The following is a 110,542-nucleotide window of genomic DNA, read 5'->3' on the forward strand; positions in this document are numbered from 1 at the left end:
GAGAGGACAAATTTAAGGTTGAGCAAAGGTAGAGCAGCTTTTTTTTTGCATAAACATACACACACACACAAGAAAAAATATAATGTACTTTCATATAAAAAAAAAACTGTGTATTCATGATGTATCAATGATAGTAAATAACATTAAACATATCAAAAACCACAATTTTATTCTACTTTTCTAATACAACACCAACTTTCCAGAAAAAAACATGACAACCAGCAAGATGTCTAAGTGTACAGTGAGTTAAAAACCCTATTAAATCATGTATTAAAATTCAACTTTACATTGTATAAAATATCAAGTGCACTGACTCAAGAAAACTGAAATAATAAAAAATAGAACAAACAAGTAAACAATTTATGCTAGGTCTACATAAATATTTTAAACATAACACGCTGTAACTGTGTAATTAATGTTTGTTTTATAATGTTGTTTGAACTGTATTGACATGGTCTTTTGTCTGAGAATGAATATTCAATGATGTGAAATTCGGACAATAATAACATTTGTCATGCACACAGTTTGTTTTCTGTGCGCTACACGTGCATTCCATCCATATCGACACATCAACACTACGTCATCAAACATTGACGGAAGTAGACTCGATCACATGCCTTAGAAAGCTCGAGATCAACATGGCTGCCTGCATGAAGATGCTAGTTGCTGGAAGACAACTGCACAGAAAATCGATCTTTTTTAAACCAAACTGGCCAGGAATCTCCCATCCGACCGTCACACCAGCTCTGAACCGGCTACAGCCCCCAAGATTCTACAGCAGCACCGTAGGCTCACAGAAAACATGTACCAGCCGATTCTCCAACATTTCATTCAGCACAGCAATGACAGCTGGCTGTAGGCTATCCACCAGATCCCAGCGATGGATGCGGGTCGGGGCGGTTGTCCGCGGTCAAACGGATCTCCTCACACCATGGTCTCGACCCCACATGATCCAGGAGAGGATGTTCGGGAATCGGGCCAGTGGGGCTGGTTTCTCCGGTGAGGACGGCAGTGACAGTGCAGGGTCGGGGGGAGATGAGTCTGGGGGAGATGGGGGAACTCCATACAACGGACCTCAGATGACGGCTCTCACCCCCATGATGGTCCCGGAGGTTTTTCCCATTGTTCCGCTGATCGCTGTGAGCAGGAATCCGGTGTTTCCCCGTTTCATCAAGATCATAGAGGTGAGGATGATGTAACGTTTCATGTCCTGTCCACTGTTTACGTTTGCTTCGACTGATGCAATCAGACAGCAACCTTGATGCAAAGAGGGTTGTCTCATATGCAGGTCTATATAGAACTACTGGTCAGACCGAGTCTGCAAGTTCTCACAGTAGATGACTTCAGTGAGCCTGATGATTAATGTTGGATTGTCCCATTGGAGACTGAAGGGGTCTGTTACCCCTGAGGCTGGATTAGCTTTTTTTTACAGTCAGGAAAACAAGTTTGACCAAAACTGAAATCATTCGTTCAATGATCTGACAACAGACAGTTTGGATCAGAATTAAATTTGACATTGCAGGTTAAGTCCAAAAATCAGTGGCAATGATTTTGTTTGGTTGTTTTTATAATCTTATTTGGTGTTGTTGTTGTTGTGTTTAGTATGACAAGCTGATACTGATGTCTATCCTCTTTACTGCCAGGTTAAAAACAATGAGTTAATGGAGCTGTTGAGGAGGAAGGTTCGTCTGGCTCAGCCATATGCTGGGGTTTTCCTCAAGAAAGATGATAAGTAAGTCACTTACTCACAGGTCTACTCTACTTGATACAGGTATCAAAATGTTACACACACTTATTAATGCATGTAATTTTGTAAGATTATGATATATGGTAGCACCTGTCATAGGGGCATGAGTGACTTTGAAGTCAGTACCTGTTTTCTCCTTGGCAAATCCATATGTTCTTTAGTGATAATTAAAAGTGAAAAGTACTTAATTTAAAGATAACTTTTAGCACTTAGTACTGAGTTGGTACTAAGGAGTTGTACAGTAAGCTATGGTTTTTTTTCTTTATTCACCAAGATAATAGATCTCCAAGAGGTTGTTCAGGTAAAATCCCATCTCTATAATAAATGAAATACACAGCAAATTTGTCTGTGTTAATTAAACTCATATAGGGTTAAATGTAACACTTTCAAAGTGTCTTCAGTGGTCCACACTACATACAGTGAAGTTAAACTGCACTTTTGAAAGTGTTAGGTATTTAATAATATGTCAGAGATGATCCTGAAAATCTGTGGCAAGGTGAGTCTCCACTGACAAGAACAAAGCAGAGAGTCTACGCCAATGCATGCTGATGCACTATGCACCCTTTAGGTACACCAAAAGGCAGGAATGGGAACTCGAACTCAGTGTATAACTTGGTGGTCTCATGGTGCAAATGTGTCTGACAACAAAAACAACAACAATCCACTAGAAACATGAGCAAAAGAACACCAGCAGACATCACTGTGCAACAAGCAACATCCAGAAATAACTGAACATATCTAAACACTTTGCCCAAGGATTTGATGGGAAACATCACCCATACATCCCCCTGATTTAAAATCACACTGGGCAAAGCTTAGATCAGTTGACTCTACAGAGTTGGATCAATACTGCCAAATAACTCAACACTGAAGTCCAGTTCACTCAGACGAGATATAAAATTACACTTTGGGAGTAAAAATAACCCCGGAAATGTTTAACCCTGAGATATCAACACTTCATTTTTTGCTTTGTACAACAGCTGATTTTTTTTTTTTTTTTTTTTCCTAAATTTGATGTGTTATCATTATCTCTATGTGCTACTGTATAGTCATCAAAGGTGGAAAAAGTACAGGAGTATTACTGTTACTCTGATTTAAACTGGCTTAAGCAGAAGTAAAGTATTGATTTAAAAATGTACTTAAAAAGGTAAAAGTATCCCCAAAAACCTTCTCAAGTACAGTAATTTGAGTAAATGTACAGTAATTACTTGCTTTCCACCCCTGGTGAAATACATCACAACTTAGAAATAAAGTGGGTTTTAATTTTACCACAGCTTTATTTGAATATACGGGGGGGTCCTTGACTTAGGGCTTGATATTATTTGCTATCCTCAAGTCACATGATTTTACATGACAGGTAGAACATCATGTAAATGGGTAAGATGGCCTCTCTAAATGAAATACAATCTGATAATTTTGTAATTCTGCTGTTCACTTTTACTGCCTTTTAATGCCTTTTCACTGATAGGTCAGGCTTTAGGGTCTGAATTATCAGTAAATACCAGTCTAGGCAACATGTTGTTATTAATATTACAGTCATTTTGAAATGGATCTGATGTGATCTTCTCTGACGCAGCAAATGACTTCAGTAATCATTGAAATGTGGGTTCTCACTGTAGCTTTCTGTCATGTAATATAGAGTGTTTCTGTCTTTTGCAGTAATGAGTCAGATGTGGTGGAGTCTCTAGATGCTGTCTACTCTACAGGGACCTTTGTTCAGATTCATGAAATGCAGGATCTAGGAGACAAGCTGAGGATGATTGTCATGGGACATCGCAGGTATTTTAGATTGAAGTCACAGCAGAAGCTTTTACTGCAAATCTTTAGACTTTTTTCCATGATGTGGGTAACCTGAAAAAACCTCTGCTAAGGTTATAATCTGCTCTCTCAGAATCCGGATCACACGACAGCTTGAGGTTGAGCTTGATGATGAAACAACATCCCCTGTGTTGTCAGAGTCTGAGGCAGAGTCCCAACCCAAACCTCCAGTGAGACGCAAAGCCAAACGCATTCGTAAGGACCAAGCAGGTTCTCTGGCAGAGCAGCTGGAAGAAAAGGTCAATTAAATTGAAATTTTGTTTGCTTTCTGAGCCTTCTGTGTGTGCTGTTATTCATAAGTTTGCAAGCAAACTGAAAGACCATTAGTTGACATGGCAAAATGAACATTAACTCCACCTTCTTTAAGACCTCCATTTACTGTAACTGTTGCTTTCAAATAATGAATGCCGATAAGATCGTTAGTCTCTGGTTTAAATATTAAGCTTACTCAGGCTTGTCTGTGTGTAGTAGATGAAACAAAAAAAGTTTAATTAGAGAGTTGGATGAAGATGGAAGAATCACAGCAGTTGAAGTGGTTTTAATCCAATGTGGATGCTCAGATTTCAGAAGCAGACTTGAGTCCAGAACTTCAGCACCTGCCCTTGTCCAACATCCTGATGGTTGAAGTGGACAATGTTCAGCACGAACAGTTCACTGTCACAGAGGAGGTCAAGGTACTTATTAGATCACTGAGCACAGCCTCTCAATGAAAGTTTTATATTAAATGTTTTAGTACCATTGGTGCGAAAGACATGATGAAATAGAAAAAGTCTACATTAAAAAAAAATGAAACTTGAAGAATATATTTTTGGTTCCACAGGCACTGACAGCAGAGATTGTGAAGACCATAAGAGATATCATAGCGCTCAACCCTCTTTACAGGTATGTTCTGATGCTTATTAAGTTTGTGTGTTATCTTTTTCAGTGTGCCTTGGGCATGCAGCATGATGATGTTTTGTTTTGTTCTTGGTTCTGATGTGTATTTTACAACTTAGTTTCTACACTGGGACATTTGGCCTGCATGAAGGTCACTGAAATGTCAGAGTGACTCTGTGACTGTTGAGTGGTCATCAGAGTAATTCTGATGACCACTCAACAGTCCTCTGACAGGATTTGTATGTTGGCACTGTTTTAGTGTTGTCATGCACTTTTTTGTTTTTGTGTTTGTCAGAGAGTCAGTCCTACAGATGATGCAGGCTGGTCAGAGAGTGGTCGATAATCCAATTTACCTCAGTGACATGGGAGCAGCTCTGACAGGGGCAGAATCACATGAACTACAGGATGTCTTGGAGGAGACTAATGTGAGTACTCTGCATGTTTGAAGGCCGGGAAGAGTGTACACTTATTGTAATTGTTTCTCTTCAACCAGCCAGAGTTTTGGGCAGTCATTAGTCCAGCAGTTAAAATTAGAAAACAACACAACGTTGAGAATAAGTGCCAGTGTTGTTTACACATAGTGTACCTGGTTAAAGAGAAAAATAGTCTTGCTTTAATAAATGAAAGTATTTCTATTAAAGAGGCATTATGTACATTGATTTAAGAGTGTGCTCTTGCTCCATCTCTACAGATCCCAAAGCGTCTCTACAAGGCTCTGTCTCTGCTAAAGAAGGAGTATGAACTGAGCAAACTGCAGCAGAGACTTGGTCGAGAGGTAAGATGTTATTCCCAGACAGATACAGAATTTAGATATCCACTGCTCTGCTAATTAATTATTTCTCTTCTGTGATCACAGGTGGAAGAGAAGATCAAACAGACTCACAGGAAGTACCTGCTGCAGGAGCAGCTCAAGATCATTAAGAAGGTAGAAAAATTGTGTAATTCAGTCTCGTCCGTTTGTCACTGTGTCAACAGTCAGTCATCTTAAGTTACAACTAAATACTCAGACTCTATGTAGGTCTGTATAGACTTTTAACTTATATTTACTGCATGGCAAACCAGCGAGGCATCCAAATGAATATAGTGTGTCAGTGAATAAGTTAAGTTTGAGATCTTGATCATCAAAGATCATATTTACCATACCCAACACATGTTTTGTTATTGTATTAAAGACCCTGTAAGTTGAAATCCAAAATTGGTGTCCTAACACTTAAGATATGTTGGAATATGGTTGCTGCAAACATGTAAAAACATTAAGATCTAAATGTGACTGATTTTGGATTTAGACTATTAGAAAGTTTTCCACCTCTTTCCCGGCTGGGTTTAATTTGGGCATGGCAAATATGTGGGCTGGTGATGTCACTGTCATTAAAACCATGTATGTTTTGCTGCTGATTTTTAGGAGCTGGGTTTAGAGAAAGAGGATAAAGAAGCTATTGAAGAGAAGTTTAGAGAAAGACTCAAAGATAAGACTGTCCCTCAGCATATAATGGATGTCATCAATGAAGAACTCAACAAGCTGGGACTGCTGGACAACCATTCTTCAGAGTTCAAGTTGGTCTTGTTTATTTTCTGTCTCTTTGTTCAGTGACATTGCAGATCACACATGTTGAGAATATTTTAGTGCAAAAACCACTTAACATGGTGGTATAAAGTTATTTTTTGTTTAACATAGAAAATGGCTCTTGAAATCTTGATGATCCCCATAATTCATTATAATTCAGTACTATTTTGAGTGCATACACATGGACTGAGGCATTCATGTTGCACTAACACATATATTTTCAGTTTTAGAAGACTTGTAATATTTCTTTTAGAACAAGGCTGTGACACCAGCCAGTCATTGGAATAATTGTTTAAATTTAACTACCTCAAAATTTTGTTTGCTTGTAAACAAAAATAAAAAACGATATGATAAAAAAGATAAAAATTGCAAAAAAAAAAACAAAGAAAAAATATATAAATAATTAATTTGATTATTAATTTATTAGATAAAAATGAATCAAATACTATAAATTGTAGTTAAAGGGATACTTTAACATTTTGGCAAATTTGCCCATTGCCATAATTCCTATAGTCTTAGTAATAGGTTCATTATCTTTAGTTGTCCATGCAAGCTATTTTTAGATTGGTGCTGCCGAGTTTGGAGCTGCTGTGCCAACTCAATGGAGACAGACGGTATTTTTGGCTTTCCCTCATCAAACTCATCAAATACACAATCCAACAACTCCAAAACACTCTTGTGGACAAGTTGTGACCTGCACATTCACGACGCTTTGAAATAATCATGGAACGTTACGAGACGGAGATGTTTTAAAGCTAAATGCAAAGCCGGAACTACCAAGTAACTACGGCACTGCCACAGGCGCGTACTGTGTCACTCCGACCAGTGGTTTACTCCGAAAGTAGTTCAGAGTATTTGCTTCATGTGTTGTAATGTTACATAATTATACGTTATTATTTCATAGCGTGGTGAATGTGCAGGTCACAACTTGTCCATGAGAGCGTTTTAGAGTTGTTGGATTGTATATTTGTTGAGTTTGATGAGGGAAAGCCAAAAACACCGTCTGGCTCCATAGCGTTAGCTGTGCAGCTGGTATATCAGTCCCCCCAGATCTAGAAACAGCTTGTACCGACAACTAAAGGAAACAAACCTATTACTAAGACTATAGGAATTGTGGCAATGGGCGAATTTGCCAAAATGTTGAAGTATCCCTTTAAATTATAACAAATTTGAATTTGCTTTTAGTAACTATTTAGTTTGGAGGTGTTAGATTGCTGTCACAGCTTATTGATTTTAAATCTTGGTCAGGGATTTTGTATAATTGCACTCAATGTTATCCTCTCCTGTCAAGTTATTTTTTTCAGCTCTGAAAATTGAGCAGGTTTTATTGTGACCTGCTTGTGTTATTTCCCAGACAAGCAAACAGATGACCAAATACAAATTAAAACCATGGTTGCCCTGGATTAACAATCATCTTAAAATACCAAGGAGCAGAAATGTTTTCAGCAGAAGAAGTGGAATTAAAATAAAGAATCAAATGTTTTGGCTATAAACAGGGAATGTAAGCAGAATTCAAAATTGTAAAGAAAATAAGGAATTCTGCTGTGAATCTTTACATCTTTGACAGTTATCAGTGGTATCAAAACTCTCCTTTGTGTATAGAGCTCTGTCAACAGACACTTGACTCTTAGTGCATTAAGATTAGTTCTATTTTGATCCACACTATAAAATAATATAACAGCTTCATCACTGTGTTTCAGTGTAACCCGTAACTACCTGGACTGGCTGACCAGCATGCCCTGGGGCACCAACAGTGAAGAGAACTTATTACTGGATACTGCCAAAGAGGTTTTAGAAGAAGACCATTATGGAATGGATGATGTTAAGAAAAGGATATTGGTAAGTAAATGTTAAACAACTTTGGAAAAAGATCATTTGTTATACTGATTGCAAACTTATAACACAAATGGCGTACAAAATACTGCAACTAGAGACTTCTTTTCTTTATTTGTGCAGGAATTTATAGCAGTGAGTCAGCTGCGTGGATCCACTCAGGGGAAGATCCTGTGTTTCTACGGTCCTCCAGGTGTAGGAAAGACCTCGATTGCCCGCTCCATTGCCAGAGCCCTCAACCGGCAGTACTTCAGGTTCAGCGTTGGAGGAATGACTGATGTCGCTGAGATTAAAGGCCACAGGTCTGAAAGTTTATACAGCTTTTCTTAAAAAGGGACCCTTGAAGTTTGAATCATCAGTTACATGTACATATCTAGGTTGTTTTTTTTTGTTTGTTTTTTTTTTCATTTTTGCAACAATTATTTATCATTTGAATATTGCAAAAATCAGCATACAGGAAAATGGAGAGAACACCAAAGACGTAACAATTTGATTGACAAGTTCATTTTACAGTACAAATTTCTCTTGTTTGTAAGACAGTTTTTTTTGTTAGTTTAGTTTTGTTAAAAAGAAAGCAGAGGGCTGAGAAATGTATCCACTCAGGTTTGATTTTTGATTGGAATCCTGTGTCTGTAACCACAAGGCTTTATTTTATCAGACATGATTATAGTCTTAAAATCCATTAGTGGCACAATAGAAATGATTTTATTTTCATATTTTCCCCATTAGAATATATATTTTCCCCATTAGAATATATCTACATACTTAGGTGTAATCTAAGACATGTATTAAATTTATTTTGCTATTCGTGTCTCCAGGAGAACATATGTTGGAGCAATGCCTGGGAAGATAATCCAGTGTCTGAAGAAAACCAAGACGGAGAACCCACTGGTTCTAATAGATGAGGTCAGTGTGCTGGTGCTGCGACAGTAGCAGTGTCTTTTTAGCTCAGTTTAATCCATATCAAAGCAAAATTTAACAAAAAAGGAAGATGTTGCATGAGTTGGCATTCACTATCTGCAGTCTTCTTTAGGCTTCCATTTCAAACTTTGGTTACTTGCAAATGAATTGGCCAACAAGACAAAGACAGAGAGTTTGAAATTTTATGGAAACTTCCTAGTTTGATGAACTATGTGTTACACTCAGTGACGCGTGGACCAGCATGTCTGAAAAGAAATAGCTCCAGTCTTATGATACAGTTAATGGTCTTCTGACCCAATATATACTGCGTATTATCACTTGTTATGGACCAGTATGTAGTATATAGCTTTCATAGCCATTACAGCATTACACCTTCTAGATATGGCCACCGTACCGTGCCCATTAAAATTATTTATCCCCTTGGATTTTTTTACCCATTTATTGTTTTTATAAATCAATCATGGTCAATATAATTTAGATTTTTCGACCAAAAAACTCTTTTATGTCAAACATCCAAGGAGCAAATACTAATTATAGGCACTGTATACTGGGTGCAGTTTAATCTGATAAATTCAAAATAATGACAAGTTTGTGGCCATGCTAGCACCTGTGTTAGGCTGTATTTAAGCTAAATGCTAATGATGATACTAGCACTGTGTTGGTTGAGCAGCTATAATGTCCACCATGCTCCCTGTGTTATTTAAGCATGTAAGACAAAAGGCTTCATTTTGCTTGTAATGCACCAACTTTTTGTGAGTGGAAAGGCTTTATGATGTAAATGACAGTAATAATAATGAGTCTATTCTAACCAAATAATTCCAGGTTGATAAGATTGGCCGTGGTTACCAGGGTGATCCATCTTCTGCGTTGTTGGAGCTTCTGGATCCTGAACAGAATGCCAACTTTCTCGATCACTACCTTGATGTTCCTGTAGATCTCTCAAAGGTAAGAAAATGTGCTTTGTATTTGCCTTTTTAGGTTCCAAATAGAAAATAACATTTATTTCTTCTTTTAAACCTTTGCTATCTGTAATTTGTCCAATAAAGGTTTTATTCATCTGCACTGCTAATGTGACTGACACCATCCCAGAGCCTCTCAGAGACAGGATGGAGATGATCAATGTATCTGGATATGTGGCCCAGGAGAAACTGGCTATCGCTGAGGTAACTCTTGCTTCTGCTTCCACGCTTACAGCACTGTCTTTAAAAGGAAAATGCACCTCTTTGGTTCCAATCATTTGTGGGTTTATAGACTGGTGCATGCTTGCTGTTTATACTTGTTATTTATTTCAAGCTAAAGAAAAAATAATTATATAGCAATGATGATAATAACAAGGGTTTACAAAGTGCTGAAAAATAAAGCAGCAGAACCCAAACAAGAGATAAAAACAGCAAAACAACACAAGACACCCAAACAACATCAAGAAGAGATTCAAGGTAGAAAATCCTAAACTAAACAAAGCCCAACCTATATATGAAACCCAAACAACATTATTACCCATCATGAGACATCGTTAGTACTAGAACATCCTAAGTCGTCATAAGAACATGGACATCCCAAGACATAATAAGAACTCAGACGTCACATGACATAGGAACCCACGAATACCAGACCAATGCAAGAATCCAACTGCCAAACTTGACACAGAGGGGACCAAATTCACAAAGTTATTTAAAGATAAACAATAAGAACAACAACAAAAAAAACGATAAGAAAGGCAAAGAAATAAAGGTAAATCATAAATATAAGGAAGGGAAACACTACAAGCAATACAAGCATTAAAATGATAAAGGCAAAACCAGTAAGATCAGCTAAAATTAAAACAATTAGAAGAGTAAAATATATAAAAACATGCTAATAAATAAATAGAAATAAAAATAATGATAATGATATAAGAGAGATTAAAAGAAAGGGAGAATAATAGAATAAAAAGGAATAAGAAGACTGCATCATATAAAAACAGGTCAATAAACTGGAGTTTTAAGAAGCGATTTAAAAGATGCCCCTGTTTCTGCAGGCCTCATCTCCTCGGGCAGGTCCTTCCAAAGTCGAGAGGCCATGATGGAAAAGGTCCTATCCCCTTTAGTTTTGAGTCTCAACTTTGGAACGACCAAACGACAAAAGATATGAAGCTGCCTGCTGGCTCATAAGGAGTTAATATTTTGATATGTAGCTTGGAGCCAGACCATTTATTGCTTTAAAAGTTATAAGTCAAATCTTAAAGTCCCCTTTAAGTGATATAAAAATCTTTACATTAGGTGTGTTGTATGACAGGCCACTGTGTCATGAGCCACCAGTACAAATTTCAGTCATGAAAAACATCTCTACGTTTGTAAACTTAAGCTTCAAAATCATGAAAAATCAGAAATTATAATCTGCTCTAGGATGGTGTGGTTGTGTCATTTGAATGAGCTGAAGCTGCACCCATTCACAAGAAATACAATCCTCTCAAAATGAAAAGAAAAAAATGCTTCCGGTCAGAGCGCAGCTGCCTGGCTCTGTACCAGAGCAGAGAGACAGAAGTTGAGGATAAAATTTACTGTTTTTTGGTACAAATGTCTCTATTATGGTACTTTTGATGACCCGTAGGCCACTGTGGCTGATAGATTTTGGAAATTTACCTCACAATGAAAGAAAAACACAGCATGTAGCTGGCTGTTAATTTCAATGGACGCAGTGACATCAGTTAACAACAGACTGTACTGAGATTAACTGCTCTGTGATTTTATATGACTGTAGCATTACGAGGGCAGGGTAATTTCCCAAGACCACTGATGCCATGGGCTTCTATATTTGCCCTGCTCTAACAAAACCAACCCAGGAAAGAGGTGAAGAACTTTCTAACAGTCTAAATCAAAAATTCAGTCACACATGGATCTCAGTGTTTCCCATGTTTACAGCAACCTTATTCCAACATATCTAATGTGTTAAGACATAAAGTTTGGATTTCACTTTACAAGGACTTAAAAATAATTCTAAAATTAATAGGAAGTCAATGCAGAGATGCTAAAATAGGGGGGATGTTATGCCATCTGTTAAAACAAGTAAGAAGTATTTAAGATAGATAAAAAAGTGCATAAACAAATTATCATTCATTATTGAAGATTAATACTACTACGAATACTGTTTTATAAAATATATCATAGGAACCTACATGAAGATACACAATGCAAAAAAAATACCAGCGACAATGTTTAAAAGCCTGATAGCATGTGTCATAAAACTTATGATCACAATTGCAAACAATAAGAAAAGCTGCTATAATATGTAAAATTAATCAAAACGGCCAAAGTTTCCCTATGGTTAATTGATATTTTATTCAGGTATCTTGAATGGAGCCCAATTTGAATGTTTTTGTTGGCTTTATACATTATGTATTGATGATTTTTGTGACTTTTTACAAAGGTTGTTTTGTTTTTACCTGCCCTCTTTGTAAAGTGTCTCAAGATAACATTGGGTATGAAATGCCCCTCCACAAGTAAAGACTGATTGATTGTTTTTTTCTCACAGCTAAGATATCAGGCAGTAAATCAAATTAAATTTTACATTACAAGAACTTGTCCCTTTCCCTATTTCACTCTATGTTTTTGACTATTTGTCTGTTCAGCGTTATCTGGTACCTCAGCTCCGCTCTCTATGTGGTCTGACTGAGGAGAAGGCCTCGATCTCATCTGATGCTCTCAGTCTGCTCATCAAGCAATACTGCAGGGAATCTGGAGTCCGGAACCTGCAGAAACAAGTTGAAAAGGTAAAATAATGCCAGGCTCTGCTTTACTTTTACTAAGCGAGAGCATGTGTGCCAGAGTGCTATTACTCACAAAGATTCCAGTTTTAATCAGTGCAACATGCTATAAATCCTGAATCCCTGCAGTTAGTAGAATATTGGGGGGTTGTACAGACTAGCACAAGAAATATCCATCCATCTAAAAGATTTTGGTATTAATCTGGAACCACTGACTCTGAGGATGACTTTGGGTCTCCGGGGGAAAACAGTGCAGTGCTTCTCAAAACAGTGACACCAGAAAAGTAGTACATCCCACAGTTCTGATGTTGTGTCATCATTTTCCCATCAGGTTTTCCGTAAGGTCGCATTCAGTATTGTCAGCGGTGAGCAAAACATAGTGACTGTTACACCTGAGAACCTACAGGACTTTGTGGGTAAACCTGTTTTCACAGTTGACCGTATGTACACTGTAACCCCTCCTGGAGTGGTTATGGGCCTGGCATGGACTGCTCTTGGTAAGAAAAGACTTGCGCACAAACACACACTGACCGATCCTTAGCTGATACAAATTTGACAAACTCTAGCACTTCCTGCATATTGTCTTCCATTTAGGAGGGTCAACCCTGTTCATTGAGACATCACTGCGTCGTCCTCCTGGAGGAGCTGACTCAAAAGGAGAGGGGTCACTGGAGGTTACAGGTGTGTCAGAGGGCCTCTATGAAAATAACTCTTAAGGAGGATAATTAGATGCTTCCAAGCACCTGATTGCTTCACCACTGAACAGATGTCATGCTAAAGGTGTAATTTCCTCTGCAGGTCAGCTGGGTGATGTTATGAAGGAGAGTGCAAAAATTGCTTCAACCTATGCAAGAGCCTTCCTTATGGCTGAGGAACCAGAAAATCACTTCCTGGTCAACTCCCACTTACACCTGCATGTTCCTGAGGTAATTATTAAGCGATCATGCTGAAATCTCATTTCTGCTGAGGGAGAGGAATAAGGCCTGGACCCTTGCCAGGCATACTGGTGAGCCCAGTCACTGGGTTGAATTTAGGCACCTTAGAAATAAATGTACCTCCACAATAAGGAAGGCTAAAATGAATTTTTATTTGATTCTTGTTCCCAATCCTCACATTAACCCCTCAAAATTCTGGAAGGCGATAAATTCCCTTAATCGGAAGCCCCCCCCCCCCACCTCATCTCACCTCAGCAGATGGCTCCATAATAACTGACCAGAAAGACATCTGTGTGGCCTTCAATGATCATTTTAATGCAGCTGGCAATCTGTTTGAAAAAACATTCACAGGACCCCCTCTATCTATTATTGATAATTCCTCCCAGGCCATGCCAAGATCAAAATTTACTCTGCAACCCTTTTCCTCTGATGAAGTTCTCAGTGCTTTATTAGCTTTGGACTCCAAATATTTTACTGGGGAGGATAATCTTGATCCCTGCCTTTTAAAGCTTGCAGCCCCTATTTAAGTGAACTACATTACATATTTTTAATCTATTTTATCTTGTACTGTTCCCTTGGCCTGGAAGACTGCATATGTCACTCCACTACACAAAGGTGGTGAAACAGCAGTCATGAACAACTACAGGCCTATTTCTAAACTGTCATGCCTCGCTAAAATATTTGAATCTTTAGTGAATGAGCAGCTCAAATCAGTATTCTGTAAGAGTATTCTGTTTTAAATACACACCAGTCTGGTTTTAGACAGAAACACAGCACTGTCACTGCTGCCACTCTTGTTTTAAATGATATTATATCAGCCCTGGATAACAGGAAACACTGTGCAGCTTTATTTATTGATCTTTCCAAAGCTTTTGACATGGTTAATCATGCAATGCTCTTAAGTAAGCTTGATAATATTGGCTTTGACAAAAATGCTTACTGTTGGTTCAAGAGCTATCTCACGGGGAGACAGCAGTGTTTAGCACTTGGAAATGCAAAATCAGAACTTACTACACTTACAAATGGTGTTCCTCAAGGTTCTGTCCTTGGTCCAGTGCTTTTCACTCTTTATATAAATGACATTGTGTCTGTGGTTTCTAATTGTAAAATTCACCTCTATGCAGATGACACAGTTTTGTATTGCCATGCTGATAATGTTCAGTCTGCTGTGTGTTCTCTTCAGAGCTGTTTTAATGATTTTGAGGTTGCTCTGACCGATCACAGGCTAGTTCTAAATGCAGAGAAAACCAAATTTGTGCTCTTTTCTAGAGCTAAAAACATCAATTTTGAGAGTGTTATTATTACTACTAATGGTGGCACCAATATTGAAAGAGTGTCAGAATGTAAATATCTTGGCATTTGGATTGATGAGAAGATTACTTTTAAAAATCACGTTTCTAATTTGGTAAGTAAACTTCGTCAAAAATTGGCTTTTTCTGTAGAAATAAATCGTATTTTCCTCTGCATTGTAGGAAAACTCTGGTTGAGGCAACCTGCATACATGTTTGTTTACAAGGCTCTTCTTGGGATGCCTCCTCACATCTCCTCCATGTTAGCCTGGTCCTCAGGAACACATAACACCCATTCTAGTGACTGGCTAACTCTCCAGGTTCCAAAAGTTCATTCTGAGCTTGGCAGATCTGCCTTTAGTTTCTTTGCACCATCTGCTTGGAACTCACTGCAGAACACTTTAAAAAACCAAAGAACTGGTTACTGTGGGGCATTTCAAATAATTATTGCTGAATTTCTTGTGCTCTGATTGCACGTGTCACCTGACTTTAATGTACCTTTTCTGATTGATATGATGTATTTTTAACTTGCTAATGTGCTTTATGTGTTTTGAATATGTTTGATATGCATTTTCATTATTTTTATGCTCGACGTCATTGTAAATGAGGGCTCGCCCTCAATGATTTTGGAGTAAATAAAGATAAATAAATATAACTTGGCTGTTTGGACAAAAAATTTGACAAGAAAAAAACTCTTTAATGTCAAAGGGAAAACCCCCTTGGATGTTTTTACCCTTTTATTGATTTTATAAATCAATCATGGTCAGTCTGATAAGAAAAAAACTCTTTTATGTCAAAGTGAAAACAGATTTCTACAACGTAATTGTAATTAAAAATATGTAAGGTAAAATAAGTGACTGCATAAATATTCACTCCCTTTAAAGGGACTGCCCTTATTTGACTGAGGTCCAGCCAATTATTGCTAGTAGTCACACAGTTAGTGAAATGGGCATCACCTGACTGCAGTGAATGTGTCTCAAGTCATTGCAGTTTTGCAATGAAGAATGGAGTAAAATTGCAGTGTCCAGATATGCAAGCCTGATTGAGACCTATCCACACAGACTCAGTGCTATGATTGCAGCCAAATGTGTATAAACTAAATAATGACTTCAAGAGGGTGAATACTTATGCAGTCACTTATTTTACATTGCACAGTTTTATTTATTTGGTATTGCTTTGTTGAAAAATGTTTTCTCTTTGACATTAAAGAGGTATTTTTGTAATTTCTTTGTCAGAAAAGCAAAGTTTTAATGATTTATAAAACCATTGAAAAGGTAAAACATCTTAGGAGTTGAATACTTTTAATATACACTGTATATACTTTTTAAATATATAATGTCAATCATAAAACATATATTTGATGTTTCACTTTTGCTTGTTTTTAGGGGGCAACTCCCAAAGATGGACCAAGTGCTGGATGCACTATTGTTACAGCCCTTTTATCCCTGGCAACCAACCAGCCCGTGCGTCAGAATGTAGCCATGACTGGTGAAGTGTCACTGACAGGAAAAATACTGCCAGTTGGAGGAATCAAAGAGAAAACTATTGCTGTAAGTGCAAGACATGATTCTCTGAAATTACAGATAAAAATATCTTTAATGTCAAAATGATTGAATAGATTTTGTGCAGCTGTTATAGTGAAGAAGCCAAATGGTGTCTTTTTAAAGTAATGAAAGAGCCCAGAATGATGAGGATTGATTACTGAAGCAAATTTTCGATAAAAGTTTTGTAAGAGTTTAGTATTTTCAGAAAGGGAATAGTAAGGTAAAGTCAGTAGATATCCAACATTGAGGCTCAGGATTTTTTAATTCATCTTTTACTTACAAGAGGAATATTTGTTTGAATCTTAGCCATTCTGGCTTTAGCCCAATGCATGCAATATTTCAGGTCTACTTCCTACACTGTCATTAGTGTGTTTCTCTTAATTCTGTTCCAAGATCTGTGCTTTTTATAGCCTTATTTTGTTCAGATTCAAGGAGGACATGAGGTTATGAATTATATCAAGATCTTTGGCTTGATCTTAAAAATGTTCATACTTGCCTTACAAAACGTTTCACAGTATTAGCACACACAAATATAACAGAACACTAAAACACACACTCTTTTGGACAAGGTTAGTTTTGCTCAGGGTGAACACAATAGCAGATTATTTCTGATTTTTCTCTGGTATTTCAACTACACGTTCTTATCACCTTCAGGCCCGCCGTGCTGGTGTGACCTGTATCATCCTACCGGCTGAGAACAGGAAAGACTTCTCTGATTTACCAGACTACATAACCCAGGGCCTGGAGGTCCACTTCGTGGATCACTACAGCCAGATCTACCCAATTGTTTTCCCAAAGAACGAGCCATAAACTGCTTTTGCAAATGGCACTAAAACCAAGCAAGGATGGACCAGCACTTCTTTTCATCTTACTCCAACACCCTGAAGTGTTTTTCTTGATGAAGCACTGATTGGATCATCTCAAGTACAGGTGGCTTGATGATTGATCATAAAAATTTATTTTCATATGTTAAGTATTGTTTGTTTCGGTGGCCTAAGGACCTCTGAAGGTAGGATAACAGTCATGATAAAGGAAAACAACAACCATGCAGTCAACTGTGCCATGGATGAGCAAGCACAGTATCCCACATCGATGGTAACGAACACTGGCCTGTCATTGAATGTGATGTCACTAAAAAAGCAAAAGTTGGCATTGCAACCTTGCTGCCCGGCAGCCTCTTTGCCCACATCTCGTGTCTCTTGTATAGGGCTGTGGATGGACTCTTTCATAGATTTCTAATATTATTTTATATTATTGTTGGCCAGATGTGATGAACATGATGTTTAAATAAATTAAATAAAAACATTGCTGCATGTTTTTACAATGTTACTATGCTATGTTTTAGTAAAGTAGAAAAGAAAAACATACATTTGGGGCCAGGTGACCTAATGGTTAAGTTGCATCGTATGGGGACCATAGTCCTCCATGCAGGCAACTCTGGTTCAGGTCTGACCTCTCTCAGGTCCTAGTTCATTCCTCACTCAATCTGCTTTAATAATCCACAGGTCTTCAGCTGTCTAATCCAGGCCTTATAGACATTTCAAAAGATTTTGTTGACCTGTGTGTCAGGTCCATGAGGTTTTAAAGGAGCAAAATATGTGATTAATTAAAGGGACAGTTTTGTGCTTGGACTGATCCTTTTCAGTTCTAATGACACCTGATGTAAACTAAATACATGCCCTTAGGTCAGTGGTTTTCACACTTATTTGCCCAAGGCACACCTAGGATCAAACCAGAATCTAAAGGCACATGCAAAATGTCACTGGTGTCGGGCCAAAACCTTCTATCTCCAGAATCACCACTTTTCACGGAATGAAAAAAAAACACTACATTTTCAAATAATTTTAACACTGAATGGTAATGGTGATACTTTTTATTGGTTTAAAATTTGTAAAACTGACAGATGTAAAGGATGACAAATAGCACTGATAAGTGAAAAAAATAAAAATGGAGATAGGAGGTTTTGGCCCGATGCCAGTGATATCCTCTTTTAAGACATGTTGCAGCATCTTTAGTTGTTGTGTAGTTGTATTAAAAACTTACAGTTTACATTTATCCAAGGCACACCTTAGCTTGCCTTAAGGCAACAACATTTGAGAACCCTTGTTTAAGGTGACTAGAAATCTTCTGGTGCTTAAACAAAACTGAACATATTTGGACGTTTGGACGCAAGTACCTTTGAGCGGGAGTGCCATGCCCATTCGAACTTGGGGGACTAAAGCCCTCCCAGATTTTTAAAATATAGTTTTTTTCACCACATTTTAATATTATTACATTTTTGTCATGTGCACAATGTAGTAATGATAAAGAATATTTCAATGTGAGCGTATTCCCCATTTAATTCTATAATTACCTTAAACATACCCTCTCGCCTCTCCTCCCCCCATCCTGTAGTTGGTTTGATCCAAAAGTTGCTGCAGGAGCTCAACTCAAAGACTTTCAGAGATGCTGGGTACAAGTGTAGGGTTGAAGGTATAGGACACTGTAGAGCACCAGTTTTTCTTTTAAACATGTTTATATGAAATATAATGAGTTGTGCGTCATTATGCACCAATTAAAGATTTTTGTATCCCTAATTTGGTGGGTTTATCCATAGCCTCGCTAGGGTTGGTAAGGAGGTATGTTACTTTTAGAAAGATAAATAAATAACCCTTGTCCCTTAAACCCCTCTTTTCTTTTCTTTACAAAAATCTTTTATTAAATGCCAGAAAAGGGCCCAGATAATTTACGTCAAGTAAAAGCCCTGCATTAATTGGTTGATGAAACAGTTTGTGGCATAACCAAAATAATATGTTTCTCAGAGGTAAATTTGCAGAATGTCTCAGAATAAAATGTTTTAAATTTCATATTTTGTATTTAAGTCAGTGCCTCTGCACATAAGTTTGTGCTTCAAAACTATTCTGTATTACTATATGCATTTTTTTTATTTACTTGTTCCAGGTCCATTAGATAACTTTGGTTTGTTATTCAAACCTTTAAAACCAATCAGAGGAGGATGTGATGCTGATGTCATCAGAGAGGTAAAGGTGCAGATCTGAAGGAGGCAGAGAAACCCGACACATGATGTTAGCATCATGTTAGCATCATGTGTCAGATGCAGTCAGTGTGACTTTGGGACTGGTCACGTGGACCTGATCTCATAAGTGAAAGTCAGAAAAAGTAGAAACAAGCGAAGGGATTTTACATTATTTGACTCAGGTTTTCTGAAACCTTAACTGTCCTTCGAGTTATCCAAACCGTCCTTTGGAGGTACAGAAATATCAAGGAGAAATGGAAATAAAAACATTTAAAGAATCATACCACTCATGCTGTTGAGTAGGCTACATGCGTTTCGAAATGCAGAAAATGGCACAATTAGCATAATAGCATAATTCTTCAAAGGGCATTCTAGACCCCCCACTTAAATACGAAAACCAGTTGCATTGAAGTGCCCATGCTTTTATTCTGAACAAAATGGGGCGGAAGTGCTTTTCTTGTCGCTGCTTTATAATGGCATTGGCTTGACTGTGGTCCTTGCAGCAGCGTGGGATAATTGGATGAGAGGATGCATTGGAAGAGAGGGGTGAGTGAACAGCTGGATGATGGGATTTAACAGAGACACCTGGTTTTACAACGGCCTACGCTCGGTAATAGATTCTAACGTCCGGTCTACCGTTGTTCGGCGTCACACCTGATGTGCACTGCTCACCGCTTGATCCCCATCTGTTTCCATCGGTCCCTCTTTGCGAGGTATGCGGCGGGCCCTCAGTCCTCTGCATACAGACAACGTCCATCAGTGGCAGCTGTGCCCTCAGATGTCGGGAGATTTATTTTGTCAAAACAAAAAATAAATCGCATCATTAAGGGTCATACGCAAGAGGAAAGAAGTGGGCACCGTGTAGAGTAGACGCCGCCTCCGGAGTCTCGTCCATCTCTCCCAAACCAGGTATGAAACAACAATGTGATCATATTTATAAGAAGCCCTCGTCATATATTATGTGCAATGTTAACAGACACATCAGTAACGGTTTAGATCTGCAGCACGTTTGTCTACATTGTCTTTTTGGTACTGATTGACGCGCATTCCCCTCTGAAAGGCTATTGTTTACTGTTATTGTGTGTTGTGGGCTCAACCTAAGGTGGCATGGCCTGCAGAGACGCTGGATATAAGCCTCCCCACATTTCCCCATCTCATATGCTGAAGGTGCAGAAGCCGCATTTTAAAAATCAAACTGTCTTTAGTGTATTTCACAGTTGGTCGTTTCACAGGTATCACAGTTTTTTATTTTCTACCATCAGGGCTACACCCAGAATAGTGGACTTGACAATACAAAAAATAAATAGATAAATAAATACAGTTTAAAGTGATATGATTATTGATTATTTAAATGCAGAAATTGTTTTACAATTGGCAGTTATCTGATTTGTCACAGATTATATTTGCCAAATTATTCATTTAAGTCTTTGAAACTGAAGATCTATTTAATGGCAAATGCACAAAAAAACATTGGCATTTAAAATGGCCCTTAAATAAACTGCAATATAATATTATTCATAAGGATCAATATTAATGATAATATTGGAAAGGCAGACCTGCCCACAGAGTTGGCTGGACCCATGAAAAACCCATTGAATGGGGCCTCCCCAGTTGTGATTTATTATTGTTATCAATGCATGTGCGTTGAATTAGTAGGATTGGTGCTAGCGCCTTGGCTAACAGTTACTTCATTTTGGAGCTGATAAGTGTGTCAAGCTATTATAGTTCAGATTACTAATTCATGCCACATTTAACCATTTTCATCATTTCCCACCCATTTTCCCAACATTTTTCCACTTTTAATCCACTTTGCCTTTAAATTTCTCTCCACTTTTAACCCATTTTCTAACCACTTTTCACCATTTCCCAACCATTTTGCCCCTTTTTCATCTTTCTTAACCCATTTTGTAGCGTTTTCCCCATTTTTGTCTCTTTAAACCAATTGCTGCCACTCTGTAACAAGTTAACACCATTTCTACACCATTTTTTCCTACTTTTAACCCTTTTCAACCAATTTTTAACCTCTATTTGCCATTTTTTTGTACTGCTTTTCACGATTTCCTGCCCTTTTTGCCCCTTTTCATCTTTCTTGACCCATTTTGCAGCGTTTAGCAAATTTTTGTTTCTTTTAACTAACTGTTGCTTCTTTTAACTCATTTTTGCCATTTTTTAACCACTTTTCACAATTTGTTGTCCATTTTGGCCTTTCATAACCTATTTTTCAGCTCTTAGCCCAGTTTTTCCTCTTTAAACCAATTGTTGCCACTCTGTAACCACTTCACATCATTTTTACACCAATTTGTGCCACTTTTGACCAATTTTGAACAAATTTTAACTGCTTTTTTGCCACTTTTAACTGCTTTTCACCATTTCCTGCCCATTTTGCCCTTTTTTGCTTTTCTTGACCCATTTTGCAGCTTTTATCCAATTTTTGCCTCTTTCAACCAATTGTTGCCACTTTTAATTCATTTTTGCCATCACTTTTTGGCACTTTTAACCAATTTTTTCTTTTTCCCCCCCTGTTTTTGCATTTTTTCAGTTACTTAATTTAGTTATATTAGTTATTTTCCTTATGTTATTTCAGTTCCTTCACTATATTTTCTTGCACTTTGACATTTTTGCAGATCCTGGCTTAGCTGTGAAGTGTTTCATTACTTTCCTAATCATTTAGTTCAGTGTGCTCATCCACATTGTGAACATCACAGATAAAAAAGGTAATTCTGTTTTCGGAAAAGAGGCTTACATTTTGAAAAAGGTTATATCGTACTACAGTATAAATAGATGTAAAAAAAAAAAAAAAAGCTTTTGTTTCTTTGATAAGAGTGGTTGTTTTTTAGGTTAGATATAAAATGATGTTTTCACAGATTGGCTTTGGGATGGTCCATGGCTTTCCTGAACTTCATGGCCCCCCCCCTTTGGCTAGGTTCCAGAAAGCTCTCCCTTTTATCCCCCTTATGGATGGCCTTGTGGAAAGGTGTCAGATCAGTTGACTCTATGTTTAGTGCCATTTAGTGCCATTGGACACTATCGCCAACTATAAACTCAGTGAAAACTAAAATTTCCTAACTATTTTACAGCGTTTAAGAGATTAATGACCTTACAGTTCAGTACTGTTCAGTTATAATTAAAATTACAGGTGTACCTAATGAATTGACCACTGGGACATGATGTGCAGATACAAAATTATAGGTAAACAGGAATGTAGAAATAATTACATAAGACAGACATAATTTATCTTTCTATTTTTATTTGAAGATTGATTTTGTACAGGGTCTGGCTTTGCATATCGATATCTATTTACCCTTTCTAAGGGCAGCTGCATGGCTAGAGTGGGTCATCCTTTGTTAACTGCTATATTAGTGGTTCAGTCACAACCCCCTTCAGTCTACATATCAAGTGTCCTTGGGCAAGACATGGAACCAAACGTGCTCCGGGAAGCATCATGGTGACCTTGTAAATGTGTGAGAATGTGTGTGTATAAAAGCTGATGTGTAGATTGGCCTGTGAAGCCAGTGTTTCAAAGGATGAATTCCTCACGTAGTTTGCAGTCCTCTTAGCACTTTGTGGAGTACAGAATATTCATATTTGTAAGATTCCTCATAGTATGATTTCCAATTCATAACACTCTTTTTTTACCACTTAAATGGATATAATTTTTTATAGTAGCGTGTCCCATATCCTTGTCTGCATATTATCCAGTTTTTGAAGGATGTATTTGGCTCATTAGGATTTTAAAGCTTTTCTTTAATACTATTACAATTTAAGCTCACGTCAGATAACAGTACTTACTGGAGTATTAGGCTTTCGTATTTTTGCTTTGCAGAAACAAACCTTGTAGAAGAATGTTTCCCAGATTGCAACAGAACACTCAGGATGAGATGTGCAGGCATCCAATTCTAAAGGAGACAAAGAAAAGTCCTTGATAATGATTTATGTGCGAGTCAATCCTCATAGCAGGGATGGTTTCTATGACGACCGTGATCCTAGTCTCGAGTAAATACACAGAGAGCTTTGTTTTGTTGTAGAGTTATCAGTATTTGTATTGTAACAAGTGTGTTCCAGTATAAAGAAATTATCCTCCTCAAAGTCGCTGTTAGAATACACTTCACTACTGCCTTGATAGTTCTCTTTTTTTCTCAGTGACGGAGGAGTATTTTCTTATCATGTACTTAAAGATTCATTTTGAGCTCAGTTAGACCTTCAGCGTTTCTCGGAGTAGTCTGCAGATTAGTTCAACCTTGTGCACTTTTTTTTTTAAAAGATTTCTTTTCTCACCAAGTTGTACTTTAAATCTGAACACTGGAAAAAAGACTCCACAATAAACAAGCGCAGGCAGATTGCCAGACCTCTGAACCAATGTGTCCTTTGAGATCCGTCTGAATGAAAGAAATCAGTATCTAGAGATAGCTGCTTTATGACATATTGCCCCTTGTCTTAAGCAGAACCAAGCAGAGCCAAGGTCGCCCATGAAGGGGGATAAAGGGGAGAGCTTTCTGGGGTCCAGTCAAATTATGGAAGTCAACAAAATCATGGTCTATTGCAGTGGTTCTCAACCTTTTCAGCCCATGACCCCAAAATAAAGGTGCCAGAGACAGGGAACCCCTGCTTTACCTGGAGGTGGTTAGACACAGCCATGAGCATTCAAGAATAGTCATGTGCAGACAAGGCCATCCATGAGGAGGGATAAAGATGGTGGTTTCCGGGACCCAGCCAAACTGGGGTCCCATGGAGTTCAGCAAAATCATGGTCAATTGTAAAGTTAAGCTGTGAAAGCCATATATTATATTTGACCTGAATAATAATCACTCTTATCAAAGAAACAAATATATTTATTTAATCATTTGTGTAGTAAAGAATGGTAAAAACTGTTGAAAGGTGGTGAAATTGGATATTTAAATAACAAATGGCTTAAAAGTGCAAAACATTGTTGGAAATTAGGGGGAAGGGTATGAAAATTTTGATATAAACTGGCAAAATGGTTTAGCTGTGGTTAGTATGGGCAAAAGGAGGTGTAAAAAGCGGTTAATAGTGGCAATAATGGGTAAACAAAGGCAACAATAGGCAGAAAGTGGCAAGAGTTGGTTTAGATGTGGATAAAACAGGCAGAAAAAAGTGTTGGTGGTTTAAAATGCACAAAACGGGTTTTAGGTGGCAAAAATGATTCAAAATTGGCAAAATTGGTGTTGAAAACAATGAAAAAGTGTTAACATTTGGTAAAATTGGTGTAAAGTGGCAACAGTGTAATTTTAAAAATATTCTTAGGTTTTTTAAAGACATCTGGTGACCCCCTCTCAGTGTCTCGCAACTCCCAAGGGGGTCCCAACCCCAAGGTTGAGAACAACTGGTCTATTGTACAGTCAATCTGCAGTAACTGTATTTAATTTCTAACCTGAATAATAACCACTCCTATCAAAGCAATAAAACATGAATTTTATTGACTTATATTGTAGTACAGTGTAGCCTTTTTCAAAATGAAAACCAATCTTCTTAAAACAAAATTACCTATTTATTGGGGGAGATAACAATGTGGATGGGTACACTGAATTAAAAGCAGCAAAACTGGTTCAAGGAGGTACAACATGAGCAGAATGAAGCAAAAAATGTCAACAAAAGTGACAAGAAATGCCAAAAAGAGCAAAGATGGGTGCATATTATCTGACCTGGATAAGTTGGGTAAAAATTGGTGAAAAACGGCTAAAATGGGTTGAAAGTGCCAAATGAAATGACAAAAGTGGCCAAAATTGGATTTTAAAAAGTTAAGAATGGCTGAAAAATGGAAAAAAAGGCGAAAAATAGCAAAAAGTGGCAAAAAGGAATAGCAAAAAAGGGTTAAAACAGAAAATTATTCAGAGAAAAGGGTGCAAAATAGAAAAAATGTGTTAAAAATGGCAAAAATGGGCAAATTATGGTCAAAATGGGATAAAAGTGCTGCATTTAAGTGGCAAAAATGGGTTAAAAGTGGAAAACATGGGGAAAAAGAGTGAAAACCGATAAAAAAAAAAATTGGTTTGAAATGGAAAATAAAGTAGCAAAATTTTGTCAAAATCAACAAAAACATTGGGGTAAAGGTCACAGCAAAAATGGTTAAAAGTTGCAAAAAGAAGTAACAAAAAAGGGTTAAAATGGCAAATTGGTCAGTGAATAAAGGGAAAACAACAAAAATGGGTTGAAAGTGGAAAACAGGCAAAATATGCCAAAAATGGGATAAAAGTGCTAAATATAAGTGGCACAAATGGGTTGTAAATGGCAAATAAGAGGCAAAAACAGGCAAAAATGTGTTAAAAGTGGCACAGTTTCACACAACTTTTAGCTCCAAATTGAGCTAACTGTTAGCCAGGACGCTAGCACAAATGCTACTGATCCAACACACATTGATATCAATAAATCACAGCTGGTGAGAGCCAGTTCTCTAGGTTTATCAGGGGCCAAGCCAATTCTGTGGGCCGGCCTGAGAAGAACTATTTGTTTTCTAAAATAAAAGATCACTTTCAACTTGCAATGCCACTGACACTTGACCCAAGATTGACAGCTAGTGATGTAAAATGTGCAATAAAAATATGTTTTATGTTTTAATAAATGTTTAAATAATCTGTTTAGTATATTGATTTAAACAAATGTAAAAAACTTTTTAAGATTGTTTCTATTATCTCATAAAACATTTTATTTCAGTGCTGACAAATCTAGAGACAAAACCAATATTAGGTGAAAACATAAAGACAGATTTAAGTGGAAAAATGTAGAAATATATTCCATGAGTGTTTATGCAGGCATAAAATATTTTGAGAATAAATAGTTTTTTCAGGATATTTCATACTCTGCTCTTGCACCAGTTTGGTAGAATGGCTCATATTGTGTTACACAATGGTGTCTCTACCGTGTTATACAGTAAAATAGATCCACTGTCCTCACATGGGGACAATTATACTTATCTGGTCCTACTAATCAAAATAGATAGATAGATATCAAAAACACATAACAAATGAAAGCTCAGCTGTCAGGAGCTTGCATAGTCTTCTTGTTGGCTTTGTTGATGAAGAAAATTATTTGTCATGTTTTCCTCTCATCCATAGTCCTGTCTGTTGGTGTGATGGCTTTGTTATTGGTGCTTCTGCTCTCTGTGATACTCCTCTTCATCCAAAGTCCTGCTCAAGCAACCACTTCCTGCCCTGTCAGCTGTCGATGCTACAGCCTCACTGTGGAGTGTGGCTCCACTGGCCTCAAAAACATCCCCAAACATGTTCCTCCATCAACACAGGTAGGTTCAGTGTAGTGAAAGAGGGCAGTCCCTGACAACACAGCAGACTGAAACCAGAACTAGGTGTTCTGTTTTTCTTTGAAACATTCACAAACATTGACATAACCTCACACCTCATCTCTTTTCATCCTTTTTTCTTTACCTAGACTGTCTTCCTTCAGGATAATGTGATTGGTCAGATCCGTCGACAGGATCTCACTCTGCTGAGACACCTGCACTATCTGTACCTGCAGGTAATAAATCAATACCTACCAACACACCTAAAGGAAAGGGCTTAAAGAACTTGCTCTGAGGGAGTTGTGCATTTGTTATTTTTTTTTAATTGTTAGCTAAACTTCATATTATTAGATAATGTAATACTGTTAAACTGGCCCAAAACTTTTTAAAAGTGGAAATGTATTTTTCATATTGAAATTGTGGTTGTGTGACCAAGTCGGAGGTCCGTCCCAGTAGGAGGGAAACTGTGCTTAGGCAGTAATTTTAAAACCATGCGCCTTGAGTTTACAATGCCATGTAAACCAATTACCTGCAGTTCCTGAGCATAAGCAGCAGACACATTTTTGATTTTTATGTTCCTACCCCTCTAGAACAACACCATCTCAGCAGTGGAGCCCGGCTCTTTCCAGAACCAGGGTCAGCTGTTGGAGCTGGCTCTAAACGGGAATCGGATCCATCTGGTGACAGCTGACATGTTTCAGGGACTTGAACATCTTCGCATTCTTTACCTCGCAGGAAATGACATAACACGCCTCCTTGACTACACCTTCCGTGGCTTACAGGTAAGGCGTGATAAAACTCATGGATGATGATGAATATTCATGTCAAACTTCCAGATTTTTATAATAAACTACATCATGATGCAAGATATATTTTATAGCAGATCTCATTTCTATTAAGCTTTATAAATGAGCACCTCCCTTTGTCTCTGCAGCGTCTGCAGGAGCTCCATTTGCAGCACAACAGTATAGAGATGTTGGCAGACCAGGCTCTGGTTGGTTTGAGCTCTCTGGCTCTACTGGACCTAAGCAGAAATAATCTTCACACTATTGGCCCTGCAACTCTACGACCACTGGTCAGCCTGCAGGTGCTGCGGATTACAGGTGAGACTGGATAAATGGCATCTCAGCCTGAACTCTGGCAACATTGTGTTATGAAGAGCTTAGAGCCACCTGAAGCTGACGTAGTTGCAAACTGCTGCAAAGTTGTATACATGAAGCTTAAATCAAGAAACCTCTAAAGGAGTCTAACAATTTTCAGGGTTACATTCAAGCATGCAGGCAGACTCCTCTTGACTAAAAACTGGTTATCTATTTTTTAAAATCAATTTCATTGAATAACCTTGTTTTGTATATTTCCTGTAGACAACCCCTGGCGCTGTGATTGTGCTCTCCACTGGCTGAGGACCTGGATTGATGAGGAGGGCCAGAGGCTGCTCAGCTCTGCAGAACGTCGGTTGGTCTGCACCGAACCACCACGCCTTTCCCACCTCAGCCTGGTGGAGGTCCCCCTCAACAGTCTGGTTTGTATCCCTCCACTAGTGCAGCTGGAGCCCAGAAGGTTAGCCGTGCGTCTGGGAGAGAGTCTCAGGGTGTCCTGCCATGCATCTGGATACCCTCGGCCACAGGTAGGATTAGATAGCATCTCAGAGGTACTCTGTCTATTACTGTATGTGAGTAACATAGGCAATGTAAAACTAGTTAATATGGGGAAGGAAATGAGGAAAAGTAGTGGTTGTTTCGTAACCTGGTTGGTAATTTTCAGTTTGATCTGTTGACTTGTAACAGCCACAGAGTTGTACTGCGCAAAATAAGTTATTTACCTTATTAAGGCTGTAAATTGTATCTTCTGAGAACGGCCATGCTGCAGCTCTGACAGGCATTATGAAAAACATTATCACTCTAACTCTTTGTCTGGTTTGCTTCTGAATGTCATACAGGGGCATCAGTTTTATTCATTTTTACATTTTTTGCCAAATGTACCCATTTTTACCAGTTTTTCCACCGTTTTGCTAATTGTGACCCATTTTTGCTACATCTTTTCATCACTTTTAACCCATTTTCCCTTTTTGTACCCCATTTTACTGCTTTTAATACATTTTTTCATTGCTTTTTTGCCTATTTTCCCACCCATTCTACCACTGCTCTTCACCAGTTTTAACCTAATTTCTTTTTGCTGCTTTTTTCCCTTAATTCCACTTTCTTGCCACTTTTGTTACATTTTCACTGCTTTTTTGTCAATTTTTGGCTCTTCTTATTGCTGCTTTAAACCAACTTTTGCCAATTCTTTGGAACATTTTTTTTTGCCAAAATTAACCAATTTTGCCCATTTTTGCCTTTTTTGCCAATTTTTTTGCATATTTCTGCACACTCTTTTTGCCACTTTTAACCCATTTGGCAGCCTTTTGCCCCATTTCGCCACTTGAATCAAATTCTGTCTGTTTTTGCCATTTTTTTGCCCCCTATTGGCACTCTTAACCAATTTTTGCCACCATTTGCCCACTGTAGACACTTCTTTTTGCCACATCAAACCAATTTTTGCCACTTATCACCACTTTTTAAAATCTTTTCACAAGTATTCCCCCCACCATTTTGGTTTTGCCCCAGAAAGCTCTCCCCTTTACTCCACCTATGGACGGCCCTGTTTGGTCCACACCTTTAAGTTAAAGTGTGAATGAGTTTAAACTGTTTGCAACCATAAGGCACTCAACTACTGACAACACAAAGATGCTGAGGATTTTAATTGACAAAATTATGGATTGATAAGACAATCCATAATTTTTCTTTTTATCACTGTGGCCCAACCTTTCTAAAAAGGAGTTTAGTTGGATTTTCATGATTTCTTTGGATTTCCTCCAGACATCCCTTTCTGCTCCCGCTTCTTTGCTGCTTCATAAAGCTTAATATAGTTTTGTTTAAACACCTTGGTAGATGGGCAGATAGCTTTTTATATCATCATGAAAAAAGTGTATTTTTTCCCCTCATCTCTTTTCCCTGTTGTTTTTAGGGTGGTGCCATGTGTTTTACGTATGTTCAGTTCAGAGCATAGAACCCTTCTGCTACACACTCCTCAGGAAGTTTCATAACTCTTAATGATGTTAATACAATTGATGTCTTTTTTAATGTCCTCTTCAGTTTTTACTCCACAGAGGCCAAACCACTTATTACTGTGAACTTGAGATTCAGATGTGGAATAGTGAGATATAACCAGAGAACCACTTGTACACTTAAAAAGAAGATATTCTTTATTGATTAACAAAGGGAACTCAGTGTAATAAATAATCAATAATAATTTTTTAAGTTTTTTTCTTTTAAAATATTGAAAAATCCTCCTGAATACCAATGCTGGAAACCTTTCTTGTGGCAAACAGTGGCCATTCTCCTTCAGCTAATAATGGAAAATACTAACAGTGTTGTAGTGTGGTCTGCAGGCTCACATTATACCGGCGTCTTCTGTTTTTTTTTTTATACAGCATGGAATAATTATCATTTTTGCATTTCATGTTTGTAGAATAATTGATTCCTGGACTGAGAACTGGATAGTACCTGAATACCTAAATTCAAAAAAGCAAATGGAAAGACATGAGTTGGTATCATTCCAACTTTTAATGAGCATTTTGCTTCCAAAGAAGACATGTGCATACACAGGCTAAAGCTTCAAGGATAGCTCCATCATTTTGAGGACTGTTCTCCAAAAATAACCAGTTGCCATGTGAACACAGTTAACTCATAGTTGAGTGTATCATCCTTTACATTGGAGGGACATGTAGGAGGCCCTTTAATGAAGCATGAACCAGGAGGAAAGACTGCAGCAAGCTGAAACTGTCCCAGCATTCATTTCTGCACAGAAATTATTTAAGACAGAGTTTGAGATGAGAAACGCCTGGAATCCAATAATAGTCTTTAGACCTTTGGATAACACAAAGATATACCTAATCGAAAGCCACTGTTAAATATTCCATCTAGATTTATAGTTGATTTTACTTAGTATTACTATTGTGTGTATGTTCAGGAGCACTGATCACAGAACCTTTATGAACTTTCAGGTGACCTGGAAGAAGGCGTCCCAGGGTAAAGTGGTGCTTTCTCCCAGAGGCCTGGTACAGGAGCTGGGTGCTGGAGGATCTGGAGGAGGCAGAGCAGAGGAGCCTTCAGAGGAAAGCAGAGTCAGTCTTCAGAAGACAGAGGGTGAACGCTTTGACCCTGACACTGGCAGCGGGATGCTGTTTCTCAGTAATGTGACTGTGGCTCATGCAGGTTTTTATGAATGTGAAGCCTGGAATGCAGGGGGCGTGGCCAGAGTGACCTTTCAGCTAGCCATCAACTCATCTACTTCCTCTTCATCTTCCTCTTCAATCTGGGCGTCATGGTCGCAGGTGTCCTCAGCATACTCCCCCGCCTGGCCGCGGTTAAGGAGCCACGGCCATGCTATGGGCTCAGATGTGAGCCGGGAGCCACTGTACGCTCTTGGCAGCATGGCCTTCAGTGCACTGGGAGCTGCAACTCAGACTGCCATTGCTGTTGGCATCTCTCTGCTGGCTCTCACTGCTCTGCTACTGGTTGCTATGATCTACAGTCGACATCATCAACGAGACAAGGAAGCTGATGGAGCTGAGAAAGTGAGTTTAGGCTTTTTTTCCACCCTTTTTTTTGTTTAAACCTTAGAAGTCCATGATCACGCTGGCTTGAAATCATCATGCACAGTTTTTGTCATGTGATGGCATGAAAACAGACACATTTTGCATTACAATCACTTTATGTGGAATGTGTAAGTTTAAAGCTCTCTTTCAGTTTTTTTATGTCAATAGGTCTGTTAAAACAGGAGATATGATCATTTGAATTTGATGTAAGGATTAATTTTACAAATGGGTTACAGTGTTCCAAGCTGTACAGGAGTGACACTGATCAATTCTTTATGAATTTGACATTTTATGTCATTTTGAAGGAAAAAATATGTCCTTACATTTTAACTATCTGCTAATCATTCATTTTGTAAAAATACAGCCCATGTATCTTAATTGTCATTGAATTTTTTTACATAAAATATTGTACAAGGGGACAGGTAAAACTGGAAAAAACCACCAATGTATATAGTTGTTTTTTCAGTATTTAGTTTGATTTTGGCTCACTTATACATTTTTGTATGTTTAATTTGCACATCTTGGGAATCCCTCACAGTCTTGGAATGCATAAAATGCCAAACAGTTCTTAGTATACAACATTTTAAACTTGGGTATTGTTTAGTCAGTAAGAGAGGAAAAAAAGCTGCAGGTTTTTCCATGTGGTTGGCAGAAAGTAACACCAGTTAAAGGCATCAGTCGGCTGAAGTCCAGCGGCAGGTAGGAAAACAAAGTTCGCAGGATATCAGCAACTCTGGCACTATTTCCTGCATTTTTTTGAGGTGTTACATCCAAACAGTTAGTTAAAATTTAAAAATAGTTTTCATTTCATGAAGTTGAGGTTGTGCTGAAGAAAAAATACCAAACATAAGCATGGTAAACATTTTCTTAGCAGTTAATATTGTGAAAAGAAAAGTATAAGGCAACAATGGCCTGTAGACTTGTGACTTAAAGTGGAGGAGTATTGCATTTAAACTCAGTGTTCTTAATATTTAAAGAGAATTTATTGACATCAAACCAAGTTTTGAGGTTTCCCGGCTATGCTCTTTTAAAGCCTTATCAGAGTAAAATAAATGTGTATCATCTGCAAATATTACATATTAACACAACATCAGTAACATTGTAGATATCATTGATATAAAGAATGAACTGTATTGGGCCAATCACTGATCCCTGTGGTACTCCACAGGTAATCTTTCAAAATCCAGACACAGCATCGGTAATTTGTACGTGCTCCTGTATTTTCTAAATAGATTTCCAGTCTGCAGTCTATGGTCAAGATTTATTCTAGCAGTTTTCCCACTGATTACGCTCTTGAGAACATTTCTAAACACTGGATCTAAAAATGTTGCAGAGAGAGTATTCCCCATGAGGAGGTCAGTTTGTACGTTATACTGAAAGAACGGGGTTTACCACCTTCTTTAACACATGGGTGTCATGAAAAGCTAAGAAGTCATCAAAACAGACTTGCTACATTTCTTAAACTTATAGATAACAAAACCTTCAATTAAATAGCATCCCTATACCAATACCTGATCTCCTGATTACGCTATAATGAGCAATATTTGAACATATGGATAACAGTAAACTCTCTTTAGTTGTTGTTGTTTTTAATGTACTGCATATACAGTAACTGCACCCTGTAAGTGATGAATATTATTTTCTAACCACAGGAGGAGAGCATCCTGTATGTGAATGACTACTCTGATGGCCCCACCACCTTCGCCCAGCTGGAGGAGTACCGTGATGAACGTGGCCATGAGATGTACGTTCTTAACAGAGCCAAGCCGGTGTTGCCACCTGCTCCTCCCACAGCTGTGTCCACCACTAACCTGGGCTGTCCCGCTCCATCTGACACCTCGAGCCACACTCTCTCCTCGGGGGCAGGCCAGACCATGAGCCCCTCTCTGACCGCAAACAAGCAGCAGCAGCAGGAGGGGGACATACGGACCATGAGGAGAATAGCTGGGGAGGGAGGGGAGGCAGAGCCTGTGATCACTTCAGAAGCTGAGGGGATGTTTCTCAATCACACAGGTCTGTTCATGGACTCTCAAATTGCTTATGAAATCCACTGCTGAAAAGGGGAGACAATTCCCCTCAGCACACTGGAATTTGTGTGTTAGAGACGGTACTTTACTGCAAAGCCTGTCACATCTTATCAGAGGAAAGTCAGGGTGCCACTACTGGAATCTACCAGGAACTGAAGGAAACTCCAATCCCTGCTGGTGGTGTAATGAGTCTTTATGAGAAGCTTCTCTTAACTTGCAGAGCAAGCACTGTGGTTTGTAAAATCAACAGCTGAACTTTTAATGACATACTGTGACCTGATACCAAATGTCAGTCGTGAGTTGGCTGGTGCATAGATTGGCCATCTAGTGCCAATACCCTCCAATTATAGTTGGACTCACTGAGCTGCACATAGCTAAACTTCTTTCTTCATGAACATCTGGATCAGCATTTACCAGAACTATTTTACATCTACAGTCCTTCCACTATCCTTACAGGACAAGAGTTAACATCTCTAGACAAGACTCAGACAAAGATCGATTGCAAGTGCTTATTGATTATCTTCAAGATCATGGGCATGAGAGAACCTCTGTTATTTATGTATTGACATCTTTTGTTTGATCTCAGTCTCTGAAGGCTTTAAGGTTCTTCAGTGGAGCAGCAACAGCATACTTTCTTTAACTATTTGTTTCTATGTGTAAGCATGATTATCATTGCAGAGAATTGATTTTTACACTGATTTTTTATTCCTACTTGGACTCTCAACAACTGTCTAGCTGATAGATTTGATCAGCATACTGTCTGGGTTAAGAACAACACACATTGTGTCTCTGTGGTGTTAGCAACCTTCCCTGAGCCTGCCGTTTTTAACTGTAGATCACTTCATAAAGCAAGATGGCACATGTAGGTCATTGAATCTAAACTTGGCACAAAAAGTAAGGAAACAATGCTTTTTGGCAATAAATCTTATACTGTTGGAGAGCCTGTTTGTTCCCCTTTGCATCTGCAGGATGAGCAGCAGGGCTGAGTATGTGGGTTGTGCCCATGAAAGATGTGGCAAATCTTCTCTGCCAGTGTCAAACAGCTTATTCTGCTGTCTGTAATGACTTTTGTTTTGACCTTCTGGTGTTGACAGTCAGGCACCTGTGAGCATGGGTTTTGCTACAGTGATCAATAGGGGTCTGCTCCAAGAATTGGCATGCCATGATTGACTTACTGTATGTGGATAGGACCAGTGTGACAGGGTAACTTCAAGCTGGTGGTCTGCAAAATCAAATCATAGCATTATTTGGAGTGAGCCCTAGTACCATCTCCAGACTGTAGGCCAAGTTCCAGATATCAGGGGATGTTAGAGACAGGCTGCAAATTGGGCTTCTCAAGAAGGTGACACCCCAAGAGACTTGTTTCCTCACCCTGTCAGCACTTAGGAACTGTAGCCTGTCTTCTACAGATGTGCAGGATGATTATGGCCGACGGCTCTCTGCCCAGACAATCCAGAACAGACTGCACGCAGCCAGTCTCCGGTCTCATAGGGCTGCCAGATTCTGACTACAGCAGTTGGATCATAGGGTCAAAGTGTGTAGAGGACACACAGAACGCTATACTGATTGCCACAACGATAGAGTAACATCTTTTAGGGGAAGCAGTGTGAACAGCTCTCTCTCTCTGGAAAAAACGAGGCTTGTCATCATTGAAGTAAATTTAAATGCAGAGATATTGAGATGAGATTCTGCAACCAGTGACAATCCCATATCTCCACCACCAAACTCTATCCTCCAACATGACAATGTTCGCCCCCACAGAGCGGGGTTTATCAGAGACTAACTTCAGAATTTGGGAGTGGAGAGGATGGAATGGCCTGCTAGCAGTCCTGACCTCAACCCCACTGAACACTTGTGGGATCAGCTTGGGCATGCTGTTTGTGCCAGAGTGACAACATAACCACGTTGGCTGACTTGCAACAAATGCTGGTTGAAGAATGGGATGCCATTTCACAGCAGTGTGTGACCAGGCTGGGGAACAGCATGAGGAGCCAGGCTGTTGTGATGTGTATGGCTCTTCCACAAACTACTTTTGTTTTTTAAATGATTAAATTGTTAAATTGCCACTGTCTTATTTCTTCAGACTTCAATCATTCAAACCACCAAACAAGAGGCAATGGTAGAATAAGCTTTTTGACACTTTTCATGGGCACAACCCACGTACTCAGCTCTGCTGCTCATCCCACAAATGCATGTTCCTGACAAATGTGGTACCATTTAAAAGGGTAATAAACAGACTTTTCAATGGTATACAGTCTATTGCCAAGAAGCTTTGTTACAACAACGAAACAATCTACAAACACAAATTTCCTTACCTTCTATGCTTTCTTTGTATAGATTTAGATAAGCCCAATGGCACTGGTGGAGGTGGCGACAGGCAGAAATGCCTGGTAGTAAGCACACATCTGTGCTTCAACCCAAACTCTTAAGTCAGAGTGGTGAGAGGCTCTTGCGATGAAACTAGAAGAAAGAAGGACAAAAATTTTAGGAGACAAACAACTTAGGAGAACATATAGAAATCAAATTAAATATAGACAAAGGTTGGCCAATCATTGCCTATGTGCGTTTTCATATTTACCTTCTTGGAAACATGGTTTGTGTCCTTGTGTCTCAGTGAAAAAATAAACCATAAACAATGAGGCATTCATATAAAAACTATGGTATCTGGTGCCAAAGTAGAGACTTTTTAAATGACTGAAGAGTTGCACTTACTGTGAGTCTGAAGACTTTTCCATAGCAGGCATGTGTCATTCAAAGACGTAACTACGTCATAGTCCTAAAAATTGTTCTCTTTTTTCCCTGCGTAAACTGAATTCTCTCCTTGCGTAACAACCAGTCTTTCAATCTTAAAACCAGGGTGCTTTTGTTCCTGCCCGGATTCTGTTGGAATGAATAGCAAAGGTGTAGTGATCAGCTCAGTGGTCAGTGGACAGGTGTCAGGTCTGGTTCAGTGTGCTTTTCTCTCAGTATAGAAAATGAACAGGACACAGCGATGAGAATGTTTGTATGTCTATATATTTACATACATACATATCCAGATACACACAACAAACTGCTTAAATTAGGTGCATTTGCTGTGTTTAAATCTATATTTTTTTGCCCTTTGTTAAAACGTATATTGTGGTGCCATATTCTTACATATCATAAAAATATGTTCATTTTTTTTCTGTATGTTGGTTTTCTTCAGTTATTTAAAACAATTGTAAAGAAAAATAAAGTCTATGTCACACTGATTATCCTTGTATTAAGATGACTTTCCTTTGGTAGCCTATGCCCTATCCTTTTCTTGTGTAATGGTCAGTTAAGTCCATTCGTATCATTAGGACAGTTTTAGGAGGTAGTAGAGGTTCTGTGACAGGCTCATGTCTTTATGTTAAATTTTTTATGACTTAACCGATATTTAGAAATGATGAGATTATTTTTTAAAAAGCTTTAGAGTTGATGCTTGAGGATCCCACAATAAATCCAATGTCAAACATTGACAGAACAGCAGCCAAAATACAACAACAGACAGCCCCAGCAGATGGCATGGGTTCCTGTGATTGGTTTATGTTAGTGAATATCTCTTAAATTAGTTAATGGGGAAAATTGCCCCCACCTGGTAGATGGCGTGGAAAATTTTCTTAAGGCCAATAGCATTGCTCCTAATTTTCTGAGTGAGGAGGCTCAAGCATTGGGAATGCGTGTCTCCTGGGCCAAAACAAAGATCCAAGCATGAGGGGATGCTTTGGATGCTGCCATCAAATCTGCTTGGAAGTTTTAGAGCAGTTCACCCACTTCAGCAGCATAACCCATGCATCCACGGACTGCTAGTCTGAAAACAGCCATAGACTTGGATGCCGATGGGTTCTCTGTCATTTGTTGGTACACAAACATCAGTCTATATGTGTGTCAAGTAAATTTGATGATTAAGTTTTGATACATGAAATGCTTGGTTATCTCAGGATAATGAGGTGATCAGGACTTGAAGTAAAAAAAAATACAGAGCAAAAACTTAAACTATTTTATCTATTACACAGTAACAGCCTGAAGTAAAACAGGTCAAATCAATGGTAGCCTGGCTCAAAAGAGGGTAAACCAACTTAGACAAACAAGACTGGAGGGGCAAAGGCAGGCAGGCAAAAATCCAAAACAGACAAGGAAAGTTCAAGACCGAGGGCAACTGGATTAACATCAATGTAGGCAGAACTATGGGCTGATGAGTTAAGGGTCATATTTGTTTTTCAGTGTCCTTGTACAAACTGTTACTTTGCATTTTGAGTGTCATTGGGATTGAGCAAGTAAAGGTGAAAACAACTCCCTCTTACTGTTTTTGAGTGTGTGTGTGGACAACACAAAAAGAAAGATACAAGGTATGGCTGTTTAAAAAGAGACTAACGTTACACAGAAACAGTTTTCAGTATCTTTCTCCTCTTAGGAAGAAGGAAGTCACACGGTGCTAGATTAGGTGAATAGGGAGGGTGATCAAACACTGTGATTTGTTTTCTGATCAGAAACGACTTTACTGAGAGTGCAGTGGGAGCTGGTGGTGGTGGTTGTCTCTTTCTCCTGACTTTTTTGCACATTTTTTCTAGAACCTGTTAATAATAGAGTTAAATCACCATTGACCTTCTGGAAACCACTTCTTCAAAACCATACCCTCAATCCAGGGGTGTCCAAACTGGCCCATGGGCCAAATGTGGCCCTTGGCACATTTTTAATTTGCCCACATTAAATTCTTAAAAATAATGAAAATTGGTCCACATTAGATCATAAAAATGCTTGACTGTAGTGTTATAGTCTATCTGTGTTTTCTTATTGACAGACGAGTATAGTTTTAGTGTTACCTTGGGGGCTCGTCCGGGAAGGTGACAAAAAACTATACTCATCTGTAAATAGGAAAACAAAAAAATGTATAGTGTGTGTGTAGATGAGTTGAATTTATTTGGATTTGTGTATATTTTTGCCTCAGCACTAGGCAGTGCTACCATGCTAGTTCTCTTTACAAACATTTTGACAGGCTTTTTCCTTGACTGAAACTGATATGATACAGTAAATTCTCTGGTACATAGAGCGTCATTCTCATTCTGACCAGGGTTGAGATGGGGATAGCCAGGGCCAACCAGGGCTACCCTTAAATCTGACAGGCCTCCTTAAGATCCTTGAAATGACGAGCTATTTGCTTTGTCAGCCATTAACAAGCCATTTTTAAGCATATCCAATCACTAAGCGAATCTTTACCTAAATTGGAATGGATTTATCAACTTTAATATTTTAAAGGTGAATTGTATGACAGTGGCCCCACCATCGTTATAGTTTTCTGTATGTGGCCCTCAGTGGAAAAAGTTTGGAAACCCCCGCATGATATCCAAGAAAACAATCAACATGCCCTTGAATTTGGACTTGCTTTGTGGTGCTTTCCTTGTTGACAATGGTGTTTTCCAATGCATTAACTGTCGTCTTGTCTCAGGATTGTATTGGAAGATCCAAGTTTTATCACATGTAATCACTCCTTCTAAAAAATATGGGTGCCCTTCAATTTGTCGCAAAATATCTCCACAAATGTGCTTGCCTTTTTCATGAAAAATCACGTGCACTTCAATCAGTAACTAGAAGTGAACTAAAGATGTCACTTATTGGAAACGCACAGCAGTTGTGCATAAATACCCAACCTTTACTATTGAACAATAACAATATCAGTCTGATTATTTAGCCATACCATGTGCGTTCTAATACAAATTTTACTTCAGCAGAAATCGTTTCAGTGGCCAAAGCCTGTATAAAAACTGCCATAGATTCAGTTGACCTTTAAACGAGTGCATGGCTCTGGGTAAAGTTTCTGTTTGTTCTCTGCCTTTGGCAGCTCTGTGGTCACCTCTCAATTAAACACCTCTGCTCTCTCCTCTTTTCCATGACCCCGTGCAGGTCTATATAATATCTCTGAATGCAGCAGTCTTCTCTCTCACTCTCCTGTGCACAATGGAGGGCCTTACTACGCTGGTGCTGTTGTCTTCAGTGGCGCTGCTCTGCAGTGCTGCTCCAGATGTGGAGCCTGTAACATGCACTGATGGTGGTATTTCATCTGCACACCTGGCAATGCATCACATCAACAAGCACCATGAGCATGGCTACAAATTCAGACTGAATCAGACTGTAGTTTTCAAAATGGTAGAGGTAAGAAACTGAGATAAAGCAGCAAAAAAGAAGTCAGAGTTTAAGATTCTGTTTGTTTAAGCAAATCAATGTCAGACTCTTTAAACATTTTGTTTAACATAGAGGACAGCCTGATTTCTTTGTTGAATAACACTTTTCTGTCGATATACTCTGTAATAACTGTGAATGAATAACTGAAGTTTAAACTCTCCATTGCTGTTGCTTCCAGGTTGACAGCGGTTGTAACATTGAGCTAACGTTGGAACTTTTAGAGACAGAGTGCCATGTTGTCAACCCCAAATCTTTTGAGCAATGTGATCTCCGTGGAATCGCCGACTGGGTAAATGCTAAACAAATAATGAGCAGACCAAATCACTGCATTATATTCAACTAAAGTTGACAGTCTGACAAAATTCTTTGTTTATGGATATGTGAGGTATCTACAGTGAAATTTCATCCTTGTTTCTATTCAGGAAGTGAAGGCAACCTGCTCTGTAAAGGTAACTGTGGAAAACAGTGATGCCAAAGTCACTGGTTATACATGTGAAACTGAAAAAGGTAGGATTCATTCCTCTGCATCAAACCCTACAGGGGTGGAAGAAAGGATGTATAGATACTGGACAATTTTATTAGATATTAATACTTTATTTAAGGATTTATCAAGTCAAGAGTAAAAAAAAAGACTTATGAGAAATCTTTTAAATTTATGCTTGATGTCTTTAACACCTTCTCTTAATAACTATAAATCTTATTGTCAGGCAAGAATACAGTAAGTCCCAAGAGGAACATTGCAACATGCATTGTACACTGTTAGACCAAACATTTAAAGGTTGTAAAAAATTAGTTGTGTTAACTTAAAAATCCATAATAGCTATTTCATTTTTATTTTTCTGAGTTGATTGAAGGCATTCTTAGATTGATTGGTTATTAGCCATACTATCAGGAGTATCCAAGCTAGACTTACCACAAGCTGAGCTTAAAAGGATGATGTATATGAGACAAGTTTGCAATATTTCAACCTCAAAAAACACATGTTTATTTGCAAAATGTGAGGACAATCAGCCTGGCAACTCACTGAGTGTGTCAATCAGTGCAGTGCCAGGTGTGTGTCAATCAGGGCAGTGCCAGGTGGGGGTCAATCAGTGCAGTGCCAGGTGTGTGTCAATCAGGGCAGTGCCAGGTGGGGGTCAATCAGTGCAGTGCCAGGTGTGTGTCAATCAGTGCAGTGCCAGGTGTGTGTCAATCAGGGCAGTGCCAGGTGTGTGTCAATCAGGGCAGTGCCAGGTGTGGATCAATCACCGCACCACTAGGTGTATGTGGCTGTTTGCCACTGATTGGGGCCAGGTGTGGCAAACTTATATACATTCCTGGGCTGCAGCACTCTGTGCTGACTCATTATCTCACCATCAGAGGTATTGAGAGCATCTCCCTGTGTTCTTTCTTGAGAGTGTGAAAGTTAAAGGTCACCTAAGCTTTGTGTAATATATTACTTGTCTACGTTCTATGAGAATAACCAGTTGCCACTGGATTAAGATTATTGTGCTGGAAAGCATTAACCAGTGTTTTGGTTCTCCTTTTCACACCAGTCTGATGATCTTTGTTTTCTTTCATCTGAAGATAGATTTCTCAGTCTCCCTACTAGTTTGTGTTCATTTCAGCTGCACGGCAGAAGTGGTTTAGTTTCCCCTTTTCTCAGTATTGTCAAGAACGGGAGTTTTTTTGGTTGTGGGCTAGTTTTCTGGAGCTTTTGTTCCCCCCCTTTTCCCATTTATCGCTTGCGATTTAGTGGTTATCCTTCTAGGATAACTTTTAGAAACCTGTTGTCTGCAGTTGTGTCCCACTGCCCCTCCTACCTGACAGCAAAATAAACAGATAATGAGGATAGTACATGCTGTTGCAGTATGAAGCAAGGAAAGCTCAAACTATGACACTGTCATCTCAATATAATCACTTCAATAAAGATTAGTGGAGAAAAAAGGCTCATATGTGGTTTGAAAGCTTGAAAAGCTGTTATTAACAAAAAAAAAAAAAAGAATCACATTTGATTGTGGGATATGTAGTTCTTTCCTCCTTGTAAAGCAATATGTACAGTCTTGTACCTTTGCCCTTTTCTTCATTTTTTGCAAAAAATCCAACGTTTTGTAGTCATGAGTACTCAGGTAGCACTTAAGCTTGGTTCATGCATTAAAAGCATTGTAATAAGGATTTTAAAGAATGTCTATGGGGCCTTGAATGGGGAATTTCACTCATGGAACCAGCACCAACAAAAAAGGGATGGGGACTGTTGAGTTCTATCAGCTCAGAAAATACAAGTCAGTTAATACAGCTTATTTCTTGATAACCTACAAGTGTCCAGTCTTTCAGAAAGATTAATACCTTTTCCTTTAATGTTAAGTAAGTTCCCACAGGCAGGACTTCTCTCAGTTAGTAACTCTACTTATGGTGCAAAAGTGTCTAATGCCCGAAGGCTTTCTGGGAAATCTGCAGATCAAGGGATGCTTATCTAATATTTTGAGTACAATGACAAAAAGTAACAGAGAATGACTGAGAACTGTTTAGTTGAAACTAAAAATATGTTTTTTCAACTCAGAAAAATATTGCTGAAATAGCTGTTTGGATTTTTAAAATTTAACACAACTAATTTTTAATAAACCTTCCAACTGTTCAGTCTTACCATATATAATTGCTAAAATGAGACCAGTCATAATTTGAATAATGTGTAACCCTTATACCACAGCCTGATACATCTTATCTCTTTATGCAGTACTCACTAGAGAAGAAATGGTAAGGACCTGCCCTGACTGTCCGGTGCTTATCGCACTGAATGACGCAGAAAGCGTGAAGGCTGCACAAGAAATAGTGAAAAAATTCAACGAGAACACCACAAACCAGCACTATTTCATCCTGAAGGAAGTAGGACGAGTCAGGCTTGGGGTTAGAGAATCTCTCACACACACTTTCTTTCACCTGCCTGCATGACTCAAGACTGCAAGTTTCCCTTTTTTAGTTTATCATCTCTGAAATAAATAAAAACAGTAACAAGATTTAGCAGCCAAAAACACTAAATAATTGTATGTTTGGGAAGTCATATGGCTGAGTTATGCCTAACACTCTATCGCTCCTTCTCTTAGTACATACCAATGCGAGGAATGATGTACTTTGCTGAGATCGCCCTCATTGAGTCCAACTGCCCGATGTTTTCCAGACGAGTTCCAGAGTCATGCCCATCCTTGTGCCCTGACAGAGCTGTAAGAACTCAAACACACAAAAGCTTAAGACATATTTAAAGCAACATTTTGTCATACTATGCGCAGAATTAAAAAATAATTTTGATTTGTAATTTTTAGCTTAAGTCAAGCTTTACCTTCTGTTAAGTTTGATAACCAGGCCCTGGTTCAGTTTAGATTTGCATTGATGTAGCAGTGTGTTGTTTCTCAGAGTTCCTTTTTTCAGTATCACCTGCTGCTGACAGACTTATGTCAGCTGGGCTGGTAAGCTGCTGCAGCCAAACAGACCTATCCATTTAATTCATCCATTATCTTTAACACTTTTCCTGTTCATCAACACTTTTCCTGTACATCCTGTACTGGTCCCCAGTCAGCCACAGGACTGATATATAGAAACCAACAGACACACTTTCACTGACACCTAAGGTCAATTTAGAGTCACCAGTTAAGCTTGAACCAACATGTCTTTGGTCTGTGGGAGGGAGCCAGAGTACCTGGTGAGAACTCACGAATGCATAGGTTGATCATGCATAGACAGGCTCTGTCTGACCACAATTCAAATCAGGACCTTTCTGTTACATTTTATTTTAGTGGGCCCTAATTACCTAGTAAATACCTAGTAATTACCTAGAAATTTTAGTGCCATTAATGAGTAATTTTATAATCATAAGTACAATTATCTAATAATTTCTCAAGAATAAGTTGGTCATTACCTAGTAATGATTTGGAATTTGACCAAGTAATTACTCAAAAATATGGTAATATAAAGCATTTACCTAATAATAATGCGTTAACCATCAAGTGTTTCCTCATAAATATTGTAGCAGTTCTCTGGTAATTGAATGGTGTTTTACCAAATAATTTCTTTGAAATAATGCGATCGTTTTTCTATATTAAATGCTTGATAATTCCCAGGTAATTTCTTTATTTTGGCACGCTAAATTAAGTGAGTTATTCCTGAGTAATTTCAAGTTTATGAACTTCCTTCATAAATGACAAGTAATTTGTGGGTAATCTCTGAATATAAGCCCACTAAATTAAAGTGAGAACTTCCTCCATAATTCCATAGTCATTTTTATGTTTTTATTTTTCAAAGGCCTTGTTTTAAGTTACATTAAAGGCCCAATGTTAACCCTTTATATGCCTTCTACTGGCATTATAGTTGCAAGTACTGTTATGAGGCATTATAAATAGTCATGAGGGCTTATATCTGTGGTTGTAAAGCATCATGGGTGCGTTATAACACACTGTAAGTAAACATATGTTATAATGCATTCTAGAGGTAGGGGGCATATAAAGGGTTACCACTGTGCTTTAAATGTAACTTGACAAAATGTCTTTTTTTAATAACATAAAAATAACAAGGGAATTATGGAGGTAGGGCTAACTTTAACTTAGGAAAGCTGGCTGATAGATATAACTTAAAGAATTGTGCTTCTGAATCATGAAGGAAGTTTTAAAGAAATTATGAATGAGGGCATTCAGACATTACCTAAAAGTTGCATTATAAAGAATTGCTACAACATTCATGAGGAATTGCTTGGAAATTAGTACATTATCACTAGGTAAATGATTAATATTACCATATTTCTGAATATTAACTTGGTCAAATCCCAAGTTATAACTAAGTAATTAACACCTTATTTGTGAAAATTAACTGTATAATAATACTTAATACTATAAATTAACCAAGTAATAATTGCATAATTACTAGGTAGTTTACACCTCATTCTTGAGAAATTACTAGATAAGAATACTTATTACTACAAAATTACGATGTAATTACTCAATTATTACTAGGAAATAACTAGGTAATTACCACCTTATTTTAGGAAATAACTACATAATTATAGTAAATACAAAATTGCTATGTAATGACTACAAAATGACTTGGTAATTACCACCTTTATTAAGAAATTACTAATATACTTATTACTACAAAAGTACTATGTAATTACTCATTTATTACTAGGAAATTACAAGGTAATTACCACTTTATTCTTACGAACTAACTATATAATTATACTGAAGACAAAATTGCTATGTAATGACTACAAAATTACTCAGTAATTACCACCTTTCTTAAGATATTACTAGGTAAATATACTTACTACAATAAAAATAACTATGTAATTACTCCATAATTACTGGGTAATAACAAGGTAATTACCCCCTTATTCTTTAGAATTTACAAGATAATTATACTTACATCAATAACCATAAATAGGCTATTACTAAGTAATTAGGGCCCACTAAAATAAAGTGTCACCAAACTTTCCTGCTGTGACTCAACAGCATTAACAAATGAGCCACCGGTCTGCCCTCACAAATCTATAAATAAGAAAAATAAGCCAATAGGAGACCTGATGTAATTGTATACATTCCTTATTGTTTGCAAACCCTATGAAGTCAAGAACTACCTCACTGTTGGTCTTTAAACACCTTTGGATTCCCTGAGTCTGTGCAGCTAGCCCTAATGGTTCCTTCCTACAAAAGAGCATAGTTTTATGCTACTGTCATGTTGCATTCAGGGAGGATAATAATGCAGCTTGAAGTTACAGTGATGATTATTTCATACACTGTTGGTCACTAAGTTGCCTATTTAACCTCATTCTCTTGTCTCTCTAAAGCAACACGCTGTCTGCAAATCATCGTACTCCAAAGTACATGGTGTTGGGAATCTTCAGTGTGAATTCTATCCAGCATTGGTAAGTTCAAATTTTGACACAGCATGTTTGTACTTCATCTTTTCCACACTGTTAATGGTAAACTCTTCATCTGGAGTGCCATGCCCTACATTACTAATCAACTCGGTATGTAACATTTGGAGTCTGCAGTTAGATATTATACAAACATGCAGAAAAAATGCTTACTTTCTTTTGGCATTCTGCTGACAGGACACCACTGCCCGAAGCCCAGGTGAACAGGAGCCTGTTTGTGAGCATACTCATCGAGTCATGCCTGCTGGACCCCCTGGCCCCCCTGGCCCCCCTGGCCCCCCTGGCACAGAACCTGCTGATGGAGGACCCCCACCCCGGCCCTTTCCAGTGCTTCATCCCTGCCATACCAAGGCTGAACAAGAGTTCCACCCAATTTGCGAGTCACATTAGTTTGAACTCTGCCCAAATACAAAACCAAGGCAGTCCTAAAAGGTACACACTATTGCAATTTAAACAATAAATGTTATTGCTAAGAAAACCTAAAAAGTCTAAGTCCTTACAAAAACACACATACATACACCAGCAAGGTGTCAATCATTTTGTTGCAAACAATCTCAATGTTAGGAGTTTTGCACATATTTGCTTATTTATCATCTTCTAATGTGTGGCACAATAAAAACCCTGAAAGCATTATTTTCCATCTGCAGTATACTTTGGGTTCCTTAAGAAAAATCTTTGGTATTTTTATGTGAGATATGCAGGGGTGGAAAATAACTACATTTATTCTGCAAAATGCAATTAAGTCCTTTTTTTGGGTACTTTTATTTTTTTTGAGATCACTACTTCCACTTAAGTAAGTTTTAACCAAAGTAACTGTACTTTTACTTAAGTGCAATACTCAGATACTTTTCCACCCATGTTAACTAAACAGTAGCACAAAGTGAGAGAATGATTCCACATTACATCACAAAACACCTTTTATATATAGGCAAACTGGAGTGTTGACATCTCAGGGTTAAATATTTCAGAGTGTAATTTTAACTCCATTCTGAGTGAAATGGTCTTCAATGTAGGTTTTATTTGACAGTAATGATCCAATAGTGTTCGCTTAACTTTGTAAAGATTTGGTGGATACAAGCTTTGCCCACCGCCATTCAAATCTGGTGGATGTGTAAGCTGTTTCCCATCATTCCCTTGGGCAGAGCGTTTAGCTGTGCTCAGATGTTGCTTGTTGTACGGGGATCCCTGCCGGGGTTAATTTTTTGTCATGTTTCTGGTGAGTTGATGTTTTTGATGTTGAACTGGAGTAACTGTACTTTTACTTTAGTACAACAGTCGTGTACTTTTTTCCACCTCTGGCCATTTCACATAAAACTTTTTAAAATGAGATCAAACTGACAAAAAAAACCCATCTTAAATTGTATTTAAATCATAAAATGACAGTTCATAGCAGTTTCTGGTCAGGATGTATAATTGCATTCACTGGGACCAAAATTAAATAGCCGTTATAGATTTTTACATTGACTTACTATTTTCATAACACATCTAAAACTGAAACATCTCCTGGGTTTTTTTCTGCATGATTTATCAAACAACATGGAAGCACTGTAACAACTAGAAATAAATTACTATCTCACCCATAAAGCACCAGCAGGAGTTCTGATTGACCTGAACTTAAAATAATGTTGAAAATCACTAAGGACAGAAAGGTGTTTTATTAAAAATTACAAGAATGAAATACAACACTTCAGGATGGTAAACAAACTTTTTGAGAAAATAATATTTTTAATTAAATAACATACAAAACATCACCATGATCAGTGAAAACCCACAAAGAAGACATTAAGGTTGACATTAATGTGTTAATAATTGTCAGAATTTAATTTTAAAAACATGTTTATTAGGCAAATTGCATGGAGCTGAAATCAATATCACTGTACTCATGCTGAGAAGTACGCAGAAGCTATAGCTGGCTTTGTTCGCTGAGGGAACTCTGAAAAGAGAAAAAATAAATTGTATAAGAGCATTTATTTGAACTTTTCACTTCCATCTAATGTTCAACCAGAAATCACAACTCAACAGATTTCAAAGTGTATCACAAAGAATTTTTTAAATGTTTTTTGAATTTTTTTTTTTAACCACTGTCAAGAACTATGCTCCTTTATCTTTCTTTGTCTCAACTCACTAAACATTTAGCTAGCTTTGATCACTACAGCTGCAAGATACAAACAAGCGTGATTTTTACCTCTGTGAAGATTAGACGGCAATCCATAGACTGGGATGCTATCATCTCGTCTCTCAAAGTACTTTGAGTCCAGACCAGCAGAGTCTCCACTGGCATTAGGAGGAAAGAAGGAGAAGTAAAAGAATTAGCAACACAGTAGGAAAAGTCCCTTTCTCCTATGTATTGTTTAAGGTTGCTATTCTATACTGAAATTTCTCCTTAGCCAAGGAGGCCTTGCTCTAAAAAAGATGACATTAAAAATTGTAAAACAAAAGTCTAAATCATAGCTTCAATTTTAGAGGAAAAAGATTATAAAAAGAATGAAATGAAAAGTCATATTTACTTTAACAATATGTAGAAAGACCAAAAAAGGGGAGAAAGATCTGAACTCACGTCTGTCTGTTGGCGGTCTGCGCTGCTCTCTGTTCATTAGGAGTAACATCAAGACTCCCCACAGGAAATACAGCAGCTTTGCCTGAATGAGGATAAAACTGTGCCTGCATATACAGATAAATGGATGATTCTGAGTGGAAACAGTAGGACACTCTTCGAAATACACCACTCACGCAGGTACAAGCTTCAACCTGTCAAACTGATGTTATTAAAGTGCACGAGTAGCAAGTAGGTAAATAGTCAATATGGCTTAGGGAAATTTCATACCTTTAGTCCTGTTGTTGTGGATAAAACTGAAGGATTCTCAAGAGATTCAGGAGGCTGTGGCTTTCTGGACAGCTGCTTTTCATTTAGCTGCTTATTGAGCCAATTTATGACTGTAATGAAATTGAGAAAGTGGGATTAAAAGTGGCAAAACAGGAAAATGCTATAAAAATCACGCTAATAATAGATTATAGATATTTTAATGTGGATCAGTGTTAGATTTTATTCAAGTCCTACAATCCACTGTTTTGACAGTTTAGTAGTAAATAGATGAAACTATCTAGTACCTTGGTTGTCTTTTTACTGAAGCACCTAACGCCTCCAGCAAACTTCAACTTTTCTGACAGATACTAACTCTCTGATAGCAAAAACTGTCCTGCAAGGTGCAAACCTGCCACAATTGTACCGGATCTAGCTTAGTCACACGCACTGATATCTATGCCTCCCTGCTTTGCCAGGGATTCAATATTTACCCACGCACATCTATCTCTCCAGCCAGAGCTGCCTAGTCTCTCTCCCTTGAACTCGCCTAAATATAGTCCAATCCATTTTCTTTGAGTGTGAGGTTTCCTTTATTGTGACTTTCCAAAACTACAGTGTAAATTTTGCAAAGTGTTCATCACAATCACACCTGATAGTACAGTATTAGGGGTGTACAGAACAGCTTCTATATCAGAGTACAGTGAAGGGATTATAAAGTTCTAATGTTCTGGACCACGAAAGGGGATTTTGATGCACTGCTGTGCATGAAGATGTAACAGGTGTGCAAACTTAAACAGATGTTTTTCAGATGTAGGAAGGCTGCAGTTCCTCATATCAAGCTTTAGTATTGCTACCATGAAATACACAACTAACTTATGTGAACAAAAGCGTGACTCGGAGAGATCACAAAACTTGTTTGTTGCAGTCTTAATACAGTACACAAAATCAACTTCAGGTCTTTGGTGCTTACACACTAATGCTGTATTTGCATGGGACTAGTATTACACAGGGACCTCATATAATTTATGATAATAATAATAATTTTATTTATATAGCACCTTTCAAAACACTGCTACAAAGTGCTTTACATCATTAAATCAAATAACACACATACCAATTAAAAAAACAACATAAGGTAAAATTAAATAAAGAACATTAAAAACACTGAAGCACAGGAGCACAGTTTTAGCAGCATGAGATTATATCTGTCAGGTTATACAGACAAAAAGTAAGCAAACAGGAAACAATAAATCAGCGACAGAGTCCAAACCGATAATCAAACAATAAAACTATTAGCATGATACACAGAGGGGGGTAAAACCATTAAAACAGATTTACTATAAAAAAGCCTGTCTGTAAAAGTAGGTTTTAAGGAGTGATTTAAAAGAGAGCAAGGAATTAGCTAGCCTCAGTTCCTCGGTAAGGGAGTTCCATAGATGTGGAGCTCTGTGGACATGCAAGGGCTAAATACCTTCCATATTTTGGCACAAACAGAGGTGCACAGGTAATTCTAATCCTGTGTGAATTGGCATCTCTGTAATTAAGGGTAGTAATTATGTTTATTTACGGTAGGAGCAGCTTTTTGTGCGGCTTTGTTTGCTCTAAAAATAATAGAGGCAGTGACTTAACTTCAAGTTTTAACATATAGGTTAGAAATAGTGATTCTTTTTTTAGTTGGTTTCATTGTACGTGTAAAAATAGCTTTATTTTACTTGATTATGTAAAACACTGCTGTCATCGCTGCTTTCTTCATACACACAAATTTTCTGTTTTGCTTCCAACAGTTTCTCTTTGCAGGTTTCCTGATGTTACACATCAGTACTATTTTGCCGTACTTTTCATGCATAACACAATTTATGTTTATAAATGTTTGACTTAACATTCAATGGTTTGGCTGCAACAGGTGAACATTAGACAGCTTTCTTTCTTATACATTAATGGGAGGGATACTCGACTTTCTCTTTCTTCCTCTGTCTGATCAGCTGCAAATATACACAGGTGACCGACACGACCTTGATGCACAATGGGAGAGTTAGAGATATTTTACTAGTTTACTAGTCATGGACAGCTTGCTACAGCTCTAAAATACATAAAATATATATAGAGAGAGGGGAAAAACACTTAGGTGCATATTGTGCCATGGAAACTTTGGTTAACAGTATGTATTGGACACACGGAAGAAATGTCACCTGCAGAACACCATGTGCACAACATTACATATTTTTGTATGGATTTAAGAAATAAAAATTCAAAGTGTTTTTCTTCAGAAATGTCTGTAAATCTGAGTACATTACAAACTTTGCTTATCCCCTACAAATGCATCACACCACTGACATCCAGAGATCCACAGGTAACACGAGTCTCATGCGAATAATTCTTCAGAAAGGACTTTTTAACAAAGTAAAATGCATGTGTTGTCCTAGAACATTAGTAAAATATTTATGGATTTAAGTTTGTCGATTAGGGAGGAGGGAGCGAAGCCTTCATATTCAAGACTTTGAACTAAATTAAATTAAAATGATATCAGATACAAAATGGACTTTGTGTAAGTAAAGTGAAGAATCTTAAAAACTGATCAATGGAGAGGTCTGGCTTATTTGTGAAAATACATTATTAATCAATTCCAAAAAATGGCAACGTCATGGACCCCTAGCAGGTCTTCATATCATGACTGTCCAGTTCTCATGCAATAAGGGAGACAAACCTCACCATTTTCGTTGGTTTTTAACACCTCTCTACTTTCATTTAGCTTCTGCACTGTTGTCTCCAACTGCTCCTTCAGTTTTGAAGCCTGCAACATAAAAATTGTTATCAAATTGATATCAAATCTGTTCTACATGTCTTCTACAAGAAACCGTTCAACATGCCTGCTGCATCAGTCCTCTTCAGGTATACAAATACATTGCTATGTTACGTTTTATAAATGATCCAGTATGGCCTAAAGACTGTTAAATGTGGTGTATAAAATATCTGCTGTTTATATAATCCAACACGTACCTGGTCATCCTTGGCTGTGAGCTGCTGATGAGCATTTTGTAGACTTTTTTCAACATGCTGAAGTTTTTCTGATGTTTCCTGGAGGACCTTCTCCTGTGACACAGTCACTGTGTTTTTGACTTTTAGTTTTCCAACCAGGCCTCGAACTTCACCCTGAAGCTTCTTAATGATACTGTTAGCCTGAAAGGATATCGAATAAAAGCAGGTCAGAAACTGGACTGTAATATTTAACTAAAGACAAAGGCTTAGAGTTGGTTTGGGGGGGGTTTAAATCTCAAAGTATAGCTAAATGTTTTCTAAATTTTATTATATGATTACATTTTGGGCTTTTTTTTGCCTTATTTAGATAGGATAGCTAAAGACAGAAGAAATATGGGGAGGGATGAGGGGAACTGATCCAGCATCCAGTGCATTGAGGACTACAGTCTCTGTATATGGGTGCGTGCTCTATCCACTGAGCTAAACCGGCATCCAGCTTAAGGCTTTGGAAATGAGAGAAGATGTTTTGGGTGAGGTGCATCCCTTTGGGCTATAAATCTGTTATAAATTTACACATCACTTTTTTTGGTAAAGGGCACCACAAATGAATGAGTGAACAGAGGTGGAAATCTAATGGGCCAAATGTGTTTAGTTTGGGGTTTAAAGTGTACTGGCAGATAGGCAGCATGCATGCAGCTTTATATACCTTTATCAGCTCCTCAGAGAGGGATTTCACAGTGGCTTCTAGTTTTTTTATTTGGAGGTCTTTACTTTCGGTATTTTCCTCAATTGATTCCTAGAAAACAAAAAAGAACAATTAAAATACAGTTTAGAGTAGAATCAGACAGAGAAACTGCAAAAAAAATAAGTAGAAATGAATTTTACAAGTATTTTAATTGTAAAATGATTATTGTTGTTTGCCAGTCAAAAAGAAGAAAATTTCCAGAGTTGTTTTGCCCCATGATGGCTTAACTGATGATTGAAAGAAAAACATTGTTAGCTGCAAACCTTACCTTCTGCTGCTGAGTAGCATCAAGCACCTCTTTTGTGCGGCGCATAAGCTGCTCCTTGTCTTTGACCTCTTGTTCCAGAACAGCCACTCTCATCTGCAACTGGCTCACTAAACGCTCTTTCTCATGCACCTCTGTGTCCAGAGTGCCGTTCTCTCTCCTGAGGGACAACACCTGCTGCTTTGAACGCTGGCACTCCTAAACACACAGGAGGGCAATAATCAAGCAACAGAAGCAATCATCAATAACACTTATTCTAATTATTAAAGGGGATAAAACAACTGGACTCAAAATGGGTTTTCAACCAATGAAAAGTCAGTGCATCTAATCTAATTTTCTTATCACTGTTTAAGTTCATTTTTAACATGCAGCAGGTTGTTTATAAAACTTTTTTCTTTTTGTTATTCAACCATTTCAGGCCAATCAGGGGTGGATTTGACGGTGATGTAATATGAGAGGTAAAGCTTCTGTTCAGAGGAAGGCATTTCAGTATGAAGGCCTAATGACATCATGATGTTTTAACCAAAAACCAGGTGCTGTTTTGACTCTTAATCGTCAGGCTGCTATGTCAGATGTAGTCAGTTTGACTTTGGTAATCAATACTGTGAAACTGATCTTATAAATGAAAGCAGGAAACAAATTTAGTTCTGCAGTAGGGATTTTACATCATTTAACTTGGGTTTTCTTAAAAATTTTTGGACTGATGGAAAAATAATACCCTATACTCTTGTTACATAGTTTCAAAATGTAGAAACTGGCATCATTCTTCCATTTTTCAGAGGACCCTCTTGACCCCACTCTAACTTTGCTTACCACCCCCTGAAATTTTGCTAACATGGCGCCCCAGTTAAGCAAAATGGCCTTAAACTAAGCTAGAAACTATCTACATATCACCAAATTGCTGGCATACAGAGTTGAAGTCGAGTCTTTGAACACAGAGAGCCCAATATTTTCTAAAGTGCACAAGAATTTATTTTTAAAGGATAGTAAATATTAGATTTACAGTTACTCTGCGGTCAAATGATGGTGTGTTAGACTTGCTGACAGAAAATAAATCAGGCATTTTAGGATAAAAACTACAGTAATCCTGTTCATTTACCTCTTCTGCACCCACTAGTTTAACCTTCAGGTCTCTGATGACAGACTCATTCTTGTATTTTTTCTCTGTCAGCTCTCTGCAGGACGTTTCCAGCTCTGTCAGTTTGTTGTGCAGCTGCTGAGTGCTTTTCTTGTGAGCACCCTCCAGCTCCTGACGGAGCTGCTCTGTCTGCTGCTGAAGCCGGCTCTGCAACTAGAAGATAATGAAGACTGACCAATTAGACCAATTAGACTAAGAATTTCCAACAGCATCATATTCATCTGACAAACAAATCAAGAGACATTACATACACAAACACAGAAAGCAAACAAAAGTCACACTCCAGTCTATTCAGCAAGGCCTTTTGTTCAGGGAGACTACAGGATCAAGCTCTTCTCAATGAGCATTTAGCAAGTTCAGGTTATTTAAATGTTACATTTACAACCTTTACACCTTTGACAGTTCGCATACATATTAACCAGCAGAACAAATGCTCTGATTTTTCACTTCAGTAAAAGTAGCAATTGCACAGTGTAAAAATACTTAAACAAGTTTAAGTCTTAAATTCAAATTCTTGCCTGTCATTTTGAAGAAATACATTTAATGAAACATGTGCCTGCTGCATATGGTTCAAGTGAAAAACAGACAAGCACTCCAGCAGTTAGACTGTACCCTGATCTTATGATGAACTCTGGTCAGAGCACAGCTGCCTGGCTCTGTACCAGAACAGAGAGACAGGAAATGGGAATTATATTTACAGTTCTCTGGCACAAATGTTTCTGTTATGATACTTTTAATGGCCTGCAGGTTACTGTGGCTTATAGATTTGAGAAATTTACCTCACAATGAACGAAAACAGCATGTAGCTAGCTGTTAACTCTTAATAAAGACAATGACATCAGCTAACAACATGCTGTATTGAGATTAACTGCTCAGTGATTTTATATTGCTGTAGCGTAAGGAGGGCGGGAAATTCCCCATGGCGACCTGTGACAACTTACCTGCAATTTCCAAATTAGAAGGCCAGGTTTGCTCTGACCAAAGGCAAGCGACCTCGCCCATTGGAAGTGAGTCTAGAGCGCTGCGATGCAGAGATCAAGGGAGAACTGCGAGTCCACGCAGGAATAGTATGTCAACAGTGGACTATTTTACCTTTTGGGGTTAATTTATCATGTAAGTCCATGATAATATTGCTTCCGCCATTGGGTGAGTACATTAGGAAGTTAAAAGGTTAATTTGCTTGAAGGATCTGTGTTTTTTTTGTTAAATTCTTTGGCTAAATGTCCTCAAAAGTTAACTTTTCCTCATCAATTGCCCTGTTGTTGCTCTGTGACCCACTGACCTCTCGATGACCCTTTGCTCTCGCTGCAGGATGAGATGTAATATTGATATAGTGATGATTTGCGACCGGGAGTCCATGCATAGTGTTATATTTTGAAAGAACTGGATATTCTACTATTGTGATTTCCTTTTTGGTGCTTTCTGATTGACAGGTATTGACACAGTTTGGTGGCAGCTGGCGCTGAAAACAGACCTGCAGCGTATCTCAAATGAAGCAGAATGAAGTGGCGCTCCAGGCACGTGCTGTTGCCGGTCTGGAGGGCCCGCTATGGAAATGCTCTAATAGACTAGAGTGGGAGTACGATTCGCCGGCAGATCTCGGCACAGTCGCTGTATGTGGAAATTGGAGGTTAGGTCGTTATATGTGCCCTGCCCAAATTAAACCAAGCCAGGAACGAAGTAAAATAACTCTCTTAAGGTCTACATGTGAAATTCAGTCACACATAGATTTTAGGGTTTTGGGGGTTTTTACGTGTTTAAAGCAACCTTATTCCAACAAATCTAGTGTGTTCAGACACAAATTTTAGATTTCATTTTACAGTGACTTTAAACACCCATTCACCCTAACAGTGTAATCCACCTTGTTGCTTCTCATCAATGTTCTTAGTATGTTACAAACAACTGCCCCCAAGAAATCACTCAATTAGGGATAACACATTACAAACACGAGTTTGTGTCTGCTGTGGAGAAACAATACAGCTACGTCATCCTTAAAGTTCTTTACAAAAAAAGAAATAAAGGTAATTTTACAAAATATACTGGCTTTTGTATTAAAACATAGTCCAACTGAAGTCTTACCTCTGTAGCCTTTTCTCTTTCTGATTGCAGCTCCTGAGAATGACGGCTGGACAGAGAGCTGGTCTGATTCATCCACTCTGAACGCAGTTTGTCCAACTCTTTAGTCTTCTCAGACAGGGTCTTTAAGAAAATACAGATATATTAAGATTAACAATGCTTTAATATTTATTTTCCACCTCAAAACTTTGCTGAAAATGCAGTACTTTTTAGTTTTAAACAATTGTATGTTTAATTTTTGCATCTGCTCAAACTGCCTAATCAAATCCCTGCTGAAACCCCTTGCAAAAGGCTTGAAATCTTGGATTAGGCTTCCAAATAATTCTGGGGATCTCACCGCCATCAATCATGGATGGATAAGCACTGACACATATCCAAAGATAAAACACACCTGTTGAGCATAACTCAGTTGCCGGGACAGGTCATCTTCAGTCTTCTTAAGCTTCATTTCAAGGGCCTGCTTTTCAGCCTGAAACAGAGATTTGACATCTTTATAAACGGTGCTGTAGAGAAAAATTTTTGGCTATACTGGCTATGGCAAATACAAAACTGGTACATTTATAAATTAGTTCAACAAAAAAATTATATAAGCTAAGCAGCACTATGGCCAACATTTTCCTAAAACATGTTAGGCATGGCAATTCATTACACTGCTTCAGTTCAACTGTCTGAAATACACAATCACTGCACAAGCAGTCTAAACAGCTAACAGTACAAGTATGAAATCTGTTTACATTGATTTGATTTACAAGGGAAACAAGTCATTAATAATCAGATACACTCCAACCATAAAGGAGAATCTCTTCTCAAAAGACCAGAAACAATTATAGCTATAAATTATGTTCAGTAAACCAACCTTCAGAGAGGAGAGACACACTGCAAGATAGTCTTTAACCTCTTTGTCGGAGCCTTGGACAAGCCGCAAAAACAAGTGGTTTAGATGCTTGAATGCATTTGTTTCTACAACACTGAAGTTGGCGGTGCCTTCAAGCACTGGAGACTGGCAAGACAAGTGCAAAAGAAATCTGTGGGAAAAAAATTAACTGTTATGTTTCATTATTTGATGCAGATTTTATCAGGGTATAATAATAATAATAACAATACTACTACTACTAATAATAATGTTAACCTTTGTATAGCACATTAGAAAGGGTTTTACAAAGTGCTTTGATATATGTACGAAATTTTACACAAGAACAAAACTTTAAACAAAAAACAGAGAAATTCTTGAAATGTTGTATATCTAACAGATAATGCTACATAAGATAATAAAAACAACCACCTTGGATTCTCTGAATCTTGCTCAGCGTAGCACAGATTAAGAAGGTCAATAAACTTCTGTGGAAAGGATGTAAAGTCTATCAGAAGCCCCTGTTGCACTTTCAAACTAAAGAAGACAAATAAACAGTGGTGAGATTTCAAGAATGCCTGTTTATGACATCCCATATTTAAATGCTTCACAAGTTAACTAATATTAGTCAACCAGTGCATACCTTTGGAAATCTTCTTCTGATATGAAGAGGTTGAAGAGAAAATATGGGTCTTTATCATCTGTTAGCTTCACTAGAAGATCCTAATGAGAAAAGGCAAAAGTAGCATAAGTCCCCAGAAACACACCCTGGCTTTAACAACAATAATACAATATCTACAAGACCTTTAAGTAAAATGGAGTGAAAGGGGGATATAAATAAAAGAAGTGGTTCCCAACCTTTATTTCTCACCCCCCACCCACTCATGTCAAAGAAAACCTAAGACCCACTTGGAAAAATTAAAAGTCAATTTTAATTGTTTATATTGACAAAATCCCAAAACAATACGTCTAACGACACTTGTTCTTGAAAAAAGATCCATTTATAAACTATCCATTTTTACGACAGTGTATAAGGTCCACTCTAGAAAAATAAATAATAAAGAGGATCTGTTAACTTTCAAGAGAGAACCACAGCTCTAAAGTGCTGAAAAGGGTGACAAATAAAAGGTACGTTATTTTCTAAGTTGTTTACTTACACTCTTACTTACCCGTTTTTGTATTGGGCTTGATGTCTGCTGAAGCTCAATTGTGACTCGGATATTTGCCTTCCTGTGAAAACAAAGTGTTATAAAATGTAAGTAAAAGTCTGATCACAGTTTTAATAGGACAACTGAGGCACAGTCCTGTTAAATTAACCCAGTTTGTATTCCCTTTAATATTTTACACAATATAAACTGTAAAATGGGTTTTAATAGCAGCATAATTGAAATAACAATGATCTGAAGTCATTTTAAGTCTGAAGCAAATGCATGAACAGCTGACTGCTCTTAAGAACTTGCTCCATGAACTTTGTCCACCTCCAACAAACCATGGCTCATGTTTGGTGAATTGGTGGACAATTTGCCACCAAAAAAAAAAAAAAAAAATCAACTGCTTATTCTGCAAATGTCTTATATTTATATATGAATTATAGGCCATAAATCATCAAATAATGCATTAGGTCCAGCTCAGACATCTAGGAAATATTTTTTGGATATTTCCTTTGTTGAATCCTTAAACAAAAGGATTTTTAAATATCTTTAATAAATCATCTTTCATTAAACAAAGTCAATCACATTCAAATTGAATTATCAAAAGATTCTGCCTGGATTTGAGTTTGAGTATCTTTGGATACCTTCACAAATTTCTTTTGCCTTTTTTTCAGTTTTTATTTATTATTTATTTAGATGTTTTTTTCCCAATACATCATGCACATAATGTGCAGTTAGCACATTGTTTTAAGGTGTAAAGTCATTTTGCAGTCAGTAGCAGGGTTGCACACATATTGTGGGACACAACTTTGACGCACAATAACTATTATTTAAAATATGTGCATGGCTTTGAAAACCATAGAAACATTTATTAAAACAACCATGTCCTAAAGGTAGATGTTAAAACTAATTTCAGCTGTTAAATTTAAAACAGTTAAAACAAAAAGAAAAAAACATTCTCAGTGGGGTTTGGGAGATATTCGATTTAAAATAATATCCTGCAACCACTTTCACCACAACAATCACTACGTTTTCACATGAAATGTGCACAGCTGCAAGCTTTATTATTCCTTGCACTGATAATTCAAAATTTTACTGCTGGGACGGAAAATGTCCTCATATTCTGGACTGTACCATATATTGATACAAGCTAAAGGGATACCGGTATCAGCCTACTTTGTTTTGAATCGTGTTTTTCACGGCCAAATGGAGCAGTGAAAGTAAAAAACATAATCCGCGCTCCAGGTTCATCATTTCTGAAAAGACGACAAACATCTGAGTCGATAAGTATTTTTATAAGTCGTACACTTGAATTCTGTGAACTGGGTGGCCCCTGGTCAGTGGTCTTACCTTTCCTCAGTGTCCCTGCACCTCACGAAAACCTGTAATACTTTGCTGTAGAGTTCCTCCATGGTGTTGTCCACGCAATAATTGGTCTCTCTCTATTGTTATAAGAGCACATACGACCGCTAAAGCATAGAATAATAAAAGTTATTGCTTCATCCAAACAGACACGTCAGGTTTTCAGCGTTACTCTCTGTCAGTTTTGAATTGGCGCTTTTCACCCGCCAACGGAGTCGCCCTGGAAACGGAACATGAATTTCTTCTTCTTCTTCGAATGGAATTCCAGCAGGCTGTACACCACACAGTGTAATGCTGCCCTCCACAGGTTAGATAAATAATACCCAGTTTAAATTTTCTGATATAATCCAGATGACCGGAGAAATAGAATGATTGCTTTTCAAATTAGATGAAAGTCCGCATCAGAAGAGAACATAGATTTGAAAGAAAAGGAAGAAAAACCCAAAATATGATAACTCCCTAAACATCTGTTGTCTTTCATCCCCATATCTACAGGTACATCTCAAAAATTGAGAATATCATGAAAAAGTTCAATATTTTTTGTTACTCATTTCAGAAAGTGAGACCCATTTATTATGTAGACACATTACACATATAGTGAAATATTTCAAGCCTTTGATTCTTGAAATGTTGATGATTATGGCTCACAGATAATGAAAATCCAAAATTCAGTGTCTCGGAAAATTTGAATATTGTGAAAAAGTTCAATATTGGAAAGTCATGGTGTCACACCCTAATCAGCTAATTAACTGCAAAGGTTTCCTGAGCCTTTAAATGGTCTCTCAGTCTGGGTCAGTAGGCTACACAATCATGGGGAAGACTGCAGACTTGACAGATGTCCAGAAGACAGTCATTGACACCCTCCACAAGGAGGGTAAGCCACAAAAGGTCATTGCTAAAGAAGCTGATTGTTCACAGAGTGCTGTATCCAAGCATATTCATAGAGTTGAGTGGAAGGGAAAAGTGTGGTAGGAAAAGGTGTACCAGCATAAGGGAGAATCGCAGCCTTGAGAGGACTGTCAAGCAAAATCCATTCAAGAATTTAGGGGAGCTTAACAAGGAGTGGACTGAGGCTGGAGTCAGCGCATCAAGAGCCACTACGTACAGACGAATCTTAGACATGGGCTACCAATGTGGCATTCCTCATGTCAAGCCATTCCTGAGCCAGAGACAACGTCAGAAGCGTCTTACCTGGGATGGAGAAAAAGAACTGGACTGTTGCTCAGTGGTCCAAAGTCTTCTTTTCAGATGAAAGTACATTTTGCAGATCATTTGGAAATCAAGGTCCCAGAGTCTGGGGGAAGAGTGGAGAGGCACAAAATCCAAGTTGCTTTAAGTCCAGTGTGAAGTTTCCACAGTCAGTGATGATTTGGGCTGCCATGGCATCTGCTGGTGTTGGTCCACCGTGTTTTCTGAAGTCTGCTGGTTCCAATGACCCTGGTGTTACTGTGCTTGATTGGCCAACTAACTGGCCTGACCTGAACCTCATAGAGAATCTATGGGATATTGTCAAGAGGAAGATGAGACACCAGACCCAACAATGTAGATGACCTGAAGGCCGCTATCAAAGCAACCTGGGCTTCCATCACACCTGAGCAGTGCCACAGGCTGATCACCTCCATGCCACGCAGCAATGATGCAGTAATTCATGCAAAAGGAGGCCCAACCAAGTATTGAGTGCACAGAAATGAATATTCTTTTCAGAAACCTGACATTTCTGTTTAAAATATCCTTTTTAATTGATCTTATGTAATATTCTAATTTTCTGAGACACCGAATTTTGGGTTTTCATTATCTGTAAGCCATAATCATCAACATTTCAAGAAATAATTGGCAAACATTCTCTAAGCCCGTGGCTATCTTCTTTTCTCGAGCTCCGTACAGCACATCAACAATGAATGCCATCAGGGATTCTTTTTTTTTAAATCACAACTTCATCCCTTGCTATGATGGATGGAGGCAAATGAGACACCAAGGGCCCACCTGCTGTCATTTTTCTAAGGGTGATTGTATCATCAGCCCTTTCTCTTTCTCTCTTTAGAGATTCTGCATAAGAGATCCTGTGCTCATCCCCGACCTCCTGAAATTGCTTTGCTTTTATAAAGTGGCCACAGTCCTTGGAGTTAGGGTTACAGATTTGCTTGTAGCCCCATCTTGTGGACTTAAATGGAACTGCAGGAGAAAAGTGAGAATTGCAACAGCTCATTTTCACAGCAAACATAGACTGTATATTGACATGAATTATGTCAAAATGCAAATAAATGATCACCTTTATTATGATACAAAAATCAGAAACAACACGTCTGAGAATGATGCAGGAAAACTCCTCCATGTAGTATTTCTTACCTCTCGGCTGGATTATTGAAGTTCTTACTTCAGGCTGTCCAAGTTAGTCTGTAAAGTCTGTTCAGCTTGTCTGAAATTCTGCAGCAAGTGCAATGGCTGCCTAAGAAAAGAGATCATATTATTCCTGTCCCAGCTTCTCTCCACTTTCTCTCTCTATTTGTCACCCTTTTCCCAGGAACTGGAAGGACAACCCCCTTTCTAGCCCTAAGAGTAGGCTTAAACTTTTTTAAAAAACTTTTTTAAACAGGTTCTATAGTTAGGACCGCGTTTGACTTGGACCAGTTCTTAGTTGAAGGTTTAAGTGTCATTCTGGACACATAAAAAGAACAAAACGTCAGTGTGCAGGAATTTAACTGTTCAGTTTAAGTCACCATAAGTCATACAATTAAAACAAACAAACAAAAAAAAAACTGTCCAAAACATTGTTAAAGTTGTGTTGTAGTTATGCTGCTAGCTTAGCGTGCCAGGGGAACGGGCACCAAGCTGACTGGCTTAGAGATGTTTTATTGTGAGTTACAATAATCCAAACGAGAGGAAATGAATGCATGAATAACCATCTTCATCTGAGCTGTGGAGACAATGTGCCTCAGTTCAGCAATATTTTTTAGGTGATAAAAACAGGGAGGACCTGATTATTAACAGATTGATCTAGGCAGACTCCAATATTGGCCAAAAGAAACACCCAGATAGTGAAGAACAAGTTTAACACAAGTTACTAAAATAGTCTATATAACTGGCAGTCAAAAGGATTTTTCAAACTACAGCAATGAAAGTGTAATCTGGATTTTTATTTGACAAAATTACTAATGATGACAATGACTTTTTTGTTGCAAAATTACTTAAAACGCAGCAAATTATTATGCAAAACAGAAATTCATAATTCTCAATAGTTTGTAAAGGATTGAAAAAAATCTGTTGTAATTTTTGGTGCTGGGAGGTATCTTTTCTAAAATCAAAGCTATTTCAATCCAAAACATCTTTACAGATTAAGTTCCAATTTAACACAGGATATCAACCCTTCTTTGATATCACCTTAACAACTCTCTCATCCACTGAACTTGTAAGTCCATGTATAGCTTCTGACTGTATTTCCTTTGAGGATGTCAAAGTTGCCTCCAAGAGCTGAAGTTATGAAGTAAACTGCTGTCCACCCAAGGATGCTCCACAGGTTCTTTATCGGGTTAGGGTCAGGGGATGATGGTGACAACACCATGATTTTTTCCCCTCCCTTTATGCCCATAGCAGCCAACGCCTCAGTGGGATTCTTTGCTGCATGGGATGGTGCATTGTGTTGCATGAAAATGATTTTACTCCAGAAGGCATGGTTCTTCTTTTTACACCATGGCCAGCCAAGGGCAATGAGGAGGAGGAGCACGACTAAATACTTGTGTTCAAAAACTAAAATTCAAATGTTGAATATGAATCGTATTTGCATAATAATGTGGAACACAGTGTATTGGTGTTGAGCTGTAAACAAATATCTGCCATGTAATCCTCAATGGTGCTTAAATAACTATGTGGGACTGACAGTTTAGAATAATTTTGTTAAAATCATCTATTTTATGTTGATTATTAATCCTATTAATTTTATTATGATATTATATGATATAATATAATTAAAATAGAGCTGTATATAGCTGTCAGCACATTGACAAGCATACAATAAGCATAAAATGTTAACATTCGTCTGAGGTTTGGGCACACTGTTAACATGAATGTTATGTATCACAAGTGTAAAATGTTTACAGAATCGGTGTATGAGTTCATTGATGAAACGTAGTCTGTTGAAATTAAAGGTGCTATTCCTAAGCTTTGTGGAATTCAAACCTAACTCTTCTTTTGCATTAGGAAGAATTCCTTATGCAGTATGTTAGATGGTCTTGATAAGAGGTCTTATATTGCAGCAAGTATTTTAAAGGGTGAGTCTGCTGTTTTCGAGTGCGTAGTAAATTTATGCTAATTCATGACTGACTTTTGTCTGATTTAATTGTGCTAAGTGATGTTGCCTACATTACAGTATTGATGCTGATGTTGCACTTTGACGAATAGTAATGTTTATTTTAGAGTGTTATAAAAGCTGAAAAGGAGAGCAATGGGAGACGAACCATACTATTGGACTTTAATAGGGTAGCACATGGAAATTCACACAATGGGCATTTCAAAAAAAGATATTCATGCATTTGGGAAAGTTTTGCATATTTGGTGTTTATGTTTTTTGTAATAAAAGAGGACATTTGGGAAGAGAAATGCATGGTGTCTTCATTCCTCAGTGTTTTTCAGGAACCAAAAGCATTTGTCACTGTACCTATCTCTGAAACATGTTAACACCGTGCCTGACTTAGCTGATTAGCCACCCTCATTGTTTATCTTGTTCCTCTACTGACAGTCACTGTCTATCTCAAACCTCAAACTAGCAACTGTTCTTTCAGAAAGGTTTAATGGATAAATCACAACGTTTAGATTTCTTTCTTAAGAAAAAGGTTTCAATTATGCTGCAAGCTACTCATCTTTTTTTTCCTCAGTCTAAGACCCGGCATTATCTTCCAAGGTCTTGCAAAAGCCAGTGAAACACACAGGCACATGTTCCTTGCAGTTACAGTTATATTCAAAATAATAGCAGTCTAACATCACCAACCAGATCAATCACTGTCCTTAATAGAAATTATATTTCTACATGATAAATAATTTACTAGTAGGTGTAGCAGAGTGATAGAAAACCAACAGACCCAACAGTCGTGGCATGCATGCTGCTGATTCTGTGAGATTGACTCATTAATTGAAAGGGGCGTGTTCAAAATAATAGCTGTGGAGTTCATTTAGTGAGGTCATTAATTCAGTGAACAAACAGGGGTCAAACAGGTGGCCCTCATTTAAGGACAAAGGACGCAAATGTTGTAAATGCTGGTTATAGAATATTCTCTCTAGAAACCGGAGTAAAATGTGTCGTTCCAGGCATTGTTCAGAAGAACAGCCTACTTTGAAAAGTTGATTAGAGAGGGGAAAACATATAAGGAACTGAAGAAAATGATCAGTTGCTCAGCAAAAATAATCTCAAATGCTTTCAAAATGGCAACCAAAACCAGGAAGACACAGAAGAAAACAGAAAGCTACCATTCAGATGGATTGAAGAATAGACAAAATGGCAAAGACTCAGACAATAATTAAAGATGGTCTAAAGTTACCTGTGAGTACTGTCACGATTAGAGATGCCTATGTAAAGCAAAGCTATCGGAAACAAGCCCCCCCAAAGTCCTATTATGGAAAAACAATGTGCTGACGAGTTTACAGTTCTCCAAAGACCACACTGACTTCCCAAAGAGAAATGGTGCAACATTTTGTGGACTGATGAAAGCAAGGTTGTTCTTTTTGGGTCTAGGGGCCGCAGACGACCCCCAAACACTGAATTCAAATCACAGTACACTGTGAAGACAGTGAAGTATGGTGGCTCAAACATCATGACATGGGGATGTTCCTCATACTATGGTATCAGGCCTACTTATGGCATACCAGGGATCATGGAACAGTTTGAATACATCAAATTATCTGAAAAGGTCATGTTGATCAACAAGATTAATGTTACGGAGTGGCCAGCCCAATCCCTGGACTTTAAACTAATAGAAAACTTGTGGGGTGACATCAAAAATGCTGTTTCTGAGGCAAAACCAAAAATGAAGAGGAATTGTGGGATGTAGTCCAAACACCCCAGGCTGGAATACCTGTTCACAGATGCCAGAAGTTGGTCGACTCCATGCAACACGGATGGGAAGCAGTTCTAAAAAACAGTGGTTATTCACAGGAAAGGCAAATATTAAAAAAAATTCAGTTTATAGTGTATATTAGGGTTTGTAAAGAAAGACACTGCTATTTTTTTAACACCCTCGTATTCCCTTTTCTTCCTTTTCTGTAAAGAAATGACACATTTGATCAATTTTTCTTCATGTTTTGATTTGGAATAGAGTGTGCAGCGTTCCCAATGCATTTGCATCTATGGAAATAAAAGCTTTTATGAGGATTCCGACTATACTCACTTTAAACACACTATTATTTTGAACACATGTACTTGTACAGAGATTCTCGTCATGTTTACCCCCAAAATCTTGTGAAACTTACACTGGCTTCCATGTTAACTTCTGAAAGTTGTAAAATACATGGAAAATGTCTTTGTGGAGTCCTCATTCTTATCAAGTATGCACGGTCCTAAAAGTGAAAAGAAAAGAAAAACAAGGTGCTGGCTGAGTTTAAGTTGTTTATTGATGGTATATTTTTGCATAGGGAAACATATTCATTTCCAGTTATGAATTTACCAGCAGTTGCTGATAGCAATGGCTAAATATGATTAAAATGATGTATTATCAAAGATGTTAATATCCCCCACAGCAGATGAATAACATTAGGTAAGAAACATTGTTTGGACAGCCATTAAACCCAAATACATTCAAACAGAAAGTTCAATGTAGAACCAAAAACTGAGACTTCGGTGTAGCTGGCCACAAGAGGACCAAACTAGGAGACTATATTGTTGTCATTCTCTGCCCCTGTGTTAATGAAACCCTTGGGTAGTTAACATCATGCAAATAAAGGTTGATTATCTACGTTTGTTTCCATTGGAAAAACATCCACATGAAAAAGTACCTAAAGCTCTTGCTAAGCTGCTTAAAACTACATCCAATCCAGAGCACCAGCCCTTTACACAGTGAACAATGACCCAGCAAGAAAAACACAACTTGCTTCTTCGTCCCTGATTATGCTCTTATACTTGGATGACAAGTTGTGCAGTATTACACATTTCTGACAGGTGTTTAAAAATAGTCAGACAAGAAAGATGCATCCTATATCTTGAATAGACTATGAACTACCACAGGAATAGCACTGATTTCTCTTTAGGGCAACAATGATACGATGTTGCACATGGGACTTGTAGTTCATTTACTAACAGAATTATATTTATGAATACTGAATGTAAAAAGGACTGTGGTCTTTGTGGATTGTAGTCGTGCAATAACTGTCAAAAGCTGATCATGCCTATGCTCTCTCTGATGTAAGGGATATATATTTGGAAGCAAGCAAGCAGTCCTTTACAATAATATCTGAAAAATCTTTAGAAAAAAACCCTTTAAAATATGAGACTGCATTAAAATTCTCTCATTCGCTGTCTGCAGCACATTGAGTACACATATGGCATCACTGTCACAGGAAAAACTCTACAAAACTTGATTTGAACAACTAAGAAAGGATTACAGACTGTGGCGAGTAAGGATAACAGAAATTGGTGTCAAGGATCATAAAAACAGAATTCAAGTTACATCATAAAAACAAAAAAACATGTTGGAGTTGTCAGGCAACAGAAGAGATAAAATGTGCATTTATGAAAAGAGCCCTCTCAGAAAACCTTGTCAATATCTGACAGTCACTTAGTGTTCAGCTGAGAATATGACTAACTGTGACCAACAGTTTCTAATACTTTAGATGTAGTTATTTCCGCTTAAGAGTACCCATCAATTAAACCACAAAGCAGTTATGATTCTAGCGTAGCAGGAATAATTTTAGCATTGTCCACAGACATGGCGTTATTTGAACCAATGAGAAAAAGGAAAATCCAGATGGAGTTTTACTCCAAAACTAAATCAATAATTATCAACATCTCAGTAAACACATACTCACCAAAAATTAAAACAGGTTTGAACACAAACTGACAGTTTTGTAGTGCATATTTCCACAAAAGTTGTGTTTTTTAAACCTTCAGTCGTGAAAAACAAGTCGTGTTGGCTACCAAGCACACAGAGTTCAAATCTGAATGTTCATTTATCAAGGGAATTCATTAGTATATTTCACATTAGAGATTGAAATTTCAATTGTATGCTCTCTCTCTAAATTAAGACAACATTAATGTGTAGTGGAAACACACAAAAGTGCTTATTAATGGATGGCCCTGTAATAACTAAATAGGAATCAGCCATTATTTATTTTATATTTTCCATCTGTGCTTTTCCAGTAGTGTCAATGAAAATTATTGAGATGTGATGACTAATGTTTTTGCCTCAGTCTTGCTAAGAAAATACACATTACAACTGCATTAATGCCCTGGCTTTGGAGACTATTCTCAAATTGCTGTAGCTTTTGTAAAGCAGTATTACCACTGGCTGAACTGGAAACTGTGTCATCCTGTTTCAAATGCAACCTACAAAATAGTCCAAATGAGGGCACAGCTTTAATCCCTGAATGTAATCCAACCTAAAACAAAGAAGCATGATTCCACCTCACTTTAAGTTTCCTTGACAAATAGATTGTCAGTATTACTCTAAATTTTATTTTACTCTTTGGGTTGTCATATGGCTTGTCATCTCATGTCCTGCTCAGCCCGGGCTGCTGATGTCACTGATACTAAGCACAAGTCCCTGGGCAGAGTCCAACCCAGTATAAAAAATACAATTAGCAGTAAAATCACAGGCACTGCTTGTTAAAATCATATTTGGTTATTTCTTTTTTGTTTCCATTCTGCTGACCAGCAAGTTTATTTACACAGAGCACAGAAAGAAATGCATTTGAATCGTACAGTTTTTGACATGAACAAATTTTGACAGAGGCTGAAATTGAGCATGCGAGTAAATTTTGTAATGAGCATATCCACCTTAAAACAGGGATGTCCAAACTATGGTCCAGGGGCCAAATGTGGAAGAAAAATTCATAATACTGGGGCAGGGCTGGTAGTAGCCAGCGCCCCCTGGAATCTGATTGGCCTCCCAAAATCCTTGAAATGAATGGCTATTTCTTAGACCAGCCATTTCAACAATCACTAAACAAATTTTAACCTACATTCAGTGGGTTCAAGAAACGTATTTTCTAGGTAAGGTATAAAAGTATTAAAGTGGCCATCCTTACACATCTCTGTACGTGGCCCCTCCCTAATCAAAAAAGTTTGGACACCCCTGATCTGAAACAATTGACTCTTTCCTTGAAGGTAGGATATTTCTGGATGACTTGAATACTCCGAGGGTTAAAAACTTTCCCTCAGACAAAGAAATCTGTACTTTCACTGGAAACAGTGACAGCTGAGTTAGACAGCTGCACATAGTGAGTGGATCTAAAACAAGGGCCGTTGCAGATTATATGCTGTATTGAGTTTCCCTTTGCTGTAATATTTTTTATACAATAATCCAATGCTCAGTCTGGTACACTGTGTTGGACTGAATATTCACATTGCAGTGCACATGCTTAAACACCTTAAACAGATGTTGGTCATAAAGAAAAAAAAAAAAAAAACAGAGTAAAAAAGATGAAAAGAATTTTTGCTTCATTATCTGATGACTCAGATCTCAGCTTAGGGCCAAGAACCACCAACCTTAGTAAAAATTCATTCAACCATGTCTTTAAATAGTGTTTGTTATCATACATGTCAAGGTTAAAAGGTTAAAAAAATCCCTTAAATGCAGATGAAGTACAATTTAGTACCTGAGGGAAACAAGCAGACTCTCCACCAGCTTTTAACCATAGACTTTTCATCATTATGATTATATATTATATTATATTCATTATTATAGTCATGATTATATCATTATGACAGGAGAAGATGGCGAGTGTAAACTGTGAAGCGCAGGGATATGTTGTATATTTCTGTATTCTTAATTAGCTGTGAATCCTGATCTGTACTCTTTCTGTTTGGCTTTGATCAGATGCATCTCAGTTTGCATCCTTTTTTATCAATCCATGTCCTATCTTCTATCTGGTCTTTTAAACTGTAAATTTTGTTAAGATCAGGACCGCTACGCTTACATTTGCTGATTGTAAATCTTGCTTGAACACATTCCACAATAAGAAAAGGCCAGAATTATTTCAGTCTGAACATTATCACTATTCATTTTTCCCAAAAAGTTCACCCCCTTACTGCACAACATATCATCCCATTATTTTCCAAATTAACATATGATGTCTGAATGGATTATCCATGAGCTTTTAATGTTGCAAATCATTAACTGCATACAAACACATTTATGTATGGCTTACTTGTTAAAAAAGAAGAACAGAAAAAACTATGTAGAAAGCTATAATTTTAAAGAAAAACTGCAGCATTGTTGTTAATTGTAAAGGCATTTTCCATAAGGGTATACTAGTATGTAATCTGTTTAACACAATTCATAACATACAAGGCCAAATTACTAAAGACAAAATTTAAACCTTAGAAGTCCATGGCATGATTTCATCATGCGCCTTTTTGTAACAGGATAGCATGAAAACAAAGCCACATTTTGCATTGCAATCAATTTGTGTGGAAAGTATGACTGTTCGATGTCAATAGGTCAGTAAGAGCAGAAAAAAGGATCATTTTAATTTGATATAAAATTAATTTAAATGTGGGGTACACGTAGGGTACAGCCTTCCTAATGCTTTCATAACTTTAGCTTTTTTTTTTTTTTTTTAGTAAAAAAAATCTCTTTATAGCTATTTTTTTTTAATCTGTGTTTTTACTGTTGTGTGTTTTTGGAATACTTATATGCAGTACACCACCTTAAAGTTTAAAAAAAAGTTTTTATTTCATAAATTTCAGATTGTGCTGAAAAAAATATACCAAACATGAGCATGATAAACATTTTTTGAGTGTTCATATTGTCCAAAGAAAAGTATTAACAAAACAGCAAAAATAGCCTGTGGACTTCTAAGGGTTAAATGTGGGGAAAATGCTACTCGCTAAACTTTCTATTTATGGAGTAACACATTTAGAGGTCTATGTAGCCTTGTGGTAAATAAGCACTTTTAGCTCACTTAAACATCTCTGTATGTTTAATTTGCACTGCTTGAGAATCCTTCACAGTCTTGCAATGGAAAAAATCCATTTTCTTTGTATATTTAAGAACAAAAATGATTTTAACCTTAGGCATTGTTTAGTGGATTAAAAAAAGCTAGATACATACATATGTATTCTGTGTAACAGCTTTCATTTTTAGCTTGATATATGTAATTTTAACACTTTTATGTGTACGTTTACAACATTTTCTAAATTTGTAAATCTAGGAATGCCAATTTCATCATATATTGATATATACATATTTTTAAATAGCATTTTTTTTTTTTAATCTTTGTTTTTACTATTGTGTGTTGTTGGAGGTCCTATATCTAGTACGGTAAGTTAAAAAATAGCTTTGATTTTATAAAGTTGAGATTGTGCTGAAAAAAAGAAACCAAACATGAGCATGGCAAACATTTTCTGAGTTGTATTGTCAAAAGTATTGAGAAAACGCCTGTGGACTTCTAAGGGTTAAATGCTACACTGTAAGCTTTCTTTATTTAGAATCACACATTTAGAGGACTGTGTAGCCTTATGGTAAGCATGCACTCTTTGAGTGAATTATTTCTTACCCAAACTTTCTGTCAAAGACAAGTTCCCTCCCACCACCGTTATCCCCTTTTATCACTCACTAACCATTACATGGCAAAATTTTAAGCCAGAAAATCAATTTTTTCCCATTTCATGGGCTAGCTTTTTCTAAAGCTTGTCTATCTTCTTAAGACAGACAAACTAAGACACACAAACACAACAGGCTTAAACATTCTATACATTTGTTGTATAGCTTTATAAGTCCATCTTGTACACGTTTTTATACACACTGCTGTGATTCAAATTATATTTCTACAAGCAAAATGATAACAGTAACTCGTGAAAAAATTAAGAAATAACATAAAAGCCAAACTGAGTAAGAATAGTGTTAAGTGCATGCATCCATATAAACTTAATTCAGAGTATGGCCTTTTTTAATGTGATATGATAAGTCACATGGTCAGAGTCATTATACAGGCAAGGACGGTGTTTTAATGGGCAATCATAGAGCTGCTGAACCTCAAAACCAAAACCCGTGTTTGTTTCACATGGCATTGGTTGGCTCGGTCACATTGGTGAAATACTGACAACAAATTAAATGAGTTTTTCCGGCAGTAAAAAAAACAAAGCAGATGATTGCATATATTTTATACTTGAATCAAAGCAGGATGCAGGCTGAGCTGAGTAGAATCTCTCCAGATGGTTTTTTCTTCTATTGTGAATATTTAGGACTTACCACCAAACTTTTTCGGATCTAAAGCAGCTATACTTCACTATTTCTTAAATTACTGAGTCCATCACAACAAACCCCGGTCCACATTTTGGGGCAGCACACATCTTACTATTAACACTGTTAATATCAATATACCTTTGTCCACACACCTTAAAGCCAATACTTCAGCTTTAAAAGCAGAGTCACTGAACGAGATCAGCTCTATGAGTGCAATCAACACCTTATTATACCAAACACTGCCATGAAATCCACTCTTAACAGGCCAGCATTGTGGGAAGTACAGTTCTTTTTCTGTGCAGAAAAAAGCAATAATCAGTTTTCACAATCTATCAGTTCATTCAGCGTTCATTGAAATTATTTAATACGAATTTGAGGAAAGGACTTTAGCAAGACCATAACTTCTGAACCAGGTTAAGGGTCCAGATTCTCCCTGCATTTTTTACTTATCCATATTTCCAAACTTGACCACCTCAGTATCTGCTTGAGCTCATCATATGTGTTTAAAAGCAGAAGAAAAAGTACATCAGTGAAAGGAAACTGTAATCACCAAACTGCTGGAGTGTTTCTTGTTTGCTGTAAAAATCTGTTTTGCCTTAAGCTGATGGAAAAGTAGACTGCTGAAGCCAATGAAAGCTTTCACAAAGCTTACATCAAAGCCAGTATCCCAGGTGGCAGTTCAATCACTGCCACTGTTTAACCTTAACTATGTATCTGCTACACTGGTTTATGTCAAGCAATCACACATGCAGCTTTTTTTATATGTTTTGTCTTGTTTGTTTTCAGCTTACAGCTTTACCATGAAAATATGATCACTTTCCCATTTGTATAATTGTTATTAACTAAAGGCAAGGCACATAATGTGTTTTATGAAGTATCGTGCAAAATAGAAGTTTAACAACAGGGCTATTATTAAAATGTAAAGAAACAGACAACCCTCCATCAACGGTCCTCTGATCTGGAGCAGAGGGAGGAGGGGGAGGAGGAGGAAGAGCAGGATAGAGAGGAGGAGGTATCATCAGTTTGAGCCATGCATTCATTAGGTCAGCACAGCGACCAGGGCAGCACCATGCATTATACATCAGCTTTAAGCCAACTGTAACAAAAAAACTTAAACTTTGCCCCACCAAACCTAGTTAATATCAGCACCTTCAGTACAAAATCTGAACCCATAGTAGGCACTGACTGCTGTTTATTATAACCCCTAAACCTGGGAAAGAATGAGTAGAAGACAAACCGACACCTTTGTTTAGACCACGCACATATTAAAGATGCATCTGGACAACAAAATGGCATAAATAAAAAGAAGACACTATCTCTAGGTAGTGAAAAACACATGGAGCCCCTTTTTTGCAAGTTAAAATAAGTCACAAAAAACTATTCTAAAGCCATCACACTTGAAAATGTAGACAACACAAAGAGACAAGAGAAAGGCAAGGCAAAAACTCAAGGAAAACCGTCTTTCTTTCTGAATTCCAGGTATGAACTACCACCCCCCCACCCCCACCCCCATCCCCCAAAAAAATCACACTACCACTTTAGCACATAAAGTTGTGTAGTTCAAAGCTGGCAAGCCTGTGATTTTTCCATCTAATGGCTGTTTGGGAAGCCTATTTTCTTACAACACTAGTACTCCAATTTTGACTCTGTGATCATGAAGGGAAAAGACGAAATATTTTCCTTGCAGCAGGTTGTAATTTCAACTTATTTCTATATTATTCTAAACGTTTTTATTTAAAACAGAGGGATGCCTGACTTTTAAAAGGAATATTTTAGTAGTTTCCTGGAGTTTAATTTATAGGGCTGTCAAAACATCACAATTCTTAAAAACCATTAATCGCACACAATTTTTAGTATTTAAAAATTCCACTAGGTTGCATTCAAAACTGCTTGCGTAATTTTGGAGATTTCTAATGTCTTGGACCAAGGGTAAAAGACATCCTGGAGGGATACAGACCTGCTTTTATGGGAAGACTGAAGGTTTTAACATGTGCTAACAACGAAAAAGGAATTTGTTATGGATTAAAAGGAAATAAATGAACACTAAAAGGGTAAATGTTTGGCAGCTAATGCTTCTGACTTTAGCTGTCTGTGAGTTTTCAAGTAAAAAAAGACATTAAGGAGTAGTGGTGGACTTAGTTTACATCACTGTAGCTGCAAGGAGACACTGACTTGACTTAACCAAATTTTTGGGAAACGATTAATCGTGATAAAAAATGTGCACTTATTGTGGAGTGTAGTTAATCACAATTAATCCTGACAGCCCTTCTAATTAATAAAGTTAGTATTCTTATGAGCCATGTCACACTTCTTCATCCTTCTTCACTGACTTTACATTAGCTAACAAGGCATTGGAGATTCAAAACGCCTTCAAGATCAGGAAATTGCTTTCATGATTAAAAATGGGATGGATGATACAAAAAGCAAAAAAATACCCCTCTGACATTCATCCAACTGTTTATAAGGTAGCACAAGTGCATAAATCATGTAATAATGTCTGCAGAGTGCACAAACACTCAATAAGCTCAGGCAAATTTGCTTCCCATGAACATGATATACGAATCCACATAAAAAGGCAACAAATAACATGAGACAAGGTTAAGTTGAGGGTTAAAAAAATTACACTTAATATAAAATGAGTCCCTAGAAATGTATTTTATGATATTTCAAGCATAAATTTATGTTTCACAAAATATTAAAAAGTCAGGGTGCATTTTTTTAACTGCTCTTGCATTTTGAGTTTGCATACACATTTTTGTGGTGAGCTTTTATAGTTTGATTCTGGCTTGTAATTGACTCTTTTGTACAGACTCTGGACATTGAGGTATGGCTATTAAATAATAAGACTGCATTTATGAGGATAAAACCACATGGTTCACAGTAAGACTGAGTGTTATATATTAAAGGTTGGATATTCTCACACAACTGCTGTAAGTCTCCATTAAGCAACATCTTTAGTTCACTGCTAGCTACCGATTGAAGTGCATGTGCTTTTGCTGAGGCGTCAGAAAATTATTAGCTTAAGAGTTGAGCATTCACTTGATATTTCTGGTGAAACTGAACAACAGCTGAATCTTTTTGTACATCAACTGAGCTGTATGGTGAACACTGCACGTCTCCTGCACGTGTGTTTGAAGGGCACAAAAGATTTTGTGAAGGCAGAGAGGATGTCCAAGACGATGAACGCTCTGGGAGCCCATGCACATCAAGTACTTCTTTAAACATTCAATAAATTGAACAAATCGTTCAAAATGACCAACTTAGTATAAGAATGATAACAGAAATGGTCTCCATTGATAGAGACCATTTGGCAAATTTTGCATGAAAATTTGAACATGACAAAAGTATGTGCCAAAGTTGTCCCAAAACTTCTGACGCCTGATCAAAAGGAAAAACACAAATTTGTGGAGACATGTTGGAGAAAATAAAGAAAAACAAAACTCATTTAAAAGGAGTGATTACATGTGATGAAACTCGGATCTTCCAATAAGATGCTGAGATAAAACAGCAGTCAATGCATTAGAAAACACCATCGTCACCAAGCATTAGGAAAGCACCACAAAACAAGTCCAAACTCAAGGTTATGTTGATTGTTTTCTTTACATTAAAGGATATCGTTTTGGAGGAGTGAGTTCCAGAAGGGTCGACGGCGAAGCAACACTTTTACAAACAGGTTTTAGAAAAACTCTGTCTAAAAAAGTCTGAAGTCTGAAGAAAGTGACCACAAAAGTTTAAGCCCAAACACAAAGTACAGTGTTTGATCACCCTCCTTATTCACCTGATCTAGCAGTGTTTGACTTTTTTCTTTTTCTCAACATCGAATCTGTGCTCAAAGGGACACACTTTAAGTAAGAAGTTAAGAAAAGAATGACAGAGGTTTTGAGACCACCATCTGAAGAAAGACCAACTACTCTGCTTTGATCAGTGGAAGATCTGAATGCAGTGGCATGTCGATGAAGAAGGGGAGGAGATCGAAGGAGAGAGATGTTGAAAAAAGTTTATGTTCAATAATACTGTCTCGTTTTTTAATAGCCATACCTCGTTCTCAGTGTTCTCAGCAGTTGTTTTTATCGCTAGGATCTCAGTACGACATCTCTAAGATGTTGCTTGTCTTCAGAGTAGGATAATTGTTTGGGCTTACCATAACAAAATTAAAATGCAATTATTTGCACGAATCAAGCATAAATGATCCTGATCCATGATTGAATATTTAAAAGATTATTATACTAATAAACCTGTGAGCATAAATGAATTAGAGAATATTGCTTCAGCTCATAAAAGCACTACTATGGGTAAAATATTGTGTTGGCTGGGCCACAAATGCAAGCAATGCAAGACTTTTAAGTGCTTTACTTCCTGCTTGTTGTCAGTGGTTGATCATCAACGTTTGTCTAGATCTGTCTTGAGCTGCCTGATCTGTAACTCAAACACCATGTCATACTGTTTCTTGGGTTGAGCTCCACAGTGCATCAACTTTCTAAAAACACCTTGTCAGTCACTATCTTTTCAAAGCTCAACGGACATCTGGATTTTGTGCTCCCATCAAATCAGTATCCACATCAGAAATCCAAAAACACCTTGGTAGCATGCTGCATAACCACAACTTTCTCCTTTTAACTTAAGCAAAGTGCAATGCCTGCTTTAACTCATTCTATTCCCCAATATAAAAGTAAAAACCACACCACCATGTTCTTCAAAAACTAAAATACCCTCACATGTCCTTAAAACGAAGCGGGGATGAGTGCACAAACATGGAAACTATTCTTACATTTTGACACACACACACTCACACACACACAAAATACCCCATGCTACTTATACAAACACACAGTTCAACAGCTACTTGCTGCTGTTGGCTGTTCTGCCGTATGATTCAGGTTCCCATGTGTCAATTTGCCTTTTCTCAGATCAACTGAGGTCTTTCTATGTCTCCTCCAGACACGATGACTTTGTCTGTTTATATAAGAACTGTTGTACAAACTGATTTGTATCTGAAGGAAGAGGCATATTTCAATCAACATCCTCTGCCTTCCCAATACCAGTAGCACTGGACCTTTTGTAACTGATGTCAAATTGTAGCATTGTCTCTTGTCTTAGAGGAGACATATTCCACCGTTTTCTGATAAAAAGGAAAAAGTCTTAAAAACAAGAAAATTGCAAAGCAAATAATGGTTTCAGGCTGATGATTGTCAATAAAAAAAACAAAGCCTCAGCTTGTAAGCGGGAAGATCAAACATATGTGTTGTTTTAACCCTTGATTTTCTTCAAATGTGGCAATAACATATCCAAAAGTGCAAAAAAATACATAATAGTAGGAGGATATCTCTAGTCAGATAAAAAAGGGAGGCTTATTTGCATATATTATAAGCAGCACCTGCAGCGGAGAGTGGCATTCTGGGTGTTGAGGGGGGATGAGGTCTACATCTGTTCCAGGAGGGAGGCCTTATACTAGATTTAGCGAAAAGACCCGGGGTGCTGGAATAAAGGCTGACATCCATCCAAGGGAACAGGTCTCATCCTGGGGGCACAGTCAGGTAACAGGCCTCTTGGGTCTGGTTTGTTGAGTCCTGATACTGCTATGCAGTTCTTCTGAACAAAACAGACATCTGCATCAATACCTAACTTGGATTTAAAAATCCCATCTCACAACAGTTGCCATTCTTGGTAACCATTTAGCCTCGTATGGCATAGTTCATTGTGGGACTGCTATATGGCTGAGAGAAAGCAGCATTCTTCTTCCATGTCTCTTCTTTGTACATGCACACATATAAATGTATTCCACCGTATATTTATATGTATGTATGCCACATATTATGCTTTTATAAAGCTGAATATATTTTTCCTCTGACAATGCCTTGTCAACATTGTTTCCTTTTCCTCTGGGACAGAACTACAGTGACTTTCACCTGCCCTCCAGAGTTCACTCAGTTCCCCAGATACCAAGACTGGAATAAAAAACAAAAAAAGATGATTTACATTGAGTAAGAACCTCACAAGCATAAATCAAGAATTAATAAAAGACTGGTTATTGATGTAGATAAGTGACTTTGAAATATATAGTAAAAGAGGCGCTTATTAAAGTGACAAAAAGAGTTAACTCTATCAGGACATAATGAAGTATTTCATCAATCCAATTGTTATACTTTCAATCTGATAATCAATGCTTTGTTGAACTTCAAAAAAAATAACCAGTTCTTTCTTAGCTAAGCAAAGAACTTAATGTTTAATGTCCTTACAGACAGTTTAACTTTGGATGCTGAAAATCTGGACTAAAATCTTGAGCTGCCATATGGCAGAGAAGCTTTGGCAAATTTTTCAATGGTGCAACCCACATACTCAGCTCTGCTGCTCATCCCACAAATGCATGTTCCTTACAAATGTGGGACCATTTAAAAGGGAAATAAACATGCTTTCCCGGGGTACAAGATTTACTGCCAAGAAGCATTGTTACAACAAAGAAGTAATCCTCCAAACACAAATTTCCTTGATATGGACACTTTTATCAGACCACATTTCCAACCAATGATGTACTACGCCTCAAAACTGAGATACAGTGACAAACATTATGACCAACTCCTTTTATTTAATCATTATCATATAAAGACAATTATAGTGATACTTTGTTAGCACTAAAGCTCATGGTACACGTATGATCTCTTTGCTGATAAACAAATGTTTATAGCATTTTCTGGTGAAATATCTTATCCTACCATCGGTTTTGTATATTGCACATCGCTCTATTTGACAGCACCCTGGTGGTAGCAGTGAGTGGCATTAAAAATAATTCATTTTGTCACCGATGGTTTTGTTTGCTTTTACGGTGCATAAGGCAGCATCAAAAGTCTGTCAGTTTACTACTTTAAACACATCCCAGGATTTTTAAAGAAGCATCATGATCAAATTAATTTATCACATTTACTGTTCACAAAATTTGTCATGAGAAACAACTGAAAAATCCTCCCTCCATTAATAAGAGAAGCTAGGAATAAACTGTTCTTGTGCCAGCCCCTGTACACTAAGCCTGATAATATGGAATGAACTGTACTAACCTGGGTTTGGTAGAGTCCACCTGGGTCTCGTGAAGTGACTCCAACAAAGGACGTACGGTTGGCAGGTGGGGTCCCAGGGGCCGAGTATGCTAAGGGTGTTGTTTTTGACAACATTAGTCAGATGTTCATGACAGTTTCATGTCACCTGTTAAATTGTTTTCCAAATATAACAAATAAATAAAAGTCACTGATTCATCTTTTTTTGCTCAAACTACAAAGTTTGAAGGACTACTACGAATTAAATTCCCTTCACACTGCACTCTTACACTATATAGACAAAAGTATATGGCCACACCTGTCAATTATTTAATTCAGCTGTTTTAATCAGACCTGTTACCACGGGTGAATAAAATTAAGCACCTAGTCGCAGAGAGTCAGAAGTTGGGGATTAAATTTACTGTTTTCTGGCAAAAATGTCTCTGTTATAATGCTTTTAATGACCCGTAGGCCACAGCAGCTGATAGATTTAGGAAATTTACCTCACAGTGAAGAAAAACACAGCAGCTGGCAGCAACACAGCTGGCTATTAACTTTCAATGAAGGCAGTGACATCAGCTAACAACAGACTGTATTGACATAAACTGCTCTGTGATTTTAAATCATTGTTCCAACATATCTAGTGTATTAAGACAATTTTTTCGATATCACTTAAAGGGACTTTAACTGATTTAGGTGTAGAAAACTCACCATTCATTTATCTTCATTTTTTTTTAAATAAAATATAATAACAAATAAATAACATACAATACAATGCAATTTTAATACAAAAAATAACAGTAATTTGGGCATAACACAACTCTTGAGTGTACAATTCCATTTAACTCTGTTTGTCTCCAGTTCTGTAATACAGCCACTAACTGCTTGTGTTATTTTTACTATTTACATCTAATTTTTTTCCATCTCAAAATTGTGTGTACTTCAAATGAAGAATCTGAATGATAAAATGTTAACACACTGAAAAGTAAAATTCATGTATCTACATATTGTACATACAGACCCCTCCAAAAGTATTGGAACGGTGGCCCCAATTCCTTTATTTTTGCTGTAGACTAAAAACATTTGGGTTTGACACAAAAAGATGAATATGAGACAAGAGATCAACATGTCAGCTTTTGTTTCCAGGTTTTTACATCTGAATCTGATGCACAGCCCAGGAGATAGCTTTATTTGTAACTTAACACCAAATTTTAAGGTGAGCAAAAGTGTTGGAACAGATTGACTTTAAACAGGTTAAAGTGAATAAGACTTAATATCTAGTTGGAAATCTTTTTCATGCAGTAACTACATCAAGCCTGTGACCCACTGACATCACCAAACTTTTACATTCTTCTTTTGTGATGCTTTTCTAGGCTTTCACTGCAGCTTCTTTCAGTTGTTGTTTGTTCTGGGGGTTACTCCCTTCAGTCCCCTCTTTAGCAGCTAAAATGCTCCAGAGAGTTTAGGTCTGGAGATTGACTTGGCCAGTCTTAAACCTTTCTCCTCTTGCCCTTGATGAACTCCTTTTTTATTGAACTGTGCTTTGGGTCATTATCTTGCTGCATGATGAAGAATCTCCCAATCTGTTTGGCTGCATCTTTCTTTAAATTGTCAGACAAAAGGTTCTGTAAACTTCTGAGTTCATTTTGCTGCTGCCATCATGTGTTACATCATCAATGAAGATTAATGAGCCCGTCCCAGAAGAAGCCATGCAAGCCCAACCCATGACGTTATCTCCATTGTGTTTCACAGATGAGCTTGTATGTTTGGGATCATGAGCAGATCCTTTCTTTCTCCACACTTTCCATCACTTTGGTAAAGGTTCATCTTTGTCTCATCAGTCCATTAAACTTTGTCCCAGAAGGTTTGAGGGTGGTCTCTGTACTTTTTGGCATATTCCAGCCTGGCCTTCCTGTCCTTCTTGCTAATGAGTGGTTTGCATCTTCTGGTGTAGCCTCTGTACTTTTGTTCAGGATGTCTTCAGTGAACAGTAGATGGTGATACCTTCACTCCTGCCCTCTGGAGGTTGTTGCTGATGTCACTAACAGTTGTTTTAGGGTCTTTCTTTACAGCTCTCACAATGTTTCTTCCATCAACTGCTGCCTTTTTCCTTGGTCTACCTGTTCAATGTCTGTTACTGAGTACACCAGTGGTTTCTTTCTTCTCTAATCTTTCAAAATGGTTGCACAGGCTATCGCCAATGTTTGTGAAATGGCTCTGATTGATTTACCATCTTCTCTCAGCTTCACAGTTTCTTGTTTTTCAACCATAGACAGCTTTCTGGTTTTCCCGTTGGTTACATCTCTAACTACAAATACAGTCTGCACAGGCAAAACTCAAATCTGAAACTGATCATAGACAGCGCTATGTATCGTTTAAATAATCAGTGTAGTAGGACACACTGGGAAACAAGAGATACCCGTCAGTCAAATGGTCCAATACTTTTGCTCACATGAAAAATGGACGGGTTCAAACAAATAATATCTTCAAAGTGGTGTATCAGATCCAGACGTTAACACCTGAAAACAAAAGCTGAAATGTTGATCTATTGTCTAATATTCATCTTTTTATGTCAAACCAAAATGTTTTTAGTCTACAGCAAAAATAAAGGAATTTGGACCACTGTTACAATACTTTTGGAGGGGACTGTACATGACCATACAAGTTGGCAATGGAAGCTTATGAGCCTTAAATTACATACTTGGTGATGTGGGGGAATTTACTCCCCCATCAGAAGAGGTGGTTGAGGCCTTTGACTCTGCAGGCAGTGTTGGCCTGGGTAGGGTGGATGGAGGAGGAGCCAGAGAGGATACTGGTCCAGGGGTTGCCAACATCTGAGAGGAGATGTAGTGACTAGACACTTTAACCTGGTTGCTGCCATTCAGCTGTAATTATCAAGGACAGAAAAAACAAAAGCATTATCATTAACCCCTGATGAAACAGTCCCACCCTGCATAATCTTCAATAAGTAAAGCAGGAGAATAACAGGAATGCTTAAACATACTGTAGGTCTGTAAACATTGCTTCAACAGCCAAAGGTATTGGATTACATGAAACTTTACCTCACTGGAAAAAAAGATATTTAACTCCTTCATATCTGACCCAAAGGAAAAGGTTAGCACTTGTTTGGCTGAAATATTTAAATGTGGGAGGTAGGTTCTGGCTTGAAAATGGCATAATCCATGACATTACCCAGCATGCCTCTCTTGTTTCTGCCCAAATCTTTGCCAAAATTTGCATTACAATGCTGACATCAAAAGCCAAGAACTTTATGTGCTGATTGAAGCAACAATCAAGGCTAAATCTCAACCCTGAGACAGTTGAGAAGAGATTTTCTTTTCAGAAAATGCAGCTGAGAGCAGGCTCATTCGTACACCCTACAGTCTCGAGCCCTATTCGCAAGGCACTAGTATTACCTGTGGACCTCTGATCATTTGCGAATTACCCCCTGAAGTCACTGTATGTTACAGTGCATTCACACAGGACAAGCAAAGTCTGTAGTCTACTCAAATTTACAGACATTTCTGGAGGAAAACATGAGGGTAATGCAGGGCTGTAAATGCACAGTGATTTTTTTTACATTTTATCTGAAATTAACTGAAGAGAAACACTACTTAAAATCTATATGTGTCAAAACTTTGTTAACATTGTCATCTATAATTTTTTATCAGAAAAAAGTGCAAAATAAGCAGCTCAAACCTTAAAAAACATAATAAGCACCCTAAATTACAAAGACACAGGTTCATATGGGACTAGAATTACCTGTGGATCTCTGTGTGCACTACTATGGTTGGCAATTTGCCCTGGACTTTTACTCTGTAAATGACGGATGTGGTTCATTTGCACAGGATTAAAAACACAGATGTCCTGTAAGATTATTACAAATTACCAGATGTCCCTAGGTAATACATATCTCCTGTGAATAGTGCATTACTGTATGACAGTTGAGTGCTGAACACTTTGCAGAGTGATATCCTTGAATATGATCAATTATAAGAAGTTTTCTGCTAGTTTCTGTTGAGGAAATTTCAGGTAAAAAAACAAAAAAATTTGAATTCAAAAGTTGTTATGCGGCAAATTTATTGAAAACTCTTCCTTCATCTTATCTTATTTATAGCAGAGTTCTGTGATGTACTCTCAGAAATGATCGTTTGCTTGCTACACTTACTGAGCTGGGGGATTGATTGGCTGGGTCACAAGCCAATGAGACGAGATCTTTGAGCGGGTCCTGGGCCAGGTGAGGGGGATACCGGATTGCTCCATGTGGGAAATAGGACGAGGACGGGAAATGAAGAGATGAGGAGGGGTGTGGACTCCGGGACAGACCTGGACAGAGAGCGAGACAAGACAGAGAGAAAAGAAGAAACAAAATGGTAAATTACCTTTTTAAAAAATGTATATATAGTATGTAAGTGTAATACTGACCGCTATGGACAGCTATGACTGGGCGGTGGTGCTGAGTAAAGGAGCCCATTCTTGGTGAGTCTTCTTGGGGTGAGGGACTGTCCATGTCAGCCTTTTTAACAGGAGGAGACAGACCTAAAAATACAAACCCAACAACCACACACACAAACACAAGGGATGCAACATATTAAATGGTGAAAGCTGGAACATAAAGGCAAAAATAGCACAATTTAACCCTTTTGAAGATATACACTGCTGTAAGTGAAAATGTATTCTCTGTTCTTAAGATTTGTACGGACTGGATAATGTATGCTTTTTTGGTCAGTGCATATGTGGTTGTTGGAATATTAAAAGAGATCCTTTAGGAGCAGCAGAGAAAATTATGGAGCACAATATTTATGACAAAATACATCTCATATTTTTGTTAATATCACATTGTTTGCACTGGAATTGCGTAATGAGGCAGACAGAATTATGAATCATGGTTGGATAATACGTAAGCAGAGAAGGTGTATTCAGCAGGTGACTGCTGAATTGTAGAGCCCTATGCTCATAGAAGCCCACTAAACATCCAAAAAAATCAGTATGGTGAAAGTTTATCAGGAATGTGCTTTTTACGTGCACTAACTTGAGTGGTTCTCCAGAATGTTTCTGCTTGAGTATGCAACTACTGTGGCCTTTTCAAAAGACCCTGTAAAGTGAAAATATGTTTGTTGTATGATAGGTCACTGTGTTATGAATCCCCAGGTCGAATTTTAGTCAGATAAAACATCTCCAAGTTTATAAATTGAAGCTTTAAAATCATGAAAAATGAGGCAGTAAAATCTGCTCTAGGATGGTGTGGGTGCATCTGTTAATGAGCTGAAGCCACACCCACTCAGGAAAAATACGATCCACTAATTTTTAAAGAATTCTACAGTCTGAATAGAGTGGTGCAGTCGTGACGTTATTTTTGTATGCAAACCCTGAAGTTAGCGTTGCATGGGTTCCCTTGGCGTGGAGCCTATGGGATTTTTCAATGGGTTTTTGGATTATTGCTGAAAATAAGCTCTGTGTCCAATAAAAGTTTATAAAATTTACACGTTTTGTTGATAAAGATAATATTCATAAACTGATAATATCAGCATCATATCTGGTTTGTTAATCTAACTGTCGAAAGTAAAAAGCTAACATCATGCTATATTGAACTACAACACGGTTGACTGAATTTACCTCATCACACACGGATACAACTGAACGGCTCAGTTGCCGCGCTTCAGATGATGACGTATGTAGTCCTTGTAAGCTATCTTTTAGCAATCGCCTTTATTAAGACATGAACAGATACAAAATTCAAAGGTGGGGCACGTTTCAGATGTATTTTATGTCGTAGGATAAAATGTTAAACTCTCCTGAGCTTGTGTTCGCCACAGACCTTATTTCAGGCATTTAACCGAAAACGCATTCAAAATTACCATAGACTTTCAGACGAGGGAACCGTAAGTGCTAAAATGCTAACTTACTTCCGCGTTTTAGGACTCATTCCTGCACCACTCTATAGAGGAAAGCAATCACAGCATTATCCTGCCCCTTGACTTCAAGTTGACCTTACAATCAAAGCATGGCTGCCTGACTCTGTGCCAAAGAAGAGACAAAGTCCATTTCCTGGCTGAAATCTCCGTTATGATGCTTTAAATTATCCATAGACTACTGTGACTGTAGAGATGAACTGCTCTGTGATTTTATATCACGGTGGTGTAAAGAGGGCAGGGCCTTCCCCCCTGTGGGCTTGGTGACATATTTTCCCCGCCAGCCAGGAAAGAGGCGAAAAACTTTCTAATGGTCTAAATCCAAAATTTAGTCACATGTAGATCTCAGTGTTTTCACATATTTCACAAATTTTGAATTTCACTTTACAGGGTCTTCAGTGTTTATACTGCTCTACTCTGTCTTTTTGGGGGGTGTATTTTAATACTGATAAAATCAGACATTGCAGAGTATTTTTTTTCTCCTAGCTACACTCGGTGTGAGTGTGTACTTGTACATAGTACATGCTAAATGGACTTGAGCTTGCATAGCCCTTTTCTAGATGTCCGAACACTCAAACCACTTCTCTCACCGTAGGTCACACCTACCTAATCACACCCCTTCACTCCACATTCACACAGTGATGACTAGGACTTCTATTTAGAGCGTCCTGCAGTATTAACTATATGCCCAAGAAGACATCGCCATGTGACTGCAGACGATGGACATCAAAACCCTGACCTTACAGTTAAGAGACAACCACCTCTACCTACTGAGCCACAGGGTTGGAAAGTAACTAATTACATTTACTTAGATTACTGTAGTGGAGTCATTTTTGTGTACTTGTACTTTTTCAGTTCATTTTGAAATCAGTACTTTTTACTTCAGCTTAAGCTAGTTTTAACCAGAGTAACTGTATATTTTCTTGAGTACAAACTCTTCTACTTTTCCACCTCTGTTGACTACATTATAGCATGTAGCAAAAGTGTGAATCAACATTAGATCCCAAAATACACCTTGATATCTCAGGGTTAAACATTTCATAGTTCATTTTTACTCCCCAAGTGTAATTATTAACTCCATCCTAAGTAAAATGGTCTTTGGTGTTGGAGTTATTTGACAGTTTTGATCTAATGTTAGTTCAACTCTGAACTCTGCAATCACAAATCAGGGGGGTTGTGTGGGCAGATTTTCCCATCATGCCCTTGGGAAGAGTGTATAGATGTGTTTCATATGTGTTTAGATGTTGCCTGTTGCACAGAGACCACTGCTGGGGTTCTTTTGGTCATGCTCCTATCTGATTGTTGTTGTTTTTGCTGTTAGACACATCTGCACCATGTATGAAGTTTTCCACTGAGTTAGAGTTCCCTCCAGTTTATTGTCAATTTAACAGTAACTTAACTGCAGCAAAAGATATGATATAAAGGGAAAAATGTTCGATCTCATACAGATCACAAGTTACAGTGGGATCTTGAGCGAAGCTGCTAAAATGTAAGTTTTGTTATTTTAGTGTCAATACTGATAGAATATAGAGAAGAACAAAATGTATAAGAATATTCACAAAACCTAGTGTATAACCAGAGTAGATTTAAACAGGATAATGTATTTCAAAATCATATTTTAAACAGGTGATCACGTAGAGATTTTCACGGTCGGAGCACGAATTTAAAACATTAAAAATTGCCAACAGTTGTGGTCAGAATTCTGATCACGCTTACGAGTCAGTTGTGCAGCTCTAATTAACACTGTCAATTTTGCTGTGTATTTTACTTTATTACAGTGATGTGACTTTCCCTAAACAGCCTGGTTTGAGATCTATTCCCTTCTTGTTTGTGCCAATAAGGAAAGATCAGATTTCACTGCCAAACTCCTCAGTAGACACTCAGTACTAAAGTAGCATATATGTGACTGTTTCAGCATTACTGTTTGGGTCTGTGTTAAATGATAGGAAACATGAATACACAAATCAGAACAAGAAGGAGGTATTTCCACTTCTCCCTTTTAAAGTCTTTTACATTTTCTGATAAATATTTATCAAAAAGTGCTTCCTTTTTAGAATTAGAAAAAAAGCCTGAGACACTAAGCTAGAGATGATTAAGTAAAATAAACACTGGTATGGTCCTTCAAAGTGGTTCTACTCGCTATCATCAGAGAATAATAGACAATACACTTATGATTCTTATCAAATGTGCTAAGCATACTGAAAATACATAATAAAGCTAACATTAATGAGTCTATTATTTAATGAACATATAAATATTGCACTTTTTAGAGATAACTGCTGTCCATGTCTCTCATTGTAGACACTGAAAACTACAAGTTAAGTTGTTGTTATTCTTTTACCTCCTTCCATGTCATCAGTCCAGTTCCTGGAGCTGCTGGCAGGAGAGGAAGGTGAGTGGTAATACTCCCCTCCTGGACTGTCAGCTTCTTCCTCCATAGAGCCAGACTTATGACGTTTACTCCTGCAGACACATACACACAGTACAATATTCATGGGTTGAATTCCAGTTCATCTCATCAAAGTTTTGAGATTATCCTATAAGCAGTGTAGAAAATGGATGGATGGACTCTCTGAGCCATCAGCCTGACTCTTCAACAAAACCAGTTAAACTTCATCTCATTACATGTTTTTTTAGCATTTCTTTAGAACCATATTTCGAGAAGTGTCCAAAACAGTCAAGAGGATCTGGCTGCAGACCTCTATGGTAGGGCATTTGGCTGCAGACCTCTACAATGGGGTGAACTCGACTGAAGGGAGAAGATACGAAGGTTACCCAAGCCAGAGCCAGAATCACCTAATGAATGAGGAAAATTTTCAGCTCACTGTCAGAGGTTACATTGCGACTCTTTTTTTCATGGCAGAATTTTCTGAATAAAAATCAAAAATTTACTGTGGGGGATAATTTTAAACTTAATGCACCAAAAACTAAGGAAAACCCAAAGAGGGTTCGGGTAAGGGTAAAGGGTAGGGGATAAAATTGAAAATAGCACACCACAAACCAAGAAAAAAAACCCAACAAGGATTAATACGTCACTTTCCCCCTTATGGTCACCCCATTGTAGGGGTCTGCTGAGCCCAAAACGCCCCACCATAGAGGTCTGCAGTCGGATGCCTCTCAAAACAGTGCCAATAAAATTAGGAGGCACTGTCTCGATGACGGTCTTAATTTGCAATGGCTTACTTTTTCATTTGTGCACTTTAGCTGCACATAGACTGCTCTTTGATAACCTGACATAAATGCCACCTGCTGGACAAACAACCACCTACTCCAAATGGTCATTAATAAAACACTTTTTGATTCCCTGAAACCAGTTTTAATCAACAAACTCTGAGTTGTATGCCTGTAACACGTATATACATTTTAAACAGTGTTAATTTTGGCAGCTAGTTTCGCTCCTAGTTTTAGTCTTCAGTGAAAAATATAAGCCAATAGTTTCTATATAAGAACAAATCTTTAGTTTTAGTCTTGTTTAAGCCTACTTTTAGTACATGTAAATTCTAAAATTTTTCAGTCATTTTTAGTCACTAAACAGTAACTAGATTTTAGTATTTGCTCATTAGTGAAACTTCTGACAGACATTTGACAAAATTAAGAAGCATTTTTAAATCTTTTGGCTCAGCATATAAAAGAGTGAATATATTTATATTCTATTTCTACATCTGACTTGTAAAGCAGAGTCATATCTTTTAAAAAGCACACTAAAACAGGCAATTAAGTCAAAGTAACAGGAACATAAGTCTGTTTCAACCACATCTGTATTCTCATGAAAATATAAGTGTTTATGATGGAATGGTGCAATTCAACTTTACCAAAAGCCATCAAATTTGTTCTAGTCTCTCAATCTGGGTACTGATCTCAAAAGCAGGAAGTGCTTGTCAAAATGTCTACATTTTCCTTCCTGTTCCTGCTTCTGTTCTTTATCCAAAATGTGATTGTATGCTTCAGATTTTTTAATAAGATCAGAGGTTCAGACTAACTGGTTTACGCTTCTTGGAAGAAGGATAAAGAGTACACACATTATGCCAGTAATTTTAAGAGACTGGCAGTCACCCAGTGCTACACAGTGGACCAGTTGCAGGGCTTGCAGTCTACATTGTTTGGACAGAAGTTTTAGTAGTAGTTTGGGGGGAGATGTACATCCACTATCCTCTGTGTAGGGCTACAGTATACACTGTATGGTGTAGATTTCAGAAGTGTAAATCAGGCTTAAGCAATCCCATTTGTGTTAAAAAAAATTATGAATCCCAAACAATTTATGTTTACCTTGTAATAGTACACCATAGTGTGATAATGACCCCTGCTCTCAAGTTGCAAATTTGTGTTCCAAATCAAAATGTTACTCAGTTTTATTAAACTTTAGTGAAACCCATCCATCAAACCATCTTTTTTCACATTATCTATCATCTTTGCATGCTTTATCCTACTCAAGAGCTAGAGTCTATCTCAGCACTAACTGGTTTTAGGGCATGGTACAACTAAAGAGGCTGCCCTTTCTTCTTCATCGCACAGGATAATGGTAGTCCATTCAGAGTGGCCCCTGGTTAGAGGGTTTCATTTTAGAGACAGAGTGTTTGGGGTATACTACATTTTAGGATGAAGATTATGCCACATGGCCTTTGGGAGAGTAAATTCTGTAAAGGCCACACTTTCAAGGATTCACTATAGCATTATTTTGATCTATATTTTACTTCTTAGGCACAACACACAGTTTGAGATGTGAGAAAAAGCATGCTTAATGGCTGTCTTGGTGTATTCTGTGGAAAAAGGCTCTTGTTAGTACATTCTAAGACTCTGCTATGAGCTGGAACATGGGAAAGACCAACAGGATCCCATAAAAGCTGTGCTTTTATGGGATCCTGTTCAGGTAGCCGACTCTTCCCATCCCCACTCTCCTGAACACGTCAGCATTAGACAAACAGTCTTGCTAATAATAACCAAAAATATGCCGAAGAGAAGTCATCGCAAAGAAGACCAGTCAGCGATCCTGGCCATCAATGTCCAGGCCTCACAAGAGTACAGTAAAAGCAGAGAGGACCGAGGACCAAAAATCTCAGACTTTCATGCACACACTCAAATACCGGGAACTCCACACTGTCTTGCTCATTGAACCCATCGCCCCATGCACAAGTCCAAGTCTGCAGCTGATCTCAGCCTCACAGCCAAGGTAGGTGAAATGCTTTACAACTGTCTTGCTCTCACCGTTTACAGATATAGATTTGTTGGCAGCATCCAAGGCGTCCCCTAATGCCTGGATCTTTGTTTTGGCCCAGGAGTTGTGCATGCTTCAGCCTCCTCACTCTGCAAGTTAAGAGCTCCACAAGGACATCTACAGTCTCCACAAGGATCACAGCATCATCAGCAAAGTTCAGATCTGGACATCGCCAAAGACACTCCACAGTTCACTGCCCCTGTTATCGCCCCATTATTCAGTTCATACAGGTACTGACGAGTATAGGGGCTAAGACGCACCCCTGCCTCACCCCATAACCAACTGGTAAGAAGTCAGAGGTGGAGCCACCACACTTTATAGCGCTCTGTGCACCAGAATATAGGGCAGACTTCAGCTGGATAAGGGAACATGGGATCCTGCAGAACTCCAGAATCCTCCAGAAGGCATTTCTGCTCACTGAGTCAAACCCCCTTTGGTCAGCTCTGTCTTTGACCTTTTCACATCACCAGGTTCACTCTCAGTCAGTCAACTGAAACAAAGTGATTTATATCGCAAGTTACTGTGCAATAAATCTATCTCTACAGGAGGGATAAGGGTGGAAAGTAACCAGTTGCATTTACTCAAATTACTGTGATTGAGTCCTCTTTTTGGGTAATTTTACTTTTTTGAGTACATTTTTAAATCCATACTTTTACTTCTACTTAAGAGAAGTAGTGCCAGAGAAGACCCACCTTGCCACAGGTTTTGTAACTGCAGTTCTGTCATTTTGTAAAATATACACAATTTTGAGAGTGTAGTTTAGCTGTATGTAATGTGGACAAAAACAGACAATTTTAAAGAGTTAAATTTAACTCTATATGAGTTGAATTGACACTGTTGATTTTGGTGTATTTCATTTTATAATTGAGGAGTGATTTTACCTGAATAATCTGATTGGAGCTCTCTTGTTGTTATTACCAATAAGAAAAGATCATATTTTACTGTACAAGTCCTTAGTAGCTACTCAGTACTTACTTTAGATACTTTCTACTCTTACTTGAGTACATTTATAGACCATCATTTTTACTTTAGAAAAGTTTAAGCAAAATTACTGTACTTTTACTTGAGTACAGTAGTCATGTACTTTTTCCACCTCTGAAGGACATTATTTTTAATCAAATAATCATGAGAATTTAGTGGAGTGAATGTGGGAAGGTGGTAACATTTACTCCCTTCAGCCTGTGCATGACCATAAACTGCATGCACGCATCTTATGCAATCTCTGTGCAAGTAATTAAACTTCTGCATTATGTTTTTGTTTTTTAGTATGTTCTTTTTGTTGGCATTGTGATTTTGCTGAACCATGCACAGTATTGCCTCATGAGATTCCCCACCCCATCTCCTGTCAAACAGGGCTGGTGTCCTCCTGTGCATGTGTATGTGGTGCTTACCCACTGGATGACGTGCTGGCCAGTGATCGTCTGAGGCTTAATGGCTGGTTGACAGACTGGTTCAGGTCATATGCTAGATGGCCCTGGAGCTCTCCCATAGAGAAACTAGGTCCCACTCCTGTGACTACAGGAGCTACAGACAAAGAGAACACAAATCTGGGTTATGATTATGGTTCCAAAAACTGGTATGATATCCAAAAAACCTGTGTTGTGTGTAAAACACTTAACTCAGAAAAGACAACCTGAGTGGCTGACTTTAAATTATAAATTAAAATAATCAAAAAGCCTTCTTTTTTGTGGTTAACGACTCCACCTCTCCAACAAATTAATTGATAAAGGGAGCCAGATGGTTTGCATTCAGCACCAATTATTTGAACAAAAACAGACTGTGAATATTGAACTGCATCAACACCTAAAGCCCAGTTCAGACCAATGATTCGCAATGAGACGGGTTGAAACTTGCAACTGCTTGCAATGTTCCACTGTTTATCTTGTCATGATCATGCCTTGTTATCATATGCGGGTACACAAGAGTGATTACTCTTCCTTGTCATCAACATTGTAGTGCGGATGTGCAATTTTACGGCACATATGATTACAAAAATGCTCTTCTTGCTCAGTCTTGTTATAACGGAGATATCCACAGAGAGCAATCAATTTTTCATGGACAAATCTAGCTTCAACTGCCTTGAATTTCTCATGGATTATCTTAAAAAGCGCAGCGCGGCCTGCTTACAAATGCAGCTGGAAAAAAAGAGCTTTTTCAAATGCTTGTTTCTTTTATATATCTGCTCCTTGAAATGACTGTGTATATCTTGTTTAAAGTTTTCACATGTTAATTTGGGTCCGATAACTTGGCCATCCCCTCCATCAGCTGTACATTTAAGGGTGATGTGCAGACGATGAAGGAGACAGGAGTTTGGCAGACTGAAATTTCCATGTTAAATCTTAAAAGTGATAGTTGTAGGCCTAATTATTTCCAAGAAGAAGATAAATGTGAAAAACTGAAATAGAGCTGCACTCATAAGCAGGAAGCATTGCGCTTTTTGGTCATTCGTGAGAAATTCAAGGCTGTGGGAGCCACATATGTCTGCAGAAAATCTATTATTCTCAGCGGATATCTTTGCTATAACAAGATTGAGTGACTGTGTTTAAAGAGATATTGTTTCTAAAATTAATAGCATGACTATCTCACAGAATTTGCATTTATAGCCTTTCCAAATGAGATTTAGTTTTCCCTTTTCGCATTTTTTCACTTGCTGTGTTATACAAGCTGCTGTTTGCGGCTTGACAGGCTGAATCGCTGGCGACTACATCAGACGGCTTGAGTCGAGCAGCAATGGCTCTGTTCAGACTGCTGCGACTCTCGCCAGAGACATTCTAAAGCCGACCCATCATGAGTATTTGGTCTGAACTGGACTGAAGCGTTAGTTGAGAGTGGGCAACTTGTGTTTCCAAAATATTTAGGGGTATGCCATTTTAGAGTGTTCATGCATAATATTCATAGATAATAAAAACATACAATTATCAGTTCAAATAACCACCTTGCAATCACACATATAACTCAAACTCAACCACATTTTTTGTAAAACATAAATATGTTAGAAAACCTAAGATGGTTTTGCTTTATGTAGACTTACTTCTTGAGACCTGTACCAACTCGGTGACACTGAAAACTCCTGATGTCACAAAACTCTCCTGGAAATCTGGACCATCTGTACAACATAAAAGCAGCACTGTTTTTAGACAATAAACCGAAGGCCAGAAAATAAAATGAAAAATAAGTCTACATAAAGGTAATACAAAGTGTACACATGCTCAGATTACATCATTACAAAAATGAATGTTGCTATTTTTAGTGGGAGCTTCTTCTCATTACCCATGGTGGCAGTTCGACTGTCCTCTTGATCAGAGCCCACTCCTGTACGACTGGGACTGCGGCTGCTCTGCTCTGACTCTGGAGTGAGAAGGAGAGACAGGGAGAAAGAAAGCGAGTGAGGGAGAGGAAATATAAAGTTTCAGTTTTAAAATGAAAGCCTTTGTTTTCAGAGAAGCAGGAGGAGTACTTATGAGAGGTTTTCCAGGTCCAACCTGTGATACCCCACAGTGGAGTTTTTCTTTGCTTCTCAGCTGTTTATAATGAAGAATTTTTCCTCAGAGGCTTTGCTCTTCTCAAAGTCAGCAAGCTTCTTAAAATCATACTAACTACACTCAGTACAACAACAACAACATAAAGTTGTTTTTATTATTACTGCAAAAAGTAGAAGCATCTATAGTCCTAGTAGTGTTTCTACTTTAGAGGCATTGTTTCTAAAAATAGATATCATTTCCAAGATAGCGTCACAAATTTGTAAATGTTTTCTTTCCCCCTTCACTCTAAGTCTCTACTACTGGAGCAGAATATTCAAGTGGAGCTGAATATTCCACATTGCTCCTTTTTTTTTAATTCATGTGTGACAACGACAACAGACCAACATCACATCTTGCCAACAAAAGCACCATGAGTGCCAGCAGAAAAAGTGGCAGATTTAGTCAGATAAAGACAAAACTTATGGACTAATCAGACACTTTTGCTTCAAGCGTTCAGGAAATTTTGTCTGAAACTGCCACGTTTTCATTTCCCCAAGGTTCTGCTGCTGCTTAAAATTCATCCACATATTTTGCCGGTAGAGGGCAGTTTACAAGCCAGGGATCCAACACACTTTAAAAAAAATCAAATATAAGACTTTTCAAGTCCTGAACTGAGATAACTTAATACTTTTTGTGCAGAAAAAGGTAAAAAATGAAAGGCAAATGAGATTTCTCAATACATGGGAAATTTTTTTTAATTTTTTAATCTAATGTACAGTTAATGAAATGTTAATTGGTACAGGACAAATAATTTTTGGGGGGCCATTTATGCCCAAATTGATGATTTCTGACATATCAATGCAAAAATTTTAAAGTGGGCACCTTGGTAGACCAGTTGTTAAAGAACTTGACTACAGTTTCACAACAGTACAGATTACACCCCCAATCACAGCAAGTACTATAAAATAACATGGAAGTCTGGGGGTCCTCCCCTAAGAAATTTTAACTATCCAACACTTAATTCCCTGAATTCTGGAATAAATTCAACAATTTCTGGAGGTTATTCAGTTAATACAAAATTATTAATTATTAATGACTAAAGAAAATTATTTTCTTTATAAAGCTTTTATTCTGGTTAGCTTGACTTTGTTACTTTTAACATTTTACAAATGAGTAGTTTCATATAACACATTGATCACATGAGGGAGAGATGTTTTCTGTTTTAACACCTAAAAATAAGAGTATCTAAAGCTAACAATATATGAAAAAGGATAATCTAAAGATTTCACCAGAATAAGGAGATTAACTTGATAATGTTACTTAGAAAGACTTTTTAAAAGTTCTGCAACCTTAAAACCTCTGATTGTAGCATGATAACTCTTCCTGTCTCACGCTCTCTCCATGCATCTGTGACTGGTTTTATAAAACCAGTCACAGATGGCATAAACAAAGTAAGGACATTTGTGTTTGGTGGATTATTTCTTTGTTGTAACATTGCTTTGTGGCAATAAATCTTATACCATTGGAAAGCCTGTTTACTTCCTCGTTAAATGATGCCACATTTATGAGGAACATGCATTTGTGGGATAAGCAGCAGAGCTGAGTATGTGGGCTGCACCCATGAAAAATTTGCCAAAGGTTCTCTGCCAATGCTAAATGGCTTATTTTGCTGTTGATTGTCTGCTGGTTCCCCCAGGTGCTGATAACCAAGTGCCTGTTTGGTAATCTCACTGCAGTGTGATATCGAGAAGAGATTCTGCAACCAGTGGTAATCCCATATCTCCACAGCCTGGGGCCGAACTCTATCTTCCAAGATGACAACACCCACCTCCACAGAGCAGGGTTTATCAGAGACTACCTCCAGAATTTAGGAGTGGAAAGGACTGAAAGGCCTGCCAGCAGTCCTGACCTCAACACCATTGAACACTTGTGGGATCAGCTTAGGTGTGCTGTTCTTGCCAGAGTGACCAACACAACCATGTTGACTGACTTGCGATGAATGCTGGTTGAAGAATGGGATGCCATCCCACAGCAGTGTGTGACCAGGCTGGTGACCAGCATGAGGACGAGGTACCAGGCTGTTGTGGCTGTGTTTGGTTCTTCCATATGCTACTGAGGCTCCTGTTTGTTAAATGGATAATTATTAAATTGCCAATATGTCTAGCTTCTTCAGACTTCAATCATCAAATCCACCAAACACGAGTCAATAGCAGAATAAGCTGTTTGGAATTGGGAGAGATCTGGAAAAGTTTTCATCGGTGCAACTCACAAAGTCAGTTCCGCTGCTCGTCCCACAAATGCGTGCTCCTTACAAATGTGGCACCATCAGATCGCTATCTAATGTAGAACCTTACAAGCCATGGCACTAAATGTCAGCTTAAAAGGAAATCCTGTCTCATTATTGTACAGGGAAAGGTGCAGAGATGCAGAAATGAGTAAGGATGAACATACGGACAGAGAACTTTTAATGCTTACTCTACAGCTGTCACGTTGCTCTCACCGTTTTTCTGCAGTGTTCTGGGACAGCCTTAAATAACAATGAGACCTCTCTTTGTGGCTGAAGTCATTTCTTCCCCTTTTTTTATTGTTTTGGTAATATCTAACATGGACAATCCTCTCTGACACACAATGCAGAAAGCTCTGCTGCTTAAATGTTTCCAGCACATCATCAGTGAGACAGACTGTGTAACAAATAGTTGAACCACTTGCTCACTGCCACAAGAGAAACTACAATATTGGCACTCATATCAGTCTGGTGTGGAAACCAGCATGGGTTTGTGTGCAGGAATCATCTTAAGCAAAGCTCTGATAGGTGGAAATGACAGCAACAGTGACCACAGTGGTTGAGAGGAGACACTCAGTCACGCTGCAAAGATCAAACTTTTTAGATGCTTTTATTGCTAGTAGCTACCCATACCCTCCTCTCCTTTTGAGGCTTACATGATGAACAGCTTACATCATCACAACATCTCAGTTACAAACATTTCCAGAATACCATGCATCTTAATGTTTCAGGCTGGCATGCAGCCAGATTATCTTTCCCTGAGCTGTACAGTCTATCTTGGGTTTGGCTACTCTGACCTTCTCGTCTCTGTGCTGGAGCATGTCTTCATCAGAAATAGGTCAGGTACCATTAGAGGTTTGGGCTGTATCATCATTTAACTCTCACGCCCCTATACATTCAAAGTTGAATCGCATTGCCATAGAGTTTATGGTAGCTAGGCACGTACAGTAATACAGCAAAGAGATACCACAACAAGAAAAGAAGAAAATAATTAAATTGTGGTGTTTCTCTGCCTGAAATGTGGGATTCAAAGGTCAGAGACACCTCATCTGGAAGAAAATCATTGCTGCTGTCATCAGCAATGGTGTGTACAGTCGAACTCCAGCTGAAGTTTCAATATTAAATTTGTGGCACTGTGAAATGTAAATTTAATATATTAACAGCCATTCACATTCTGGTACATAAACACAGTTTTTAATTTCAGATAAAAAAATGATCATATCTTGAGACAAAAAGATGTGATGTGCCTCTTAAAAGAACAAGCACCCAGACTGGAGGCCAGCCAGACAGCAGCATGAAACTGTCCCAGACTGAGGAGCGAGCAGCTGCACTGATCACTTCAGCCTCAGTTTTAGGTAAGCAAAGATAGAGACATGCTGTTACTGTAGATTTAGCTGGAAAAATAAAACTCTTTTGTCCCTTCCACAAGACCTTGACTCTGTTTAAGCTACTTTCACTTATAAACTTGAACACATACCATAAATACATAACTACGAATGGTTACTACAGACCCATGACAAAGAGTTCCGTTCAAAAGATGTCAGAAAACCTTTGTGTTACAAACAGCAGCACTATTAACCTTGTAGATCCCCCTGAAAAAAACCCTGAGCGTGTCTGTCTGTCTGTGTTGATTTGCATGCCACACTGTTGCTCAAATTGTCCTTAATACCTCCCAGAAAACTTCCTATGTGTACTGGTTGGAAACCAGAAATTTGATCTGGGTGCTAAAGTGAACATATTACTATAGCCTTTAAATCTGCTATTTTGAATATTTAACACAGATTTTCAGAATCAGTGCAGGATGCAGAAACGATTTTACACACCAGATGTGGGTGCAGGCGGGAGTGGATGGTAAGGGCTGCTTGAGTGGGCATTAATGGTCAGAAATCCAGCAGGAACGGGATTAAGGAACGAGTTCTGCATAGGGCTCTAGTTCATCTGTATCAAAGTTTACCTGGGTTTACAGTAGCTTAATTCACAAATAAATCATATGAATAAAACACAACTGTAGTGTGTGCTGAACTTACCTCTCTCCTGTACATAGTAAGCGAGGTAGAGGTCTAGCTCTTTGACAGAGACAGAGATGTGTCGAGGCTGGACACACAGGACTGGATTGGAGCACTGGCCCCCCTTCATCAGCCGCTCTCCATCTGTGCTTTCTAAAGGTATCCCTTTGAAAAGAATCACCATCACCAGGTCCAACCTCCACACCTAGGAAACAGAGGATACAATCAATGATCAACTTATACACTGTATATTAATGTTGCTCAGCCTTGGCACTGATCCCCTTTGAGCAATCTGAGATGTGACAAGAATATTTGCCATAAGTGAGAAATTATCTCCTGAGAGATAATAATCATGTTCAAAGTCTTCTCCAATATTGCTATGTCTACTTTTAAAATCCATGCCATAAAAACATATATTTGACAAATTGTTCTCACTTCTTAAGTACTCTCAATGTCACAACAGAACCCCAACATAACATCGAATCTTGAAATAGAAATGTTTTACTCTTGCCTGTGTCCCCCTGTCTGCTGGCAGATACAATTTGGGGTTTAAAGCTAGATTAATACACTAAACATGTCTTCTCAGGTGTTGATGCAACAGTAGTAGTGATGAAAATAAACACAACATATTGGACAGAGTGTAGTTCACCTTGTCAGCTTGTCGGAGACAGTCTATGCGTCTCATTTTGCCTTTCTGGTCAGGATTTGACAGGACGCAGCATGCAGCTTTCTTCCCAGTGATTGACAAGACAAAGTCTTCCCTGCACTCTGGTCTTATGTCTTTTCTTAACTTGGCCAAAAGTCGACTTGCCCACTTCTGTTTCACCTATAAAAATAATCCTATAAAGTTATTTGTTTCCATTAATATATTGAGTATTTTATTGTTTAAGGATGACTAGATTGTCTTACAAATAAATTGTCATGTGACAGATATCCAAAGATTAACAACAACTTCACTGGTAAATAAAATTTAAAATTAATTTTTTCTAACCACTAAATTTATTCCTCCTACCTCTGCCTTCTCACCCAACAGTTCATCTTTCACAGCTCTCTCTTCTTCTTTAGTCATCCTCTTCTCATGTTTCTTGAAATATTTCCTTTTCCTGGCTTGGAGGTTGAACCAGGTATAGGCAAAGGCACGGACCTGGGGTAGCAGAGCCTCAATGAACGGATGAAACTCATCCTAGAAAAAAAAAACAGTCAGAGAAACATTACTAGAACACACACAATTATCAGATACCAAACCAACTTCAACAACAGGCAGAGGCTCACTCTAGAAAGATATTTACTCCTCTCAGCATTTTAGCTCTGCAGCAGCAAGTGGTACATCTGGCTAACCAACAGCCTTGATAGCATTAGACTGCTAACAATGTAAAGTGCCTATAAACAGTATTCACCCCTGTGGATGTTTGAACTTTCTATGAATCTTTATAAAACAATCATGGTCAATAGAATTTGGCTTTTTTGACCAAAAAAAAAAAAAAATGAAAGTGACTGACCTAATTCAACAGAGGTCTAGCCAATTGGTGCTAGTAGTCTCACAATTAGTGAAACAATCAGGGAGTGCAGTGAACGTGTCTAAAGTGAGCATAAAGACACTTGCGTCTGAAAGGTCCAGTCACTGGTTAATCAGTATTCATGGCTACCATTACACCATGAAGACAAAAGAAAACTCCCAGCAATTAGGAGAAAAGGTTATTGAAAAGTACAAGTCGGGGATGGATACAAAAAAACCCAAGGCAATGAACATCCCCCAGAGTTCAGTTAAATCCATCATCAAGAATCAGGCCAGCCACCCAGCCACCCATGTCTACTCTGAAGGAGTTACAAGCTTCAGCAGCTGAGATGGGAAAGACCCTACATACAACACAGACCGTTGCCGGGGTTCTTCACCAGTCAAAGCTCTATGGGAGAGTGGAAAAGAGAAAGCCACTGTTGAAGAAAGCTCCTTAAATCTTGACTGAAGTTCACCAAAAGGGATGTGGGAGACCATTCTTTTTCTGATGAAACAAAAATTGTGTTTTTTGGCAATTAGATAAGACACTATGGTTGGCGGACACCAAATTCTGTACATCAGCACAAACACACCATCCTTACTGTGAAGCATGGTGGTGGCAGCATCATGCTGTGGGGATGCTTCTTGGTTGCCAGTCCTGGAAGGCTCGTAAAAGTAGAGGGCAAAATGAACGTGGCAAAATAAGGAAAATCCTGGAGGACAATCTTGTTCAGTCCACAAGAGAACTACAGCTTGGGAGAACATTTTGTTCTGGAGTGGCCGAGTCAAAGCCCAGACCTCAGCCCAATACATCCAATCCCTGTGCAGCCTGATAGAGCTTGAACAGTTTCAGAGAGCATAGTGGAGTTAAATTGCAGTGTCCAGATGTGCAAGCTTGATTGAAAGCTATCCAGACAGACTCAGTGCTGTGATTGCAGCCAAAGGTGCATCCACTGACTTGAAGGGGTGAAATATTTATGCAGTCATTTTACATTTTATATTTTTAATTAACATTACTTTTTTTTTAAAATGATTTTCTGGAATGAAAAATGTTGGCCAATAGAGATATGCCCCAGAAAAGCCCGCCCACACATGACATTTGTGTCAGAACTGAAAGCAAAAACTCAAGAAACGCAAACAAAGGATCAGGATGATTTTTTTGCTTGGATCACATTTTTTGTTTTCAATTGCTAATTTTTGTTTGATACTGAAAAAGTTTTGTTTGAATCTTTTTGACACAAATCATATTCCATAGTTTAGAGGGGGTCCAATACAAAGCACAAAATACAACACAAAAATACAGTTACAAACACAAGTGTACAATGAAGGGACTCATGCACCAACACCCAACTTGACTTGGAAATAATTAAATTTCCAGCCTTTGAAAACTAAAATGATCAAGTCCTTCAAATATCTTCAAAAACTCAAGTAAAAGCCAGAAAGTCACTAAAAGATATTAGTCAGAGACCTAAATTAGTTAACATTGTACTTATGCTTTTTATAATAGGACCAACATGAACTGGCATGCAAAGCTGGTCATTATTAGCAGAGGTGGAAAAAGTACATGATTATTGTACTTAAAAGTACAGTCACTCTTATTAAAATGTTCTTAGGTAAAAGTACTGGTCAACAGGTTTATTTACATAAAAGTAAAAAAAATATTTTATTCAAAATTTACTTAAGGTACTGAGTAGCTTCTGAGGAGTTGTACAGTAAAATATAATCTTTCCTTATTTGCAAAAACAACAGGAGGTTGTTCAGTAAAGTCACACCTTTGGGATTAAGTGCAATACACAGCAAAATAGAAAGTGTTAATTTAACTGATATTTAGTCAAATTGAATATTTTAAACAGAGTCAATACTGGTCCACACTATATAGAGTTTAACTACACTTTGAAAGTGGTAAATATTTCACAATTTGACAGAGCTGCACTAACTCTGGCTCTCCTCTTGCAAGAACAAATCAGAGTCAACCTCATAGCAAGGCAATGTACGCTGAAGAAGAATACACACGTTGCCTCTTGTAGGAGCACCTGAAGTAACAGGCCGATGTTCTAACTCAGGGGATAACTTCACTGACGATGCAAATGTGTCTCACATCAAAAACAAACAATGTCTGTACAACAGATAGCATCCAAACACAACTAAAGACATCTAAACACTCTGCCCAAGTGCATCATGGGAAACTCCAATCATTCATCCCCCTGATTTGAAATCACAGAGCTTAGATCAGACACTTTCAAATAACTCCAACTCTGAAGACCATTTTACTCAGAATTTAGTTAAAATCACACTTTGGAAGTTAGAAATGTTTGACCCCAATATATCAGCACTCCAGTTTTTGCTGTTTTGAGGTGTTATTTGCAATCATTCTCTCAGTATGTACTACTATGTAGTCAACATAAGGTGGAAAAAGTGCAGGAGTACTGCACTCAAGTAAAAGTACAGTAATTCTGGTTAAAACTTAATTAGAAAAAGTACTGATTTCAAAATGTACTAAAAAAGTACAACTACCCCCAAAAAACTTCTCAATCTGACTAGCTGAGTAAATGTAATTAGTTACCTTTCACCCCCTTATTATTAGACTTCAGGGAAAATTTGGTCCTAATTGCCCTGCAAAGTGATTGATGAGCCGCTGCAGCAACAGCACTATAGATCAGTGGTTCTCAAACGGTGTGGCAAGGCACACTGATGTGCCTTCAGCCAAGTCCTGGTGTGCTCTGGTACAACCATAAGTAACTACTACAACTATACAATAACTCAAGTTTGGTCAGGACCACGTTGTCAAGAAACACACATGATGTGTGGTTATAAATAGTTACTTTAGCAGTTATGCCAACGATATAGTCGGGCAGAATAAAGGAGGAGCTGGGGTGGAGGAGGGCTGTAAAAAGAGGCTTGTAGATAGCCAGGCAAGAGTAGTTTAAATATGGCAGCATGAGTGCAATTTGCCAATACCATGCTTAGAATGAATCAGCTTGCCGTCAGTTCATAAGGGCTTGTGTGGAGATAAGCTGATCATCATTATGTGGCAGCACCTGACTCCATGGCCTGCCTGAACTAATGCTATACACTTGATTTACAGTAACATGTAAAAGGCTAGTTTGCATAGATAAGGTTTTGGTGTGCCTTGAAATTTTGGCTTGATCTTAAGTGTGCCTTGGGCAAAAAATATTGAAAAACACTGCTATAGATAATCTGTGCAGGACAGGAAATGTCCACCTCAGTTGAGCTAAATATAAACAGCATTAAAACACTAAATAAAGATAGTTTATGCTATTAGCACACCAGTAAAAGTGGTCTCAGTACAGGCTGAGTAACTGTCAGCATTAACACTGACTACTTCTATACTCACAATATCCTGGGCATTTCTAATCAAGAAAGGGGCACAGGAAGTGCAGTGATAACCTCGCCTTGATTTTAATTTCAAAATAAATGAGTGATTTTAATAGGGTAACACCAGTGGCATGGCTCTGAGGGACAATTACTTTTATAAAATAATCTATATTTGACATTTTGTTGTTTAATGTCTTTAACATTGTATGTCTAAATGCCCTTTATATATTATTGGTTTTTGAATGCCAGGAAAAAAAATCTTATTTTGACCCCAAAATCCTGCCCTCTCCATCCACACATGATCATGGGGATAGGCTCTTCTGTGGTAGCATCTTTCTAACGGGTTAAAATACCAATATTGAGGAATTCATTACTTCAGAAAGTGTAATTGTTCAATGTGTGATTTTGTGCAGAAATGCAAAAAAAAAAAATGTTTTCATAAACATTTTTTCCCAAGTGAAATATTCCAAGTCAGGCTAGGGACAGAAAAAATGCAAGTTTTGTAGAGTGACACATGCCCATGCAAACCTACAAGCAGACCAACCGTAGAAAACAGGGCAGATAATATCAAACATCCATCAAACACTCCCAGGATGTTTCAGCTGAAAAGCACGTGTTAATTCAAATCCCTGACTGTTCAACTGACCTGATGCAGCCCATTATATTCAGCTCTCCAGTCCATTAAACTTAAGTTACTGCGTGATGCCTGATATCAATCCATATAATTTCAAGAAGACCTTATCACCAACATGACAACTAGCAGAGAAATGCTGAAAATGCGTACACAAACTCAACTGGGATATTTTCTGCTTACTTCTACCTGAAAACATTTTATCGTTTACAACAAGTGATTGCTCTTTTCCCATGTATGCTACTGCAACAACAGTTATCAACAGGTATGGTGCACTTTTACCTGAGACAGAATGCGAGGAGGAAACATCATTTTGCTGACAGTAGGAGCTAGATCAAACCAGAATACGCCTGAAAATTATAATCTCTTTTTAAATTTTCATCATGTCCTGTCTGTTTTCGCTGACTTCTTCTTTAGTGAAGCAGCAGCTCCTCCGAAAAGAGAAAACGCTGCACTTCCTGTGCTGCTGGAAAATTTTTTGAGGTGGCTCTGGCCGCTTCGGGTCAGTCTGCCGCCTTCACTTTAGAAATGATGACACAGCAGAAAACTTGAAGACCCCGAAAAATAACCCGAAGAAAAACACCATGGAGTGGTCTAAGCTCAGAAGAATCATTCTTGGGAATATTTGGCCAGGAGGTGTAACGGAGCACAGGGATTTGTGCCATTAAGAGACGGGAATGAAAGAAAGAACTGTTGTGACGTTGTGACTTCAGCCCATCCCAAACGGCGCGCTTAAAGCCACAGCTGCTTTTATATGTTGCCTTCAGTAACTGCCCCTGCATAGCAGTTCATCTCAGGATCAGCCTTACACACTAAATCCGCTGTGTCTCAAATACATACTTACACCTTGATTTCCCTGAGCCAACTGGTTCGCAAGAAAACTAGCAACGGTAAATGCAAAGCGACTCCACGCAATATTAGTGACTGATTTTTGAGGGAGGGTCATCCTCTGACCTCCAAAAGGTAAGCAACGTGGTATTGTCTGCAGCAAGGTACCCTTGCTTTTTTTTCCACCTTTTCAACACAAACACAATTCCAAACAGGGTAAAGCTAATTAATGTTCCTAACTGGTCAAAATAGAAGAGGTTAAGAAAAGGAGAATATCTCTATGCTGTGTACACTACTGGACCAAACATTAACAAAAATGAAGGATACAAAACCAAAGCCCTATGTATATATGGAGGACAAAACCTGCCAAAATTATAACTAAATAAAGTTAAAAATAAAAAACGAAAATTCAAAAATTCAATACAAAAAAATGGAAATAAATACAAAAATAAAAAACATATACATAAATAAATAAATAAAAGTAAAAAAAAGTTTCAAAAATTAAATATGAATAAATAAATGAATAAATAAAAGTGGAAATAAATATAAAAATAAATATAGAGATAGAATTAAATATCAATTAATAAAAGTGCTCTGCTTTTACATTTATTTATTTCATGCTACAGACAGTCAGCATGAAATGCAGCATGAAATGCAATGCAAATGAGGGGGCGGTCCTAAGTGTGTCTTGGGTTGAACTGTTTGTCTTTTGGTCCATTGACATGTGAGTGCAGAGATCACTAGGCATGTAAACAAGGAAGTCTGTTCTGTGAGGAGCAGCGAAAATGGGAGAAAAACTGAATAATATCTGCTTAAATCAGAAATATTTGGACTCGACGGAGATCCAAACTGTTTCTTAGCCCATGAATATTGATATCTGGCCACAAATCAAGTTTCCTGATGTTTAACTGGACCTGATTTCAAGCACACAAAGCAGAGCCTGAAGGCTCACATCAGCCTGGTCTATCCGCGATGGATGTGATATTAAATTAATGCTGAAGTTTTCTGAACACGAAGCCTTAGAACAGTTCATTCTCTTCTGTTTCTAGTCATTAATCTACTTCTTACTTTAGGTAACCTGTGAAAACATCGCTTTGTGGTTGTTGAACATGCTCAAACTTCAGGCTGCAGACTATTTTAAAATGAGATCAGCGTACCCAGGATTTCTGACTTAATCTAGTTTGATTTTAACACCAGCTGAACTTTTACTTTATTTCTAATGTGGCAAATTCTCATTGTTCAGCTCTAAACTTTCGTATTTTGTCGTATAAACTGTTATAGACTACCATAAATATATTCACATATTAACGTACCGTTATGACTCAAACCGTCTCTGTACATGAATTTCATTAGCTGAGGATCTGTACTGACAGCTGTTAACATTATTCAGATGTAGTTATTTTTTTAAAAAGCACTTTCAGCTGAAATAAATCTGTTTAATTCTTATTCCCTACTGATTTCTGAGATTAGTAAGTGCAATATGCATATGAGGTGAGACATTTCACCACAGTGATTTAAATTACAGTTAATAGATTAATTAGTGCAATGTGCATATGGGTGAGGCATTTTACTGCAGTGATTTAAATCACGGTTAATAGATTAATTAGTGCAAAGTCCACATGAGATGAGGCATTTTACCAATGTGATTTAAATTACAGTTAATAGATTAATTAGTGCAATGTGCATATGAGGTGAGGATTTACCACAGTGAGCTTTCTTTTAGTGTTTAAGACACAGTAAACAGTAAGAGACAGTGCAGAATATTTTACATTGAGCAGGGCAAAGATGCTTGTTAAATTAGTTTCTTTTTTCTGATTTCCCTTTTTCTAGTGAAACTGTGACAGCGTTCAGAGGGATTTAATCAAAGTCAGACTATCAAGTTTAACCTGTCACATGTTGTTTCCTGGGTTTCTGAGGATGGAGGAGCAACGTTTCTGGATGGCATCTGAGCTGTCCCATTTCAAATGAAATTTTTAAAACGTTTTCGAGATCATGGGTACAGAAAGGCTGCATCTAGACTACCAGGTGCAGCTCTGTTTATCCCAGCGGCTCTCCTCCCCAGCTGTATGCCCGGACAGGAGGCCCTCTGTCGGCTTTTCAGACTAAGTCAGTCGACTGGCTCTAACTGCGGCCATTTTCTGCTGACTAACACACACACCGCACACACACGCACACACAAAAGGCAATAGGAGGCTTGAGTGAACTTCAACTTGGCTTTGCGCCGTCCCGCATGACAAACGGAAAGGGGGCAGATGGGCCTGCCGCGGCACGTTCATCTTCAAAAGCCACAAAGTGAATGACTTTCTCCCACCACAGCTAGTGCTGAGAGAGCTATACACACCATGGCATGATGTCCGCGTACAACTGAACCGCCAGGGGTCGGAAACCACATTTGCCTGTAGTGTAGAGCCTGTTCAAAGCAAATCCGCCCGTTACCCTGCATGGAGGCGACATGATGCAAAACTCCATTCAGAAGTGTAGGACTTTAAGCTCGACTTATTTATGTCAGATATACTTCACATTTCAGATGATGCTTTAAAGCTTTGCAAGTTTTGTGTTACTTCGGGGAATTCGGCGAAGACCTTAAGCACAAAATGAGCTTTCTTTCCACTAAATGTCGATTTTTATAAACTGCTGACTTCCGCCCTGTGCAGTAGCCTGTTTCCGACTGAAGTCATCATTTGGGAGCACGGGTAGGCTAAACCTAATATAAAAGTGGATAACAAATAAAACAGCGTGATGGCTTGCTTATCTCATACACGCCGAATTAAAGGGTGGCCACTGAAAAATCGAAATTGCGTACAAGTTGTGTTGTTCTGTGTTTAGGTATTTGCAGGCGTGCAAGTGATCGTTTATTTGTTGTTTTTTTCTATGGCATTATGTGACAAGTTCTCTTTATGGGCAAACGCCACATATCGAAATACAGTGAAACGTTTGGATACTGTTACAAAGTAAATAAGGAAATAGGCCTAGGTCAAGAAATAGTCCAGAAGAAGGGGAAATAGGTTAAATCAAAGGTTTAATGGCACCAAGAGACGTGGATGCCTCTTTCTGCTCCACTTTCAGCTGCGTAACTTCTCGCATTGCGTCTTTTTTGGAAAACACGGAACAGCACACCAATCGGAGGGGACACTTAACTAGGTTACATTACTGTACCGAAACAGGTATTCTCCTACCATATCGAAGCTGTGCTGCCACCGGGAGAAGTTAAAGCTGATCTCAACGCCTGCCCATCTTGCGTTGTCTGGCGTTATCATTCCATATTTATTTCCATCATCGTGCGCGTGCCAGGTGGAGTAAATCCGCGGTGCTCGAGACCAGAAACGTCCCGCGTCAAGCTCCAGGCTCAACGGCAGTAACCCCCCCACACATCAACACTTACACACACACACACACACACACCCGCCCGGTAGGTTGCGGCAGAATAGACTAGTGTTACCCGGTAGCTACTTTCTGTCATTTTTAGCTAAATCCACGACTCTGACTTGGAGTGTTTCTGCACATGTACTGTAGTCCCTTTAGTATGTATTTTCTCGTTTTGGGGGGGCTTCCCCTGCCTCCATAAGTTTAGGGCACTTTGACCAATTATCTGTCTCTTCACTTCATCTATCCCTTCTTCTTTTCCTGTAGGGTAGTTTTCTGTTTTTACTGTATGGCCTATTACATGAATAAACAATAACACAACCCATCCCAATCTTTCTGGATAATCTGTTAAGATATGTAGACTAAATAAACAAACGACTAAGCAACAAGGAACTGGAAATCTTGATTTCATTTGGGACTATGTCCCTATCCCTGAAAGTTTCATGCGTTGCAGTTTTGTCACTGTAATGATAGAAGTTGACCACCTTTTAAATCCACACTGATAGCACACAGAAATGTGTGTAGGCCTATGTGTATTCACTATAAATACAAACACACACACACACTATATATTATATAATTTTGTATATTTGCTGTGAAGCACTTCATTTGTATTGAAAAGTGCTATACTATTATAATTATTTTGTATTATTTAAGTCAATCTGCAAAGGCAATACCTGTGCACATAAGCCAGTGTGTCAAAACAGTTCTTTTTACTCCATAAGTACATTTTGACTTGCAGCAGGTCTTTTTTAAAGCTTTGTGTCCTTCATTACTTAACCATTGCAGACCATTCAGAGGTAGATGTGGGGTTGATGTCATCAGGGAGGTAAATGTGCAGATCTGAAGGAGGCAGGTAAACATGGAGGCCTGATAATGATGGCAACATGATGATTTTAACAAATAACAGCTGTTGCTTTAACTAGAATTTGTATACCTGCTGTATCAGATGAAATCAGTTTGGCTTTGGTGATTGATAAGGACTGTGGTAGTTCCTTGAAAGCCTAACCATGGACGAGAACTGTAACCAGGCCCCAAAGATCTCAGGAGCACTATAACTTTGCCTGCTTTGAGAAATGAGATTTGCATATTGTGTAAAATCATGGTAAACCCTTAATAAACAGTTTGTACAATTGCAGAGCAATAAATAACAGTGTCATCTGCATATAAACGAACATTTGGGTTGGGTACATTTTGACCAAGATTGTTGATATACAGTGTAAATATCAGCAGACCCAAGACTGAGCCCTGAGGCACTCCATTATTAACTTCAAGATATTTAGAAGTAAAGCCTCCCGCCTGTACACACTGTGTTCTGATTGACAGATAATTTACAGACCAATGAACAGACTGTTCTGACAAACCAATACAACATACTCTGTATTTCAAAATGGCATGGTCCACAGTATCGAAGGATTATTGCATATTTCCTGGGATCCTCATTAGCATTGGCACACGGCCGCAGCTACTCTTCCTGGGGTCCAGAACTCAAAATAGTTTACAAATAAATTCATACAATATTCCAAATAGTTCTTACAATATTTCGAAGGCTTTCGATAAATCAACAAAAAGAGAAGCACAGCGCTCCTGACTGTCCAAAGACTGGATAAAATCACTGACTACTTTCAAGGCATCAGTGGTAGTATTGTGCTTTTTTCATGAAATTTCACAGATAATCAGCTAAAATATTATTAATTGCTAAAAACTCTTTAAGTTGGTCACCTACTAGAGATCCCCGTGTCTTAGCTAAGACTGAAAGTTTAGAGATCGGCCTGTAGTTGATAAAAAGTAACAAAAGCAGATTTCCAAACATGGGAAATTTTGGACGAGACCAAGAAAAGATTAAAAAAATAAGTCCAAGGTTTAGCAATAAAATTAGCTGCCAGTTTTAAAAAATAGCTTGTCCAGGCCTGCTGGCTTCCTAAAATCTTAAAGTTTGAGGGCTCTGTGCACCTCACCGATGGTAAATGTCCTAAAAGTAAAAACTGCTGAGGAGCATTAAAAGTTGCCTGATGGGGTGTTTTTTTTTTGTTTATAGAGTCAAACAGTAAATCAAATGTGTGAGATGGGTTTTTTTAAACACAAAAAGTTGTCTCATTAATATCAGTATCCACGGTCTTTGTAGTAACTTTTCAATCAGGAAGGGAATTTTTTTTTTTTTTTTGAAATCTTGACATTTATCTGACAGAAAACCTGGAACAGAGAGCCATGATGACTTTTGAACTTTGAACTCTGGGCATGACGTCACAGGAAGATGGCTGTTGTAGAAATATGGTCTATCGAAGTTTAAAATTCTGCTGTTTTAAATACTTTTATAGTTTCACTCTGGAAACTCTATTGCTGTTTTCAATTAAATAGGCCTACTAAAAAAAATAATGCAAATGTTATTTACATTTACATTTTAGCTCTTGGATAGTTTTCAAGCACCTGAGATGTTTTTACTTTTTCCTGTATTCTGATTGGCTATTGATATCATTTTTTTGTGATTGCTTGTATGAAATAAACAACAAAACAATTATTGTTTACTCAATCCCGTCACACTCACTGCCTTTTTACTGGGCTTTCTACAGCTCACAGTTTCATCAGTGAATGAAATCACAGTTCTGGAGACAACCCAGAGTCTATTCTACAAGCCCAAACTCTCAGGACATAACAAAGGACAATACAAGCTTTTTTTACAGCATTCTTACATAGATCTGAAACTGACCAGAGTGGAGGAATGAAAAAGCTCCTGGTGTGTCAGAATATTGTCATCACTGAAAAAAAACATGACTTGCCAAGAATTTACCTAAGTGAGTGACTATGGTCTTTGTGGAAAGCATCTAATATTTGAAGTCAATGCAGATTCAACAGCAGCAGGAGATGTGCTGTATTTATATCTCCCTTTGGGCAATCATTTGTGGAAGGTTTTAGCAGCACATGTTTCTAAATACAGAAGTGGCCAAGACAGAGCTGTAGACGGAAAATTGCATCTCTGAAGCAAACTTTTTGGATGCGAGGTAAAGCAATAGAAGGATTTTTTTGCAACTAGTTGTGGGCACCATCAAATTTTTCAAAGCAAGAGGACTGGCCTTGAGAAATGAGACACTTGTGGATCACAGCCAGAGAAACAGTTTGAGTATATTAGACTTTATATCCAAATTTAAATTGTTTCTTGCAAGACATTTAAAAACGTGGCTTGATCAAGTTGTTATAATTGAGTAGCGTTTTGGTGCACTTGTGCTTTTTAAAGTTTTATTTGAAATTTTTATTTTCACTAAAGTTTATGAATAGAGAAATATTGTACTTCATTTAAAACAACATCTGTATTGGTACAAAAAAAAAACTAATGGCATAAACAGGAGTTGCAAGCTCTTTTTCAACTACCTGTTTTTAGCCTTTTCCTCAATGTGAACCCCCTTTTTAACACAGAATTACCTTTTTATTGGTGATGTCAACAATGTAGATGGACACACTGAACTCAACTATTTGGAAAATAATCTCAGACTTCAAAGCTAAGCCATGATGTGCACGAACGTTAGGATGCTAGAAAATAAAGCAGAAAAAACTGAGACACTTCAGTGGAAAGGAATAATATAATTGTGAAAGAGGAAAAAAAAAAATAGGCAAAATGGGTGAAACCCAGCAATAATGGGTTAGGCATGTAAAAAAATGTGTGAAAAAGAGCAGAAGTTCTTTAAACATGGGAAAACGGATTGGCAAAATCCCCCCCCCCCCCCCCAAAAAAAAGTGGCAATGGTGAAAAGTGACAAAACAGAAACTGGCACAGTGGCAAAACGGTGGTAATAAAGTGGCAAAAAAGCACAAAAATAGTTTAAAAGTGGCAAAAACCACCAAAAAGTTGGCCATGGCAAAAAGGTGAGGGTAAAAAAATAGCAAAAAAGTGGCAAAATTGAGGCAAAAAAATGACCATAAACTTGAAAAACATTGGCAATAAAGCGGTAGAAATTGTAAC

The 110,542-nt window shown here is 37.9% G+C and overlaps 5 protein-coding genes and 1 long non-coding RNA gene across 12 annotated transcripts; 3 read left to right on the forward strand and 3 right to left on the reverse strand.

Moving 5' to 3' along the window:
* The first annotated feature begins 624 nt into the window (after nucleotides 1-624).
* Nucleotides 625-17,590, forward strand: lonp1 (lon peptidase 1, mitochondrial). Its single transcript, XM_041792327.1, has 21 exons — nucleotides 625-1,184; nucleotides 1,644-1,732; nucleotides 3,407-3,526; nucleotides 3,639-3,804; nucleotides 4,126-4,239; nucleotides 4,386-4,447; nucleotides 4,737-4,866; nucleotides 5,133-5,216; nucleotides 5,298-5,366; nucleotides 5,844-5,995; nucleotides 7,706-7,844; nucleotides 7,962-8,140; nucleotides 8,657-8,744; nucleotides 9,582-9,704; nucleotides 9,806-9,922; nucleotides 12,367-12,507; nucleotides 12,833-12,998; nucleotides 13,096-13,182; nucleotides 13,300-13,427; nucleotides 16,111-16,275; nucleotides 16,924-17,590. The coding sequence occupies exons 1-21, from the start codon at nucleotides 639-641 to the stop codon at nucleotides 17,077-17,079; spliced, it is 3,021 nt and encodes a 1,006-aa protein (XP_041648261.1). The 5' UTR covers nucleotides 625-638; the 3' UTR covers nucleotides 17,080-17,590.
* A 2,470-nt stretch (nucleotides 17,591-20,060) lies between these two features.
* Nucleotides 20,061-34,799, forward strand: LOC121512276 (leucine-rich repeat-containing protein 24-like). Its single transcript, XM_041791454.1, has 8 exons — nucleotides 20,061-20,194; nucleotides 26,356-26,540; nucleotides 26,687-26,773; nucleotides 27,128-27,319; nucleotides 27,472-27,640; nucleotides 27,902-28,164; nucleotides 30,583-31,155; nucleotides 32,829-34,799. Exons 2-8 carry the CDS (start codon nucleotides 26,373-26,375, stop codon nucleotides 33,231-33,233), a joined length of 1,857 nt encoding a protein of 618 aa, XP_041647388.1. The 5' UTR covers nucleotides 20,061-20,194; nucleotides 26,356-26,372; the 3' UTR covers nucleotides 33,234-34,799.
* Nucleotides 30,134-42,090, reverse strand: LOC121512280. Of its 4 annotated transcripts, none has more exons than XR_005992097.1 (6): nucleotides 40,300-42,090; nucleotides 35,916-36,083; nucleotides 35,782-35,812; nucleotides 35,519-35,663; nucleotides 32,988-33,120; nucleotides 30,134-30,661 (listed from the first exon to the last, which is right to left on the reverse strand). It is a non-coding gene; the product is annotated as an uncharacterized LOC121512280 (long non-coding RNA). The 4 variants fall into 4 exon arrangements; XR_005992095.1 differs by having other exon boundaries at nucleotides 30,134-30,376; nucleotides 30,567-30,661; nucleotides 35,782-36,083; XR_005992096.1 differs by lacking the exon at nucleotides 35,782-35,812.
* Nucleotides 39,105-45,912, forward strand: ahsg1 (alpha-2-HS-glycoprotein 1). The gene is made up of 7 exons (XM_041791456.1): nucleotides 39,105-39,356; nucleotides 39,565-39,675; nucleotides 39,809-39,893; nucleotides 42,100-42,269; nucleotides 42,467-42,583; nucleotides 45,193-45,270; nucleotides 45,460-45,912. The coding sequence occupies exons 1-7, from the start codon at nucleotides 39,162-39,164 to the stop codon at nucleotides 45,670-45,672; spliced, it is 969 nt and encodes a 322-aa protein (XP_041647390.1). The 5' UTR covers nucleotides 39,105-39,161; the 3' UTR covers nucleotides 45,673-45,912.
* A 152-nt stretch (nucleotides 45,913-46,064) lies between these two features.
* sass6 (SAS-6 centriolar assembly protein) lies at nucleotides 46,065-59,060 on the reverse strand. Its single transcript, XM_041791455.1, has 16 exons — nucleotides 58,637-59,060; nucleotides 57,305-57,365; nucleotides 56,779-56,858; nucleotides 56,568-56,672; nucleotides 56,142-56,310; nucleotides 55,677-55,754; nucleotides 55,289-55,408; nucleotides 53,171-53,362; nucleotides 52,075-52,269; nucleotides 51,768-51,857; nucleotides 51,083-51,262; nucleotides 50,795-50,876; nucleotides 48,107-48,216; nucleotides 47,840-47,943; nucleotides 47,468-47,556; nucleotides 46,065-47,215 (listed from the first exon to the last, which is right to left on the reverse strand). The coding sequence occupies exons 1-16, from the start codon at nucleotides 58,696-58,698 to the stop codon at nucleotides 47,163-47,165; spliced, it is 1,770 nt and encodes a 589-aa protein (XP_041647389.1). The 5' UTR covers nucleotides 58,699-59,060; the 3' UTR covers nucleotides 46,065-47,162.
* Nucleotides 59,061-62,517: 3,457 nt separating this feature from the next.
* nfic (nuclear factor I/C) lies at nucleotides 62,518-106,559 on the reverse strand. Of its 4 annotated transcripts, none has more exons than XM_041792150.1 (14): nucleotides 106,401-106,559; nucleotides 97,947-98,117; nucleotides 97,584-97,760; nucleotides 96,956-97,139; nucleotides 92,454-92,531; nucleotides 92,215-92,289; nucleotides 90,575-90,707; nucleotides 86,313-86,434; nucleotides 82,485-82,598; nucleotides 82,228-82,385; nucleotides 80,761-80,944; nucleotides 78,084-78,172; nucleotides 65,105-65,191; nucleotides 62,518-64,766 (listed from the first exon to the last, which is right to left on the reverse strand). In XM_041792150.1, exons 1-14 carry the CDS (start codon nucleotides 106,479-106,481, stop codon nucleotides 64,491-64,493), a joined length of 1,929 nt encoding a protein of 642 aa, XP_041648084.1. In that variant the 5' UTR covers nucleotides 106,482-106,559; the 3' UTR covers nucleotides 62,518-64,490. The 4 variants fall into 4 exon arrangements, with proteins under 4 accessions (XP_041648084.1, XP_041648085.1, XP_041648086.1 ...); XM_041792151.1 differs by lacking the exon at nucleotides 106,401-106,559 and adding an exon at nucleotides 102,679-103,026; XM_041792153.1 differs by lacking the exons at nucleotides 62,518-64,766; nucleotides 65,105-65,191 and adding an exon at nucleotides 68,233-76,979.
* Between the last annotated feature and the right edge of the window lie 3,983 nt (nucleotides 106,560-110,542).

This window comes from Cheilinus undulatus, linkage group 7 (genome assembly GCF_018320785.1).
Source record: "Cheilinus undulatus linkage group 7, ASM1832078v1, whole genome shotgun sequence".
NCBI lineage: Eukaryota > Metazoa > Chordata > Actinopteri > Labriformes > Labridae > Cheilinus > Cheilinus undulatus.

Bases quoted from the DNA above. Each gene is read 5' to 3' on its own strand.
- lonp1 (XM_041792327.1), top strand. From the start codon at position 639: ATGGCTGCCTGCATGAAGATGCTAGTTGCTGGAAGACAACTGCACAGA. The intron at 9,923-12,366 runs GTAACTCTTGCT...TTGTCTGTTCAG, and splicing joins AGAAACTGGCTATCGCTGAG to CGTTATCTGGTACCTCAGCT. The intron at 12,999-13,095 runs GTAAGAAAAGAC...TCTTCCATTTAG, and splicing joins CCTGGCATGGACTGCTCTTG to GAGGGTCAACCCTGTTCATT.
- LOC121512276 (XM_041791454.1), top strand. From the start codon at position 26,373: ATGGCTTTGTTATTGGTGCTTCTGCTCTCTGTGATACTCCTCTTCATC. The intron at 26,774-27,127 runs GTAATAAATCAA...CTACCCCTCTAG, and splicing joins TGCACTATCTGTACCTGCAG to AACAACACCATCTCAGCAGT. The intron at 28,165-30,582 runs GTAGGATTAGAT...ATGAACTTTCAG, and splicing joins CTGGATACCCTCGGCCACAG to GTGACCTGGAAGAAGGCGTC.
- ahsg1 (XM_041791456.1), top strand. From the start codon at position 39,162: ATGGAGGGCCTTACTACGCTGGTGCTGTTGTCTTCAGTGGCGCTGCTC. The intron at 42,270-42,466 runs GTTAGAGAATCT...TCCTTCTCTTAG, and splicing joins TAGGACGAGTCAGGCTTGGG to TACATACCAATGCGAGGAAT. The intron at 42,584-45,192 runs GTAAGAACTCAA...GTCTCTCTAAAG, and splicing joins CCTTGTGCCCTGACAGAGCT to CAACACGCTGTCTGCAAATC.
- sass6 (XM_041791455.1), bottom strand. From the start codon at position 58,698: ATGGAGGAACTCTACAGCAAAGTATTACAGGTTTTCGTGAGGTGCAGG. The intron at 55,755-56,141 runs GTTGGTTTACTG...TCTCTGTTTCAG, and splicing joins TGTGTCTCTCCTCTCTGAAG to GCTGAAAAGCAGGCCCTTGA. The intron at 52,270-53,170 runs GTAAATGAACAG...CTGTGTGTTTAG, and splicing joins AACTAGTGGGTGCAGAAGAG to GAGTGCCAGCGTTCAAAGCA.
- nfic (XM_041792150.1), bottom strand. From the start codon at position 106,481: ATGATAACGCCAGACAACGCAAGATGGGCAGGCGTTGAGATCAGCTTT. The intron at 92,532-96,955 runs GTAAGTTCAGCA...TTCTCACTCCAG, and splicing joins TTACTATGTACAGGAGAGAG to AGTCAGAGCAGAGCAGCCGC. The intron at 92,290-92,453 runs GTAATGAGAAGA...TATGTTGTACAG, and splicing joins CAGTCGAACTGCCACCATGG to ATGGTCCAGATTTCCAGGAG.